The 142,780-nt window shown below is 50.0% G+C and overlaps 1 protein-coding gene across 6 annotated transcripts; it reads left to right on the plus strand.

Moving 5' to 3' along the window:
- Nucleotides 1-5,142: 5,142 nt before the first annotated feature.
- Nucleotides 5,143-111,110, plus strand: ACSF3 (acyl-CoA synthetase family member 3). Of its 6 annotated transcripts, none has more exons than XM_073308226.2 (10): nucleotides 5,143-5,243; nucleotides 10,071-10,805; nucleotides 12,484-12,639; nucleotides 26,718-26,872; nucleotides 27,773-27,918; nucleotides 39,576-39,688; nucleotides 65,753-65,879; nucleotides 103,401-103,535; nucleotides 104,584-104,695; nucleotides 110,778-111,110. In XM_073308226.2, the coding sequence occupies exons 2-10, from the start codon at nucleotides 10,101-10,103 to the stop codon at nucleotides 110,893-110,895; spliced, it is 1,767 nt and encodes a 588-aa protein (XP_073164327.1). In that variant the 5' UTR covers nucleotides 5,143-5,243; nucleotides 10,071-10,100; the 3' UTR covers nucleotides 110,896-111,110. The 6 variants fall into 6 exon arrangements, with proteins under 6 accessions (XP_073164327.1, XP_073164330.1, XP_073164332.1 ...); XM_073308227.2 differs by lacking the exon at nucleotides 5,143-5,243 and adding an exon at nucleotides 6,977-7,859; XM_073308228.2 differs by lacking the exon at nucleotides 5,143-5,243 and adding an exon at nucleotides 9,716-9,811.
- Nucleotides 111,111-142,780: the final 31,670 nt, after the last annotated feature.

A 142,780-nucleotide genomic window follows, 5' to 3' on the forward strand; every position in this document is an offset into this window, starting at 1 on the left:
TCTAGGCTGGGGGGCGGGAATCAGCTGTGGCATCCCCTGAACATCACCTATTTGTGGCCCCCAGTGAGACATCCCCGGCAGTACACCTCGCAGCATCGCCCCCCTTTCTGACATGAGGAATAGTTGACAATGGAGACATTTAAATTATTCATAAATTCGTCGCTTTCAAAACCAGAAGGGACGGTTAAATCATCTAGTCTGACCCACTGCATAACCCAGATCAGAGAATATGTGGCGGGGTCCTCACCCCACACCAGCCCTAACAGGGTCAAGGAAGCTGAGAAAAGGCCAGTTAGTGAGATAGACCACACATGTGGGGTTAGGCTAGAGAATCAACCCCTGACTGGAGGATGAAGCTCAGCTGAGCAGTTGTGGGCTGGGTTAGGATAAAGCCAGGAAGCTGGCAACAGAATGGCTGCCGTGAGGAAGTCTGTAACCACCCTCTGTGCATCAGAGAGAGAAGGAGGGAACTGTTTTTCTTGTGCTGGCCTTCCTTTCTAATTTGTTGCCGTTCTATCTCCGGGTCTATGCCCTGTGAGTTCTCTCTGATTGAGCCCCTCTTCAGTCTCTTTTTCCACGTTCCGCAACAGATCATGTGTGCTCCTGGCCACCCATATTGCTAACACACCACCCCTGTTCCGGCAGAGGGTGGACTCCTCCCTCCTTTTCTTAGTCCCTTGTCCTGCCTGAGCATCTACTGATGTCTTCCCCATCTCCTGTCCCAGCAAGGGATGGCCTGTCCTTCTGGGTAGGTTGGCCTCTAAGAATTCTTTAGTGAGCTTCACTGCACTGTCCAGTGCTGAGGGTTGGTGCCGGTGCACCCATACAGAATAACCCGCATTTACCCCTGTGACATGTGTTTGACTAAAGCATACCTTCCAGAAAGTCTTGGTCTGAAGACAACCAGAGACAGAGAATGCACAATTCCCCTTGCAGGTTTGTTCCAATAATTAGACGCCCTCACGGTTAAAAATGTGCCTTATTTCAAATTTGAATGTCTCTGGCTTCAGCTTCCAGCCATGGGTTCTTCTTTTGCCTTTCCCTGCTAGAGTAAAGAGCCCTTTATACCTGGTATTTTCTCCCTGTAAAGGTCCTTAGATGCTGTCATCAAGTCTCCTCTTGATCTTCTTTTTGATAAACTAACCATTGAACTTCTTAAGTCTCTCTCTGTAAGGTGTTTTGTCCAGGCCTTGAATCATTCAGTCTTGCATTCCTGAGTCCCACCACACCAGATTATGACGCCTGGGACAAAGCTTTGGGACATCTGCTCCAGCATCTTCCTCCGTCACCTGTCTCCGGCCAGCTGTGGGTGACAAGAGGTCATTCAGTTGCCCTTCCAGAAGTGGCCGCTCCTTATGGGCGCCTCCTTTTTGGAGGTGTCCAACCTGCGATACCTAGGCCTGAAGATGCAGGTGCTCTGCACTTCTGAAAATCAGGTTCTGGATGGCTCTAAAAGGGTGAAGTGGAACTGGAGAAGAAGAGGGCCAGGTTTTGGGAAGGTCCTAGTGTGGTGGGACTCAGGAATGCCAGGCTGCTATTCTCAGACTTTAGAGCCTCAGCAGGTAACAGCAGCCTCTCTGCATGCTGCGTAAAGATCTCTCTCTTGCAACTCTGCCTGCCTACCACATCGGTCGTTGCTAATGCAAACGGCTCTAGTAGGGCACCCCCAAGGACTGCCACAACCTAAATCGGTGCCCACTTTTGAAAATGTTGGCCACGGTAGCCGTGTAGCAGGCGTCAGATGAACGGGGAAGCCTAAGGGAGGATTCGGGCTTTTCCACTGTAGCATACGAAGGAGTGGAAAGAAGGCCCCTGTAGCAGACGCTACAGGGATGGGCTCACTGGAAGTGCTGCCTTAGCTCAGAGGAGACTCGTTCCACACACAAGTGTTTTAGTCACTGGCTAAGGCAGGAAGCCGAACTCCAGAAAGGCAGAGATCAAAGTGGAAAGGGAACTTGCTGCCAGCCAAGGCCCCCAGCACTCTGGGATCATTACAGCGAAGGTGTGAGCTGGGAAGGAAAGAGTGAGCTCATCCCACCTAGCACACTGGCTGCCTTTGGAGAGACAGGGCACTTAGTCTAGGGAGAAGCATCCACTGCACTCAGGCCACCTTCCTGCCTGGGGCAGGTGCTCACTGACGTATTATGGGGTGCCAGGTAAATGCCCTTCTTTTCTTTGTGCAACTGGTTTCAGCTCCCTCCTCCTTTAGCCTAATGGTCAGCCGCCCATTGCCACCCTCCACCTCCTCCCCAGTCATGGCACTGGCAGGCATTACATTTGAAAAGGACATTAACACTGAGTCTGTAGCAATAAATATCTCAGTATTGGGGAAGAGAAAGAGAGACTTCAAAGCAATCTGTTAAAGGGTGGTCAGGAACAAGGCTCTGAGGAGATGCCATTGTGGGGCTCCCAATGATTCTCTTCTGTTGGGGTCCAGCTCAAATCCCTTTTACAGCATTTTTGTTTTAAAGGATTCTGCAATCAGCACTGAGTTGAGAATGTTGCACTCAGAGTATGAGCCAGAATAGAATCCAGGTCACCTTCCTTGAGCTGGATTGACTCTACAGGGCTAACCAACGTAAAATGTTTTTGGGTCAATAAAGCAGAAGTAACTTACAGACTCACTGGGAGTAGCTCTAGTAAGAAGGAGAGGCAAGCCACATTCTGCAGCCTTTTCTCAAACTGACTAGCACTTACTCAGATCCAGTGAGGGACGTTTGTAAAAAGAATAAATATTTGCCTGTGATTTAGACTGGTGCTGCTGCTTCTCTCTCTCTCTCTCTCTATATATATATAATATAGCCATGAGATTGTTTGTGGTGTCATGTGCAATCTCAATTGTTAAACATGAGATCTGGCTGCAGTCTGAGGGAGTGTGTGTGAGCTGTGTATTCTATCCTATTCTGGTTTTTGTAGGTTTTTATACTGCACTCATCACCATAGTATCTAGCGCCTTCCAGCTATGTATTAAGCAGTGTGACTAATATTTGTGACGTGTTTTTACTCCCATCCTCTTCCTGGAGGAGAAATATGTGCAGTGGATTGGTTTGGAATTGTTTTATTATATACAGTATAAAATTTGTGCATTATTTCTATTTTCTATATACCCACAGATGCATATGTCGCTATATGTTTATATTAGAGAAGCCAAGACCAAAGGAATGCACCTTGTCCTAGGAGTGGAAGGTGATGAAGTTTGTGATGATGCTTAGTTCCTGGGGGAGTTCATTTCCTCAGTATTGCACCTGCTCCTGAAAAAGCACTGTCTCCTGCTCAGACAAACTTTACCTTAACTGTAGTTCCATTGTGCCAGAGGAGTGAAGTTGTCAATGTGACAACAGGCTACCACCAGTGAGTCCTTGATCTGCAAAGCACCAGACAGAGGGCTCCCAAAAGAGACTGCAAAGTTCGCATTTTATTTTATTTTTACAGATAATTTTAGTAAAATATAAACATCTGTTAGCGTTGATGAAGTAGGAAGATTCGGTTTAGAAGAGTTCCCCATTCTCCCAACCCTGCATGGCATATGGTGGCACCTGTAATGTTGTTTGCTCTGCTTGCCACTGTCATTCCATGACATTTTTAGTCAGGCATGCAATTCCACACTTGCATGAAAAATGTTGTTCTCCAGGTGGCGTGACCTCACACATTCTGTGCAGGAGAGGTTGTTCTACAATATGGTGTCCTCCGTGTACATTCGGGGACTGGACAGAATCATCCCATGGGCACAGCTGGCTTGGGCAGACAATGTGTGCCTTGCATATGCAGATGGCATGCCACCATTGCTTGCTAAGATTGTTTCTCTGCCTGAAGAAAGTAAGAGGTGAAGTTTCAAGGGTCTGAGTGATTAAAATAAAAGTTAGGTGTGTCAAAGTATGCTAGTATAAAAGTTGTGCCCTAAAGAGGAACAGCTCCAATTGTTATTGGGGGGGGGGGGGGGAGGTTTCTACAGTGCTTTTGGATTAGTGTTAGCAGAGTTGAATAGTTAACATGTTGCACCTTCTCCAAGGTGCAACATTGTCAAATTTACACTCTGCAGGTCGATTTCCCATGTTCTTGGCTGTCTGCTTCTCCTTCACACGTGCTTTGCACTGGGTCTTTACGCTATGGTTTTCACTTCCATTGTTTGACACCTGCCACTGCTTCTCTATTTAACCCACTTGTAAATGTGTCTTACAGACTCCACTCTGTTCCCAGTCCACAGAGGATATGAGTTTTGTTACAGCCCCACCCTGCCGGTTTTAGTTCAAGCCATTTAACAGCTTGTGTTTTGAGTGCCGGATCGCCCCACTTCAGTTCCAGGTATGTCAGCCAAGACGGCGGCCAGCACAGCTCCAGGGCTTTACATCTCTATGAGCCTCCCCACAAACTTGAATGCAAGTTTGGGATTTGGGAACAATTCCACTTAGAAACCATTTTCAATAAACTTCTGGGGTCTAGGAACAGGTCACTCCCATGGGGGCTCATCCTCTGCCCCCATTTGTCTATTTTATTCAGCTGCTGCGTCCTGTCTGCCATGTAGGTGGGGAGCTCTCCGGGATAGGGACCATCTTCTTCGTTCCATGGGGGCACCGTGCCTGGCACAACAGATCCCTGGTCTTTGACTGGCGTTCCCAGACGCTCCCATGCTATACACAGGAATGGGCGCAGCACACGAGTCTCCGGGGTGGGGGAAGGCTCCTTGAGGGGCATCGCTGGCCGGAGAAATGCCTGCCCCAGACAGGGCCTTGCCCTGGGAAGGGCCCGGAGGGGCTCAGGCCAGCTGCAGGTTGCGGAAGCTCATTGTGACGAGGCTGGGCGACCAGAGCATGAGTGTGAAGGAGGAGGACGGGGGGCGTGGCGGGTCATAGGCGCCTCTGTCAGCCAAAGCCCCAGGCATCGGGGCTGTCCCGATAAAATCGGGGCATCCGGTCCCCCGTGGCGGGGCTGCGAGGTGACGCCAGCCCCAGCGCTCCAAGGGCTGTGATGTCACAGCAGTGACGTCACCGAACAGTGACGTCACCGGCGCGGGAGGGGGTGTCACCCGATGCCACGGGCCTGGGGCTCACCCTGAGCTGGGCCAAGGCGGGGGGGGTGTCGCGACCCCCCCCCCGCGGGCCCCGCTCAGCTGCGCTGGTTCTACCCGGCCCCGGAACCGCCGGCGGCGGCCCCTGGTTTCCCCGGGGACCCACTTCCCGGACGGACCCGGCCCCGGCCCCGGCCCCGGCCCCGGGCACCGCCCCCCGCAGGACGCGGCCCGGCAGGTGAGGCCTGGCCGGGGGGAGGCCGCCCCCCCTCGCCCCTGGCGGCTCCTGCCCCGCCCCCATCTCCCCAGGGTGCGCTTCCCGAGCGCCCCCTGTCCTTGTCCTCCGCCCTCTCGGGGCGCCCCGGCCTCCCCCCTCTCGGGGGGCACCTGCCCCGGCGCTGCCCCCCCCGGTGCCTGCGCGCCCGGGGGGGCGGCCCGTATCCTGCGCCAGCAGTTGTGCAAGTCCCGCTGGGGGGGGTGGTCGGGGGTCGGGGGGGGCGGTTGGTGCTGTCTGTGCCCGGGGGGGGGGCGGATCGGCGCAGTGCCTGTGCTCTGTGCTTGCCTGGAGGGGGATACGCCAGCCTCGGGGGGGTGGCCTGGCTTCCATGCCAATAAAATATGGCAACAAACAGTAACGCTGAAAATACAAACTGTTTTGAGGTTTTTCCACACCTCTTTAAATAAATCCCACCACCCTGAAACCACTTCCTCCAGTCGCAGTGTGCATCCCCACATCTTCCTTCTCCTCTGTCTGGGGGAAATTCTCCCTCCTTTTCCTGATCCACATTTAACAGGAGCCCCCTGGGATTTGTTGAGTTGTCTAAATTTCTGGGTGGAAGTGCTGACACAGAGCTGTTTGGGAAGTTTGAAAGCATCTGGTCTTTCTGCAGACAACAGATGTGAGTTTCTGTTAGTTTGAGGGAAGCGTTTTTTTCACACACTTCAGAGCAGCACGCAGGCTGATGCAGAGGCAGACAACGGCAGAAAGTTATCTGGTGGCCTGCTTGTGCTTCTGGTTTGATCATGCTCAGGGACGATGGAGCACACTCCTCCTTTTGCAAGATTAGTTACAGTGGCAAGAGCTGATCTTGGAAGAGATGCAGTGATAACCACGTGTCTGAGGTCAGGATCAGACCCTTTGACTAGCTCAGCAAAAAGAGTGTTGCTCAAGTCATCTAGTGTGTTTTTATAATTACATTTGTATTTATACTGTGACCAAGGTGAGATTAGATAATGGGGATTTGTAGAGACACATTTGAAAGAGGAGATGAGTTAGAGATGGAATAGCAAGGAATGATTTAGGAAAAGTTTAAGCAAGAGATAAATTTCTTAGCAGTGAGGGAATTTGTGCACTGGCATGAGCTTTCTTCCTAGGGTGTAGCTGGACCACTCTTACTAGAGATGTTTGAGAGATGGCTCGGGGCCTAGGAGTGACTGAGGTCACTGAGTGAGCCTTTGTGTCCAGTCTCCAGCAGAGTCATAGGTGCTAGAGATGCAGCTGACCTATGTTACTTTGTCACCTCATTCATTCACAAAGATCAGAGCAGGGCTGCATCCTGGAAGATGTCTTCTGGTGTTTTGTGTGGTCTAGTTTCAAACGCCTAAAGCAACGGGCAGTGTTTTCTCTATAAATTTGACTCGTAAACTGATGGTATTGCGGGTTTACAGCATAGAGCTGCTGAGCCCAGTCCCTTTTTTGCTCCTTCAGCAACTGCTGTGCTTCAGCATAGGAAAGAGAAGCGTGATGATGGGGCGTGTTGTGCAGGTGGAAGAATACGGGTAAGACTGTAAATAATGTGAGGGCGTCTGTAGAGAAGCTGTGGCTTGCAAGGAAATAATCCATCAGTTACTTTATGGTTATGCTTAATTTCATTTTAACCGGTATGTTGTTTTCCTCCTGAAAGGCTGAACCGTAGCATCATCTGGAATAAGTGACAGGTTTCTACTTTAAATCCCAGCTGGGTTTCCTAAAAGGATTTATACCACCATCTAGTCTACGTATTGTTAGTGGTCATGTGTGAACAATACATGGTTATTAGTGTCTTGGAAAATGAACTGACATTGATAAATCTGTGACAGTTACCCAGTTACTTTGCATTGTACTGTGGCTCCATTAGCATTCTGAGATCACCTTTGTTTGCTTTTTACTCCTAATTTGAGAGCTGTGAGGCTGGCTCCTGTTTTCCTACCTTTAGACCTATAATTTCTGGCTGAGTAAAGCATTGGAGTGGGGAGCTGGGGGATGGAAACACTGTCTAGGGTGAAGGGAGAATGTTAACTCCTTATGTATCAGTTTGTTAATCCCATAGTTCCTGCTTCTCTGGCCAGTCCTAGCTGGTTTGGGGTTGTATTCCCCTCCCCACCTTCAACTGTGGTGGTGCATTATCGTGTATAGAATTTGGATCCCACAGTTGCCCATAATTACCACTGTCTTTTCTGCCACTCATTGCAAGGCTTTGTGATGTCAAGAGCTGGGGTGAAACCATCACATGTACTTTCACTTGTTACCTTAGCCATAGTAGGGTAGGGTTTGAACCTTTCTCCAAAGACAGAAGCTAGTGCATTGACTTGCTGTCTTGCTCCTGCAGTTCCCATCCCACGGCAGCAGGTCTTGCACAGCTGTGCATTCTTAGTCAAATTTGATTCCAGTTTCTGATGTAGCACTCTGAAAAACTGGTAAAAGAAAGGAATCTGCCCCAGCCCTTGCCGAACTAGCACTGTCCAGCACTTCTGTAATACTATACACAGTTGACACAAGTTCTGTGAAGTCCATAAATGCACAGGACCAGTGAAAGCTGCTGCTGCTTATTGTTCCATTAAATCTGCGCTGGCACTGTGGTGAAAAGAGGATAATGTAAGTCTCTGAAGCTGCAGTTTTGAAGTGGTGGCTACACCTGGGTCTTTGAGCTTTACACGGGAAACCAACTAAGCCAAGTGTCGTTAAGGATACTGGCTTGGAACTCTCTGCTCTTCAGTGACACCATGGAAATGCAGTCAGTCCCAATTAACACCCCTGTTAACATTCCGTATGTGCTCTCACCAGCAATCTGGCCTTGGGGCTACTAGTTAGAAAGAGGTGATTCTGGTTTTGCTAACAGTTTATGTTGCCTTTTTTTCTTTCTTTAAATTCCTCTGTAAAGAGGAACGTGAGAAATGGAAAGATGTTGTGCTGGTGTTGCCTGTTTCGTTTTTTCTGTGTCATTGGTGTGTGTCATGTGCGTGCAGTGACCACACCTCATAGTGTACAGCCCACTTCCAGATATCTCTGCACTAAGTCACGGGCTTCATTGCGGAAGTAGAAATTGAGGTTGTTCCGCAAACAAGTTTCTGATTTGGGAAATTTCATTGGTGTGGATGAGAGAGACAGGAAAGCTCACGGCTGCGTCTATGCAAAAACTAAATAAAAATCCATCATTGACAGTAGGTGTTAGCAACGGGCATCTGAGCTGGTGCCAAGCACAGCTGAGCTGCACGGCATTTGGATTTTCCATTGATCCAAAGTTGCCAAACAAATTCTCTGGTTATTTGTTGTTTCTGCTACTTCACGCTACAGGGGGCTGTGTGATGGTTTCGGAGCCCTATGAAGTCAAATGGCCAGTGACCCCGTCCTTGAATGCAGCACTCCTACATCTTTTCCTTTTTGTGAAATGAAAGTTTAGATGCAGTTGGACAGAAGATGGCTTGTTTTAGTTTCACTTTAAGGATGCTTCACTTGTTGAGTTAAACTTTAATAGTCACTGTTACATAAGAAGCAACATAAAGTCTTTCTCTCCTGCCCTTTGCCATAGCCCTTTCCTTATTTTTCTTCCTCTCCTTGGCTGGGTGTCTGTGACAATCAGTGTGTGGCTCAGGACAGCGTCAACCAATCAGAGTCTTCCCTTTCTTCCTACTGGGCCTTATGGTCCAGCTCACAACCACCGTTCCAGTGTTAGCAGTGCCCTGGACAGGGTTCTGGAGACCCTCTTACTCACAGCTCTAGCTCAGTTTCTCCTGCACCCTTCTGTAGCAGTTTCTTCCTGATGCTACCAGTGTAGTGTCATTCTGCCCTGCCACTGGAGGAACAACAAGCTGCAGCCACTACGCACAAACATATTGCTTTAAAAAAGAAGTGGCTGATGAATAGCATTTAGACATTCCTAACATTTGTCTCCATTGCTGTAAAAACAAGAGTGTCTTTTTGAACTTCTCCCACGAGAGAGTGGACTTTAATGTCATCATGCAACCTGAGCAGAATGTGTAACTCTTATGCGAGCCCATAATCTTCCCCCGTAACGGTGGGGACTGTTGCTTCATCCCAGTTCCCTCGTGGATGTTTTTCTACGTTTCTGAGCCTTGATACAATTTAACATGGTTCACACACACTGTGTAGGAGAGGTAGTAGGTGGGGTTCAGTGGTAGGGTGCGCGCCCGGTCAGGATAGCGCTGCACTGGTAGAGCTGGTGGTTGGGGGGGCAGCCAGCCGAGCTCATGCTGCCACGTTGCCTGGCTCTAGTCAATGCTGTTAGTTTCCTGCTGTCCAAGCTTTATTCAGAAATGCTGTAACAAATCCCACAAGTCAATAGTGCTTGCTTGCTTGTTTTCATTTGGAAAACCAGCTGCTTGGTCTAACGTATGGTGGCTGCACTCTATGCTGTTTCTGCCTACTCTGGCTGTTGTGCCCATTCTGTTAATGTTGTGTCATGTAGGACAGAACCTTGTGCCTTATACAGTACCTGTGATGATCAATCAGATCAGAAGGGGGGACAGGCCTCCTTTGCTTATTTTCTTCAGTCATTGGAAGTGTTGAGTTGCTACAGGACAGCATCAGTAAGCATTAATTACTGTGCTAAACTCACTTGTTAAAAATAAATGCTTTTTTAATGTACATTTTTGTATTAAGTTAGATTGTGATTTAGAGATTCCACTGTGAGTGCTTCGGGCTGTCTTCCTGTGTGTGTAGGTGGGGCCTAGCACCTAAACAGGCTTAGAATGAAAGCTACCCCCTTTTCCTTTGTGTGAATATTTTGTGTAAATTCCTGGATATTCCCACTCCCTGCTCATTGGTTCACATAATTTCTCTCTGCAGCATCGAGTCTGATCAAGTAATGCTGGCAGAATGTTGGGCTCCTGGATATTTTGCCATGTGAATTTACCCATGCGATGTCTTGTTCACGGAGTACACGGCTGGAGGTGGCCTGCCTGTGGATGGAGGAATGTTGGACATTTCAAAAAAGGCTTGCATACCACAAGAACATCATTCAGTGCTAGGGTTACCCCCGTCTTCACCAGAGCTTTGGCTTTTGGTGATAAAATTGCCATCATTGATCAAAATGGAGAGCACACATACAGGGACCTTTACACTCAGAGTGTCCACTTGTCTCAGCAACTCTGTGAAGTGCTCGGGTGTTCCAGTGGAGACCTAAAGGAAGAGCGGATCTCGTTTTTATGCCCTAATGATGCCTCATATGTGATTGCCCAGTGGGCTTCCTGGATGAGTGGAGGCATAGCTGTTCCTCTGTACAGGAAACACCCAGTGCAGGAACTGGAGTATTTCATCCAAGACTCCCAGAGTAGTCTAGTCATTGCCACGGAAGAATATGTGAGGGACATAACCCCTAGTGCGGAGAAACTGGGATTACCTGTTCTGCCACTCATTAACTCTGGTAGCAATGGCTGTGCAAGTGATCGGGCTGTGGAAGCATTTCCCTTGGCAACTGACTGTCCTGAGTGGAAAGATAGAGGAGCCATGATAATCTACACCAGTGGGACTACAGGAAGACCAAAAGGCGTCCTTAGTACCCATCAGAATGTGCAAGCTGTGGTGAGTGATACTTCCCTCATGGTATACTAATGGCACGTTATTGGAGGTCAGTTTTGTTCAAAAGTGACTAGTGATTTGGGGTGCTTCCTGCTGGGTGTGCAGCTTGAGCAACTGCACTCTGAAAATCCAGGCCCCCCTAAAGTGTCTCAGGTTGACACCCAAAACGATTAGTCATATTTGAAAATCTTTATGGGTATGTATGCACTGTGGCTTAGGCTCTCGTGGGTGGGCGGGTGCTTTCCTGCAGGGGTGGTAGTGACTCTATAAGTTGCCTTTTTTACTAGTTGCTTTTCTGCAAGATGACTTAAATGTATCCATGCCCCTCACTGAAGTATAATTTGATCCAGCACGTCACTATTATGTAAAGTCTGTGCATTATTTAGCTATATATCCCCAAGGCAAAAAATCCATTAGCTATCTGAGCCAAAAAGAGTTAGAAGTCTAAAGGAGTGTTCTGATTGCCTTGCCAGTTCAGTGTCGCTGCCTGCAGCTGATAAAATCACACCATTAAGGGGAATAAATACACTGCATCTCAAAGATGTGGTATCGGACTAAAATGGTTCTAGATGCTCTGATACTGTGGTGAGAGGGGCAGTATAAGAACCTAGACAGAGAGAACAAGGGCTTGACTGTATTGAGGAAAGACTCTTTCCTCACAAGCGTTCAGATCATTTGGAAAGCAGACTGAAGAGTGGCTGTGTCTGGCAGTTTGGTGCAGAACACCAGGGTTGTAGCGGCTGGATAAAATCTGCCCTCCCCACTACAGGAAGGGGGAATGGAATTGTGAATGACACTACCAGATTCCAAAAAGAAAAGGAGTACTTGTGGCACCTTGGAGACTAACAAATTTATTTAAGCACTGTTCAAATACCTTTTCTTTTTAGACAAGCTGGAAATCACGTCTTTGACTGCAAAGGTTAGGCTCTGAAAGGCATTGTCCTGCCTAAAAGGGCTCAAACTCGAGTGCTTTAGAATAATTTTTTCTTTTGGAAGCTTAAAATTAATATTTTCCCAGTATTGGGTTTATTTTCCTTTCTATTTATGGACCATTGACTTCCTGCCCCCAATTTCTATTTCTCATGGATTCTAATAAGCCAGCACTGGTTAGCTTCTTTTTGTCAGCAGCATTATCAATGGTGTCAGCAAAGTTTCTTAGATAACTATTGTTTCTGCTGACTCTGGTTGTGCAACAGGAGGTTAACAATACCTAAACAGCAGCTATTAATTTCTAATTTTTTGGCAACATAGATAGAGTTATAGGTGCCTGTATTTATATACATATGTATTCTATAGATGCACGGAATGTTCCCATTCAGTTCTATTTTTATGATAGATGCTTTTCTCATGTTGGTCTCAAAGAAGAAGAGACCCCACTTTCCTAGCATTGATCAAAGGGGCTATAGGTCTTCCACCGTGCAGGTTCTTGTCTGTTTTTTACTGGTGACACTTTCATTTGGACACCTATTTTTTCCCATTAATCCCCTGAATTTATGTTCACATTCAGGGCCCGGAAACTAGCCCAGGGAGGGACATGCTGCTACCAGCTTAAACAGTAGAGCTAGGGTTTGAGCTGGGGCTCCTGAATTAACCATGTTTTCTCTGTGGTTAGAGCTCTGTTCTGTGTCTGTGCTGGTGGCTCACCGTGTCCTAATGCTGGATTGTATATTTTTTCCCCAAGGTAACAGGGCTGGTTGACAAATGGGAGTGGACAAAGGAAGATGTTATCTTGCATGTGCTGCCTTTACACCATGTCCACGGAGTGATCAATAAGCTGTTGTGCCCTCTTTGGGTGGGAGCTACGTGCATCATGCTACCTGAGTTCAGCCCTCAGAAGGTAAGCCTGGAGGGAATGTGTGTTGGCTTTGAAATTCATCAGCAAAACCCCATGCATTCTAATTAGAGTAAGTTTGGAGACAGGGTCTTAAACAGTTCTAGCCTATTTAGCTTTTGGTTGCGTCCAGGTCATGAATTGTCTTGTTAAAAAGACTTTGAACTGAATATTCAATCTGGGGAAAGCAGCTTCTCTGGGTGGTTTTAACTTGTTTGATTATTAAACTGCTAATCGTAATATTACACTATGCTCCTTGGTAACGCTAGGAGGTACATGCTGTCAAACCAGGGCACTACACATAGAATAATAACGGAGTTAATTTAGGATCAGGAAAGATGAAAACATAATTTACTCTCTTGTTTTGTCACATACTGTACCTTAGCAATGCATTGCCTCAAACACTTAACGTTTGTTTTGTATTTCCATATTCAGTAGCTCGCAGTAGCCCTTTTCTGTGTTAAATACACTCACACTCAATGTCTTGTGCGGTATGTTGCTGGTGTTAGAGTTTCTGGTGCCCCAGGTGAGACTAATACAATGATACTTGATATTTATATGCAAGCTCTGCTTTTCATCCTCCAAGCTCTTTAGAAACATTAGTAAATTCATCAAGATTAGACTGGATAGCAGGTTCCTACTCTAGGCCACAATGGGAAAGAGTTAGCAAAATTGAAACTTTTCAGAGTCCCTTAGGAAAGGTGGTGGTAAGCAGACTGTCCTCATCAGATTACGAGCAGAGATGCTGTTAGAATGTTGTTTTCCTGCAGATGCAGGAAGCCCTGGGCCTGGTGCTTTGCTCTGCTGTGGTACCTTGGCAATGCCCGCGGTTTTAAAGGGGAAAAAAGTGGTTGTAGCAGAGTGTGTGTCTGTTAATGGAGAAGAACACATTTAATCTGTTTCCACCTGGGATTGCCTTTGCCACCGTTATGATGGTGCTGCTTGTTTGTAGAGTCCCTAAGGCTGGTCCTGAAGAAGAATTTGGGAGATCACTCTGGTCCATCCTTTAATTCATTTAACAACCTAACTACTGTGGTGATGGGTCCTGTAGAAGACCCTAAGGTAGGGAGATGGGTTTGTCTTCTACCCAAAGTGTGTAAATATCACTTTGTGAACAATGTGCCAAGCATTGAGACCAAGTGTGATTTGAGGAGAGACATATGTTTATGTTCCTCTTCCCTGGAGACAGCCCCATCTGGTAGACTGGTGAGAAGGCAGCAGTCTGATAAGAACGTGTGATCTAAGTGAGTCTGACAGAAATAGGTGAAGAGAAGATAAAGGAAGCTGGAGCACTGGACTCTGAAATGGCCATCCTTTGTCATGCATGTGGCATTCACGTTCCAGGTGTGCTACAGGTGTCGGGGCTCCTGTATTCTCAGAGCTAGGGGAATCATTTCCTTAAGATAAGCTGAAACAGGATGGACATTAAGGTGGCACTATAAAATGGAAAATCTTGGAAATCTTCTAACCTCAATCCCAGGTTCCTTCGCTTGTTGCTCACATCCTGCTACTCTGAGCCCTTGTTGCTCAGAGATTTGGGCCCAGCTGCTTGTTGGAAATGCACCATGCCAGATCAAATAAATACAACCTGAGAAATGCCTGGCTATGCCTAACCCGCTCCCCCACCCCACCCCCCATGTAATGCCAAAGAGCATGTGAGGGGAGGAGTTCAGGATAGCTTAGGTTGTCATTGCAATACACCTTATAACTCATCAGTTCAAGCTCTTCTGGAAAGTGATGTGGGAATTCAACAAGCAAATAAAATATAGAAGGGAATAAAGTACAATAAACAACAGTGCCGAACGCTTCCCCTCTTATTTCATGGCAGGCGGGGGAGAGGGGGATTTTTTGCCATGCAGTCCCCATCTCCTTGCAGAGCTATGCAGAGCAGCAGATTAAAGTTATGCACTTCAAGGCGCTGGTGCCTCAAGGCCTAATTCTGCTTTGGTCAGTGGAGTTACTCAGCGTTAATGCCACTGTAGCTGAGATTGGAATTTGGCACCGGTTCCTTTGTGGCCAGAAGGCTCAGTGTTCAGTGAATAATTGGGCTTTCAGGTGCAGATGCCGGCTTTAAGTGGGAACGGATGTGTGCATTTTCTGAGATTACTTCTTATAGAAGCATAAATTGATAATCAGTCCTGCAGCCACCCCAGGGTAAGACCAGGACACACATATTACTAATGAGCAGCCATGGTCAGAGGCTTTTAAAATTATACTGTGCTCTCTCTGTATGCTTCAGGTCTAATAAGGCTACGTGGGATATATAGAGAGATATGAGCAAATGCAAGAAATCGTTGTCCTGTTCACTTGTCAAACACAGACGTGTCTGACTCCTTTCACTCTCCCAGGGAGTTCTCTACAGCCCATGCTGACTTCATTTTACACTTTCCACCTTGAGTCCCCCACAGCAGTCACCATCCTTCCAGATGTGGAGGAATGGAAGGAAACCTCCATCAAAGCCAGTCCTAATCTGAATCAAAGAATAAATCAAAGAATATTTAGCATTTGCAGTGCTTGACAGCTTCCAAATACTGTCCTGACCTATTGCAGAAGGCAAGGCCTTGGTGCTTTGCTAGCTTTGGTGATACACTGAGGCAGCTAATTGCAGGCGGGGTCAGGGTGAAGAGCACACTGATAGTCCTGAAGCAAAGCCAATCCAAAGCCCCATGTGCATTTCTCCCCATCCTGTGGCATCTCATGATTGATTGTCCCTTGTACTCTTGTATTTCTCTGAGCTGCTCTCCCGACATCTGCAAATCAATGAGTTGATGCTGAAGAATGGGCTCTGCTGGGAGGAGGGGGATGCTCAGTCCTGCATTCCCCAATCAGATTGCTCAGTGAGAATTGACAACCAAGGGCAAGCGAGGACTGCGCTGGAGGGGATCCTTCACTTTGACCCAGAGGGCTGAGCTCGGGTGGGGCAGTCTGCATGGAAAGTGATGCAGGAGCAGTGAGCCAGCTCCATTCCAAGAGCTCTCAGGTGCGGTCGGGCCTCTGAAAGACATCATTTGCCTTTTTTATTGTTTTCATTCCCTTTATTTTTCCAAGGGCCTCCCCTGGGAGCTGAAAGTGGTTTGATCGACACTACAGAGAAAGCACACGAGGGTAAAGTAGGCTTTCTTGTGGAGTTTAATGCAAGCTCCTTTTCAGTTCCAGTCGATTTTCACCAGCTGTTTACAAAATGCCCTTTGCTACCAAAATCAGTTTTCAGAAAAGAAGCACAGTTTCAGTGGAGGATTTCACAGAAGGAGTCTGAGTTTTGCTGCTTTTTTTTTCTTCACTGCACCTTGAGAAAACAGTCAATTACAGTGTGATGTAAAGAAACCCAAATGGCAGCTAAAACACTTGACATACTGATCAAAACAAGGCTAGGAGCATACTCTAAATCTGCAGCAGACATATTTAGCCTTGAGTGATATTGGCATGGGTTCAAGAGAAACCACAGCAGCATGCCCAATGTGCCTTTGGTTTCTAATGACTAACACTTCATTATACAAAATAAATACTTTATTATTTCAGTGTTCATTAAATTACATAATTTGTGGCGTGCCTTATAATCTGAGATACAGGTGCCAGTCTGGTTTAGTTGGTGCATTATTTCCTCTTAGCTAAAAGATGGTTCACGTCTCAGATAAAGGCTTGGTTTGCATCCTGTGTAGTGTGGTGTTAGGAGTTGTTTTTCAGACCCTTCTGCCTGGTTCTGGCAACTGCCGAGGAGGAGGTTAAAGATCAAGGTTCTGGAACGACCCCAGTGTCCTGGCCAGCATTCCCTCTCTACCAGCATCTGATGTCCGAGGCTGCATGTGAGCTATTGTGAAGCTCACAAAAGGACTCATTAAAGTGTACTGAGATGCCTCAAGCATGAAAGTTGCTTCATAAAATCAGATTCTCTTTATTAAACGAAGACGTATGTTACTCTGCTCTAGCTACTATACCTGTTATAATTCACTTTATAGCACCATCTGTTAAGAATGTCTTGGTTAAGCTTATTGTAGCTTCCTTTTATTGTAAGTTATTAAAGAATATAGCTGCATCTATTAATCATTTGTTAATAAAGGGTTTATAAATGGACCCTTAATTCCCACCATTGCTTTCTGCTCCTTTCAAGTGGCATTTTAAGTACCTTGGTGCGTGCTCCTTTGGGAACGTAACATGCCCCCGTGCAGGGAACTGGGCTCAAGACACACACTCTACTGCCTCTTGGGCCAGTGGGGCTAGATATGTAATAGAAGTAGCACATTCCACCCATGGGGTGTGTGTCTTATTGCACTGGAGTGACCTTTCTGTTTTTCTTGGGAACAGTGTTACGTGATCTACAGCGAGCCATAGAAACTTCCTCAGCCACATGGAAGTTTGGCCTGAAATTGGGAGAGTACAAGGGAGGGAGATAGTGAAAGGCTTGTAGGATTCCCTCTCCAGAAAGTACTGGGAGCAAGTGTCGCTCTGACCTTTCATCCGTTTTGTTTTGTAAGTGAATTTAGCACAAGGTAACTTCCAGATTGATAGCCCTGGAGAATGAAGTCCTCACTCTATCCAAAGGAAAGATCCTGTGTAGACAATGACAGCCCAAGCTTCTCACGCTACTCTCGCCAATATGCCTCAGTCTTGAACTACAGGGGCCACTGTTAGGTCTGAGAAGCAAGTTCCATGTCTCTATCATTGGACCCCTTTGCTGCAGCTGCCCGCCAGGGTGCAGGTATCATTGCCTTCTAGCCTTGTGCAAGAGAGTCTGTTGTCTTTGCTTTGCAGGTTTTTTGTCTGAATGTCTCATGGAAAAACAATCTAATATTGAGCAGTTCCGTAGAAGTGTATAAAAATATGAACAGTGCATGCCCTCGTCCCCTGGAGGGTGTATCCAGGTTGGCTGCATGATTAAATGCAAGGCCCACTCTTGCCGTCAGCAAAGCCCCTTGTAATGCAGCCTGTACTCTGAGGTCCTTTGTTAACAAATACGCTGATACGTAGATTTCTTGGCCTACGTTTTCAGAAGCGACTAGTCATTTGGGGTGGCTGAGTTTTTGGGTGTCCAACTTGAGACACCTTAAAGAAGGCTGATTATCAGAAAGTGCTGAGCTCCTGTCATCTGAAAATCAGGTCCCTTGAGGGTGTCTTATGTTGGGCACCCCAAATCATTAGTCTCTTTTGAGAATTTAGGCCCTTATGTTTAGGTGGCAAGTGGCCTCAATGCACCAGCCTTTCACCTCTGGAGCCTGAGGGTCTGATCTCAGTTAGTCGCAGCTAAAGGAAATGTCTGTGTCACAAAGCCCCCGCACAGCTGGGCATGGCTGGTAGTCTCTACCTGGGAGGCTGAGCAGCGGGAGAGGCAGCACTGAGAAGCATTGGCAGGGTAGTGTGCAGAACAAGAAGCAACCTCTGCAGCTCTCTGTGTAGTATCGCGTTCCAGCCACTCCCATAGGCCCCTCACTTCACGAACATCAGATTAGTCCTTATATTTTTAAAATAAAAGCAAATGCTAGCATACAAATTCGTGAGCTCCAAGGAATACAACCATTAGAAAGGCACTATTCGCTTGCTGGGAATGTGTGTTCCCATTCTGTTTTGGTTGGAGAAAGGTGATTGTCTTTTCATCCATTCACCAGTGGCTTTAGAAATTTTATTTCAGGCTCAAAGGGAAGTCTGGGCCTGGTAAGGGACAGGTCACTGCTGGATGGATTATGCTTGATCAGTTCTTGCAAACATTGGCTTTACACAGTTATATTTGTTCTTCACTTCCCCACAGATCTGCTGTCTGTCCTCAGCATCTGTTACAGAGTAATGCCTTTTGATGTGTGTGTGGGGGAAATAAAAAAAATTGAACCAGAGCCTGTCATATTTAGTTATATTGCTGGGTCCCAGGGAAAGCACTTGCCCCTTTCAGTATGCCTGCAGCATGGCGAGGGTTTAAAAGCTTCAGACTGAAATGCAGAGGGGGCCGTTAGTCTGCACTGATGAATAAATGATTACAACCAGAGTCATGCAGAGCGCAAACAGTTTGGGGTTATAACAAACATGAAACAAAGCCACCAATGGCTCGATATCCTTTTGAAGAAAGGAATGTTTCTCTTTCTATATATTCCTGTAAATGGCCTGAGTTGTGCTACCCATCAGAGGTTCAGCCGTGAGGAGACAGCAAAGCCCCCCTCGCTGTTCTCTGCACTCCTCTGTAATATGCGTGTTACTTCCGCTCAGAAAGAAACTGTGTCACCACTATGCATGTGTGGCCGTGTGTTCTGTTTAGTGCTCCTTCCCGGTGCTGGAATTTCTGCATGTCTAGGGACCCTGCTTCTATTGCAGTTGATGCTGGTGTCCCTCCCCAGAGATCTAGTTTGGCAGTGAGGCACTCAATCTGAATCAGATCCGTAGCTGTTACAGAACCTATGAAAATTTGGGCATAACCAGCACTTTATAATCAATACGAAAACATAAAACAGTCTCAGAGATCAAAAGGGAAGGAAAGGGATGATTTAACCTGCATTAGGGATATTGTTACTTATGAAAAGCATTTTTTAAAAATTCAATAACAACTTAAATGGTCCAATAATTTGTGACTGGTTTAGAAAAGAGGGCCCACTGAATTGTAAATAGCTACAGCAGCCCAGGTTGTCTATTACCTGATTGGCTTTGGACTGGAAAATCCATTATGGTGTTCTTATTCCTTTTCAGATTGAAGGCATCTTAATATAATTTTCCACTAGGACATTACATAAATATTTCCTTTAAGAAAAACAATAGCTGTTTCAAGTAAAAGGAAAACACTGTCTGTCGAATACCGGATCCAGAAATTCACAGGCAAGCAGGAGGGATTCCGGCCCTGCACCATGGATCTGAGATCAGAATCTTTCACAATCACTTGTAGGAAACATGACCCCGATTTGATTTTATTTGTTTTAAACAAGCCAAGCAGGCTCATTGTCATGCTGCAGGATGGTGTGTGTGCATCCATGTGTGTGTGAGAGAGACTGTTGTAGTCTTCCTAGTCTATGGGAAACCTCTCCAAATTGTTTGTTGTTCCTCTGCCCTCCAGTCCCAGCCTGGGGATGTTCACTGCTTTTTCCAAACTCCCTTTCATTTTCTGTCTCTTCTCCTGCTTTTGGAATGTGTAACTCATGATAAAGGTTGTTGTGTGCAATCTAAGCATGGTGGACCCTGGTTCTTCTCCCACCTCACCTCTTCTTCTGTGTTGCCAGTTGTTTAAATATCGATTGTTTCAGTGTCTTTGGCTTCTTCTGGATTTGTATTCAGTACTGTGCTCCTCCTTCCACTGAAAGTGAGGCCTCTGGAAGGGAAAAGAGGTTAGTGCTTCTCTGCGATGTGTGTGGCCACGTCTCTCCCTCCAGGCTGTCTTGCATAGACAGCCAAACTGGGTGCAGTTTGGGAAGTTGCCATGCAAAAATGCAGGCTTTGTGGATTGAAAGGAGCTGCTTGTTGTGTGTCACTCAGCCAATCCCCCTCCATCATCACATCTCCTGTCTGTCGTAGGAACTACTAAGGCAAATCTTGCACATTTCCCATCACATTAGGGTTATTTTGCATCCAGTTGGTGGTTCTGTTTTATAACTTTCCTTCTCCCTATTGACAGGTTTCAGAGTAACAGCCGTGTTAGTCTGTATTCGCAAAAAGAAAAGGAGTACTTGTGGCACCTTAGAGACTAACCAATTTATTGATGAAGTGAGCTGTAGCTCACGAAAGCTTATGCTCAAATAAATTGGTTAGTCTCTAAGGTGCCACAAGTACTCATTTTCTTCTCCCTATTGTCACTTTCCCTTTGGCAAAATCTTCTAACATTCCATTGGCGAACAGACAGACTTCCCGTGCAAAGGTGGGTAGCAGAGAATTAGCCCTTCTTAAACGGAGTCTAGCTGCACTCAGCACGGTTTCTGAAAGTTCTTGGGCTGAGATGCGTGTTTTACCTGGCGACTTGATAAGCTTAAAGGCTGATCAGTACAGCACAGGTCAGCAGGGTACTTAAGCACGTACCTAACTTCAAGCATGTGAGCAGTCCCGTTAAGTTCTTGCCTAAGTACCTTGTTGACTGGGAATTTCTGAGCCCCCTGCTAGGACGAGGAGGCAGTGCATTTGTGACGCAAGCTGTATCAAGAAGCCCCAGGTCAGTACTGCTAAACCAGCGTCCGTCCACCTATAATCTGATTGCACAGTTGGAACCGTATCATTGTTAAGACTGGATTCAAACACAAAGTTGTTTTTTGGATTATACATCGGGTGTTTCAGGGTGGTCGAGCTTAATGAGGACCTTAATGAGGATCTTCTTGTGATGATTTAGGAGTGGGGGTAACAGCCAGATCAGAAGGCAAAAACAACTGAAAAGGAAAAGCAACACTTGGAGGAAACAGCAGTGAAAGGCCACAGGGAAAAGCCTCAGATAGACAGGTAGAGAATATGTCTATAGGTGGGCTCTGAAACCAGTATCACTTCTGGTTCATCTTTAAATCATGTCTAATAAATTTTGAAAACCACCTATTTCATATTCAGAAGTGCTGAGCATCCACAAATCCAGCTGGAGTCAGTGGACACTAACTGTGTCCAGCACTAGCGAAAGTCAGGTCCCTAATGTCTGCTGATCACAGGAAAGCAAAAGTCCAACACCCCCAATGTACAGTGCAAGGTGTACCAAAAACCCCATTGTTTTTAGAACCACTTTGCATCTGGAGGGTTTGAACAGGTCATTCAGGTGAGCGAAGTAAAATAAAATGAGGGATTGTCAATATCCTGTCCACCCAAAATTGATGTGGTGACGGTGACATATGGGATAACGGCGAGGGAGAGATTGATTACACTGCTCTAAACCGGAGGGGGTCGGAGGATGCCATATGCTGGGAGAGCAGAGCTGGGCAGCTTACAAGGCTCTCTAGATCCCAGGAGTGATTGATAGCCTCAGGTGATGAGGCTTTTCAGATCCATCCTCCTCAACTGTTGTGTTGTTGGTTTTTTTGACTGAGTAGGCAGCGGTGGATCCTACAGACCAGACATCTCTGTGGTTGGGAATGGGGCATCAAGACCAAGTTCGGAGGACATAGGACCCAGCAGCTTCTGAGAGGGAAGCAGGACCTGGGATCTATAATAAGCCTTTGCTGTGATTGAGAGTGTAAAGACGGCTGCTGTAGATGAACAGGAACTGAGCTCTTTCATCATAAGTAACACCGTAAGAGTTTGTTAACCAAGTCTGAAGAGGAGCAGTGGCACCTGGATTTTCCTGCAGTGACCTTCAAAGAGCACCTCACTCCTGCGACATGCTCCTTGGAATAAGGGAGTAGAGGAAGGGGAGGACACAATATAAAATATCCAGGTGCAAAGCATGGGGGTGGCAGCAGTTACCTGAGCCCGGGAAGTAGGAGACATGGGGTTGTGACACCCCAGTTAGGCATGTGTTTCTTCTTTCCCATGGCCCCCACCCCGTCACTCCCCTTTCCATCTGTGGCCTGCCGGAAGAAGGAAAATACACTTTCTTGCCCCTGCTGCCCTTCCCAGCACTGTAGCCATCGCTTCTGGTTCTCAACGTTTCCCCAAGGCCAGGGAGCCAATCGGCCCCTCTTCACTGCTCATTGCTTGAACTGGGCTTGCGCACTTGCCAGTGCAACTCCCTGGCCTGGGCACATCTGTAGAGTTTGGTAGTTTTCTGTCCTTCTCAAAGACGTGGAGCAGCTGCAGAGGAGCCTCTGCCCAAGACTCGGTAGTGTTGGAATGGAGCATTTCCCCACGCGGGGTGTGAATCACTGCATCTGCTCCATGGATTTGGTCTCCTCCCAGTCCACTTTCCCCTGATGCTTTTCAGGTGCTATTGCCCCGACTCCTGTAACAGCAGAAGGAAGGAGGTCCCTTTAGATTAGGTTCTACTGTATCTGGTGGATTTCTAACCTGTGCATTTATAACTCATCCTGCTAAGCACTCTCTGGGACGGGAAGACGCTCCCTTTAGTTCAGTGGGGCTGAGGCCTTTGTTAAATGTGTCATGCTATATTAACAATAACAACATGGTTTGTATTTTTTTAAAGGCCTGATTGTTCTGAGGCAGTGAAGTGAGAGCTGGGGGTGGGTGGGTGGTGGTTCAGTGAAGGAAAAAGTAGTGAAATTGAGCCAGAGAGCAGGACTGAGGGGAAAGCAGCCGAGCAGCATTGGCATCCAGGGTGACAGCATAAAGGAGAATCACTTGTTCCCCTTCAATCAATTCACACTTTTGTTCCCCACTGCATGCACCTCTTTGCAGCTGAGCATACCAAGGGAGGGAGGGGAGAGGAGGCCCGTATTGTCAGGAGCTGTTAAGAAATACATTTATCAACAACAGGGCAAAATCCAGAAAGGAGGGAAGGAGCCTGCTGTCCCCAAAGCCGAGCTGGCAACAGCCTTTTATTTATTGATGGGGTTGTTCCGTTCCCGTGTTGGGGAATGCTCAGCAAGGGGAATGAGTGGCAGTGTGGGGGGAAGTTAGCCAAATTTAAATATTTATGCCTCTCCTCCACCACTTCTAAATGGCCCCAGATGGAGATGTTCGGCCAGTCCAAGAGCCGTTCGAGTCATTCACACATCGCCATAGCAAGCTCCTTGAATATGACCCAGTTTGTAGTTTCCAAGTATTAGTAGGACGGGTGACGGAAGACTTTTTGTCCTTTTTTTTTGCATGTTTCTTTGGGAGGGATGCAGTTAGTGAAAGCTTCCTCTGCTGGCTCCCAAACTGAGCCGTCTGTCCAGTTAGACTGTGGCTGCATCTTATTAGAAGTCTTGGATGGAATATTTTTCAAACCAATGGAATGTCAGGATATACAGGAGGTGCATGTTCCTGTGATGTCGTCAGAGGTTAATTTCCAGTGAGGGTTACGTCTTATTTAAAATTGAAAAGGGCCCATTTCGCAAAGCTAAGAACAATTGAGCCAAGTCAGTTGAGATAGAGAATTGAAACAGAAAAATGTGAATAATTGGGAATTGTTTAAGAACACTTTACTAGATGCTCAAAAAGCCACACTCCCACAGCTGAGAAAGAAGGCCACAGTGGTTAAAAATCAACCTGGCTTAGTAGAGAAGTGAAAGCAGCTATAAAAATAATATATTTACAAATAAATAGAAGAAAGGGGATGTTGATAGTAATTAATTAAATCAGAAGCTAGAAATTGTAGAAAATGGATAAAGGAAGCAAAAGGACACAAGAAAAGATCTATGGACAGCAGAGTTAAGGATGTAAGACATTTTTAAAGTATATGTGGAAATGGTAGAATTGTCAATAATGCAGAAAAAGCAGAACAGTTCAATAAATATTTCTATTCTGTATTTGGGAAAAAGCTGGATGATGAAGTCATATAATATGATGGAATACTTTACATTCCAGTAACACAGGAGAATGCTAAAGAGCAGCTTCTAAAGCTAGACACTTTTAAATCAGCAGATCTGGATAACTTGCATCCAGGAGTGTTAAAAGAGCTGACCGAGGAGCCCTCTGAACTGTTAATGTTGATTTTTCATTAAGTCTTGGAACTCTGGGGAAGTTCCAGAAGACTGGAAGAAAGGTAATGTGCCAATATTTTTAAAGGGTAAGCCAGATGACCCAGGTAATTATAGACCTGTCAGTCTGACATCAATCCCGGGCAAAATAATGGAATGGCTGATAAGGGGCTTGATTAATAAAGAATTAAAAGAGGATGCTATAATTAATGCCAATCAAGATGCATTTATAGAAAATAGATCCTGTCAAATTAACTTGATATCTTTTATGATGAGATTACAAGTTTGGTTGATAAAGGTAATGTGACTAATATACTTAGACTTCTGTAAGGCATTTGAGTTGGTATTGCACAATATTTTGATTAAGAAACTAGAATGATACAAAATCAACATGGTACACAGTAAATGCATTAAAAACTGGCTAACTGATAGGTCTCAAAATGTAATTGTAAATGGAAAAGCCTAATTGAGCACCTGTGTTCCTAGTGGTGTCTGCTGGGATCGGTTCTTGACCCTATGCTATTTCATATTTTTTATCAATGACCTGGAAGAAAACACAATTTGCAGATGATGCAGAGATTTGTGGAGTGATAAATAATGAAGAGGACAGGTCACTGATACAGAGTGCTCCAGATCACTTGATAAGCTGGATGCAAGTAAACTATGTGTGTTTCACTACGCCAGGGGTTCTCAAACTTGATTGCATCGCGACCCCCTTCTGACAACAAAAATTACTACATGACCCCAGAAGCGGGGACCGAAGCCTGAGCCTGGGCAAGCCCCGCCATCCTGGGTGAGGAGGCCAAAGCCAAAGCTCAAGGGCTTCAGCCCCAGGTGGGGGGGCCTGTCATCTGAGCCCCACCACCCAGGGCTGAAGCCAAAACCAGAGCCCTGCCACGCCAGGCTAAAGCCCTCGAGCTGAAGCTTTAGCCCCCATTAGCAAGTGTAATGCCAACTCTAGCAACCCCATTAGAATAAGATTGGAACCCACTTTGGGGTCCCGACCCACAGTTTGAGAACCACTGCAATATGCTAAACGTAAGGTCATACATCTAGGAACAAAGAATCTAGGCCATACTTGCAGGATGGGTGACTTTGTTCTGGGAAGCAGTGACTCTGAACAGGACTTGGAAGTCATGGTGGATAGTCAGCTGAACATGAGACGGTACAATGCTGTGGCCAAAAGGGCTAACGTGATCCTCGGATGCGTAAACTGGGGAATCTTGACTAAGGTTAGGGAGGTTGTATTATCTCTGTCTTTGGCACTGGTGCAGCCACTAATGGAATCCTATCTTGAGTTCTGGTGTCCACAGTTCAAGAAGGATGTTGATAAGTTGGAGAGGGTTCAGATAGCACCAAGAATGGTTAAAGGATTGGAAAACCTGCCTTAGAGTGAAAGACTCAAGGAGCTCAATCTATTTAGCTTTAGAGAAGGTGAATGGGTGACTTGATCACAGTCTATAAATACCTACATGGAAAATAGAAACTTGGTAATAAAGGTCTCTTCAGTCTAGCAAACAAAGATATAACGCAGTGGTTCTCAAACTTTTGTACTGGTGACCCCTTTCACACAGCAAGCCTGGAGACAAAGCAGGGTTTGGGATGGAGGCTGACAGCTCGTGAACCCCCACACAATAACCTCACGACCCCCTGAGGAGTCCCGACCCCCAGTTTGAGAACCCCTGATATAACAAGATTCATTGGCCGGAAGGTAAAACTAGACAAATTCAACTTACAACAACTTACTAAGAGATGTGCTGGATTCTCCATCACTTACCATGTTAAAATCAAGACTGGATTTGGCCTTCTGGTCTTGGAATCTTATAAACTTATAAACATTCCAGTGAACTTATAAACATTCCAGCGAAGTAGATCTCCCGTCTCCCTCCCCCGAAATATACACATTGCAAGAGTTTCTCTCTGTGATTTGAGTACTTTGGCTCAGACCCTTGTGTATTGTAGTGGTCAATATGCTGTTTCTTCCCTTTAAGAAGTGAGAAGATCTCTGAGCTTTGAAAGGCTGGTGACTTCATATAGCACTGTCAAGGGCTGTATTTCCTAGAGGAATGGATGGACTCTGCCATACATGTTTATTTTCATGTACATGTTAACATCCATATCTTAACAGTTCTAAAAGGTGCTGGCTATTAGAAGGTACGGTTTCTACACATCATCCCACATTGACTGATTGGGAGAGTGAAAGCAATGGAGGGATTCACCGCCAAGATTACCCTGGTGCTTCTGAGAATTGATTGATGGTGTGGGGGTCAGGATGGAGGTTTTTTTGGACATCATTGCACAGTAGATTGGGTTCAAGATGGCAGGGATGCAGGGGGTTCATCGTTTTCGTAAGTATTAGGCATGGGTTAGAGATAAGATCTCTAACTATGGGTTAGAGATAGGAAACCACACTGGATAGACTCGTATTCTGATTCGACAAGTCACTTTCCCCTCCCTCTGCCTCAGTTTCCCTTTACATAATACTAAAGAATGCTGACATAGCTATTTGGAGGGTTTGTAGAGTACTTGCCTGTGAGCCTTCTCCCAAAGGTGGTATGGAAGAGCCAGCGGTGGCAGTGACATGAAGGCTATTCTCCACAGTTTGTATTTAGGTGTCTTTTCTTTTTTCCTTTCCAGGTTTGGGAGAAGTTCTTAAACCCCAGAGCTCCACGGATCAACGTCTTCATGGCAGTCCCCACTATTTACTCCAGGCTGATGGAACATTATGAAGAACATTTCTCTCAGCCTCATGTCCAGGATTTTGTACGTGCCACGTGTCAGGATAATTTCAGGTAGCTGAAAGATGCCTGTCTTCACAGCCTAAGAGGCTTACAGACAAGACCTAGAGAGTACATCCTCTACCATAGATATGCTCACGCTGTCCCAACCTTCCTGGGCTGGAGAAGGCTCACTAACACTGGAAAATGTTATGAGGGCAGGGTGTAAAGAAGGCTGGGTGCAGGTGATGGAGGAATGGAGAAGTTTGAGCCGTGTGCAGAGCATCTTGAGGGTAGCTCCAGCAGTGAGCACAGTGGATTATAGGATGTCATTCCTGTAGTGCTTCCAGGTTCTCTAGGACTCTGTCGAGTTGTGGCACCAGGTTCTGCTTCAGTCCAATGACCAGGCCAATGGCAGGCTGTTCTTGCTTATTAAAAACCATCCGTCACGTACAGGCTCACAGTCCTGGCTCCAAAGCACAGACGTATAGGCAGTTATGTTCAGGCAGAGTGCCTGATTAAAGGCTGGCCCTGCTGGATTCTTTTCTAAACTTCGCCACTCTGCAAAGCTGGGCAAATCACTTCACTTCTCTGTGCTTTAATTTCTCACCCTGAAAAGTGAGAACGATGATACCTTGCAAGAGTGATTATATGTGGGGTCATTTTAATCCTCTAGTCTGACCTCCTGCATAATACAGGCCAGAGAACCTCACCCAATAATTTCCACATCAAGACCATACATTCTCTTTGAGCTAGAGGGTATCTTTTTAGAAACACATCCAGTCTTGACTTAGACTGCAAGTGATGGAGGAGCTGCCGTGTCTGTGCTGTGTGATGTAACTTTCTGATACTGCTGAATGATCTGAGATTCCCCAAGGCACTACAGATGGGCAAAGGCTTCTTGTACTACAGAAGTAATTCTCTAGAGTAAAGAATATACTGGTGATCCTCACCACGTGGCATTTCCTTGCACAGGTTAATGGTTTCAGGATCAGCAGCCCTTCCTGTGCCAGTCCTGGAGAGGTGGAAGAACATCACCGGACACACACTTCTGGAGAGGTACGGGATGACGGAGATCGGAATGGCACTTTCTAACCCCTTGCACGGAGTTCGTGTCCCAGGTATAAATCTTCTAAGGTGGAGAGGGTTGTGAGACCTTTGTGCCAACCTATATTTTATTGTTGTTAAATGCGTTTTGTTGTTCTACTCGGAGAATGTGTGTCTACATCCAGATTTCTCTCAAGTCAGGATTGGGTTAGGCGGGAAGCTGCTGGTCAGGACTGGGGGCATTGGCAAAGCTGTGGGGGAAGGAGGGGTCAAGGAGTAGGATGAGGGGAGTGCTGCTGGTCAGGATTCAGGGGCATTCAGAGAACTGTGGTGACCCATAATTCTTAATGGGGGGGCACAGTTTAAAGGTTTGGGGGCCCATGCGTCAACCCTGGGTGCAGGAACCTTCCTGTCCCAGCTCCTTGGCCCAGGACAGCCAATCCCACTAGCTTCTGGGCGGCTGGGGCTGCAGGAGTGGGGCGCACATGTCCATGGGCCGGCCTCCGTCCCTGGGCAGGGAACTCAAAGTTTCTCCCTGGAGTTCTCTGGCCCTCGCAGACATGTCAGCAGAAGGAGGGGTGCAGGCAGTGCCCCTAACTCAGCACAAGGAACCTGCTCCTGATGTCTTCCCTAGTGACCCTGTGCCAGGTCCAGGGCTGGTGCGCTCTCCCTGCCCTGGCAAGGTAACCTTCTGCGCGGGCCACTGCTGCCACCCCAGCCAGGCTCTTGCAGGCAGTCGCTGCGCTGCATAGAGGCAGCAACCTGGAGCGGCCATCCTCACCTGGCAGGAGAAGTGGCTCTGTCCTACTGCCTCCACTCCCCACTCGGGCCTGGCTACCGGGGAGAGGGGCCAGGCAAGCTGGAAATGTGCCACGGGTGGGGTGCAGCATGAGAAGGACAGTGCCTTCAACACTTACAGAAATTGGGGGTGGAGCCTGTGTGCCCCCCCCCCCCCCCATGTCACCTCTGGCTGTGTAGGGACCCAGAGCTAGGATGAGGGATGCTGCCTGTCAGGACTGAAGGGCCTGGGCATAGCTGGGGAAACAGGGTTAGGATGTGGAATGCTGCCCGTGGTGATTGAGGAGTCTGGGTAGAACCATGGGAGTAGCCGCTGTGATATCAGGCAGGAGGCACTGGCCTCCGGAGCTGTGTGTGGAAAGCTGAAGTGTGCATCTGAACCCCAGTTTGTCATAAAGAAATAAAAATGCCTACAACCCAGGCCTGACTTCACTCCACTGTGGCAGAGCATTTTTACTGAAGGGTTCCTGGTAACACGTTTTTACCAGCTATTTTAGGGCTTTCCAGTGATAAAGGTAAATGCACTTGTATGATAAAGAAAGAGGGTAAATCTTAGTAAGAGCCTCTCTTTATAGTCCACAAGGGACATGCTGTACAGCAGTTGCCTAATGGTGTCTGAGAAAGAGGGGCCAGCCCCTGTCTGTCTGCAGGGATTTTCCAGCTCCTCTTAGAGCTGCTGGAAGCAGGCAAACCAAGTTCCAGCATAGACCCTCCTGCCGGTTGTCTCTGTTTTTCACACGCTTGCCTCCACAGAAGTGACACTGCTGGCTAGGTTGAGTCTATATCCGTCTCCTCTGGCACAGCACTTCCTTGTTCCCAAAGGCTCTGTGCTTCTTCACTGCAGCACAGCAAAAGGATGGCGTTCTCTGTGGCTTGCCTTTTGCTTCAGCTCCTGGCTAATACTTTTCTGCCTTCCCAAGAGAAGGGCTGGCACTTGGACCTTCTCTATGAAAGGTTAACATGTAATACATGGGCAAGCAAGAAGCCTTGTGTTCAGCTGAGAATCAGGCCTGCTGGAGAGACTGGTGAGACGTATCCTTTGCATCAGTGATGGAGGGCTCTCTGAGCCTGCTTCCCTTTTAACTGAAGGGCCTAGCCACCCTTAGTTCTAAGGGCATCATCTGACCTTCCTCCACCTCTTCCTGATGAGGAGAGGAGAGGCATGCTGCATCTAGGTGGAATTTATTTATTTAGAATTGATCTGTTGCAGATTCACTGGTTTTTAACAGAATCTGCTTACTGCTTTTTGTTTTGATTCAATGAGGAGCAGTCACAGACTGGCTCAGGCTCTTCAGAGCCTCCAGCACAACCTGAAGTCTTCAATGGAAAAGATGGATCAGTCCACCAGCTCCACTTCTGCGGCGAGTCACAGGGATGGGCCTGTCCCCCAGTCTGTGATTCCTTGGAAGTTTTATTCATGTCTGGTATCTCAGTTAGGTTCTCCCCCAGCTAGCAAAGTGAACAACGCTGGGTACTTGAGACAGGATGTCTGTTCACTATTATTTTTGTGCAGGTGTATTGCTCCTTTACAACCTAATACCTCCATTTCTGTGAATGTACGGAGGGTGGAGAGCAATTTTAGAGGTCACCACGTGGGAGGCTGCTTGTGGAAGTAGTTCTGATCTGTCCCTCCCGCACTGTTGGTTTTATGTGTAAGGTTCAGCACAAGCAGCTGCGTCTTGTGGACAAGGGTTGTCTTGCTGCTTTTCCTTTCTGAGTCTGTTCTGACCCTACAAGTCAGGTCTCATTTGTCCTGGATTGAGAATGTGCTGTCACTGCATCTTCATTGAGAAAAAGAACCATTTCTCACCTGTGAGCATGAATTTGTGGAGTAACTATATCACTAAACCAGGTCCGCCCCCTTCTGGGCAGATAAGTGACAGCCTTCGCAATGTAGCCGAGGGGCTCAGAGTGCCATTGCATTCATTCTAAGGACAAGTAGCCCAGCTGACCTCTTTCTGAATGGCCTTGGTGCCTATTGAGGGTTACAAATGTGGCCCACCCATACATAGCCAAAATTTGCTTTCTGATGCATCTTCCTCCCCCTGCCTTTGCTCCACGCAGCTTTTGCATCTTTGTGATGTTTCCTCTTTGGCTTTCTTGTTACTGTTGTAGTTTTCGATACTTAAGAAGGAGACTGAGCTAAACTGCCAAATAAATAAAGGTAAAATTTGCTTTCTTCCATTGTTGTATGCAGAGTGGTAGCCATCTCAGACCCAGGTTATTAGAGAGACAAGGTGGGTGAGGGAATATCTTTTACTGGACCAACTTCAGTTGGTGAGAGAGACAAGCTTGGGTCAGAACCCAGCCTCCCCTCTGCTGAGCAGCACAGCCACCAAGAAAACCTCACTCCAGGGCTCAGCTTCTCAGCACTGACTCCCTGTTGAGTACTGTCTCAATTGCAGGGTGTTGGTTTCTATCTTCAAAGTTGTCCATGGCACCCAAGTTACCTGAGGGGACTGAACACCTTGCCAGGTGTTGTCATGACTCCCCCACGACAGCTCAATTCCACTGGAGGGAGCTTCATGTGTACAGGAGATGAAGCTTTTTCGGACTCTGGCTGATGAACCTGGAAATCACTCAGGATCAGAACAAAATGCAAATGCACTTCTCCAATCTTGCTGGCCCCCAATAACACACTCAGACATCATCCCCCTCCTACACCAAATCTTGTCCCTGCTGACAAAAGGACAGAGCAAGTATGAGAATTATTTTGTCGCGGGCACACTTTGTAATTTTGTGAGGTGCCTGGATACCACAATGACGGGTGCAGTATAAACACTAAGACTTAGTGTGCACAACAGAGTTGGGTCAGTGGAAGGCAGCTTAGGTCGACCTAACTATGTAAGTGTACACACTACAGCCTTGCTCCTGTCGATGTAAGTGCCCTATCAACACCAACATGATAACTCCACTTCCACTAGAGGAGCTGTGAAATTGACAAGACAGCCAGGCTGTCACCCTGGGGCAGGTGCGGGGCTCCAGGTAGAACCGGGCTGCTCCAGGCTCCTACTTGGGCTGTTGCTCGGGCTCCCCTCTCCCCACCAGGCTGCTCCCCGGGCTCCCCATGGGGAGCCTGGCTGCACCAAAGCTCCCTGCTCCCCACCAGGAGCCTGGGCAGCAGCAACAAGACACCTGGCTGCATCCAGGCTCCCTGCTGGGAGTCCAGCAACTGCCCGGACTCTGGGCAAAGAGCTCCCAGTAGGGAGCTGCGTGCAGAGCTGGGAGCCTGGGCTCTCTGCTCCCTCCACACTGCCCCTTTTCAGTCAGCGAAAGTGCTCCCCGTGAGGACGTGCACCACCAACCGAAGGAGGGTAGTGTGGACATGCACCACCGCAGCAATTACTGTGGTGGCTGCAAGTCGACCTACTACATTTATAGTGTAGACATACCTTAGGATGGTGCAGGGAGAAAGATGATTTCATTGCCTTCATTTTCAGTAGGAAAAGTGAGAATAACCACCAGAACGAGAGAGAAGTTTTCCAAGGGATAAAGGTGAAAAAGAAGTGAGAGTGAGGGTGCTTCCGGAACAGACAAAAGAGAATAATTAGAACTGGAGACAGTCTCTACGACTGGATTGCTGACACTAGAATAAACCAAACCTATGGGCAAATGAGAGTACCCCTAGCAGAGACAATAGCAAGGCCTGGAGAAGTCCTAGTAACGGATCACACACGCATGCACACACACATCTCCATATATAAAGGGAACAGGGCAGAAATAGACAACTACAGACCTGCCAGTCTAACCTCTGTGTTGGAAAATACTGTAGAGGGAAAAGTAAGGGATGACTTGGACAGGAATGGGTTACATTGGTCTGCATTTACAAAAGGGAGATTCTGATAAACAGGTTTGATTAATTTATTTCAGGAACTGCCAATTGAAAAGCAGGTGGGTGAAGCAGAAAGCTAATTTACTTGTGCTTTGAAAAGGTTTTTGATCCAGTATCCCATTAGAGGCTAATGTCTAAGGGTATCCAGGTACAGTACAATACTGAGGGTGAAATTTTCAACAGGATAAATAGGTTAATGGGTTGGTAACAAAGAAGTGGGGGTTCTTTGGGACAGTTCCTATGGCGAAGGGGTATTAAAAGAGGGAGTTCTGAAAGGATTAGTGGTGAGCTCATACCTGTTCATGCTCACCCTTGACCTCTGGAAGGGGATGTGCTGCAAGGTGGGCAAAACTTTAGAGAACACAGACCTGGGAGGGCCGGCCAGTCCTTAAAGGGAGAGAGACTGGATTCTGTGAGACCTAAAAACAATAGAGGCAACAGTGGCTTTGGAACTGATGTAGTGTAATATATCCAAGTGCTATGTTACGCTAGTAAGGGTTGAATATATCCAAGTGCTATGTTACGCTAGTAAGGGTTGAAAGGAGGAGATCACACTGGTACTGCACAAAAGGCTGCAGAGACCAGGCATGGAGGGTCTGACACTATCAGGGCATCATATTACAGGGAGAAGGTTGAAGGACTGGGAAAGGTACAGAACAGAGCAGCCAGGAGGATCAAGGGACTTGGGTTATAATAACTATTCCAGAGGATAAAAAACTCAGAAAGCACCAGCCATTCAGGGAGTTCAGGGAAACTTCCTTATACAGAGAGTAATGGATCTGCACAACAGACTCCCAAAGAAACTGCATCTGTGAAAATGTTAAAAAAGGGTTTAGATGAGCAAAAGCATTACCTGGGACAAAAGCTAGACAGAGGCTGACAGCCCTCAGTGTACTGCTGTCTGGTGCTATTACTATCTTTATTAAAAAATTAGCAATGTATCACTCTGCTAAACAGGGGAAATCACATGGCAAACTCCTCTGAAAACTGAAGAGATTCCAGGACAGCAGCCTTCGGGGCCTTGCCTTGCTTATCCTTGCCTTTTCTCCCCTGGCATTTCTCTCTGTCGCAGCCACCAGGGCTGTCCCACTGATGGTAGTAAGGGTGGCAGCACTGGCATAAGCAAGGAATTGGCAGCTCACCAGTGTTTTGGCCACCATGTCCATGGACTCTCTGGCTATACTGAGAGCTGAAGTCACCCGCCAACACAGCAAATATGAGGGCAGTGGGGAAGTGTTAAAAGGCTACAACCCTAGATGTTTTGACTCTGTGAGTGGCAGATCTGTGCTCCTCTGAAAAGCCCACATTCCATTTGACCATACTGAGATATCTGTGTTAAAAGTAACCCTTCCCTACACACACACATGCAGACACACAAGGAAGTCCAGAACCCGTTAGATTTAGAGAAGGAGCAAGAACAAAATGCTTCATTATTTGCTGTTTCCATAAGCTCCTGCCTCAGAGGTGACCTGGCCCCGAGCCCTCCCGTCTTGATATAGCTGGTGTCTGAGGGGTTGAGAGCTCTAAAAGCCACTCTCTTGGGAACTCTGTCATGCCACCTGGAACATCCCTGACAGCATGGCCTCAAGGGCGGGTTTGCTCACCAGCCGAAGCATAGCTCTGAAGGTGCAGGGGAGAGAGGGGGGAGTCTGAATTTTCAAAAGGAGAAAAGATGAAAGATTTGAAAGATAACTGTTTGCTTGTATATGGTTAAAACCCTGTTTAAAATGCCTCTGTTTTCACCAGCTCTCATTCTAATCCCCCTGGTGCTGTTACTGTGAAGGGAAATGAATAATTCATGGACAGAGAATGCCTCACTGGGCCTAATCACCACTTTAATTGGAGGTTTAGATCAGAGGCGGCTAATAGCTCCTACAGCGGGGACTCCATGTATTGTTGACAGTGAGATCGCTGAGTGCCTTATCGTTGGCCTGTTTCAATTCTCCCAGGACGCCACCACACATACCAACAGCAAGGTCCCCAGATACCGAAGGACGTAGACCACAAGGCCAATTAAATTTATCTGGGAAGAGCTGACAACTTTTTTAAACAGAGGAGAACTGGTGAAAGAATAATAGGGTCACTCTCCTTTCTGACTGCAGCCTGTCTGATGCCGACTGAGCTGACATTCTGTGGGCATGTTGCCAGCATTTCTTAACATGCATGAGCAGATGAATTGGGGGGTATTGAGGGGGAAGGTGCAGGGGTTTCTCCCCAGTTGTAGCCCTGAATTCTGACCAGTACTAAAAGGAAGCCAGTGCTGGTTTTTACTCACCATCTTCTTGTAATCTAATCCTGATCTCCCCTGACTCAAATAGGGAATTACTTCTGATTTACACAGCAGTGAGATCAGAATCCGTGTGATCTTTATTTTAAAATGCCACATGGGCCTGAGAAGCTCAAGTCATTGTCTTTGCATGAAGACTTTAATTATAATGTGTTCATGTTGCTGCTATTAACATTGTCAGCATTTTCCAGCATTTATGGACCATTTTCAAAGGTTTGTCATTTTTGCTTAACACCAAAAAGACACTTTCTGGATGGAGTGTGATAAACCAGCTTCCAAGCTACTGTGGGCTTGTTTTACATATTAATTTTATTTTAGCTGTATAGGAAATAAATTGATGGAGCTATTTATTAGTGTAATGTGAGCAGAAACCTCCTTCTCCCCCAATATGAAATCACTGCTATGCTCAAGGAAGATCACATAAGAACATCCATACTGGGTCAGCCAAAGGTCCATCTAGCCCAGTATCCTGTCTTCTGACAGTGGCCAATGCCAGGTGCCCCAGAGGGAATGAACAGAACAGGTAATCATCAACTGATCAATCCCCCGTCGCCCATTCCTAGCTTCTGACAGTAAGAGGCTAGGGATACCATCCCTGCCCATCCTGGCTAATAGCCATTGTTGGACCTATCCTCCATGAATTTACCTAGTTCCTTGTTGAACCCTGTTATAGTCTTGGCCTTCACAGCATTCGCTGGCAAAGAGTTCCACAAGTTGACTGTGCGTTGTGTGAAAAAATACTTCCTTTTGTTTGTTTTAAACCTGCTGCCTATTAATTTCATTTGGTGGCCTCTAGTTCTCGTGTTATGAGAAGGAGTAAATAACACTTCCTTATTTACTTTCTCCACCCAAGTCATGATTTTATAGACCTTTATCATATCCCCCCTTAGTCATCTCATTTCCAAGCTGAAAAGTCCCAGTCTTATTAATCGCTCCTCATACGGAAGCTGTTCCATACCCCCAATCATTTTTGTTGCCCTTTTCTGAACCTTTTCCAAGTCCAATATACCTTTGTTGAGATGGGGCGACCACATCTGCATGCAATATTCAAGATGTGGCTGCACCATGGATTTATATAGAGGCAATATGATATTTTCCGTCTTATTATCTATCCCTTCCTTAATGATTCCCAACATTCTGTTTGCTTTTTTGACTGCTGCTGCACATTGAGTGGATGTTTTCAGAGAACTATCCACAACCACCCATATGAAAACAAGGCTGAGAGCACATGGCGTGATTGTGAATTGTGCACAGCCTTGTAAGGGAAGAACAGCAATTCTTTGTTCTTTTTTTTAATTAGAGTTGGAGAGATCAATATTAAAATCACAGCGGGACTAGCTGCCTCTTGGAACTGATTGTAGGATCCTTTCACCACTAGGGTCACCAGTTCAAATCCAGAGCAATAATGGCAAAAAGTCCTTACCATCTGATGGCTGTGTGGTGGCCTGTGTGGAATGAGTTGCATCCCAGACCAGTTCCTAGTGGGCAATGCAAACACCATCATCATAGTTGATGTAAGGAATAGGGGGAGAAGGATAGTAGCTAAGGGTATAATTTTCAAAAGTGTCTCCGGGACTTTGGCGTCAAAGTTCCATTCTCAGAAAAAGCCAGTGAGACTTTTCCCTAAGTATTCAACATTCATAGATGCATAGAGAGTAAAGCAAGAAGAGACCATTCCATCATCAAGTCTGACCTCCTGTATATCACAAGCCGTTTCGCCCAGTTACACCTGTATTGAGCCTAATAACTTGTTTGTCTTCCAGAAAGCCATCCAATCTTTATTTGAAGACCTTACGAGATGGAGAATCCACCACTTTCGTTGTTCATTTGTGCCAATGATTGATCACTCTCACTGTTAAAAATTTCTAATTATAGTTTATGTGACTTTAGCTTTCAACTATTGGTTCTTATTCTGCCTTTCTCTGCTCGGTTAAGGAGCCCTTTAGTACCTCATATTTTCTCCCCAAGAAGGGGAGGAAGAAAAAGGTAGTGGGACATAGGCTCCTAAATCATGTAAGTGTTTTTGAAAATTTTGTCCCATGTACTCAGAGCATACCCCAACAGGCTACAATGTGTCTGGCTTTTCACGTATTTGCGATATTTTAAGTGACTTATGACATGACCTTGAGTGCTCCCAAAATTCACCAGGAGAAGTCTACCTGTTCAAAATATATTAATGCCAGTAGGTAGCACCATCTCCAATGGAATGGGATAAGTGCTTAGGTCAATCAGTCTCTTTTTGTATTCTGGTGTAATTCATGGTCTCTGACCAGATGAGATGGAATACATTTCCTCAGCCTGGCAGGCCTTTTGGGGCTGTTACGAAAACAGTTCAAACCACACATCTAATAATAATTGGGTGTATATAGTAGATGACATTTATACTGTGAGAAACTTTAAAGCCTGTATCCCACTTGCAACAGGAACCCATCCCTTACCTGTCATGTAGTTTTCTGTTTGTTTCTTGCCAGATTTGCTAATTGTTAGGGTAGTTTTGTTGCAATAAAATCTCTCTTCCTCATAGCCCATCTGCTCTTAGTTGATCCTGCGGGGAAGTCATAAATCTAGACACATCATATCCGTGTCCATGGTAACTGACTGATGTGACAAACACAAGATTGTGATGTCACAAATACAAGATCACTGGAGGTTAAACAGAAAGAGAGGGTCAGCAGTGAGGAAGAAGCCCCATGGACCCAAATGCTGAATTACAGATGATAATGGGGGGAGTCAGAAAATGACCCCTCAGATAGAAGTGTTCCTACCCCCCAACTGTTTGCTGCAGTGTGAAATTCCCGTTCTAATATCGTCTGACATAACAGCAGCACTTGGACTGTACTGTTACAATGCTGGTGGCTGCAGATGACTTGACCGCCCTCGCTGCCATCAGTGAAGCTGGCACTGGTGGTAGCAATGAGGACAAACATTGGGGAGAAAAGGCGAGGCGGAGCGTTAAGTAAACATTGCATCATTTTTATCCCCAGAGGTGAAAATCATTATCCCCATTCCCCAGGTGAGACAATTGAATAAAGTGAAGCACGAAGGGATGAAATGTTTTACCCAGGGCCCCAGAGAGAGACATTGTCAGAGCTTGTGATTAAAACTAGCGAGCCTGGCTTCCTGCCCTGTGCTCCAGTCCCTCTGCCTCTCAGCTCTAAAGACCATTTGAGAATGCTGGAGCCAGTTGATTAGTTGTCGGTGATGTCAACCCAATTCCCAGCAAATATGTGTCTCATTCTGTGTCATTTTTACATCTAATTGCATTTCCTAACCACAGTAAAATACACCAGGCCAAGTGTTTCAAGGAAATTACTGCCCTTGTCAGCCTGGTGCCCTGGTAACACCACCTGCTGTGTGCTGTGATCACCCATGGAATGCCCTCCATGTTCTGTTTGCTTTCATCTGACTCGCCCTGGGGAATGGGTGACTGTGTACTGGGTCAGGGTTCAGGATCACCTGCTGGATCACCGATGTTTTCTGCATGGAACTCTTCTCTCTCGGCACGTGAAGCTGCTTGCCACTGAACCTGGCTTAGAAAAATAATCACTTTCCACTGCCAGTTTCTCAGATATTCAGACAAATAACTCCTCAACACTGCTGTCCCCTCTCTCTGCCAGACAGAGAAAGCAGCCTTGCTAGCTGGAAAGCTTGGCGTGGAATTTGCTAATTGTGACACTGAGCATTGGACTGGAACTCCAGAGCAGCTTTATAAAGCACCAGTTGGATGCCTTTAAAACTCTGGCTCCCTAGTTAGTGTCTGTAGAACTGTTTATCCCATTAAATGTTCAGTGAAGTGTAATGTCATGAATTTCTACACAGACATGTCTCGTGCTCCCCACCCGCAGAGCACTCGCAGCTGACCTCTCCTTCGTCGCCCATTTTGCTTTAGACTTCAGCATTCACTGTTGTATAAATCGCAGGAGTTGAAGGTACAAAGTATCAAAGCGAGGATAGCCTTCTACCAGCGTGTGCTTATGAGATGCACAGTCAAGCCCTTTGTGTAATCAGAAACAGCACCTACAACCTCTGGCTGTGCCACTATGAACCAAGGCCACCACTGAATGAGCTTGCCGGTGCCTTGGGGTTAGAGAGTTCTGCAGCAAAGCTGCCCTTGTTTCTCTCTGAGGGTTAGCCAAGAAGGACATTTAGTGAACTGGATAGTTAGGATCCTGCTGTCTGCAGTTTTTGGAGGAACTTGGTCCCTGGACCATAGGCAGTCGTTCCTGACACTGTCAGATTTCCCCGGCTTTGAAAACTGAAACCTGTAGAATAATGATGTGTTTTGAACTGTGCTTTTCTCCTTTCGTGTTTTATATGCAGCGTATTGATGCAATATAAAACTGAGATAATCCCTGGCAGTTCTTACATCTCTGTGCCATTGCCTTCCCTGTCAAGTCCGGGTGGTAAGAAGCTGAGAGCAGCTGTAACAATCACTGTGCTCTTTCTTTTCACATGTATGCTTGTTTTCCTTTATAAACACAGCTTCATTACTGAGCTATGAAGCTGTGCCGACATTTGGTCTGACCTCAGAGAGTGACTGGAAGGGACCTACTCCGATATGGAGACGTGTTCACTTTTTTAGGCATTTCTTACAGTGCCTCCTTCAGTGAACGACTGAATAACATAGCAGAAGGTTTTGCAAGCATGTGTGGGATGCATGTTTGCTTCACCTCGTGTGAGCGCTGTCTCCATAGAGGGTAACCTCCTGTTCTGTGGCTGCACAGTGCCACCCTGCAGAGCTCAGCTGCAGAAGAGCAGTCCCTTTCTTCCATGTATCACCCAACTCTCTCTCTCCCCCTTGTTTCCTTTCCCAGGATCTGTGGGGACCCCGCTGCCAGGGGTGGAAGTGCGCATTGCCACGAAGAGTTTGAAAAGGGAAGGTCCTTCCTACACCATCCACGCTCAAGGAGATGAACATGACACAAAGGTAGCATGCAGCTATGCTGTCTGCTTCTGTCTCTTGTATCTGCCTCTCTGTGACAATCTGCTAGGGTTCCCAGAGCTGAGTCACTGTGTTACCTCTCCCAGCCTCAGCAAGTGGGAGCTTTGCTGCTGCTAAGCTGGGAGAATCAGCTCCCTGACACACCAGCCTGTCGCCCTGCCAGCAAACTGTTAGGACTCCATCAGTCCAAATCTTGCCTAGCAGTAATAATTAGTGAACCCCGATTCCCGAGTTCCTCAGAGTTGTATATTTGCAGTGCTCAGTCCCTCTCGCTATAGCACTCCCAAAACTATCAAGTTTGCTACTCCTTTAAAGAGAGAGTACGCAGCCCCTTATTTATCAACTCGTTCTGATCTGCCTGGTGTAAACACATTTTAGTCACATATTTCCAGCACATCTGTAAAATTCTGTGTGGGTTAACCATGCATAAATCATGCAAGAATATTAGTGATCAGTGAGTTATTCGTTTTCCAGTGATATATTACATGTCCTTTTTGGGTAAAGATCATGACAACAGTGTGACACTGGCATTGGGGTGCTCTTCGGGTCCTGCTGTCAGTGAAAATTATGAAAACACTTCTCCCCTTCCCCAGAGACCCAGAAAGAGGAAGACACTCTTGCTATTCCTAGTGACTTACTGATATTAGTTATTCTCGTCTCTTTATTGTATGCTATATTATGATGTGGTCACTGGAGTTTTTGAAGAATAGGTTAGACAAATACCTGTTAGGGATGGTCTAGCTAATACTTAGTCCTGCCTCATTGCAGGAGACTGGAAAGATGATCTCTCGTGGTCCCTTCCAGTCCTACATTTCTAAGATTCTGTGATTATTCTGTGTGTGGCACTTTACAGACCAAACAAGTAACTGTCCTGGCCCTAAGGAGCTTGCAGGGTATAGACTATATGTGGGTTTGGAGCAGCAGGCAGAGTGCAACTTAGACACAACACCTTCCTCCTCTTTTCCACCTCCCCAATTGCCTGGGTGCCCTTCACCTGGCTGCCCTTTTGTGCCCTCATTGTAGGTGCGATTCATGTCACTTACTGTAGATCGATAACCACGTGATCTGCAGGCTCACTCAAGTAAATAGATGTGTATGTGAGAGGAATTACACCAGGAACCACTTATGTGTGGGTGCAAAAAAGGGAGGCCAGTCTTTGAAAGCTGGTCCTAGACGAAGGAAAGATAGAGTTACTGGACTCATTCGTAAACCAGGTTAGTTTCTCCTGTAGCCATGTAGATGCCAGGGGTTCTAGCGGAGTTCCTGATGCGCACAGGAAATACTTGCTTACACTGCGCATGTAACTACCGGTGACAAGCTCAAAGAAAACTTCTTAACTCTGTCTCCTGTAAATCAGGATTGAGGTGGTGGGTTGGAACCGAGGTGCATCTGTACAGTGAGGCCAGAACTGGAACAGCAGTGAGGGAGATGCATAACTGGCTTGAAATCCATGGGAAGAGCTGTGTGTGGGGAGGTCAGATGGCATCTACCCTCAGTGTGCCATGCTGCAGCCAGCACTATGTGACTCATCTTCATTTGTATAAAAAATCCCTAGATTAACTAAAAGAGGTTTAAAAAATGTGAAGGCTTCTCAGGGCATTCTGGGACCGGATGGAGTTATGGAGCCCATCTGTTAGCAAAACCAGCATGATCTGGGCGGGAAAGGGACTTGCCATGAGTCTAGCTGTAATTACTGGTTACATCTTTTGGCCTGAGCGTTAAATGACCTTGTTTTGCTGAGAGATGGGCAGCGTAGAGAGGACTCTTAAAATGACCCTGTGGGCAGTTTAACAGATGAGAAGCTGTGTCCCGTTTTTGTCATGTCATTGCTAGAGAGAGCCCGGAAATACTGTTTGCTTTCTTATGTCTGACTCCTCGTCTTACAGTTACATGTCGGCCCCTTTTCACTTGCACTGGGTGGGGACATGAAATGTAAACCATTTGTCCCAGTACAATTTTAATAATGAGCCCTTTATACTATTCACCCTGAAGGATCCCAGTGCTCTTTACGAATTAGATCTAGAATATAAGACTCCTTTGCCCATTACAGAAATCAGTCATCTCTGGGGTGAGATGTGGTCACTGTTTTTAACATACAGGTGAACAAAATATGTGTGGTTTTTGTTTGATTTTAGCAAAATTCTGGACCAAAGCTAGGCTGGCTGTGCGCCCGGGCTATCCGCTAGTCCCTGTGGGGCCACTGGATCTGGTTTTATTTAAAGGGGAAGCAGAGGAGAATGGGAGTCCAGACTTCATGTAGCTAAACCTTGGTCGTCCAAGCCTGGTTCACGTCCCCCTGTGGTTTCAGGGAAGTGAGGCTTTGTACTACTGGTATAGTTCTGAGCTGGCTAGGTTTACATACCAGGGGCCATCATTTACCCCTTTGCACCTGCCTGTCACCTCCTCCCAGTTAGCCACTAGGCATTTCCCTCATTCGGTACCACATACTATATATCCTACCAACCAAACTCAGCCCCGATGTAAGCGGTTGCAGTATATATTGAAGTCTAAATGCTCATTTGCAGTCACTGGGAGCTGCACTTGCTTACCCCAGCTCTGAAATTGGCCCTGAGCCTCTAGTTGATGCCTGGCTAGAGGCTGACTTTCCATCAAAGTCTCCCTAGGGCCTTTTGAATGTTCTGCTGAGTTTGCAAGATGTCTGACTCCGAACGTACAGGGAGACAGAGATGTTTGCCTCTGGGTATTGTCCTGATCATTCTTCTAGTGTGAGTCCAAACAGCTGTCCCCATCTCTCACGCACTGCCCCTTTGCCCAGACTTTCAATCTGTTTTTTCCGTAGCCTGGCTGGAAGTTTCTGAGTACTGGAAGGGAGACTGTCCCATCTGCTTATGCCTGTCCTTTGAGCAGCCCCTGTGCTAATGGGCCTGAACTAAGAGATGGCTTTGTTTGTTGATACTGGTATTTCCAGTCTGTCCCATTTTTAACAAACTATTTCCAATGGCAAAGTGCAGCAGCGTACTACTGTAGTTGTCAGGAAGTGACCAAGATGGGAAGTACGGGTGCTGCTTTGAATGCATATCTCCATAGATAAACTCACTGAGGTGCCAGGAGTTTAATGTCGTTATTACGTGGAAGCAGCCAGGCTGAGCAGCATGACTTTATAGTCCACGGCTGTGCTGTCCGCCAGGTGCTAGTCACCTGATGAGCTCAGAGGCTCTCACTATGCACCTGTTCTGCTGGAAACAGCAGTGGCTTTGGCAGAGACCAAGAGAAAGTGTGTGTATGTCCTAAATTAACAATATAATTTAACTCCTGCCTGCCTGCAGTGACACACTGAAAGCCTCAACTAATGCTTGTTCCTGGGCTGACGTGATGGAGCTTGTGTGCTGGGTGCACGTTTGTTTAATCATGTATATCACCAGAAAGTATTTCAGTGAAACATGCTTAAAGTAGAAAAGTCGCAGATCCCCGCCCCTCCCCCCTGACTGAATCGAAGGGAAACACGCTCAGCTTTGTTTATACGCGATGAAAAGAGGGATCTGGTTAGCTGATGAGGCTTCCCGACTGCCATGTCTCTCTCCCAGAGATCAGGACTCTGACTCAGAGGCCGAGACTCCTGGGTTCCAACCCTGGTTCTGCCATCTCGGCAAGTCACTCAACTTCTTTGTGCCTTAGGTCCCCCCTTTTGTGAAAGGGGGAAAAAATATTTACTTCCCTCCCTCACTGGAGGGTTAAGAGCCATAATTAACAGGTGCTGAGGACTTTGAGATCCATGTACTTAAGCCAAAAAGAAAAGGAAGTCAGGCAAGGGCAAAGTAATGAAAAAAGGCAGATAGGTAAGAGTTAAAGAACAATAAACATGGCAATCAGATACGGGTTGAAGAATGAAGCCCACACAACGTAGGAAAGGAGGTTGCTTCCCATCCGTCTCCATTTATTTATGTATTTGATTTTGATTGATAAATCCATCCGTAAGCTCCCATCCTAGCTCTGGGCACTGCTAGATGTTTTGATATTGAAAAACATTTGGTCATATGGAAAATGACCAAATGTCATATAACGGCCTGCTCATCCCACTCTAGGAAATAAACACTTAAAGCAGCTATAACAGTGTAATAAACGCTTGCAGATTCTCTGCTTCGATTCAGGGCAAGGACCTCTCCTATATAGAAAACAAAGTGCTCTTCGGTGGTACTATACAAATAGTAATGATGCTGCTATAGAAATGTAACTCCTGGCCATTGTAGGGACATCAGGCTGTGCTGGGAGACGTGTCCCTTATGTACATTGTACACTACATTGGAGAGCATGCAGAGGGTTAAGGATGAGTTTGGTGGAGTCAGCAGGGCTGGCAGTGACTGACTGTGGGGTGTGCTAATGAGAAGCTGCAATGGTTAGGCCCACAATGATCCTCGGATTCTCTGTTTCCCTGTGAGAAGGTGATCCTTCTGATTGGGGGTAGGCTTGCTATCGGGGCTGTCCGCGAGGCAGTCACACTTCAGCTGTGCCGTATGCATAACCAGAACCATTCCGTCCTCACTCTTTTCCACAAGCAGCAAAAAGAGGCTGCATGTGCCAAGTAAATTATTCTTTTCTTAGCTGTACAAAGTGTTACAAGGTCATTGCCTTGTCCTGCTTGTGTTCGGCCATCTCATCCTCAGGAAGCAAGACGACAGACTTTCTTTGAGCCATTTGTTCCAGATACCATGCATAGCTGGCCTCATTAAATGCGAGGGAGGTTGTGTTGTTTTCTGTTAAATATTCACCCTTCAGACACCTTTGTGCTTCTGGCTGAAGGGAAGGACGCAAACAGAACTTAGAGACGTCTCTCAAAGATGAAATACTATCTCGTCCACCACAGATGGTATAGAGGGAAGGCTATGCGGTGTGTGTTAGTGTTGGAGGGTGGGGGAACATTTCCACTTTGCAGTCTGGTAACTGTGTAATATTGCAGCAAGGGGACTGATGTAATTTGCAAAGTTGGTTTCTGGCATGCCCTGAAGATCAATAATCTACTTAGCTGAAATTTTGCTGCATCTCTTTGTTCCTTCTTTTTTTTTTTTCCCCCTTTCCCTTCATTAGAGTGTTGGATTCCATTCATACATACAGCTCCATCAATAGGATTTCTTTGTAACCCCAGTGATTATCTCTAGTCCTCTCTGCTCTGAGCAGGAAGAGTCTGAGAAGAGCAGTTCAGGGTTGGGATTGTTGCTGGTTGACTCTTTGTATCACTTCCCTGCCAATGCCGGCTGTTTATCGTTGCACGCCACCTAGATTTCCCTCTCGGAATCAACTCCCCAGCTCTTGGTTTCTTCATCGCTGTTGGCCCAGGGCTGTTCACACAGTGCTCCCAGAATGTTGCTGGAGAGCCAAGGCACCACATTACATCTCTGTCCTGGACATGGTGCTGAAGAGTGAAGTGGTACCTCGGATGGCAAAGGCCAAAATAACAGGTTTTGCTTTGATAGTTTTCATTTCTCCCCATATTAAATGCTCAGCAAATGTGGCTCAGCTCATTAACCTGGCGACCCCAGTGAATGAGTCACCAAAGCCCCCCTGAAGTGCTGGGGTGTGATGGGAATGCAAAGGTAAAGAAGATTTCCGGCAGGCGTACTCTGAGAGGAACCTAGGTGCTTCAGGCAGTGCTGGTTCAGTAGGTGGAGCTTTCCCTCTGAGGTGGTCCTGAACAGGGACCCAGCAGGGTGCTGGGGTGCAGTGTGAAACAAGCAAATAAGGTCCTGACTCCTTTTAGTATTTAGCACCCTTAGGCACTTCTGTGAACAAGGTATATAAACCCAGGTGTCATGGCTAAGTCTGGCTCCCTGAATGTCTTCTGCACTTCTGATTTGACACTGTATTCTTCGCTTCCTCTCCTAAGCAGTTGTGTAGTATTGTAAATGTTGTTAAACTGCTGCCACATACCATCTGAGAAGTGGCCTCATTTCAGTGATTGGTAAAGCGTTCCCTAGACATCCCTCGCCAGGAGCTGTGAGGGTTCATGTTTCTTTGAGATCCTCGGAGGAGAGTTGTGGGGCTTAGAGTTGTAGACTTGCCGGTTCTGATTATTAGAATGGATCGGTTTCTGGTCCTTTGTGACAGCAGCCGCTCTGAACCTGTTGCTGCTCTAGACAAGCTAGGCCATCACCACCATCATAGCCATGGCCACTTGCACAAGAAGGAGTCACTGAATGATTATCTGCCCATTGTGCCTGTGGGGTTGAGTCAGGCCTGGGCTAGACACATGTGCAGTGCTAATTCAATGCTCAGTTTAACCAGAGAGGTGAAGAGGATGTCTATCTTGACCTTCTAACCCCCCACTAATGCTTCCTCTTTTGACTTGGGTGCTTCTATCCTACTTTTCTTTTTATTCTTCGCTTCCTCTCCTAAGCAGTTGTGTAGTATTGTAAATGTTGTTAAACTGCTGCCACATACCATCTGAGAAGTGGCCTCATTTCAGTGATTGGTAAAGCGTTCCCTAGACATCCCTCGCCAGGAGCTGTGAGGGTTCATGTTTCTTTGAGATCCTCGGAGGAGAGTTGTGGGGCTTAGAGTTGTAGACTTGCCGGTTCTGATTATTAGAATGGATCGGTTTCTGGTCCTTTGTGACAGCAGCCGCTCTGAACCTGTTGCTGCTCTAGACAAGCTAGGCCATCACCACCATCATAGCCATGGCCACTTGCACAAGAAGGAGTCACTGAATGATTATCTGCCCATTGTGCCTGTGGGGTTGAGTCAGGCCTGGGCTAGACACATGTGCAGTGCTAATTCAATGCTCAGTTTAACCAGAGAGGTGAAGAGGAAGAGGATGTCTATCCTGACCTTCTAACCCCCCACTAATGCTTCCTCTTTTGACTTGGGTGCTTCTATCCTACTTTTCTTTGGTCCTGCATCTGTGACCTTTGCTCACCCGAGGGCTTTGGCTTCCCCTGTGGCATGGGTACTGCATGCAGGAAAGGGTTACTTTTTTCCACCATTGAATATTTCAGTTTGCTTTGTTCTGTGCAATGCATATTTCATACACTGTAGCTTCCCAGCTGGCACAAGCCTGTAAACCCTGTAAGCGTGACGGGTATTCTCTCTCTCTCTCTCTCTCTCTCTCTCTCTCTCTTTATTTATTTGGGGGTGGGGGGTTGTTGTGTTTTTTTTGTTTTTTTTCCAAATTGCTCACTTACACGAGAGCCAGCCCCCAGTCCCTAACAATAGGGGGCTATCAATAGATAAATGGCTTCACAGCTGTATATAATGCTACACTCTAACCAGGGCTTTTATGGCAAGTAATTTTCTTATGATGAGGCTGCAAAGAGAGCTACGCGGGACGTATGGGTTGCAAGGAGCTGGCAGCCGGAGGACGCTGCAGCAGCGGGGCTTTGCTTCTCCCCTTTTTCAAGATCGTAATTATCTCGTTGCTTATCCATATGCAAGATGTCGTTCTGGACGAGAAACAGCGCTGCTCTGGCCATTCCTCCCCACATAGCCGCCAGTGTCTCCTGGCCCTTCCTCCTGGTCCCCCCTTCAGGTCTCTGCCATCTGTTAGGAGCATGCTGACTGCTGCCTACACCTACATATAGGCACAGAAGAGGAGCTGCAGGGTTGTGGGTCCTTGCCAGACACCAGGTAACACATCCCATCATCAGGAGCTGCCCCCTCTGCCTTCACTATGTCAGCGTGTACAAGAGGTGTGTCTCTTGTTTGTATTGATCTAAAACAGAGCTGGGCTTTGGATCCGGCTGGAAGCAGCCAGCACCACGTCCCTGTGGCCCCATGGGGGAGCGGGGAGGCAGAGGGCTCCATGCGCTGCCCTCCCCTCCAGGCACTGCCCCCCGCAGCTCCCATTGGCCTGGAATGGGGAACTGCGGCCAATGGGAGCTTTGGGGGAGGTACTCGCAGGGGAGGGCAGCGCACGGACCCCTCTGCTCCCCCCCCCCTCCAGGGGCCTGAGGGATGTGGTGCCGGCCGCTTCCGGGAGCAGCGCAGGGCCAGGGCAGGCAGGGAGCCTGTCTTAGCCCCGCTGCACGCCGGTGCCACCCCAACCCCCTGCCCTGAGCCCCCGGCTGCACCCCAACCTCCTGCCCTGAGCCCCCTGCCGCACTCCATACTCCCTCCTTCACCCCAACCCCCTGCCTTGAGCCCCTTCCTGCACACCACACCCCCTTCTGCACCCTGCACTCCCTCATGCACCCCAACTCTACATTCACGGCCCTGCATGCAGTTTCCTCACCCAGATGTGGCCCTGGGGCCAAAAAGTGTGCCCACCCCTGATCTAAGATCTTCACAGAGTCAGGGGAAGAGCTGCTTGGTTACCAAGGTATCTGACACCCCCTATGAAGAGCTCACCTGTGAAGAGTACAGGCAGGCTTTCTTGCAGGGCTGCCCATCAAGGACCCAATCCTGTAAGACACTGAGAGCCTGAGGACCCTTAATGCCAGTCCAGGTGATGGTGCTCAGCACCTTGCAGTATTGAGCCTCCGATAAGAGTATGGTCAGAAAAGTTACTTTGCATGATTGGTTCTGTCTGTCTCTCCAGGTGTTTACGTGGCCCATGGGAGAATAGTGTCTGGCTCTGCTCTGTTGGTATGGTCAGTCGCATCTCTTGCCTTTTCTGACAAAAATAAGTTCTTGCTCCTTCTCTCTCCAGCTAGCCCTGCAGATCCAACCCAGCTCTGGGAGAGGGAGCTGGGGTCTCTCCTGATTTCCACAACAGTGTAAATTACATTCTGAATGCAGATTCCAGATTCCTGGTGTTGAGGTGTGTAATGGAAGGGTCTCTGGGAGAGTTTGCTGCACTGACCACTAGAAACAACATTTTTACACTTCTAAACTGCGCAGCTTTGGTCAGGAATCATTGAGTGGAAATCACACCTGGAGCCGCGCAATGCCCGCAATTGTCCGGTCACTGTACAAAGGGTAACAGCGCTTCAAAAGACCCCCTGTCCTCTCCAGCATGCCCAGGATGTCTAGTGCTACACACATTCAAGAGGGAAGACAAGCCCTCTGAGATTGCTGATTTCTTTAAGGGGCCTCAGTTTACAAAGCCATAAACCATTTTTCTAAATGAATGTTAAAAATAAAATTGGCTGTTTATACTTTAAGACAGAGGGGAGTTGCCATCCCATCTGGGGAGAAGATATTGTCAGGCCATATATTTTACTATCCTGAAAGCTGGCCAGTTTGTTCTCCTTTCTAGCTGCCCTGGGACACATTTTCGACATATGTGCAGTGCTTTTCTTTTATTAAACATTGCACTTACTGAGAATGGGGGAAATGTATTTTTCCTTCTCTAGGGAGTTCCCTGTTATGGATAGAAGGGGAAGCCAAACTTTTCCGTATGGGGATGAGTTATAGTTTGGAGGGGACAGCCATTTTCTGTATGTTTCAGCAAAGGACACCAGTCTGTTCCTTGAAGCATGGGGGTCTCTTGCTGTGGGTGAAAGGGGGGAGCAGTCTTTTCCTGTGTAGATGGACACGTCATGCTGCAGGTTGAAAGCAGAGGCCTCTTCCTGTGAGGGAGTGATTTCATGGGTGGGTGGAAAGAAGAGAAGCCTCTTTCTGGGAAAGATGGTCCTGTGATGATGGCAGCTTGCAAGGCTCCTTTACACTAGAAAGAAGAATGTACATGATCTCCATGCGGGGAGATCCTGCATTCGTCTGCTCAGCTGCAATTGGGCAGAGTTGCAAAACTCCCAGTAGCAGCTCTATTAAGATGCAGTAGGTTTGTAAGCTTGCAAGCACATGTGTGGATAGTTTTCAGAGTAGCAGCCGTGTTAGTCTGTATCCGCAAAAAGAAAAGGAGGACTTGTGGCACCTTAGAGACTAACAAATTTATTTGAGCATAAGTTTTTGTGAGCTACAGCTCACTTCTTCGGATCCATGCAGTGCAAAATACAGTGGGGAGATTTATATACACAGAGAACATGAAACAATGGGTGTTACCATACACACTGTAACAAGAGTGACCAGGTAAGGTGAGCTATTACCAGCAGGAGAGCAGAGGGGGGAGGGGGAACCTTTTGTAGTGATTATCAAGGTGGACCATTTCCAGTAGTTGACAAGAACGTCTGAGGAACGGTGCGGGGTGGGAATAAACATGGGGAAATAGTTTTACTTTGTGTAATGACCCATCCACTCCCAGTCTTTATTCAAGCCTAAGTTAATTGTATTCAGTTTGCAAATTAATTCCAATTCAGCAGTCGCTCGCTGGATTCTGTTTTTGAAGGTTTTTTGTTGAAGAATTGCCACTTTTAGGTCTGTAATCGAGTGACCAAAGAGCTTGAAGTGTTCTCCGACTGGTTTTTGAGTGTTATAATTCTTGACGTCTGATTTGTGTCCATTTATTCTTTTATGTAGAGACTGTCCAGTTTGGCCAATGTACATGGCAGAGGGGCACTGCTGGCACATGATGGCACATATCACATTGGTAGATGTGCAGGTGAATGAGCCTCTGATAGTGTGGCCAATGTGATTAGTCCCTATGATGGTGTCCCCTGAATAGATATGTGGACACAGTTGGCAACGGGCTTTGTTGCAAGGATAGGTTCCTGGGTTAGTGTTTTTGTTGTGTGGTTGCTGGTGAGTATTTAATCTATCCAACTATACTCTTATCCCAGCAGAAGAATCTGTCCTATCTTGGGGCCTCTCCTTCTGCCCCTCCACCCCCACGAACATGATACGGTTCTGTGGTGACCTAAAATCCTATTTTCGATGTCTCCAACTCAAGGAATATTTCCAACACACTTCTGAACAACATACTAACTCACAGAGACCTTCCTACCAAGACTACAAAAAGAAGGATTCTAGGTGGACTCCTCCTGAAAGTCGAAACAACAGACGGGACTTCTACATAGAGTGCTTCCGCCGACGTGCACGGGCTGAAATTGTGGAAAAGGAGCATCTCTAGCCCCATAACCTCAGCCGTGCAGAATACACTGCCATCCACAGCCTCAGAAACAACTCTGACATCATAATCAAAAAGGCAGACAAAGGAGGTGCTGTTGTCATCATGAATAGGTCGGAATATGAACAAGAGGTTGCTAGGCAGCTCTCCAACACCACTTTCTACAAGCCATTACTCTCTGATCCCATTGAAGGTTACCAAAAGAAACTACAGCATTTGCTCAAGAAACTCCCTGAAAAAGCACAAGAACAAATCCGCACAGACACACCCCTGGAACCCCGACCTGGGGTATTCTGTCTGCTACCCAAGATCCATAAACCTGGAAATCCTGGATGCCCCATCATCTCAGGCATTGGCACCCTGACAGCAGGATTGTCTGGCTATGTAGACTCCCTCCTCAGGCCCTACGCTACCAGCACTCCCAGCTATCTTCGAGACACCACTGACTTCCTGAGGAAACTACAATCCATCGGTGATCTTCCTGAAAACACCGTCCTGGCCACTATGGATGCAGAAGCCCTCTACACCAACATTCCACACAAAGATGGACTACAAGCCATCAGGAACAGTATCCCCGATAATGTCACGGCAAACCTGGTGGCTGAACTTTGTGACTTTGTCCTCACCCATAACTATTTCACATTTGGGGACAATGTATACCTTCAAATCAGTGGCACTGCTATGGGTACCCTTATGGCCCCACAGCATGCCAACATTTTTATGGCTGACTTAGAACAACGCTTCCTCAGCTCTCGTTCCCTAATGCTCCTACTCGTGCAACATTGATGACATCTTCATCATCTGGACCCAAGGAAAAGAAGCCCTTAAGGAATTCTACCATGATTTCAACAATTTCCATCCCACCATCAACCTCAGCCTGGACCAGTCCACACAAGAGATCCACTTCCTGGACACTACAGTGCTAATAAGCGATGGTCACATACTATACTGGAAACCTACTGACCGCTATGCCTACCTACATGCCTCCAGCTTTCATCCAGACCGCACCACACGATCCATTGTCTACAGCCAAGCTCTACGATACAATCACATTTGCTCCAACCCCTCAGACAGAGACAAACACCTACAAGATCTCTATCAAGCGTTCTTACAACTACTGTACCCACCTGCTGAAGTGAAGAAGCAGATTGACAGAGCCAGAAGAGTACCCAGAAGTTACCTGCTACAGGACAGGCCCAACAAAGAAAATAACAGAACGCCACTAGCCATCACCTTCAGCCCCCAACTAAAACCTCTCCAACGCATCATCAAGGATCTACAACCTATCCTGAAGGACGGCCCATCACTCTCACAGATCTTGTGAGACAGACCAGTCCTCGCTTACAGACAGCCCCCAAACTTGAAGCAAATACTCACCAGCCACCACACAACAAAAACACTAACCCAGGAACCTATCCTTGCAACAAAGCCCGTTGCCAACTGTGTCCACATATCTATTCAGGGGACACCATCATAGGGACTAATCACATCAGCCACACTATCAGAGGCTCGTTCACCTGCACATCTACCAATGTGATATGTGCCAGCAGTGCCCCTCTGCCATGTACATTGGCCAAACTGGACAGTCTCTACGTAAAAGAATAAATGGACACAAATCAGACGTCAAGAATTATAACATTCAAAAACCAGTCGGAGAACACTTCAATCTCTTTGGTCACTCGATTACAGACCTAAAAGTGACAGGTTTCAGAGTAGCAGCCGTGTTAGTCTGTATTCGCAAAAAGAAAAGGAGGACTTGTGGCACCTTAGAGACTAACCAATTGCAATTCTTCAAGAAAAAATCTTCAAAAACAGACTCCAAGGAGAGACTGCTGAATTGGAATTAATTTGCAAACTGGATACAATTTAACTTAGGCTTGAATAAAGATTGGGAGTGGATGGGTCATTACACAAAGTAAAACTATTTCCCCATGTTTATTCCCACCCCCACCCCCAGCTGTTCCTCAGACATTCTTGTCAACTGCTGGAAATGGCCCACCTTGATTATCACTACAAAAGGTTGTTCCTCCCCCCGCTCTCCTGCTGGTAATAGCTCACCTTACCTGATCACTCTCCTTACAGGTTTCAGAGTAGCAGCCGTGTATGGTACCAACAGGGTATATGGTAACACCCATTGTTTCATGTTCTCTATGTATATAAATCTCCCCACTGTATTTTCCACGGCATGCATCCGATGAAGTGAGCTGTAGCTCACGAAAGCTTATGCTCAAATACATTTGTTAGTCTCTAAGGTGCCACAAGTCCGCCTTTTCTTTTTGTGTGGATAGCGTTCTTTGAGGTAATGTTTTTTAACTGAAACACCTTCCCAGCCTGCCGCTTGCACGGTATTTCTGATAATGAAAGCCAGTGGGAGCTGCAAACCCATCACTGTTCAGAGATCTTTAGGCATTTTTAAAGAATATTGTTTGCTGGGCATCGTTTGTGATGTGTTGCATGTGGCTGTTGCACTAGGCTGGACGTCCCCTCTGCTATTGGGGTGCAAAAGACAGGCTGGGAGTCAACTAGAGTGGGAGCTAGTCCCCGGCTCACTGGTTGGTGAAGCAAGAGAACGAAGTTTGGTTATGGGACAGGAGTTAGAAGTCTGGAAAGAGGGAGGAAATGTGTAAGAAACTCCACTTGCTGTAGTTGTCCTTTATTCTGTTAAGGAGGAATGACCTGTAGAACATGGGCCTTGGCTCAGATTATTTACTGTATCCCTGAAATTCCCTGCTAGCACAATCAGCATTGTGCGGTGTGAGGATATCCCAGAGCACATTGGTCCTTGCTGGTGTTATGGGGGTTACGCTCTATGTCACTGAGCTTTCAATGCATCTCTCCAACGATTCCCAGCCATTTTTCAGACCCTGCAGGAGTCCCCTTGTGCTACAACATAAACATTTCCTGTCTGAGAGAGAACCTGTTTTTCATCGCTGCTGGTGACTAGTCTCTAGACACAGACTTTAAGAACAGGATTTTCAGTGTAGGTACAGAATTTCTTGCACAACCTCCTATCATTGCAAAACGTACTTGGCGTTTTGCAATGATATTGATGGCTGGTGTGACACCAGCTTCTATTTGAGACCTCATGTGGTGCTCTATGGTGCAGTAAAGTGTACTTGCCAAACCCAAGAGAGCCCTGTAACCCCTCTGCACCCCCTTGCCAGTTGGCAGTAAGAGATTCTTGGATCACAGATTGATCCTTGCTGGAGTTAGGGGGTAATGCTCCAGGCCACTGAGGGGTTAATGCAGCTCTCAAACAATTCTCATCCCTTGTGATCTGAGACCCATTCAGAAAAATCAGACTGCAGATTTGCTTGTTTAAAGTTTCTCTCGTCAGCGTTGTAAGTGAATTTAGTGCGAGTGAAAGGGAGGGGCTGTTAGCACTGGCTTGGGTAGGCAGACAGTTAGTGCAAGAGGAAGTAACTTGAAGTGCTTGCATTTAACTTCCTGTGAGCAAGGCAGGAGAAAGAGAGTCCTTGGGATGGATTTGAGCGAGGACCAGATGGTGACTTGGTGAATTGGGATCAGGAGGGCATTCTGGTTGGTAGACGAGGAAAAAATCCTCAAGAATGAGGAAGGGAGCTGAGCGGGCATTGAGGCTGGGGTCTGGAAGTGGGTGGAACATGACCTGAGCTGTGCATTCTTGAAGGTGGGCTGGGATGAGACTTGTCAAACTCACGCTTGTGACATATAGCTCAGATTGCAGAGGTCGGTTTACACATTGACCTGTGGGGCCACCACCTGCAGCATATCCTTTCTGTCCACCTAAACTTCTCAGTAAGGCTTCTGAAAAGCAAACAGTGGCAGGATGTTAATTGATTCTCTGCCTGGTTCTCAGAGAGACTGGCTGCCTGCCCCCAGCACAGAATCAAAGCAGGCATTGGAAGTGCACCTCAGAAATATCTCTCTAATGAACAGTGCGCGGGAAGCGGGAAGATGTGCTGACATCTCGCCTCATTTATTATTTTCTGAAGACTGCGAACAAGCAAGACAGCACTATGGAGCTGTTGGCATTTCTGGAATAATGTTACACTTCTCAGTTATGGTGTTAATGTAGATCAAGAAGTTTTTTGTCCATAACGTAATTGCAAAGATGATTGACCTTTCTCCGTCTTGGTTGTTTACTGTGGTTCTTGCGAGATCATCTGGTGTGAATCAGTGCAGTAACTTTTAAAGATCAGCATCACTGGAAAACATACATTTGCTTTTGTGTGTCAAACATAGTAGCAATTGCTGTAAGTACAGGGTTCGTTTTTAAGTGAAAATGTTGCAAGTCAGTCTTGCTTTTGCCCCTTTGCTTTTAAATTTATAACCTTCCAAGATGAAAAATAAATTGATTGTGTTATTCCCAGTCCTTTTACGAAGAGTTAACATGGCAAAAACAGATGTGAAATGTGGCTTTGTAGATTAGTCTGGGCTTTGGGGTTTTTTGCTCTATGTTCTCTCCCTAAGGAGCAGAAATCTGCCTTCCTCCAGCAAGAAGAAAATTGTACTGTGTCTAAATTGCCTCCTGCTTGCATTCTGCAGGATGCTGCAGGACTCAATGCTCACAGAAAAGATAATGCATGCACAAAACATGGAACTTAATGGGGAATGTTTAATTATGAATGTATCTGTGAAACCTGATTGCCTAGGAGACTGGTAATATGCTAGCGAACCTTTTACCGCTAGGACATCAGCTGAAATCTGGCCCAGGTAGATAGTGATTAAAAGGTGCTGTCTGGTAGCTGGTTTCTGCAAATGAGTTAATGGTCTCAGACCCCTTTGTAGAGGGCTGGAGCCTGCATCCCAAAACCACAGCTGGCACCCTTGGCGAGAGGCTGGTGATTGAAAGTGCCATGCACTCCGTCCTCTCTTTCTACAGATGGCGTTTTCAGGCAGAGCTCATGGGTTCAGCCTGCCCCTTGCACAGGGTGAGGTTGGCTTTCCTCTCCTTCGGCCATCCAGTAGATGCTGGGAATGAAGATTCACCGAGCTGGCTATCTGTGCGAAGGGAAACAGGAGGCTAGTACCTCCTTGGTCTGGGCTTACGTTGGGCTGTCTGTATAGCTAGGCTGGGGAGGGGTCATTAGGTGGTAGCTAGGGGTTACAGTAAGGGTTTCTTGTATTAGTAGCACGCTACGCTGCTCTGCAGTCACCCTTGACCCTGGGAATCTTCAGATTAGATAATGCCCTTTCGAGGGGTTGGAGAATGTCCGCAGAGGCGCCGAATGCATGGAAGCTCTTCGGAAAGGATTGAGGTGTGGAGCAACATGGTAAATGAGGCTTTGCATAAACTCTGCCTGCTGTCGGGAGCTTTGCTGTGGGTGTGGCAAGAGGAGGTGGGTGACAGGGAGAAAGTCATTGAAATAAAATGTCAAGCTCTAAAACTATGCCTTAGGGGCAAACATTGCTCTGCAGGTGTAGAAATCGAGCTGAGCGTGCAGAAGCGGCCACGGAAATAGAAGCAGCCGTTGGCTAGTGAGCTCCCAGTACTGAAGACTTCTTATAGCTCCTCTGGGTGGTATTATGGGCCAAATGCAGCTCTTTTCTGCCATGGCATATGGTTAATTAGTTTTCTGTGTGATACAGTGCATAGAGACCGCTCTGTAGCCAGTATTGTACAGCCATACCATGTACAGTATGTACAAAGGGTCTGAGTTAAATTTTTTGCTCTGTTACAAATAGTTTTTTCCCCCATGGTCTAATGTTTTAAAAAAATTATTAGTTGTGAGAGTGTTAGTAAAATGACTGTTGCCTATAGCACATGTCCTAGTTTTTGTCTCCTTATTAGACACTTAAAAAAAGGTAGGATTGCTTAATGATTACTTGGTTCAAAATAATTTACTTACAAATGTAATGTGAGGAAACACCCCAAGCCCGGTTAGCCAGCACATTATAATACTGATTGTGGAAGTGGGAATATATTGTTAAGAATCATTTTTTTCAAATTTAAATGATCTTGCTGCTTTTTTTCATGTTCTGTCAGTGATCGTGGAGGGCACAGCTGGTACATTTATGACATATGTCCCACTAGAAAACATCGGCATTATCACTGTCTTCAGTTACTGTGTGCTGAGATGATGTTGCCTTCTGTGCACAGTGTCTGAGTTTGAATCTCTGCAGGTCCTAATTAGCATAGGCAGATTCTCTCGTAACTCAGGTTTCTCTTCAAGGTCACTATTTGGTAGCACTCTGTGTTGCGTGACACTCATCACACTGTAATGATAGAGGAACTTGTCTATAATTACTTCTTATCTAGTGAAATACTCAATTTCCAGTGAAAGAAAAGGAAAGTCCAGAACTGATTCAGTGCAGTGCACTATAGAGATGGTAATGATGGTTGCAGTGATTTTTTTCCTGTGGGTGGGGAAGTCTCTCGTCTGTGTAAGATGTTCCCACTGTGGTCTGTTGTTAATGAGACGCATCCGCTTGAACACTGGTCCCATCATGCTTTCATTAAAGTCTGTGTCCGTGAGCGAAACATGTTTATGTTGTGTTTGAGGCCTGAATATTTGGAGATCAGTGAGCTAGGCCAGGAAGCAAGGAGGAAGTAGGATGTTGACCATCTCACTTACATAGGACTGTATTGCTACAAGAAATTTTCGAGGGACCTGCGGCTACAGCCCAGACCACACTTACACAGAGCTCACCTCATAGAATCATAGAATCATAGAATATCAGGGTTGGAAGGGACTCCAGAAGGTCATCTAGTCCAACCCCCTGCTCAAAGCAGGACCAATTCCCAGTTAAATCATCCCAGCCAGGGCTTTGTCAAGCCTGACCTTCAAAACCTCTAAGGAAGGAGATTCTACCACCTCCCTAGGTAACGCATTCCAGTGTTTCACCACCCTCTTAGTGAAAAAGTTTTTCCTAATATCCAATCTAAACCTCCCCCACTGCAACTTGAGACCATTACTCCTCGTTCTGTCATCTGCTACCATTGAGAACAGTCTAGAGCCATCCTCTTTGGAACCCCCTTTCAGGTAGTTGAAAGCAGCTATCAAATCCCCCCTCATTCTTCTCTTCTGCAGGCTAAACAATCCCAGCTCCCTCAGCCTCTCCTCATAACTCATGTGTTCCAGTCCCCTAATCATTTTTGTTGCCCTTCGCTGGACTCTCTCCAATTTATCCACATCCTTCTTGAAGTGTGGGGCCCAAAACTGGACACAGTACTCCAGATGAGGCCTCACCAATGTCGAATAGAGGGGAACGATCACGTCCCTCGATCTGCTCGCTATGCCCCTACTTATACATCCCAAAATGCCATTGGCCTTCTTGGCAACAAGGGCACACTGCTGACTCATATCCAGCTTCTCGTCCACTGTCACCCCTAGGTCCTTTTCCGCAGAACTGCTGCCTAGCCATTCGGTCCCTAGTCTGTAGCTGTGCATTGGGTTCTTCCGTCCTAAGTGCAGGACCCTGCACTTATCCTTATTGAACCTCATCAGATTCCTTTTGGCCCAATCTTCCAATTGGTCTAGGTCCTTCTGTATCCTATCCCTCCCCTCCAGCGTATCTACCACTCCTCCCAGTTTAGTATCATCCGCAAATTTGCTGAGAGTGCAATCCACACCATCCTCCAGATCATTTATGAAGATATTGAATAAAACCGGCCCCAGGACTGACCCTTGGGGCACTCCACTTGATACCGGCTGCCAACTAGACATGGAGCCATTGATCACTACCCGTTGAGCCCGACAATTTAGCCAGCTTTCTACCCACCTTATAGTGCATTCATCCAGCCCATACTTCCTTAACTTGCTGACAAGAATACTATGGGAGACCGTGTCAAAAGCTTTGCTAAAGTCAAGAAACAATACATCCACTGCTTTCCCTTCATCCACAGAACCAGTTATCTCATCATAAAAGGCGATTAGATTAGTCAGGCATGACCTTCCCTTGGTGAATCCATGCTGGCTGTTCCTGATCACTTTCCTCTCATGCAAGTGCTTCAGGATTGATTCTTTGAGGACCTGCTCCATGATTTTTCCAGGGACTGAGGTGAGGCTGACTGGCCTGTAGTTCCCAGGATCTTCCTTCTTCCCTTTTTTAAAGATTGGCACTACATTAGCCTTTTTCCAGTCATCCGGGACTTCCCCGGTTCGCCACGAGTTTTCAAAGATAATGGCCAGTGGCTCTGCAATCACAGCCGCCAATTCCTTCAGCACTCTCGGATGCAACTCGTCCGGCCCCATGGACTTGTGCACGTCCAGCTTTTCTAAATAGTCCCTAACCACCTCTATCTCCACAGAGGGCTGGCCATCTCTTCCGCATTTTGTGATGCCCAGCGCAGCAGTCTGGGAGCTGACCTTGTTAGTGAAAACAGAGGCAAAAAAAGCATTGAGTACATTAGCTTTTTCCACATCCTCTGTCACTAGGTTGCCTCCCTCATTCAGTAAGGGGCCCACACATTCCTTGGCTTTCTTCTTGTTGCCAACATACCTGAAGAAACCCTTCTTGTTACTCTTGACATCTCTGGCTAGCTGCAGCTCCAGGTGCGATTTGGCCCTCCTGATAACATTCCTACATGCCCGAGCAATATTTTTATACTCTTCCCTGGTCATATGTCCAACCTTCCACTTCTTGTAAGCTTCTTTTTTATGTTTAAGATCCGCTAGGATTTCACCATTAAGCCAAGCTGGTCGCCTGCCATATTTACTATTCTTTCGACTCATCGGGATGGTTTGTCCCTGTAACCTCAACAGGGATTCCTTGAAATACAGCCAGCTCTCCTGGACTCCTTTCCCCTTCAAGTTAGTCCCCCAGGGGATCCTGGCCATCCGTTCCCTGAAGGAGTCGAAGTCTGCTTTCCTGAAGTCCAGGGTCCGTATCCTGCTGCTTACCTTTCTTCCCTGCGTCAGGATCCTGAACTCAACCAACTCATGGTCACTGCCTCCCAGATTCCCATCCACTTTTGCTTCCCCCACTAATTCTACCCGGTTTGTGAGCAGCAGGTCAAGAAAAGCGCCCCCCCTAGTTGGCTCCTCTAGCACTTGCGCCAGGAAATTGTCCCCTACGCTTTCCAAAAACTTCCTGGATTGTCTATGCACCGCTGTATTGCTCTCCCAGCAGATATCAGGAAAATTAAAGTCACCCATGAGAATCAGGGCATGCGATCTAGTAGCTTCCGTGAGCTGCCGGAAGAAAGCCTCATCCACCTCATCCCCCTGATCCGGTGGTCTATAGCAGACTCCCACCACTACATCACTCTTGTTGCACACACTTCTAAACTTAATCCAGAGACACTCAGGTTTTTCTGCAGTTTCGTACCGGAGCTCTGAGCAGTCATACTGCTCCCTTACATCCCTCACAAACATATGCAGCAATGCATATGCATATGCAGCAATGCTGGTGAAGACAAACTGATGTGCGACTGAATCCGGGAAGTGCCAAGCCGGAGGTGCAGCGTCCTGGATGAGGAAACCAGGGGGTTGATGCTGAGAGGTAGAGGGGCGGGGGATGGTACGTATGGAGCGGCATGGAGAGGAGGGTAGGAAACCAGGGTGACATGAACTGGGAGGAGGAGGAGATGGGAGTGCACATGGTGTAAGCTCAGTGGTTTTGGTTTGAGGGCTGCAGCAGCGGGTGCACGGTAGGGTGTGAAGGGAGATCCATGGCACTGGGCACATAGAGAAGAAGCAGGTGGTGTGGAAGAGAGGCAGAAGAGAAAGGACAGGAGACTAGGGGGCACCAAGAAGGACAGGGGAGGCAGATTCTTTATCCATGTGGAATGCCTAAAATGTTCTAGATGTGAAGCGCTTCAAGCTTTGGAAGTAGAAAGAAGCTTTCCTCTCACCCCTCCCATCCCCCTCCACTGCTCACCCCTCCTCCTTCCCCCCCACCCAGGTGTAACACATGCATACCTACTGCCTCTGGCCATCGTAAAGGGTTCCGGAGGGGATTGCTGCTGTCACAGGCCTCACAAGATCTCTTGGAGCTGGCCTTTCCCCGTGAGAAGATTTTACGAGGCCTATCAAACAGGACTTCCCCGCCTGAGGACTGTGGGCCGTATGCATCCGGCGCTCGTTTGGAAAAAGGGTGCCTGTAGACCCTTGGTGAGGGGTGGCTGGAGGGCGTCAGCGGGACTGCACTGAAACACACGTTCAACTTTTGCGCTTTGTGTGAAAAGCTTGTCTTTGTGTTGGTACTGTGCAATGCCCCTTTGCTCCATAGTGCAAGGCTACCTCTGATGAAAGGTCTGCCTCCATTAACGTCCACTATAAACTCCTCTCCGGTGGCTTCCTACAGAGAGGGGCAGCATGCATCAGGATTTGCAGGAAAACAAATGGCCACTCTGAGCAAATCAAAGGGCTACTTGTCAAGTGGGAACTCCCACCTATTTACAAGCCGCTGTTGCTTCCGGCTAATGAAGAGGTAAAATGGAAGCATTGAAAATACGCATTTTATAATCACCCTGATTTATTCCGTCAGAGGATTTATTACAACCTTTTATTTTCATGTGTGGAAAATGTAATCTTATCTAGTGCGTCGGCGGGTCCAGTTCAATTTGCTGAATCCGGTTTACAGTGGAAAACTATCAAACGCCAGCCTTCTAGAGCACGCCGTCTGAATGTTAAAGTTGCTAGAATACAAAGCAGTTGAAACGTGCATTAAAATATGGCACTTGGAGAATAGGATATCTATGCAATTAGCAATCTGATGCTTTCAGCAGCTGCGTGTAACTTAGATCCAGTGTATCAACAAAGGATACCTTTGAGATTTGACAGAATGAGGAGCTAGCTAGCTAGCTGTATGATGCTGCGGTGAAAGCCCGGAATTTGAAACGTGTAGCAGAGTGTTCGGCTTGGTGTGTGCCTGTGATTTGGGCCTGTGTCGAAGGTGAGCAATTGTAACTGATAAGTGCCTTGAACCCTGAATTTTAATTTATGCTGTTTTCCAGCAACATGAGCTGCCGGCACTCAAGTGGTTTGCATCCTCTTTGGACACTGGGGAGCAGTGCCAGTGACATTCCGAGTTCAGTAAGCAAAATCCTATTAAGATAACGTCACGGCCTTTCTGTTTTACTGTTTGCAAGCCAGCCATAACATCATTAAATTACACAACAGGGAGGTGCCTGCTGCCAAGGAGCTCTGCTCTAGATAAGATGTGGCTTGAGCCTCTGCCAGAGTTTGAGTTGATATGACAAGAAATTTGGAGCTTGTTCAAGGTTTGATTCATGCAAGGAGGAGCAGCGTGCAGGTAAATACCACGCTGGATTCTTCACCCATGCAGCTAAAGATACATGCCCTCCCTTCCTTTAGGGACATGGCAAGTGTTCTGCAAAGACCTTTTATAAGGACAGGTGAAAAAGCCCGGGCACATTCCTGCACTGCAATGCAGCACAGCTTATTCTTTGTAGAGTGCTGGACGGGTTGTGCCTAAAGAGGTTGCTGTTGCCTGATTTACATCAATCTTTGTTTCAACATCTAAGAAAAGAAAACATCAAATCAAGTAGGAGCTGCAGAATAACCAAATGCAGCTACTAGTGAGTTCAAATGTCATTCTCAATGTCTCCTGTATCCACCTTTCTGGAACTGAGGGGCAACCTTTCAGATGAAGGACTTGAGTTCAGGGGCTCAGACCATTAATTAAATGCATGTACATGGGGGATAATATATATCCTGTCTTTTAGATTTTTAGCTGAGATGTAGCTTCAAGTGCTTAGATCCAGTTGAAACTCACACTGGTTTTACTGGAGCACGTGTGCTGAGAAATGATTATTTTTAAAGCCAAAGTGACGCTTCTTTGGCATCATTTGTAAGAAGCTGTGTTATCCAATGGTTAGAGCCTGTGACTGAAGTGAAAAGAGCTCTACTCTGGGCTGAGTCACTGAATCACTTTGAACAACTTGCTTTGTCGTTTGATGCCACAACTTTACCAGTAGGAAAATGGAGTGAAGAGAGCCCTTCTTGGAAAACTGCACATGGCCTCTAAGCTGGGCTTTCCCAGGGAAATGAGTTACCAAAGGTGGTTAAGAAAAGGTCTTTCTGGTGTTTTGAAGTGGAAAACCTTTGTTACCATTTGACAGTTTTGTGGAGGTGCTAAGCCTGGCACGCTGCGGGTTTCAGACTGTATTTTATTTCTTTGGGCACAATGCCCAGAAAGCTCCAACGCTGTTTGTGGAGCACACCTTTTGGAGCCGCAGCCACGGAGTCACTGCGAGGCAGGGCCCTCGGTGCATCAGAGCAGCCCCACCCGTGAGAACTGACTTCAGTATCTTGTCTGTGTTGCAAGAGCTACAGTACCTAAGTGATTTGAAAAACTTCCTTTATGGCTGTTCATGATGAGGATCCTCATGATTAGGCTGTATATGAGCAGCGCCCACGACAACCTCTGTCACTGCACTTGTTGTCTCTTATGCATCTGCATCCTCCCAGTTATAGAGCTATATACGTTTTAGGGACAGCTGCGTTACCATTCTGGCTCAGACCAGTGTCCCGTCTTGTCTGGCGAACTTCCTGTGATTCTTCAGATTCATGGGATCATCATTTTACAGTCGTAGCTTCAGAACTTGCTGATGCGGGTTTGAAGAATGCTGAGGTGTCTCTGTAGCCTTTGCATTCTAGAGAAGCTGGAAGGACACCTGCCACTCTCTCGAATACATCGGGTTTCATTTTCTCATGTCCCATTTCACAAAAATGAAAGGTGTCGCACTGAGAGCTCTGCAAAGTGAAGTCTTTTAATTATCCACACAGCAGGCAGCAGTGCAAGCTTTCCCCATGCTACCTTCCCTCATCCAATATTGTGCTTCACACCTGACCTGGCGGGACCCCAATGGAGTGTGGTGGAGTACAGTTTCCATTCCTGGCCTTTCTGAAGAAATTGGATACAGAGTTGTGCCGATGGTGATAGAGGTGCTGGTGCTGTGGATACTAAAATGAAACCCATCAGCTCGTTCACCAAGCAGCTGTCAGACGGTAATGCCTTTTTGTCTCTGGCAATCCAGGCTAGGGTTGAGTAAGTGAAGACCCCCCTGGCCGTTTACCAGAAAAGCTTAGGTTTTGGTCTTGCTTTATTTTCTCCCAGTGCACAAGTCGGTCAGCAGCTCTGACCTGACATATCAAACGGTGTATTTTGCAGGGTGCTCCTGGAATATATTTCTCTGGATCTGGTGTTACCTTAATTATACCAGGGTTACAGTCTTTTGGAGGACGCGGCCAAGCGTCCCATGACAGGTCGAAAGAGAAGGTTCTGCTGCCTTCCCCAGGAGGGCAGGAGTTCGCTTTTTTCCCATGCCAGGCAACAGGTTGCTGGAAGTGCCAAGTGGCCCAGCTGGTGTCTGGTGTCCTCTGCAGCTGTCATTTCAAAGGCTGAGTCATCCACCAACCCACAAAATTATCCCAGCTAAGCTGGCTGCTGTCACTGCTAGACACACAGACTGGTTGGCAACAGCTCTCTAATGGCCAACTCAGGCTATCTTCTCTCGTCATCTTTATTTCCCCCCATCAAAGGCTCCATACTAGACAGGAACTGCCTTGCCAACTCCGGAAGGTTGGGTGTGAGTCTTTGCAGTGCACACCCGTGGTGATCTTGGAGGCATCGGAAAGGGTAGCTCGAGAGCAATGCATGACACCTGCCCTTGCAGGAAATGTGACACAAGCAGCAAGAGCCTTTTCTTCTTGCCAAGGAACCTCCCTCCCCACATTCATACTCAATGAACAGACTTCTCTGCAGACATGGATCAGCTGTGCAGCACACTGACAGGGAGAAGCTGTCATGCTCACACTCGAAGGGCTCCTCAAATTATGTCCCAGAGAAACCATTCACGCTGCTGCACTGCTTCTGTGACTGGCTCCCGCAGCAAGGAAGGCCGGGCCAGGCATTTCAGATGCACCATTAGATAAAAGGAAATGTATGAACACAGGTCACAAGAAGTTAGAAGGCACGACTGATGGCATGGTGTAGGAGACTGCCCGTAATGCTAGGTGAGAGGCACTGCAGGAAAAATGCTTGTCAAGCCAAGAGAGCTTGCTCTCCGCTGGAGAATTGAGGGCCAAGCTCAGCTGGCCCAGAGAGATACAAATAGTCTCCAACAGGGAAAGAATCCTACTACTGAATGTGTGTTAAGCACGTTTCCTCCTTGGGGGACGGTTAAGGAGAACAAATCTATAATAGATATATACGAACCTCTCTTCCAGGAGAGAGGATTACCTTTAGATTTGGCATTTTAATTTACAAAGTCTGAGAACTGTGAATAACTTTTGCCACCTCCTGAAGTAACTGTTCATCCCTCCTGTATTTATGTTTCCATGTAGCTCTGTATGTCAGAGCAGAACAGGGTATCCATCTTCCAGTCACGTCTCTGAACCTAGAAATCATCACAGTAGTGGAGCAGACAGTTAATCCATGTCAGACGCTCTTTGTTCAGGTTAGAGGAAGGGAATGTGGGACTAGTGGTGAGGAGTTAGGGTCATAAATTCTTATCCCTTCTCAGACATGTGGCACCTGTGTGATGCAGGCAACTCAGCCGTATTGCTGCGGGAAGAGCAGGGGCCTGGGCTTTCTGAGTAGCAAAAGTAAAACACCTAAGAGGAAACCCATTTTTGAATTCGGTTTACAGCATAAATAGCCCATGAAACTGGCTGCTGCAGCATGTTATTGAGGCAAATAATTTAACGAGTAAAAAACAGAAAAAGAGCTGAACAGAATAATAATTGCTTTAAACTAGGTGGTCCCAGTGGTCCCATATGGCCCTTGAATCTATAAATCTAGGTATGGTAAAAAATGCAAAGGTCATCAGCCTTTCTGCATCAGAAGTACGGTCATCTCCATCAGGAAGTCATTTCCCTGCTGAGATGTTGTTTCACAATTGGCCAGATGCATTAAGGAGGTGTCTCCCTGTCTCTGGAAGAAGCTCCCATTGGTTGTTGTCAGGGTTCGGGTACCAAACTAGCTAGATGAGGGTTTTCAGTATGACAATTCATGTGTATCAATAACTATGCATAAACATCAATCCCGTCTGAGCTAGAAGGTGTTTACTAAGCTTAGAACTTTGTCCTCTCTCTGCTTCTCAGTTAAAGCAAGAGATACAGCAGATGGACTGAGAACATCATGGCTCACAATCAAAGGGAGTTCCAAAGGCACTCCCTGCCTCTCTGAGCCTTGTCACTGAGGAAGCTGTAGCTTAGGGGTGGAAATCTGAGGTGGCTATCGCTATTGATGTATGAATATTTGTCACTGCTTTGGAGAATGCATTTGTTCTTCATTTGCTCTAGGTGACCCCCGGCTTAGATGGCAAAGAAGGGGAGCTTTTCGTTAAGGGGCCTACAGTATTTCGAGAATACTGGAATAGACCTGAAGAAACAAAAGAAGCTTTCACACCTGACGGCTGGTTCAAAACAGGTACTGTGCTGGTCCCACTGGGGTGTGCGTGAACAGCAGGAGGGGAGGGGAAGTCGGTTTGTTCCACAGGGGTCTTCCTGCTGGCCGGTTCATGGAACAGTGCCAACACCAGTTTCAGTAGGGGGCACCCTGCAGATCTTTTCTCCCTCTCCCATCTGGCTGGAAGCAAGGCACAGCCACAGTGCCCAGCTGTAGGAAGAATGTGGTGGGTGGGTGGGCATATCACTCCATTTTTGGAGTATGTGGCTGAGTCCTTGGTTGTCTGGGTGTGGGCAGGCTCTCCCAGATTGTGATTGTCTTCAGAAATAGAAGCTTGTCTAGATAGGCTCTTCAGTTTCGCTATTCCCATACCAGTCAATACGCCCCACCCCTAAGCAACAGAGAGAGTTTTAGTCTGTATGCTTGCAAACCTGAGAAGCTGATAAATATGTATACATCGATTGAATTGAAACCTGAAAAACAGTAATTACTTAGCACTGTTCATAGGGGACTGATCCTACTTCCATTGAAAATGGTGGCAAAACTTCCATTGACTTCAGTGGGGTTGGGCCCTTCATAATTACAACATAATCAGCAATGGCAAACCTGGCTGAGTATTTAAAACAATGGATTGTAGAATGAAGAACAAAGAAGATGCAGGAAATGCTGTAATAAGGACTGCAGGACATGGTCACGAATTTTTCAGTGAACTCTTTAAAATGCCGTGGGAAAGGTCAGTGTCAGCAAATTCAAAACTCAGAAAAATTTGGAATTGTGGAAATGTTTTGGTTTGATGTTTTCGAAACAAATTCCAGTTTTCTAGTTCACAACAAAATTTTATTTGGAAATTTAAACTAATTATAGAAAAATAATTAATTTTTAAACTGGTCAAAATTGAAACAAAACGTTTTCATTGACCCAAAATGATTTTTTGGTTTTTGTTTTGGATTTTTGGCTTATGAGAATTGTTGAGATCTTGACTTTTTTCCCTGATTTGGGACAGGAAAAAATGTTGAAATCTCAGCAATGTTCATTGGACGGGAAAACTGTTTCAGACCCAGGTCTACTATTCATTTTGTTCTGGATACCAAGTTACAGTGTCTCCAATGGCACCAATACAGTTTGCTTGCCAGTCCCATTCCTGCCAGGATGGTAGACTATTTCTGAGCAGGAAACAGAAACCCCTGCTCTAAAACAGGCTCTGATAGCAGCAATCTGATGAACAAAACCATGTAATGTCTAGGTTCAGCCCAAACCAGCACAGGCTGAATTTCAAACACTCATGCCCAGTCTCCCAATCAGGCATTATTTCCCAGAACTGTTGGCGACTAACATGCAGTAACAAATTCAAGAAAATGAGAAGCTGCTGACAATTCCTGAACAGAAAAGAAGTGATTTTTCCTTGAATAAACTCAGAATGTGCACAGCCAAAGCTCCGCATTCCTGGTGCCACGGAGCTGCACTCTGAATGTAGGTACAGTAAGAAAATAGCCAGGTCCCAAAGTGAGTCTCAGTGTAACGACACCGCAGGACACCTTGTGAAGTTGTGTTTGGCATGTTAAATCGGCCAGGTAGTATCTCTGTATTGCTCTGTTCCCATTATCTCTATTAGTGGCAATGTGCTGTTTGAATTATAGACTAAAGCCACACACTATGTTTGTCCTCTCTGTATCCAGCCTGATTGACCATCAATCTTGTGGGTGGCCAACCAGCTAGGGTTGTTTGGGTTGGGTTTAAATTTCCATATACCCAACCCTAACGCAACTAGAGCACTGCAAATCCGCAGAGAGCAGTTTTATATCCGTGGATCGGATGCAGATACAAATTTTGTATTCGCCCAGGGCTTTAAACATAACTAGGACTGGCTTTTCCATTTCCCCCCTGGCTGCATGTCAGCTGTGCCATCTCTGGGCTGAGTTTCTGGTGCCCTCTTTGTGGCCCGTTTGCTTATTTTGTGTTGCATAAGAAAAGCTTTACTTTTTTAAACTTAATGATGGAGCTGCGACACCGCAAGTGTTGCCACTGATCTTGGTATCATGCCAGCAGCGGTGTTTCATGACACGGTGTCAGCAGGCACTGCAAAGTGCAGGGCAATCAGCTTTAGAAAAATTTTTAGTCAACGCTCCTGATGAATATTTCAAATGCAAAAGAATAGCATGCATTAATTATTGTAAAGAGATGTCTTTAGGAGAAAATGATTCTGAAATTCGGTTTAATTTCATTGTAATGTGCTGCAAACAGGAAGGGAGTATGTGTGTTTAATTGGCTCTCGGGGGTAAGGCCTGGAAGATGCCATGCCTTTGTCACAGGCCATTAGCGATACAGACTGCATAATGAGAGAGTACAATCAGCTCACAGCTGCTGGCTCCTACAGGGAGAGAATGATATTAAATAGAAATCAGTATAAATTAAACTTAACCCTTTCACTAGCCAAATTAAGCCTATCAGTCAGGAATACTGGGGGAAGTGAGAACAGCAGTGGGTGAGGGATGGGTCGGAGGGTGCCTGGGAGATTTTCCCACTAGCAATCCACCAAGTCTGGCTTCATCTTTAATATTTTTGTGGCAATGTTGGCAGGAGCGGGGGGGATTTTGAGATTTTTTCCTTCTGTTTTCCCCAGCCCCATCTTTCTTGCATTTTTTTTCTTCGGACCTTTTCCCCCGTCCTTTGCAGGTGTCATGCAAGCTTATTCCAGGGCTAGTGTGGCTCAAATAACCAGAGGTGCTATATCGGCAGTGAAACCATAGCCCCTCCTAGACCATCATGTTTGCTTATTGAAAATGAATATTTATTTTCATTCTGAAAGATGGAGAGCTCCCAATCCTTGAAAGAAGCCATTCAATAGAGCCAAAGCTTTTGTATGTTGTAGCTAGGTGGCTGTTACTGAGAGCGCTTTTAAGAATGAATTGAATGTGTTAACTGGAGTTCATTAACTTTGCAGTAGAGGGCATACTGCTAGAATGCAAATGAGATAAAATATAGCTACAGTACAGTGATCATTTACAGATAATGCACTAATATTTGTAAGTGTGTGCATGTGGACACAGCTCTTGGATGAGGGAAGTGACTTTACTTCTGATTCTTCAGTTTCTGAACTGTTTTAACATCCCTCTAGCACTGATAAAACATCAGCATGCTAAAACCCTAATCTGTGTCCCAGGTACCGCTACATGCAGATGTCTAGCGCGGATGAGGGACCCAGCCTAGTGTGATCGCAGGCTATTGACAAGGTTTTTCAAGCACTCTTCAAGGACATATGGAAGTGTGTGCTCAGCGGGAGTAGAAATGAGATGTGAGGAGAGTAAACTTGGAAACAGTGTGCAGTGCTATCACTCATAACTCCTGAGCTGTAATTGAGCATTCAGCTGATTGTTAATGACAATCCTAGAAACCAGCAGGTCCACAAATGAAGAATAATTACTGCAAGGGAAAGCACAGAGTGTCACTCTTGCTACACCTTGTGACGGGTCTATCCAAACAAAGGCACATCTTTGACATGTCTCTGTCTACACAATGAGGATGAGAAGAAGGGAGAAACATGCAACTGTCCGTGGCTCTCATGACACTTAAGAGTGTAGTAAACAATAAAATAAAATCTGTGATGATGGTAGAACAAGGCAGAGAATGCAAATCCTGGGCTGATCTTCACACATAACAAGTGGCAACTGCAGAGTGTTCAGAGAAGTGTGTCATGTTTGATACAATTACCAGATAACAGGCTTTGTGCACTCAGCTCCCATGCATCGCTATGCAAATTCAACCTTAAATCTCTCAAGATGGCCAGTCAAGTCTCATTGTTCTTGGAGAATACAGCGGAGATAGAGAACTCTTGTGATCTAGCCTCCTAACCGATCTTGATTCAAAAAGCATAATGTCCCATATCAAAGGAAGTCGGAACTAGCCCCCATTCCCAATAGTTTCATTGTCAGGATGATCTGGATGAAGCTGAGATGTAGAATTTGCAGAAATACAAACTCCCCTCTAGCCCTGTGCATTGTGTAATCCACCAGAGAGCAAGAATGAGGAAGCAAATTCTCCTGGTGGATGTACACTGGAAACATTTCTTTATTTTCTAAAGTCCCGAGAGTTGGAATGCCTGCATGCTTGCTCAGGTTCATCACTTCTGGGTTGTGTACAGTATCAATGCTATTATCCTTCCCAAAAAAATCACCAGTGAAGGGCAACTGGCAACAATTTCATTCCTTTGTGCCCTCAAAAAAGGGTATACAGTCAATTCTCCACCCCTTTGTGTTCTTTATTAAGGCACCACATAAACATAGGCACAGAAGAAGGAGCCTGGTTGTTCACTGAGATCTGTTGTTGTGATGGTGAAGGCTCTCATAGACTCACCTACAGGGACATGTGCTTTGCAGTGTCTTGCTATCAACCATCTCATTCCAGCTGGAAGGATAGACCAATTTAATGTATTCAAAATTAATCCTTCAGGTTGAGTCTGCAAAAACTTTGGATTATTTTATCAGAAAGCTACTTCATCCCGTAGGTTTCCATGTCACGGTTGTTATTTGCCTGATAGCTATTGGGACCACTCATGGTCATTTGGAATCAAGAGGACTTCACTGTTGTACTGTATGCCTCCTAAACCCTAACTTCCTCCCCACTACTTCATTCTCCACCAGGCCCTTCCAGCTGACACCATTGTTAGATGCGCCACTCTCAGGCTGGACGATCCGCATTAGATAGGATTAGTGTTTTCAAAGCCCAATCCCATTTACCAAACACTCTTGAGAGGTGTAACAGCTCAGGACTTGCAGAACTACCTATTGCCGGCATCTGTCAAGCGACCATATGTTTCACTTTCTGCGGCTACAGGCTCACTCTTCAGGCAGATCAGTCTCTTCAGCTCTTCTGGGTGCTCCCAATTCCCTTCACTTGCCTTGCCCAATACTCTCCTCCTTGTCTGGTCGGTGTCTCTGTAAATGTGGCTGCCGTATGTTTCTCAGGAAGCACAGGAGGAAAAATGAAAAAGAAAGCAGGGTTAACTCTTGCTTCGGTGGCCTGTTTTCCCTTTTTACCAAAAGCTCCTTTATGAAACTCCCTTCTTCCCCTCTGAAAGGAGAAGGTCTGGGTCACAGAATTACAGAAACTTTGGGCTGGAAGGGATCTCAAGAAGTTGTCTAGTCCAGCTCCCTGCACTGAGGCAGGACCATGGAGTCTGCATTTCTCAAAAACATGCTGCGGGTTGAGGATGATCATTCCCTGTTTACAGAAGTGAAAACTGATGTTGCCAAGTGTGGCCACGAGCCCCCTAAAGCATTGCCTTTTTCACGCAAGGTACAGCTCCCTTCAGTGCTCCTGATGAAAGCTATACCAAGAAGGGGAAAGGAGCTCAACACAACAGTAACACCTATGGTCCCTTATCCTTCTCCAAACAAGAGACAAGCCCATAGATTCATCATTCAAGAAACACATATCTACATCCTTCTACAGATGTTCTCATTTTAAGAGGCGGGACAGAGACATCTAAAGGAATCAGTGTTTTAAAAAAAACCCTGCTGCTGGCAATACCTCATGACATGCATAGTCCCACGATCCTTTGAGAAGAGTCTGAACTGTTGTTGTCATGTAGGTTATTTACTGCTACTGCCTTCCCCTTCATTTCATTAGATTTGCACTGGGGCCATTGTCTGTCTCTCTCACTCACTTTGGTTTGGGTGAATTTGATTATTTGTGTTGTGTTAATGCTATCAAAAGAGCTACCTAGATCAAAGGCCTCCAGCCATTTCCAGAGACTGCTGGGTATCCACCTATTGTTATATACCTGAGCAGTGCTGAGTCTTAGCAGAGCGAGACAAATCCACAGGAAAATATATAAGGTCCTCCCTCTCTTCTCAGTGTGAATCCTTCACCGTGAGCTAGCCTAGCAGGGCTGGGGAACGAGAGAGAAACTCAGACCCAAATGTGCATCCCCTGCACCACCACAAAGCAATCCCCATGGATTGAAGAATATTGGTCTACAAATATTACCCTGGTCATTACCAACATTATGTTCTTCTGTTTCCTCCTCTACTCATCCGCCCAAGCTCTCTGGTACCTGTACAGGCTAAAAGCTGTTTACAGTGTCGTTGCCGAGTAAGTGATGATCTTCATCAAGGCAGCCAATATGTAGTCCTGAGTAGTCCTCATTGGGGGACAGAAGGATTTGAGGGATTGTGTGGATTCCAAAAGCAGTATAGTGCCCAAAGTCTTGTTGGTCTGACCCATGCATCCTTTCTCTGCTGTGCTATGGAACCCAGGGCTGCCTTGTCCTGAGGAATCTGGCAAAACAATGGCCTGAAATAGTGTGAGAGAGAAGATCGCAGAGCTGCATTCTCCCCAAGGGAAGGCTGGCTTCCAGTCAGATTTGCCCATACATCCAGAAAATTAGAATCTGGTGTATATGGGGAGATTTATTTTCAATTACAGGTTCAAGCAGACACATGAAATAGCACTGGGTTTGAAGGTAGTGCATAAATCCTGCTGCAAATCCTTGTATCTCAGCTCCGTATAATAAGATTTTATTGATTGCTATATTGGATCTGTCAGAATAAAACTCTCTTAATGCATACATCAGGGCTGAGAAGATAGAAGGCTCGACGGTAGCAGAATCTGCTTCAAGAATCAGTGCACTTTGATTAATATGTTGTTAAGAAAGTAAGAGTTATTTAACCTGTTTGATGTGCATTTCAGAATGATGACTCATTTCTTTTAAGCTTCTAACTTTGAGCTTATTAAAAAAAACAACAGCCCTTGTAGCTGTTTTTCAGGTTACTGAATCTTGTTATAGCATTCAGAGTTCTTGCCAGATCCCGTTACAGTGGTCATGAAACCCCCATTCCCCTATCAAATACATTTCGTGTAAGCCAAAAGGCCTCTTCGAAACACACCCCTAAAGTCCTTCCATTTAGTGCTTTAGAAGAGAGGGGACATCCGAGAATAGCTTTCCCTTTATTTTTGGGTAGGAAAATCCCCCCAGACATTCCACAGTGGAAAGGGGGGATCAGAGAAATGATGGAGAAACAGATTGAGAGTAAAACATAATCGGAGAAAGCAAGAAGTACCATCAAATCTGGGATGCTTCTGCCTTTTCAAACTAAGGGCAGCCTTGCTGAGTCTGGGCAATGAGCAGGCTGTTTGCACGTGCTCTCACTGAGCGTGCAATGCTTCCAGTTTGGGCTTCTCCGTCACCTCATAGGAACTGCAACAAATCGTAGGGATCTCAGCTCACTCGTGACAATTGTATAAAGTGATAACACTCACAAGTCCCTCCAGAGAAACCCCAGGTTCTTTGCTATTGATACACATCTCATCTTGAGTGTAGGGGCCCCGTGATTTTCTGAAGCAGACCTTATGTACTACATCTCTTAAGCATCTTCTTGTACTTGCCCTTCTTGTGCAAACTTGGTTAAGCACTGTTGTAAGTATACAGTAGGGACACAGGCCACTGGGTCACAATCTGAATTATTTTTTTTGTAACTTTGGTTTGAGGTTCTTCTGTCTGTGATTCAGTCCAGCCAGTGGCTCAGTGTAGGAGCATTTAGGGAAAGTTCTTGGCACAACTAAATTACTAGCTAAGATGGCTTAGGTTGGTCACGTGGGAAAAAAGGGACAAGCTGGGACTCCCAGTGGCATTCGAACACCTCTTTAAAACTTCTGAAAGGCCCAACAAAGCCAGTCAGAGGTTTCCTTTGATTTCCATGGCTTGATGATTTTAACCCAGCCAACCCATGAAGTTTGCCATCCCCACCCCAAATTTACCATGACAAATTGACACCCCTTATACTGATGAATAAGGCAAAGCCTGCTGCTACCATCCAGCCCAAAGATATCTAGTATCTGTGTGAATTATCTTGGACAAAGGGGCAAACATTTTATAGCACCTTGTTTTTTTCGGCTGGGGTCAGTCTGAATATGCTTCCATTCCCCCTTTGACATGATCTGACTCATCATGTCACCAAGCACAAAATGGGATAGCAATATGACACTGAGCAGCCCACAATGTGTTTCCCTTGGCATAGACTTTCCTTGGCATTCTCCCTATCTGTAGAGATAAGCAGGTGTTTCCCAGTCAATGAAATCATTTATGTTTGTGGGCGTAACACTGACACCTGAAACGGAAAACGTGTTAGCCTGATCAAAGCAGTTTATAAATAGACATGCATCTAATTAGCATCCTAATATGCAATTTTTCTGTTTGTTTGCAATGTCTCTCCTAGTCATAAATTCAGCTAATACAAATTCTATTTTTAAAAAATTATTGCTTAATTATAATCTGTTGCAGATGTTGTGAGTGACTTACTGGTTTGGTGAGCCCCCAGGATGAGGTATTGGCTCCCTCTGAGGTTGGGATGGGGAGTTTCTTTTTCTGCTTGTTACACTATTAAAGCTCACAAACCAGGCATTGTGACTATGGGTCACTGTGCCTAGAGGTGTCTGACTGGAAATAAAGCCCAGTTTGTGGCCTTTCCCTGGGCTGAGCTAAAATACAGTGAATTAGCGATATGGACGCATATTCATTTAGGATCATGTTGAGACCACCAGACCCACTTCACTTGTGAGCCTCTCTTAATTTCAACCCAGGGCTGCAGAGGTGGAAAGCTAGTGTACTCACGCACCAAGAAAACAGCCACACCCGAAGCACAGCTATGTCTGATGGTTTTAAGCAGGACATCAGACTGAATCTTCCTGGTGTGCAGACAGAAGGCCAGATTCATTCCCAGTGTCTCTTCAGAGAGCTCAATGGAGTCACACCCAGAATAAGGTGAGCCTGTGCTTCCAGCCAGCCCTTATCACAGAGTTGCCATCTTTAAGATAAAAAAGTATAAAGATGTCATGGTGGCTAACGTGCTAACTTTTCCGACCTCGTCATTAAAAAGGAGAGTGTGGTTCAGATGACTAGGAATTCCCAACGTTGTGTACTAGGTTAAGAGATTCCTTATGGCCTTGAAATGGTTTTTGGTTTCCTACCAGTACCAGATGCTGCTTCCAGGAGAGAATTCCCTTTTCTTTCTTACTGCTACGGGTTAGTTCCTCCTGGTTGGAAGGTTTGACCGTGCTCTAATGAAATAACGTTTCAGGGTTTTCTGATGGCTGCCAAGTCTTAGGTGCACTGGGATGTAGCAAACCTGAAGCTCTGTGTTTCCTTAATTGGATGTGTAAGTCACCACTGTATGAAGTCAAGGGAGTTGCTCCAGATTTACATCGCTGTCAGTGAGAGCAGGATTGGGCCCAGTGTCTGTGTACGGCTCTAAAAAGCTAATCTCTAATTGCATCGCACGCTCTGGATGGTGCAGATTTGATTTTACCAGAGCGCTATGGATTTAGGATTCAGTTTTCAGAAGTGCTGTGCAATCAGAGCTCCAGCTGGAGTTGATGGAGCGGCAGGTGCTTGGCACCTCTGAAAACCAGGCTCTTGGCTGTCAATTCTGGTTTCCTGGGTCTTTCGCAGTTTTTGGCGTATCAGTCCAGCTCTCTGAGTCAGGGCATAGTTCATTCAGGTTTCAGGTGTTGGTAGCGACCTTTCCTTCCTTCCCAGGGCAGGAGTGTAGGGTCCCCTCCTCAGTTATACTTTACAGTCGACCAGTTGCGTCTTATAGGCCAGGTGGAAGTACCACTGACAGGAATGACAAGTCAGCAGCAGGAGTTAAGGGGAGACATGAATTGGAGTGGGAGAGCGAGTGGGCTGACACGAGGAGCTGGGCCTACCAATCACCTTTCTGCTTGTACTTCGTAGACGTTGCTGTTTGGGTTGTTGATTAGACCTTCTTTCTTGTGGGTACGTATTGCTGTTCTGCATATACAGCACCTCTGTGCCTACCCAGAAGCAGGAGCCGCTCTCTCACAGGGAAGGATCAGTAGCCAGTAATCTGACAAAATACCTGAGTAACATTAGTGGGGGGAAAAGGGATAAAATGCTGGTCCCATTGAAATCAGTGGCAGAGTTCCCATTATCTTCAGTGGGGTCATCATAGTTTCTAGCGGGGCTATATTCATGGTAAGGTAAATGGGGAGACAGGGCTCACAGGATTGTATCTTCGCTGTCATGCAGTGGCCACAGGTAGCAGGATTTGGGGCAAACCAGAAGGATGCAGCACTGAAGGGGAGTGTGTCTGCAGTGGGTTGAGAATGTGTGAGAGGGGTTCACTGTACTGCAGCTCTTCGAAGAGAAGGCACAGTGCAAGAGTGGGAAGCTTCACCGTGGGGAAGCCAAATACTAAGATGACGAGGGGATGTTGGGTGGCCTGAGTTTAAAGAGCCGTCCAATCACAAGCAGTGTTCAGTGTTTGCGGAGGTCAGTCTGGCAGCTCACTGTTCCAAAGGAGGGTCAGCAGTCTGTCGAGACCACTTGTGCTTAGTATGTTCTCTATTTCTTTTCAAAGCCAAGCACAGGCTTAGCTTTTCAAACTTTCGTGCCCAAGTTTTGCGCTAAAGATTCAGCCTTGATAACCACCCTGGCAGGAGTTAACCTACAGTTTTGCTGAGAGTCTTTGTAAAGGCTTAGCGAGACAAGTGGGTGAGGTAATATCTTTTATTGGACCAACTCTTCTTCAGGACTGCAAAATATATGCGGAGTGTACTGTGATAGACCCAGGACAGTTGGGTACAGCAGAGCAGTAGAAGGCAGATATACTGGCCACTGGATAAGCAGTTTTCTGTTCCCTGACTGACCAGAGTAGGGGCTGCTCCAGGCTAATGAGAACACCTGACTCCAATTAACCTGCAAAGAGTCAGGTGAGGCCCTTAAGCTAATGTGAACACCTGACTCTAATTAAGGCCCCTCTGATACTATAAAAGGGTTCACTCCGGTCAGGTCGAGGGGAGCCAGAGGAGAGGAAGTGCAGCTGAAGGACTGGGTAATGAAAACAACCTCAAGCCACTGGAAAGGGAGCCCTAAGGTAAGGGTGAAGAAGGCGTTGAGAGAGAAGCGGGAGAGCTGTGGGAAAGTGGCCCAGGGAAATGTAGCAACTCTGGCAGTGAAAGATTGGCTGCCTACAGCTGCTGCCATTAGGGTCCCTGGGCCGGAACCCGGGGTAGAGGGCAGGCCTGGGTTCCCCCCAACCTGCCACTACAGAAACACCTCCTGGGAGGGGAAGACAGGCCCCTGTCAGGACAGGAGGCTAAACTGTTCGGGAATAAGCCCATAGGGACAACAGAGACTGTGGGAGTTCTCTCACCAACCTCCTTGCTGGCTTACGATGAAAAGGGCTCAGTAGACTGTAACCCTGGCCCTAGAGAGAGAAGGGCTACGTGGAGGGTCGCAATGAGCCTCTGAGGCTAGCATAAACCGCCTAGAAGCGCGGGACCCACGGGGACAAGGTTGGAGCTCTGCCACAGTACGTTTCCCAGACCTGAAGAAGAGCTCTGTGTGAGCTCAAAAGCTTGTCTCTCTTGCCAACAGAAGTTGGTCCAATAAAGGATATTACCTCATCCACCCTCTGTAATATCCTGGCACCAACCTGGCTACTACAACACTGCCTTTGTAATAGCTTCACTTTCTAGATGGTGGAGGCTGACGGACTGTCTACCATAAGTGCCACCATTCCTGCTTGGCAAGATGTCTGCAAGAGGTTGTGCTGCTGCCTTTGGATTTGATGACGCTCCAGGTTCACATCCCAGCTGCCAGGCAGGTTCCTCCCCCTTGCTGGAATTCTTTGCACATAACCTCACAAGGGGAGCATAACTTAAATCAGCACATCAATGGGAAAGGTTACTGTGGCATTTCTAGGAACCTCCCCTCTTCTGTAGATGGATGGCTGATGGTGATTATTTTCAAACACTAGATCTCATTATTGCAGGAGATGCCCTATTCAAGAGTAAATTGATTTAAATCCTACCTTCCTTCTTCGTTTCTCTTTCAGACTGTTTTTCTTCTGCTTCTTTTGTGTCTTCCTCTTCCTCCCTGTCTTCTTACTGTTGCTTGAGGCAATCCAGTGGTGCCCACCCATCTGTTTAGCTTGCTGGACAGTTTTTCAGCATTTTGATTTACATAATCCAGCCTACTTGTAAGTGGAGCACAAAAGCAAGGTGGTGGAATTGCACAAATTGATTACAGCTCATAGGACAAATCAGTGAATTACATTGACCTTATTTCTCCCCTTTCCCCGGTATATGGAAGTAATGTCTTGTTTTTAACGGACATAATCCAAGACCAAATGTCTTTAAGTGGTTACACTTTTGTGTTGTGTTTGTAGAGCAGGCTGACGATAATGCTTGAAAAGGAGCCAAATGCCTCTAACTTTTAAGAGGCTCCCTCTCGCAATCCTTCCCATCCGCTCTCTAATCCTGCACAGATAACATCATAGGAAGTGATAGCTCCAGGCTCTTTACTTTCAACAGAGCCATCCCCGTGGGTTTCAGTCAAGACAATTGAGAACATATTTACTCACAACTAATGGTATTATGCTGTAAGCAAAAATATAAGGGGCTCCTGTATATTTAAACAAACAGTTTATGCTAGAAATCTTTCACCAGTTCCCCCCCATCAGCATTCTCCCACCACTGTCTCAACGGCTTATTTAATTATCTGTCTTACAAGAGACAAGGGCAGGCCACTGCACTGGGTAGAACAGGTATTGCTCTCTTTAGCTAAAGTGTAACTGATCCCTCCGCTGTTCTGCAAAGGGCAGGAGCAGAGCAAAGGTTTTTATTCTAATGTTTTTATCATTAGTTATTATTTTTAGCAATTCACACACGATAGCCAAGCTCTTCAAAGTGCTGAGTGACAGACAACGCTCTGCTACTCTGCCACACCTTGGAGCGTTTACTTATTTATTACTCTTGGAGTTTTCTTTTTCATCTTGTCATCTGCAGGGATTTCTATAAATATTTAAATGCAAATTTTTACTTACCCAGCTTCTTTTCTGGCTTGTCCTTTGGGCAAACCCATCTGCAGTCATTCTGGCTGTGAGTAGCAAGGAGGCTCAGCCTGCTTGTGTCATGTCAGTCACCCATGAGTTCCTGTTAATGATGAGTGTACCTACAGAGGCTTGGCCGTTTGGTTCAGAGAAGCATCCAAAGGTTTGGCTGCTTATCTGTTCCAGTCCATTATGGTGATATGGTGCCTTTCATAGCAATCTGTGCTTCCTTAGTCTAGACACTGGAAGTCTTCTGTAGCCTGAAATTGCGTCATATCTCACTAGTGGATATCAAGAAGGCTGTTAGGGCATGTAAGTGAGGAGACAAGGGTTACTGTGCCTTCAGTTATTAAGGTAGCACCCACAACATGCTTGGGACTGTCCAAGCATATAGATTAACACCATTCCTCCCCAACAGAGAGTCCACGAAAACAAGTGACGAAGTATAGGGGAGAAAGATAATACATATATGCTGATGAAACCCATGTGAACTTCGGTATGCTGCTGTCACCCAACTCTGTGTCTCCCTCTCCTGGGACCCTGGGGGAGCAGCTGAGTCCCTTTCCCAGCCTGGAAAGGGGAACTGGAGCATGCTGAGGGCTAGCTAGTTGAGCATCAGCCCAGATGAGATTCAGGTAGCGTTGAAGGAGGGAAGCAGAAGATGTGCCTGGCGTTATATCTTCCCTTTTGATTGAGGTTTTGTGCCTGCCATTCATTATTGTATTCTGGTAGCACATAGCAGCTCCAATCAGGATGTGCTGGGTGCCGTGTGAATGCCCAGAAAGGCACAGGGGCTTGCCCCAAAGAGCTTATACTTGAATTGGAAACAAGATACAACTTCCTTGCTAAGTGCAGATGAGAAAAAGCTACGCTGGCCTCTGCTTGTACCTGATTGTTTATCTCCTGGGCTGGGCCAGGGGGTTGTGATGTTTTCTCTCAGATGAGGGCCTCTCTCCAAGCATCCACACCTTTACATGGTGAGATTGCTGCAGTGTGCTCTGCACAGGGCTCCACCTCAGATCCATTCTGAGGCTGAAGCTGGGGCAGTATGCAACAGCCTGACCCCTCATCAGGGTTTCCTGTGAGCACATGACACCTGCTCTGTGATTCCCATTGGCTACCTGTTGGCTTCTGAGTGAAGTTTGAGAAGTTAAATGTCCTGGTACTTTTCCACCTGAGAGTCTGCATCTCTTCTCATTCTATACTGCCATTGGTGTGATAGTAGAGGGACTTGAGCGAGAATCCCTTGATTAAAATGGCGGGGCAAGAAGTTCTGTGCAAGGGGCTGTTCTTTGTAGATGAATCCCCCTCCCTCCACCTCTTTGTCTGAAGTAGCCCAAATCCTTTGGCTGCTAGGACATGCTGCAGAACCCCTCTGTTCAGATGGGTTCGTGAGGACTGCATGAGGGTTGCTGAGAGAGGATGGGGGATAACACTTCCCACTGTCAATTAGTTTTGGCTCTGTGCGTGAAGCTGATGCTACTAGAACTATTCGTTTGTACTGATTGTGATTTTAAAGATCTGTCAAAGGCACCTGGAGCACAGGGCTGGGACTTCTCAGTGATGTACATACATGCCTCAGACTAAATGAAGAATATCAGCTAGTCATGTCCGGTGGAGATGGAACAAGAGCATGATGCAGTGTGGTATGATGATCTTGTTTCTGTCCACGCAGCTCACGTCAAACCAGGAAGCTGTGTCTATGACATAAGATGAACAGCTGACCTGTTACTGTTGTACACCCTGGCATTGCATACACTGTGATATGCAGGTGCTGAAGTGGATGTTTAATACCTGATGGGAGGTGATACCCACTGCTACAGTGGTTGGCAAGAACATACGTCATCTCTTTTGACCCATCTGCAGACTGCACAGCACATCCTTCTGTGGGAAATGGAGGGACTTTATAAGGCACAAAGTTCTGCATGGTGACCTAGACATGCAAGTAGCATGGCTGCTCTTGGACCTCCAGCTGCTGTCTGTCTGTCGGATCAATCGGTCTTTGGAATGGATGGAATCTCTTCCAGAAATATTGATTATTTAGGAGCTGCCAAAGAAGCAGAAAGCATTGGATAAAGTTGGACAACTATTTGTTTACTTTCCTGAGCAAGAACTATGGGGCTGATACAGCCTAGAGGTCTGCTTTCATCTTATTTTAAAGCCTGACCCACACAGAACAGTGACGTGGAGTGTGGTAATGCAATACAACGTAACGTCATAACACAAATGTCTCTCCGGTAGGAAGCCCTTACAAGAGGGTGGGAGAGAAGATAGCTGTCAGGCAGGGCTGGTAGGAAGTGCTGGAGTGGGGGAGTCTCCCAGGATAAATGTTGGCAGCTCCATTACTTGGGGGCATTCCAGGCCTCATTTTCAAAAAGGTAAAAGCCCCCGGTTGTGCTCCGAAAGTGTGTGTGCAATTGCAGACCTAATTTGTACACGGTTACTGCAGTTGCATACCCGGAGCTGGTGATTGCACCTTGAAATGGCCACTGTGACCCATAACTGACCCTTGGTCCATGTTTATACCCAGTTTGCCCTGGTAATTTTAATGCAAATTAGATGGAAAATTACATGCATATTTTTGTGTGGGGCCGTGGGCAGATTCTGGCCATTTAAAAATCAGGCCCTTAAAACGAGACTGGTCAGAGTACTAGAGGGTATATCCTAGGGGCAGTCCTGCACCAGGCTGGGAACTAGGTGGCCCAGTAGGGTTTTCCCTTTCGTTCTTTAAGCTAAGCCTCTATTAGACAACGAGAGCTGCGGTGTTGTTTAAAAGAGAGGAGAATATCAGTTTGGACCCTGGGCTTTTCCATGCTCTTTCATCCCACTGGTCTTTCTAGTCTGACATCCTGCAGAGCAAGCCACAGCTGATTCTTCCAAGGAAGGCAAGAAACCCCTTTAATGCACCTGGCAAATAGACCTGCAGGCCAGGACTGGGTGCAGAGGCATTGCTAGGAGCCGTTGGGACGCAGAGAGGGTAAGGTGCTGTTGATCAGAAATCAAGGTTGAGGTTCAGAGGCTGAACCATGAGACGAGTGAGGCTAGGACAGGAATCTGTGTGAGTATTACCGCTCAGCATTGAGGGGTATTACCAGTGCTCTGGGGCAGAGTAAAGCTTGTGCAGAGCAAGAGTATCTAACATACTCACACAATGAAAAATGAAACATTAAAGGGTCATGAGACATTCTGCCCTGTAAGGAAACAGCCTAGATAGATGCTAGCGACAGGAGTTCTGGCACAGGTTCTTTTCATCCTGCTGACAAGAGGCTCAGGGAGGCTTTTTCTAACCTAGACATGAGCCATAAAGACAGTGGGGATTGTTGCTTCATAATAAAGAATGAGGAGTAGCTGCGCTCATCCCAGTCCAGTAGTGAACCTCCACTAGCTAAAGGCAGGGAGAGTGGGGAGGGCGGCTCGGTATTCGTCATTTGCAATCTGAATTGTCTTATCCGAAGCCCCTTGCCTCCCAGATACTTAGAGGAGCTCCCAACGTGTCTCCTTCACTGCTGCATCTCTGGTTTCCTCAGCTCAGCTGAATTGCTCATTCCAGCAAGGAGTGGCTTATTAGCACAGCTCTCTGTAAGATGCCCTTGAGTGGGTTTTTTTTTTCCAGGTGTAAACGCCAGAGGGAGGCTATACCAATGCCTTGCATTCTTTCATCTCGGCAGGGTTTTGCCCTTTCTCGCAGCTTGGCTCTGACAGCAGGCTCTGAGCTGCTGTGCATAGAATACAAACAGGCTTCCAAGTTCAAAGCATGACAAGAATTCCATTCCAGGCTGGAGGCGTTTTTTTTTAATGCTGGGTGCTCCAGGGGTCTCCGGGAGAAGTTTTGAGAGCCCAGTTGGGTTGCTTAACCCCTTCTTTACCAAGAGTTCCTAGTCAGACCTGACAGCTTTCACAAACAGGGGGGAGAGGAAAGCAGGATGTTCAGATTCAAACTGTGTTGTGATTCTGGTCCACCTGATGGTGTGGGTGGGGCGGGGGGAGCCAAACGCAGTGAAACATTTGCATCTTTACCTCTCTTAAAATTAGCCATTAGGGCACTCGGAGGGTCTGTTCTCTGCTTGGTGAACGCACAGCGGCTGCCATTAGTGTTAATGGGAGTTAGGCACGCGCACTGAGCGGCAAGGGTGCCCCTAAGCTACAAATCTACTTGGCAATTTTATTATGTAAATAAATGGTGCTTGCACATACACCTGGTGCTGCTGCTCGTGGTAATGTTCATGGCAAGATATGTAAACAAACAGCTATTCCCTTCCAATGGATTTATTTCCTTTCTTCTGAGCCATTAAATTACCTCCGGATTCTATGCAGGTACAAATCTGTAGCGGTGTAAAGATTGCAGTCTGCCTTGATAGACTCTGACCCACAAAGCATGACAGCTGGCTATTATTTTCAGATATTGTTTGGGGGTTTTTTAGTCACCTGTATTATCCTTAATGTATTGGCTTCTTGGGACACCTGCACCTGCTACAGGACTTTAACTGCTAGGGGTCAGATTCTGCTCCAAGTCAGTAACAACTCTCTCATTAACTCTGCTGGGAGCCGGGTCAAATCTGAAGTGGGTCATTGGAAAACCAGAACCTGCTCATGTAATCCAGCCCCCGCTCTGCCTCAGAAATCTGGCTTAATTTACCTTAACCAAGGATGAAATTTGCCCCTTAACATAGGATATAAATGGGGCTTCAGTGATACATAAAGCCTGGTGTGGGCTCTATGCTTGAGGGTGAATTTCACCCTGAATTTTGTCCTCCCCTGCCTCCAGTACAAAGGATCATGTGAGGCTCCTCAGGTTCTCTAATGCTGTTCAGTTATTGATGGGACCTACATGGAAAGCAGCCAGCTCCTCTGAAAAATGATGTGCCCATTTCCTAACCATAGAAATGGCTCTCTTAGCTGTACCTGTCATTCCAGCTCTCGCATCTCTCTGCCATTCTGTGGGTGCAGTGGAGTTCTTTGGCAGTCAAATGGATTGCATCTAAGGACATCTGCTGCCAGTGGGACCACTAAGGCGCTATTTCTTCGCCGTCAAAGTCCCAAGATATATGCAACATCCATATTGTACATTTCATGTCTCCCCCTTGGGCTTCTGTACTCAAGAAGTGAGATGTCTGCATATTCACCCTGTGCAAATCTAGTCCCAGCGGCTCTGTTGGGAAGGTGAGAAGCACGGTGTGACGGCTCCTCCACATCGCTCAGTTGGTGTCCCGGGAAAGGGGAGCCCGGGAAGGTCGGGGGAGGGGAATCGGATTCCTTATGAATAATTTGTACATTATTAATATGCATGTGTTTTTTAAAGAAATTTCCAACTCTCCCTCTCTGTCGCTGTCTCTCCTCTCGGCAGCCTTTGATGCTTTATTAATGATCACAGTGGAAACCAGTCAGACACGATCCCTCAATGGACAGGAATGCCAATGGAGCCTTTGAACAGATTGGCTCCTAATGCAAAAGCCAAATGGTTATTGGGGCCATTGCATTCAGGGAAGTCATCCTGCAAATCTGTGTGAACAAGTTTCACTCCTCATGGCCGGGGACAAATCCCAGAGAGGGTCCTCAGAGGCAGCACCTGGCTTTTGTGAGGGATTTGTGGGGTAGCAGGTCCTTGACACCACATTGCCCTGTGCTCTCTGGTCACTTTACAGGGCATACACTCAGTCAGCATGTGGTGGGAGCTGTCCAAAGAGCAGGGTTCAGAAAGAGATTTCTGGCTTTACAGACCATGCCAGTGGGGATTGAGCTCAGAGGACAGGGGACACTTATGACCCAATAGACATCTATGGAATCTGGGGTGTTGGGTGTTGCTGCTAATTAACAACAAAGCAGGGGAAGGATGCGAGCCTTGTGTTGTAAAAAAATGTGGCCATGACAGTAGCAGCGAAATGAGCTGAGAGAAGCTGACGAGCGGCAGTGGAGGATCAGGTAGAAGATAGGAAGTGGAAACAGACAAGCAAAGCTGGTTTCTGACATGTAAATGCCAGGCACTCTGAATATAGTGTTGGGGGGTTCCCTATGACTGTAAGAAGTTACATTGTCTCATTTCAGCATGTCTGATCCTGTGGCCCCAGTACACGCTCAGGGCTCGCTGGCGTCACTGGGAATCCTGTGTACATGAGGGTCTGCCCAGCTTTGTTAAACAGAGCAGGCCGCAGTAGTGAAATACACTTAGAAGGAAACAATCTCCTCCTCTCCATTAACAGACAGAATGGATTCTCCCAGGGTATCTGAGAGACACTGAGCAGTCCATGCAGGTAGCTAGGACTTACTGTTTCTGAGTGCGTCCTTGTGCAGATTTTCCATGGTCATCCCAGCTGTAAGACTGGGCTGCAAGTTATTTGGAGCTGCAGCTCTCCTGTTGTGCACAGGAAAGATGCCACTAGCATGCGTTTGACATCTTTGCTAACGTTCTTGTCCTAGGCCTTGTCCCCTGAGGCTGCAGGAATGTTCAAGAGAGGATTCCTAGATTCAAAGGCCAGAAGGGATTACTGTGGGGTGGGAGGGATAGCTCAGTGATTTGAGCATTGGCCTGCTAAACCCAGGGTTGTGAGTTCAATCCTTGAGGGGGCCATTTAGCAATCTGGGGCAAAACTTGGGGATTGGTCCTGCTTGGAGCAGGCGGTTGGACTAGATGACCTCCTGAGGTCCCTTCCAACCCTGGTATTCTATGACTGTGATCATCTACTCTGACCTGCAGAGCACAGGCCAGAGACCTGCCCCCAAATCATCCCTAGAGCAGAGTTTTTATCAAAACATCCAATCCTGATTTAAACATTGTCAGTGATGGAGAGTCCACCGCAACCCTTGGTAAATTGTTCCAATGGTTAACTACTCTACCTTTCTCTGCTAGACTGAAGAGCCCATCATTAAATATTCCTTCCCCGTGTAGATATGCTGTAGACAGAACTAAAATGTCACCTGATATGATAGCACATTGGGCTAAGGAAAACCATGAGCAGAAAAGGAAGCTGGTGGTGCGGGGTTTACAGGCCAAGAGCAGGGGTGTGGAAGTCAAGACTCCTGGGTATATTACTCCTGGATCTGCTTCTAGCTTGCTGTGGGGTCTTGGGCAAGTCACTTAACCTCTCTGTGCCCTTGTTTCTCCACCCGTAAAATAGGGATAATAGTTCATTGGGTGCGTTTTAATTAATTACTGTTCGTTGAGCACTTTGATACGCTTGGAAGAAAGTTGGTATAGAAGGGTAAGGTGTGTCCTACCCCCAGCCCAGGTTGTTTTTTTAAGCATGGCACTCGTACAAGTGTGGACAATGTATTGCCTTGCGTAGAAACGTAGGATTCTGGAGATGCTAATAACTGGTTTTTAGCTACAGTTTGCGCCAGTTACCTCTGGAGCAGCTTCCTCCTAACCAAGATGGCTGACACCTGTGACAAATGTTGTTCGTTTCCATTTCTTAAATCATGCTAAAGTTGCCTCTGTTATTTAGCCTATCATCTAGCATTTCATTGAATAGATACATCCCCATACATCCTCATTGGCAAGGCTGTGTGAATCCCCTTCAGGAGAAAGGCCATCTCTGATCAATTCCAGGAATGCAGCATACTATGCAAATGTTCAGAATTCACTGCACATTAGGTTAGCATCTCCAGTGAACAATCAGTTGTGTACGATGAGTCAGTTAGCTGAGATTGTTCATCTTGTCTGACTGGGGATCAGCCCCATAGCTGCTAGCTGAACTTTTGATATCACTCATGGTAAGAGATCAGAGCCCAAGTTCTCTTGATAACAGGTCTGTTTCAGTGAAAGCGGATTTCCCCTCTTAATTAATCGCCTCTTATTTTCACCAGGCACTCTAGCATTGGGGTTTCCTTGGGCTCTGCTCTGGTAAACAGCAGCAACTTTTGGAGAAGGGAGGGAGGAAGGCTGGCCTTGTGGTTCTGGCATTCAGGAGAGCCGGGTTGAGGTTGCGGCTGTGCCACAGACCCCCGTATGACCTTGAACAAGTCATGCTTTTTGCCTCAGTTTCCCCTCTTTCAGTTGGGAATAATACTCTCTACTTCACAGGTCAAGGGGGTGAAATACAGTGGTGGGCGGGGCCGTGCATGCCCCTAGATAGATTGATTCTGTTCTCCACAAATTTTTATTTAGAAGATCTACGACAGCAGCTCACTGTCGACTGTGGAGTCAGTAAAACAATTTGCTAGACAATTATTCTTGCAAAATGATGACTCTAGAAAAGCGTGAATTGTAGTTAGGATCTGAAGCAGAAATAAAACTGTGTTCAGCTGTGCAGAAGCGAGACACGTCCCACTCTGTGTTGGAGCACAGTCAAAACAGGAGGAAGTGGGGGGACAGGTGGATAAGAGGATGGGTAAATGGGCCCTGTCACATCCAGGTTGCCAGCTGGAATCCAGCTAGGCTGGGAATGACTGAATGACGTTGGTGTCTGGTGACTCCCAGGTGCTAGTGTGAGATAGGCTAGTGGGTAGAGCTCCGTTCCACCTTTGGAAAAATTTCTGTGACAGCTTATTGGCAAAGAGAAGCCAAAGACTGAACGGGTGACTGATCTCACCCCTCTGGTGGCTCCGCAGCTCAAAGTCCCAGCGTCTCATTGGCAAGGGCAAAGAGGAAGCGCTTGCTACACCTGCTCTGTGGGCGGCTAGATGACGTCAGTCGGCCAGACACTTATTTCCCCAAGTACCAAAATTCACTCTCAGTGAAAAGGCGGAGGTAGAGGGGGAGAACATGCCATGATGTGCATCAACTCAGTGCAGACAGGGGCTTAAAATGAGCTGTTGACTTATTACAGAACATTTTAGGGACTGGAAAGAAGGCAGCTGCAGCTTTGAAGAGGATGCCAGGGGGAGGGGCAGGTTCGTTGGACTGAGAGAGACGCAATCCAGCTGGTGTGCTAGTTTCCCATTGGAAGTAACTGGTTATGCATTTACCAGTGTTGTGATGGGGGTGAAAATAAGAGCAAGTTGTGGCCAGCAGGTCTCTGACTCCTTTTCCGTCACACTCATGGGGATTTGCTGGCAGTAAAATCTGCCCCAGTGCTTCAGAAAGGTCAGCTCAGCTTGCCACTGATTTTAATTTAGGCTGAAACATTTACACTTTCTTTAACTATGGCCAGAAATGTTTGCAGGGGAAGAGAGACAATGAAAAACTTGGCATTAGAAAAAGCCAGAGCAAGGCCGGGGGACACGAGGAATGGCCAATACAGTAGTGCCATGGCAAGCCCTGGGAAAATGCAGTACTTACGGGGCAACTTGGGACCAGTACCCTGGAGTGGCCTGAATGTTGTCTAAGAAAAATAGCCAAAGCAGGATAGAGAGCTGCTGTCTAATGATACTGTACTCCGGGCTGTCTTTTTGTGTTCTGGGTGAATTTGCTGATGAAAGTGAGGAATTAATAGCCCTGACTAGGGCTGGAGCCGTGTAACTTCTGCCACGCAGCTCTACCAATCCTGAATCTCCTTCCTTAGAAGTTTTTAAGGTCAGGCTTGACAAAGCCCTGGCTGGGATGATTTAGTTGGGGATTGGTCCTGCTGTGAGCAGGGGGTTGGACTAGATACCTCCTGAGGTCCCTTCCAACCCTGATATTCTATGACTTGTGGCACCCCCTGTTGTTCCAGTCTTGGACTGCCCCCCCCCCACACACACATAGCTGCTCTGCCAGTGCACTTTAGTTCTGGCCTACAATGCCCACTATTCCAGCCTCTCACCTACTTCTGCTGTTGCATCTCATTCCTCTTGTAACTCCTGCTATTCTAGTCCTGGCCTTCTCTCCTCAGCAGAAACTGCCAGTCATGCTAAAGTGGGCTGTATTATCCATTGCTGATAACTAACAAGGATAAGCAATCACTGGAGCCTGGACTGAGCCCAGGAAACTCGTGTCACTGTTGTCAAGGCAGCTGCTAACCTATTGTAGGTCTCCAGAGGTAAAAAGCCAGTGCATTGAATAGCTGTGCCACCAAGCTGCCATCTCCATACACTGGGTTCCAGAGAAATGGGATCCGGTTCATGCTACCTGTTTAAGGACTTTGCAGTTGTGTAGGCCAGGTGCAGGGGAGCTAACATGGGAAACTCAGTCTTGTCTGTGTGCTTTCAGTGCTCTCCCTTTCCCAGTGCACCATAAATAAATTCTCCTAGTCCATCCTAGCACACTGTATCAATCTTGTTTAATAGACTGGAAAGCTTATTGCATGGCGGCAGGTCGCAAGGAGTGTTGAGGTGATGGATTGTGCCTTCCCGGAGTCGAGCGTCGTTGATGTATAATGAAATATTTATGATTTATTCCAGCTAATAAACTGGAATGAAGTGTGTGATGTATGTGAGCAGATGGGAGAACTATTGATGCAGTTTTCATTGTGTGTGGGGGGAGGGGGCAGTTTATGTCCCTCTCAGACACACACACGCGCACGCACATCCCTTCATACCAGGAAATGCGCACCTCGCTTCTGTGAGCATGGCAGAGCTGAATTCCATTGTTAATCTTCAATTCTTTCACCTAATGGTTTGCCACCCCATGCCCTCTTCCACACCTGTTACGAAGAGCAGGAATCCTGTAGTTGTAGCCAGCTATTCCTTTTGAATTTTAGACTTTGGGCTTGCTGTCCAACTGAGAGCTGTAATCGTGATCCAAACTCAGTAAAATAACAAGGCCTTCCACTTCTTTCAACTACCTGAAAGGGGGTTCCAAAGAGGATGGCTCTAGACTGTTCTCAATGGTAGCAGATGACAGAACGAGGAGTAATGGTCTCAAGTTGCAGTGGGGGAGGTTTAGATTGGATATTAGGAAAAACTTTTTCACTAAGAGGGTGGTGAAACACTGGAATGCGTTACCTAGGGAGGTGGTTGAATCTCCTTCCTTAGAGGTTTTTAAGGTCAGGCTTGACAAAGCCCTGGCTGGGATGATTTAACTGGGAATTGGTCCTGCTTTGAGCAGGGGGTTGGACTAGATGACCTTCTGGAGTCCCTTCCAACCCTGATATTCTATGATTCTATGATTCTCCCACCATGGCCTCAGTCAGCTGGGAGGCTGGAGTAGCATCCCCACTATGCCGAGCTCCAGAACCTTATGCTCTTGATGTTTCTGCGTTACCTACAAAAATCATGTTCATGGGTTCCCCACACACTGGGAATTCCGTAGCCAAAACAGAGGAAAATCCCTTTATTTCACCCTCTGCTTCCTGTATTTGTTATAGAAAGTTGATTTGCAAGAATTTTGTGCTCACCGGGGTTGTAACAGGACCTGGATGCCCAGCTCTTAGATTTTATCCTTCTCGTAATTCTTAGGGTGTTTTTTCTGCAGTCAGGAAACAATATGGGAAGAGGCAACACCATTTTTGCACAGATTCCAAGGCCAGATGGGACCATTGTTATCATCCGCTCTGGCCTCCTGCATAGCACAGGGCAGAGAACTTCCCCCCAAATAATTCCCAGAGCAGAGCTTTTAGAAAAGCAGCCAACTTTGATTTTAAAACTGCGAGTGATGGAGAATCCACCGTGACCACTGGGAAATTGTTGCAGTGGTTACTTACTCTCACTGTTAAAATTTACACCTTATTTCCAGTCTGAATTTGTCTAGCTTCAGCTTCCAGTCATTGGATTGTGTTAGACCATGCTCTGCTAGACAGAAGAACCCGTTATTAAATATTTGTTCCTCTTGTAAATACCAATAAACTGTAATCAAGTCATCCCTTCACCTTTTCTTTGTTAAGTTAAATAGATGGAGCTCTTTGAGTCTATCACGATAAGGCAGGTTTTCTAATCCTTTAAGCATTCTCCACGCTCTTCTCTGAACCCTTTGCAATGTATCAGCAATCTTCTTGAATTGTAGGCACCGGACACAGGATTCCAGTAGCGGGTGCACCTGTGCCAAAAGTAGAGGTAAAATAGCCTCTTTACTCCTACTCAAGATTCCCCTCTTTATGCATGCCAGGATCGTAATAGCTCTTTTGGCCACAGAATCACCATGGGGGCTTGTATTCAGCTGATTATACACCACAACTCCCACATTTTTTTCGGAGTCACTGCTTCCCAGGATAGAGTCCCCCATCCCGTAAGTATGGCCGACATTCTTTGTTCCCATATGTATATACTGTATTTACATTTAGCCATATTAAAACACACAGTGTTTGTTTGTGTCCAGTTTACCAAACGATCCAGATCACTCTGAATCAGTGACCTGTCCTCTTCATTAATTACTATTCCACCAATGTTTGTGTCATCTGTAAACTTTATCAGTGATGGTGTTATGTTTTCCTCAAGGTCACTGATAAAACCACTAAATATTGTAGGGCCAAGAAATGATCACCGCGGGGCCATGCTGGAATGCACCTGCTCAATGACAATTCCCCATTTACAATTACATTTTGAGACTATCAGGTAGCCAGTTTTTAATCCATTTAATGTGTGCCATGTTAATTTTATATCATTCTAGTTTGTTTAATCAAAATGTCATGTGGTACCAAGTTAAATGCCTTTCTGAACTCTTAAGTATGTTACATCAACACTATTACCATTATCAACCAAACTTGTAATCCCATCAAAAAAAATATCAGATTAGTTTGACAGGATCTATTTTCCATAAACCCATGTTGATTTGCATTCTTTATTAATCAAGTCCCAGATCAGCTGCTCCATTACGTTGCCTGGGATCGATGTCAGGCTGACAGGGCTATAATTACTTGAATCATCCTGTTTACCCTTTTTTAAATTGGCCCAACGTTCACTTTCTTCCCATCTGGAAGTTCCCCAGGGCTTCAAGATTTATGGAAAATCAACTTTAACAGTCCAGTGAGCTCCTCAGCCAGCTCTTTTAAAACTCTGGGATGCGAGTTAACTTCTTCCTCTCAGCTGATTTGGTTCATAAAAGTATATAAAAATTGAATGATCTAGAAGAGGGAGATCAGGAATTGGTGTCCTTCCTGTCCCCTAACACAAGAATAAGAAGACAGTCAATGAAATTAAAAGGTGGGAAATTCAAAACTGACAAAAGGAAATGTTCCTCTCACAACTTGTGATTTAAACTGTGGAACTCACTGCTACAGGAAGTTGTGGAGGCCAAGACCTTGGTGAGCTTCAAAAAGGGATTAGACATTTATATGGATAACCGGAATCTCCAGAGTTATAATAAATGATGGCAAAAATTTTGGAGGGCTACTAAACCTCCTGCTTCAAGGGTTAAGACAATCTAAGAGACAAGGATGAGATGTAATGTGAGGGGCAGATTAGCCCACAACTGCCTAATGCAGATTGCTTCCATCTTCCCCTGAAGCATCTCGCACTGGCCACTGCCAGAACCAGAACACTGGACTAGATAGACCTGGGGTCTGGTCCAGCCTGGCAATTCCTATGTTCCTAGGTATTTTAGAGACCAGAATAAGAGATGAGGAAACTGAGGCACAATGATGTTGGGAGCCTGATTTTCACTATTCACTGTTGCTTTGCACAGCTTGGGTAACCGGAGAATACAAAGAGCCAGGTATGCGTCTCACTGGCCTTTGCTCTGCCCAGTTACCTGTTCTGTCTGCGGACATATGCATGTGCAGTTGCATGTCCGTTTGTGAAAATCTGGCCCTGAGTCCCAGATTCTCTGGTGCCCTTTGTTCACCTTGCACCCTTCAGCTCCAGGGAGGAAGGAGCCCTAAGTGCCTTGCTCAGAAACACATGAACTTGGTGGTAGTGCTGGGATTAGCACTCAAAAATTCCTGGTTCCTAGCCACATACTCAGTCTGCTTGGACCATCCTGCCTTTTAAAATCAGTCAATATATTAAATGGTAACCTGGGGCTGCCAGAGTCTGACCCCTGCCTGCCACCAGTAGCACAAACCCAAAGTAAAATGAAACAGTCAAAGGAAAGGTACGCACAAGAGTCAACAACAGGGTAAAGCAGCTCATGTTCAAAGCCTCCCACACACCATCTAATGCCCTGTGCCATGAAAAAGAGACAAACCATGTTCCACCCCCTCAGCGTACCAGAGTTGTCCCCCTGCTGTTCCATTTTCCTGCCTAATTAGTTCTTGTTTGCAAAGCCCTTTGAGATCCTCAGATGAAAGGCGCTGAAGAAGGACAAAGCGTCATTATTTCTGACTGCCTGAAAGAAGGGCTCCTCGAGGGTCTCACAGCTGGGATACCAATTGTCTCACCGACATGCTAATTTGGAGAGCCCTGTGATTCTCCAGGTACGGTCTGTGCAAAGGAATCCAGTAGGGAGGACGCCTCATTCTGTCTTTGCCCCCTCGAGCTGAGAGATCGCTGTGCCAGCCAAACAGCCAGCAGCAGGGAATTCCTATCAGAGCTTGTAAAGAAAAGCTTCAAAGCTCACAAAAGAGCAGGCTGCAGACCCATCAGGATCCTCGTATCAACACCGCTTCAGCAGAGGCACAGAGACTTCCTGCTAGCAGCCAGCAGCTTGGGGCTCGATCCACAGGGTGTATATGGGGAATGTCCCTTCTACACTGAGCTTCCCCAGCTTGGATCAGAAATAATTTCCCATCGCTTCGGCTGGCGTCTTGTGTTGGCACTAGCATTACTGTTAACACCATTGCTTTGGGCGTTCACTGCAGCACCAGTCACCTGGGGATGATGGAGATCTTTTAAATGCCATTTAAATTCCGTTGGAAAGTCTGTGTGTCAAAGGAGATGTAACGGTATCAGGACCAGCTGAGGAGATGCACCTGGTTCGTGAGGCAGCTCTGAAACAGTAAACATTCATCTTTCACTGTGATCCCGTCCTCATGCCAAACAAGTTAGATCTGATTCAAAACGTTTCGCATGTACAACAAGCCAAAGCTCTAAGCAGGAACGGTTTGGCCGTACAATGATGTGACACCTGTCGAAACAGCCGTCGGGCCTGATTTGGAAAGTCCGCCTCTCATTGGTTTAAGCAAATGGGAAGATGTAGCTTTGCACCTGCAACACCTGACTGGGCCCACAGATCAGGGAGTTAAATGGCTAACTCATGTGATTTGCCCCCACAATTAATGGTGAGCACAAAATGTAGGCAAAGTTGGTTGTGAGTGTAAAATTGTGCTGGCAAAATTACAGGGCTGGGTTGAGGGCCACTTTACAAATGGGGCCCCAAAGTGGCTAGGGCTAAAGCCCTCGGTCCAGAGCTTACATTTCCGGGTTAGGAGCCCGGGTTGGACAGTTGGGAATATCTGGGGTCTAATCATGTTTTGTTTAATGCTGTTAAATGGCAAACCCTGTTCCAATGTCACAGTGTGGCTGGGGCTAGCTAACAGGGCATTGCTAGGGAGATGTTTAGGGGGAAGCTCTTCATATCACTGAGGTGACGTAGGTGGAAGCAGGGCTATCCACGGAACTAGCTTAGAGCACCCGCTGTCACTAGCTTCTGGTAAACTGAAATATTTCCATAAGGCCAAGTGCCTGGCATGTATCTGTGTCACAGGTGGGGTATTGTAGCTGCATGGGCTCTGCAGGGTGCGCTCAGCTCAGCTCACACTGGGTTTCATGCTGATCACCCCGCTTAGCCCAGACAATACTCCTTGCTCCCACTCCACTTTCCTTCTATTGCATTTTTGCCCCACAGATTTTCTACAGCTGATCTGCAGTCTTCTTCCCCCAGAAACAAATAACTGAGTGAGATAACGAGGGAGCTAAGGAAGAATAAGCCTAGAGCCTTAGAGGGTGAAATTCAACCCAGCTCAAGGCCCATGTGCTGCTCAAGTCCTGCTTCATCACCGAGGCCCTCTGCAGAGGGGTGAATTTCACCCTGTGAACACTGCAGGAGCAGAACGACACTAAGAACCACCAAGAGAACTCAAGAACCCTTGGAACGGCTGGTCACAGTATTAGCTGCCACCGTGGCAGCAGGTTAAAGTCACTCACTTTTTTCTTTTTGCTTATCTACAAAATACATTTCCTTTCAAGCTGAGGTTTCGCTGCTTACTAATGTAATGGCACAAGAGAATGGCCGTTAGCCCTGTTCCTCACTGGGTGAATTATCAGAAGTTCTAATTAGGATGACCAGATATCCCAATAATCTCGACTGTCCCGATATTGAGCGGGTTGTCCCGCGTCCCGACCAAAGTACGGTCGGGACGCCATTAGTCCTGATACTTCGTTCGGGCGCGGTTTTGTTGTTTTGTTTTTTTTCCTTAGGCGGCGGTGACAGGCATGGGGAGTGCATTTTCAATTGTTACACTCACCCAGCACGTCCAGGTCTTCGGCGGCACTTCGGCGGCGGATACTTCAATTGCTGACGGGCTTCGGCGATTGTAAGAATTGAAAAGGCACTCCCCCTGCAGCGGTCCTGATGTTTTGTATTTAGCATCTGGTCACCCTAGTTCTAATGCCATTTAGAGGTCACCTCTGTAGAAATTATAGTGGGCCTTGTATGTGGTTCTGACTATGGACCATAGGTTCACAGAGCAATGACAAGGCTTCCTGTCCCCATGTCTGAATTGTGAGTGGAGCTTCCTGTGATTCCTACAGGGAGAGCTGTGCGTTTATAACAAAGGGCTTGGAAAATACAGCTTTGAAATAGGTGTTTTCTCTTCTGAAGCCATCAGTGCCCATTGCCTCGCCTTCCCCTTTGCAGGGTGAGTAGTTGGGCCTTTGTGGGCAGCTCCCCACTGCACAAGCACCCTGTGTGCATAATTGGATGTAGAAATGTCTTCTAGTGATTGCAAAGGCTGAACATTTAGATGTTTGGTTTCAGCAAATGGCTGAACACTGCTGGTGCAAAAGGGGAGACCAGAGTAAGGCTGGGTTTAATCAGGCCGGCTGTGTCCTAAAGTCCTACTTTCCTGGCAGTTCACTGCTGGGTGGTTTTTTCCCTATAATTTGTGCTAGCTCTTCAATCCTGCAGAGCCAGTCTAGCTACCGGAGCAGGGCTGGGGCCTGTTCCGCCTCAGGCATCGTTGGTAAAAGAGGCAGGGAAGTTCTGATTCCAGGTTTTTTCATGTTGCTGCTGTACGAAGCAGAAAGCCCGCAGCCTGGTTTTCACATGCCCAGATGGGTTTACGGGCTGTGTTCCCTGTAAGCTGCGCACTTGGGCGGCCGAACAGGAGAGATTCAAATGCCGCCCAGCTGATTAGAGATCGTGCCAGCAGCGTGTGTTCAAGTGCCTCTCCCTCCACGTTGCTCCGTCCTGCAGCTGCTCCCGGGACCCTCCTGCTGGCTGTGCAGAGAGTGGGGAGGGTGCTGATGTCAGGGTGTCCCCCTGCCCCTGTACCCCATCTCCGCAGGGCAAGGGAGAGGGGACAGCTTGGCTCAGGTCTCGGAGCGGCTGTGGTGAACGGTGAGTGACTGAGTGCCTCTCTTAAAGTTACAGTGCACTGTTTCTGAGATCTTCCCAGAAGCCAGCTCACACAGTCTCTGTTTTTTGTTTCTACTGGTGGCGCACATCTGCACATACCTCGGTACACATAACAAAATTTATTCTGCACGTGGATGGAAAAAATTAGAGGGAACATTGTTTATGGTGCTGGCAGATAGAAAGCATGTCTTTGAGTTGTAAACTTCATGGAGAATGCATCTGGAGCTAGCCAGGAACGTCCCTTCTCGGGGCTGATGGGAATGCACTTGACAGCACGTGTTGGAATAAGGCTGGCCTTTATCTATAGGGACCATTAATGCAAAAAAAAAAAAAAAAGTTGTAAATAACATAAAGAAACTGACAAAAGCCAAGAAAGTCCAGGTTGTAATTGACAAGCCAGTGTGGTGGCTCAGTGTTCACTGGTGTGTCAGCTCTGTGCTCTCAGCACCACCAGTTCGTGTCCCCACCAGGGACTTAGGCTGACACTGTCATGACATCAAAGATTGCAACATATGTTTCTGAGGACTCCCTCCTTCTTCCGCCCACATGTGCCTTTTATTTCCAGACACCTGGGTTCAAATGTGCCCTAGGTCAAGAGTGAAATGAGATTAGTGCTCTCGCTCTGGTTCCCAGTGGAGATTGTCTCTATCACAAAGCCGTCCCGATGCAGGACTTGCTTTGTTGGCAGGCTCCGCTTAACACCATTCTGCAGGGCTGATGAACGATGTCACTGAGCAAACATTTCTCAACCGCTAGACCTCTAATTTAATTTCTCTTTTTAATTGTGCACTGTGGGTCAAATCCATCTCTCGTGTAACTCCCTTGGCATCAGGGGGCGGAGCAGTCAGGATTGTTGGTAAATTGTGTAGTTCATTGCTTGACCACGCTTTGGTTCGGTATGAAATATATTCAAAAGACCAAGTAACTGCTGTCAGTCAGGTTTATTGCTGAAAGTCAATAATCATGTAATCCAGGAAGAAAGGCTCAGTACAATACTGGTTTCTGGGAAGCTATCCCATGCAGCGCTGTTAAATTCATCTTACACAGAAGTTACACGTTTCAGCCAGCAGTATTTTTAGGATGACTTTGCAAGTTACAAAACTCTTTACGCATCACTGAAGTCCAACCCATCTGTTCGTACCAGTTCCTTAACGTGCTGTTCTGTTCCTTCCTTGTCTTTGTTTTGGATCCTAGAATTCCAGGAACTGGAATGTAAAGATACTTTCTCCACTTGTGGCAGGGCAGGACAGGCATGTATTTTGCCTTTGATGAATTTCTCATTGTCTAATGCCAAAGCTGACTTCAGCTTTGCAAAGTGTTATGGGATACTTAGCATAAGTGAATGGGATTATAGAAGGACATAGGCCAATGTAGTTCATGTAACTGCTAGAAGTACATATATACACAGTACAATGATAGAGTGGTATTATGTGCTTAATGCATATTGATAATGTGATACATATTAGCCCATCATATATTGGTCAACAATATTGCTAACACTCTGTAATGGGTGATAAAGTTGACCTAATAATTCAACTCTTAACATAGTTCTGGCAGTGGGGTCTGCCAGTGGCGAAGACACTCTCCAGCCCAGTTTTATCAGGACAGTTTTTCCTATGCATTCCTGCTGCCCCAGAAACTTCTTCCAGGAAACACAAAATGTCCATGTGTTTCATTTCGTCAGCCAAAATGTTTGTTGCTTTATAAGCACAAAATGTTTGTTCATGACACATTGCTATCCCCTGTAGAAGTGTTTCTGTGTTTACCAGGAACAAGTGATCCAATAGAACGAGTGCTCATTGTGATGAACAGTGTTAGGAGTGAGAAGTCTAGTAAGCGTGGACATGCTTAGCGCTGTCCTTCTGCTCAGAAGAGCATGTTAATGACCCTTGTTCAGTGTGTCGTCATAAACTCCTTCAGACACTGACACAGACAAATCCTCCATTCTGAAAAATCCACCTGTTAGGGTGAGTCAGCCGGTGTGTTTTCATGTTCTGCGGGCACTGAATGAATGGACTCGCAGCAGACGGTGGAGTGTCCAGCATTCAGACGCCGCAAGGAGGCCCATGCGTGCCTCAACAAGCTTCCAGCACTGCTGGCACCAGATATGATTTCAGGGTCTGAGGGGAAGCCATTATTTTATTTTAAGTCTGCATGTGGGAGGGGGACAGTCATTAAACAAACAGCAGCATCTTCTTAACTAGTCTCACTGGAGTAGGAAACCCCTCTTGGCAGGGAGCCATCTAGTGCTCTGTTGTTCTGGATATACTGGCTTACTTGATAGGCTGGTAGCAGATGGCACAGGGCAGAGGGTAATGCGCCTGTCCTCTGTGCACCGCCATTCCCCGGAGCCCTGGAGGAGTGACACACATAGTATGCCCTGTCCTGTCAACAGTGGAAGGGATATCCAGTCTCAGCAGCTCGGGGTTTAGAGAGAAGAAATGGGAAGGGAGAGAAACCAGAGAGAGGGAGAAATCACAGAGCATGTCCCTGGGGTTAACAGCAGTAATAATAATGCCAAGTAGTAACACAGCTGTCTGAGGCCACAGAGTGTTTGCATCAGACTAGGAGTGTTGTTGATACTGGTGGGACAGGAGCCATCCCAGGGCAGAGAGGTGGAGCGTGGGGGTCCCACTCCCTTCTCCCAGTGAGTGCCCCCATTCACCCCTGGTTACTGTTACCTTCTTTTTCTTATTGCTTAGTGACTATCTGGGAAAGTAGCAGCTCCGGGTGCGGCTAGTAGGAAGCAGAAGTTTTTTGAGAACCTTCCAAAAGTGGCAACATGGAATCCAACTGGGATCTGGCTTCTGGCCAACCAGAGCAATAGCAAGTACTTAGCTTGCTGAAAAGAGTGTCTGGGGGCATTGGAGAGATCAAAGCTGCCCCAGGACTCAGGTGACCCAGCTTGCGAGGGTTATCTGCACGAGGGAGAGTGAACGGAATCTGCCCACACACACACCGCTCCTGGTTCAAGACAAGGGGGTGTAATTAACACCTTGGCACATACGACAGGAGGGTTGGTCTTGACATCCCAAGCAGAAGATGGTGAAGTTCCAGGAGGAGGATGAGCAGAGAAACCCACTAATTTTCAGAGGGTGCTACCAAAAGATCCCATTTTTGATACTTAGCAGGCGCACTGCTTCCCCCTCCTGGGCCAGCCTCGAAGAGGAAAAACAATGGCTTTCCCAGTGACATTGCTACATGCATTTCTTAAGGAGATGGTCATGAGAAAGGCTGGAGAGCTGAGAAGCCTTCCCTGTGGACCCACACACCTTGGGATCATGCCACATCAAGGGGATAGCAGAGATGCTTTAGAACAGAGAGCTAGATCTCCACCTGGGAAAGAAATCTGCAGTTGTATTATTTCCTATCTCACGACCTTCACAGGAGCGATCAGGGGCATAATTTCCAATCTGCTATAGAAGCAGAGAAACTTTCTATCAGCTTTTCTAGTAGACCTTTCACCAAACCATTAGCATCGGCTCCTCGTCCCAAATAGCAGCCGTTGGGGAACTGGGTCCACTCCAGTCTTCTGTGCTGGGTGTTATATTTTCTCAAAGCTGGGCACAAACACTGTCGCTTGCCCTGGGTCAACTTAAGCCCAGCCCATATTTGTGAACTCAGCCTTCCCCAGTACACAGCTAATGGCAAAGACATTTTGTGTAGAACCAACCCCCTGTTCTGAACCCCCGGTGCTTTCTGTCATTCCAGAGCAGCTCCCTTATCAGGAGTGGCTAGACCCACACACACTAGAACACTGTACTGCAAAAGGGGCTGTCTGCCTGCTAGTCTGTGGTGGTGGTTTCTACTTTTTTATGGTGTCAGAGTTCCTGCAACAACACCAAGCACACCTCTAAGAGCTCTGTCCTGCGGTGCTAGGCTAACACCCCACCTACAGAGCGCCTCCTTCAAGGGAGCGCAGCCCAGTTAATTCAGATAAAGCGGGAGATAAAGCTATGGGGGAGTGAGTGATCTCATCAGTCACAAGGTACTTTCACTACTGACATAGAGACCTGAGTTCAGATACGTATCACATCTCCAGCTGAATTCATTTGGTCGACTTAACCCATTCCTATTGGACAGCTGTCTGTTTCACATAACTGGCACCGTGTGTGGAAAAATGGCAGCTCCACTTTGTGTAAATAGTGACGGGTGACATGGACACCGCTGTTTGCTGTTGAATTAGGTCAAAATTCCCTCTCTTCCTGGCTTCTGTTTATGAATACACCCCCGGTCGCTGGCTCAAGCACCTGGTTCTCCACGCCCGCTCCTCACTCCTCAAGTCGCATTTCAATTAATGTTTCATTCTACACATCTGTCAGTCTCACAGACTGCCCTGATGTCTAGAAAACACGGGTCATTTATCACATGGGGCATGAATTCCTTTCAACCGCCAAGAGTCAAATATCAGGAGAGTCCCCGCTTAAAAAAAATTCCCATCTCTTTAAAATATTCAAACAGTTCTTGATATACATGGGCACACTTTGATTATTGCACATGAGAAACCAAACTCAACACAGGAAAATCTGGGGATAATGTATCGGTTCCTGGTTAAACTGGGGGAAGTGACACATGCGGATACAGCATGTGGACGCCCGATTCAGTGGAAATGCACATATTGTTGGAATTGACCCAGATTCAAAGCCTGGGTCTAGCCGCTCAATTTCGAGGAGGAAGAATGGTCCTGTGACACTCAACAGCAACTGCTCCAGCAGACTCAGGTGCATGGTGCCTGGCTTCAGAGAAAGGCCAGTCCAGAAGTATGGCATCATCGGAGAGGGAGGGTGATCCTAAGGGCTCCATAGTGGGCAAAGGAGAGAGAATCCTCATTATTAGGGCCCTAGCAAATTCGCAGCCATGAAAAATGCGTCACGGACCATGAAATCTGTTCTGCCACCGTGAAATCAGGCGTTTGGTGTACTTTTACCCTATACTATACAGATTTCACGGGGGAAAACCAGCGTTTCTTAAACTGGGGGTCCTGACCCAAAAAGGGACTTGCAGGGGGATCACAGTATTGCTGCCACCCTTACTTCTGCGCTGCTGCCTTCGGAGCTGGGCGGCTGGAGCGCGGCGGCTGGTGGCTGGGTGCCCAGCTCTGAAGGCGGTGACCTGCCAGCAGCAGCGCAGAAGTAAGGGTGGCAATGCCATACCAGGCCATCCTTACTTCAGCACTGCTGCCTTCGGAGCTGGGCGGCTGGAGTGCGGCGGCTGGTGGCTGGGTGCCCAGCTCTGAAGGCGGTGACCTGCCAGCAGCAGCGCAGAAGTAAGGGTGGCAATGCCATACCAGGCCATCCTTACTTCAGCGCTGCTGCCTTCGGAGCTGGGCGGCCGGAGCGCGGCAGCTGCTGCCACCTACAACTCCTTTTTGGGTCAGGACAGATTTAAGTAGCTGAAATCATGAAATGTCTTGTCTTTAAAATCCTATGACTGTGAAATAGGCCAGAGTGGACCGTGAATTTGGTAAGGCCCTACTCATGGAGAACTAGAGCTATTCATCTCTGGAAGAAACTATTTGCAAGCCCAGAGATAGCCACTGAGCATCATGGCACTGGTCGGTCTATGCCCAGCCTGGGACCATGCACCGAGATACCCAGAGCTGAGCACATCGGAGAATCAAAGCAGTCAGTCCCTTTGGATCCTTCTTGCTGCCTCTTTCACGGAGACCCCAGGCTTTGCAGCGTGGTTGGCTGAGTTTCGTGGGCCAGCTGATAGTGGCTACAGTCTCTCTGCTACTGAAGCTTTTTGGGGTAGCCTCGAATACTCCTGGCCAGCCTGTTCTGCAGCCGTTAGGCCAGACCTCCCACGGCTAGGAGGATATTCTGAGCACTGTGGCTCCCTGTGTCCTTTCACTTACCAGAGTTCCATTTTCCGAACCAGCATCAGAACCAGCAGGGGGAAGCAGGTTAGCGCCAGGGGGGCTAGCGAGGAAGGGCTCTTGAACTGCAGCAGTGCTGATTTCAACCACTCAGGCCTTTGTCTGAGGCTCCTATTTCATGAGCCGTCTCCTTCCGATTTGCGCTTTCCCACCAGCAGTGCAATCAGGTTCGTCAGTGAAACCACAGTGGGGAATCAAGCTCAGTGTGTGGACACAATGCAACTGTGTGTCATTAACGAGAGAATGGAGATTGATGGATAGGTTAAAGCTAAGAGTTCTCTTGTGCTCCTGTCAAGAGTCTGCAATTGAAGTCAGTAGTCCTGAGACACTCCCCCACCCAGCCCAAAGGGTGACAAAGGTTCTATTAGCAAAATGTGACTAATCATCTTAAGTAGCTATCGAAGTGCAGCCCAGCTTGTTAAACATTTAGCCGGGCTGTGCTGGGATGACCTCTCTCCTCAATCTTCCCAGACTGCAGTACAAGTGACTAATTATTTATTTGATCACACCTGCCTCACTCGCTCTCTGTGAGCCCTCCAGAAAGAACCATTCTAATTCAAGTCGCCGTTTGGTAAAAATCCAGTCCTTGTAATGAAATAGCACCAGCCCCCTCTTTTCATCATAACCAGGTCTGGTGTGGGTGGGGTTAACCCCAGGTTTAGAAATCAAACTCCTCTCTAAAGCCTCCAGCACTGTCTGTTGCGGTGGAAGTAGCAGGCAGCACCTCCCCACACACGCCAAACACACTCGTAGCAGGTGTGGGTCCCACTGGGAAAGGATTAGTTGGGTTCTTCTGACTCCCTAAGGCAGGTAACTCATTACCCTAACCAGAGGTGCAAGGGGTGGAGGTGGCTGTCTAGAGAGAGTGAGGAAGGATCTAGCAGTCCTGGTGCAGAGACCTAGGAACAGCCAAGCCCAAGGAAAAGGTCTGAGATGAACCTCATGCTTGATCATTGTTAATTGTCAATAAAACCAGGAAGGGGTGAGCTGGGAGTTGATCTAATGCGTGGATTGTGTCCAAGCACATTGGGAAAGGAACCAGCCCACAGCAGAGGTAATGCATCTTCTTATTTGTACAGCTTCAGATTCAAGATTTTTTATTTAGGAAGCCAGAGTACCACTCTTCACTTTTCCTTCTGGTGGGTGGACAGTCCTTTCTGGGAGGGAGGCAAAGCAAGGCTATCTAACCTGCTCTCAGTCTATTGGTATCCCTATGTCGGAGATCTCCACACCAAGCCCTGGGGACAGTGTGTGTCATCCCAGTGGGGCTGCCTGGAGCCTTAAGATGCTCAGCAGAGAATCTCTTCAAATGCTTGCTGGCCAATAGCAGATGTCCTGCAAACAGCAGCCAGCAGGTCTCTTCCAGAGATGAGTTTTGACCAGTGCTTTGAACGTGGCTCTGTGGGTGTGGTGGCACATGCTAAGCAGCAGCAGTAGGACCCACTGGATCCACGGCTGGCAGCACGGAGGGGTGCTATCTGAATTGATCCGTGTGGGAGTGGCGGGACTGGGAAAACAGGCAGGGCCATGAGGAGGAAACGGCTGCTAAGCAGCATTTGCTCTGCTTGCAGGAGACACGGCGGTGTATAAAGAGGGCATGTACTGGATCAAGGGCCGCACCTCTGTGGACATCATCAAAAGCGGAGGCTATAAAATTAGCGCCCTAGAAGTCGAGCGCCATCTGTTAGCGCACCCCAGTATTGCAGGTAAGGTGCAGCACCTTGTGTTCTCTGCTCTTGGCTTTGAAGGGGTGCGGGCAAATCAAAGTGTTATTGCTCAAGGTGAAGAGCTGTACCTGGAGATGGTCCCAGGGCAGGCAGGCACTGGGCAAGCTTTCCCCAGGCATCTCTGTCCCAGCTTGCAGTGCCCCCCAGGCCTCCAACTGACAGGAGACTGGTGAGGATGCTGAATTGGGTCAGAATTATATTGAAGCCCAAGTCTCAAGAGTGGGTCTCTGAGCGTGTTTGCAACCATGGCCGCCCAGTAACAATGCCCCATGAGCTGCCTGTGGTAATGTACATTGTTCCTCGCAGAGCTCCATTCTGGCCATGTTAGCTGCCGTGTTGGTTTGGTTTTGTCTCTATGCTGTGCAGTAATGAGGATAGAAGGCATATGAGGGAGGTGCCGTTGGGGAGCCTTGCTTGGGTCACAGCAGTAACCCAGAAGAACCCAATGTGAGACTGCCTGAGGGTTCTTGCCTGGAGGCTGTTTCACGGCCTTTCCATTAGCAGGGTTGGGTGTGAGTGACAAGCAGACTGAATTCAGAGCCTCTGTGACTGAAGCCAGGAAACTCACAGCCAGGTGCAGATTCAGCAGCAGCTCACGTCAAATTTTGGAAATGATAAATTTTCATTAAACCTTCCCTGACCTCCTTGCTGACCCTTCATTCGAGGAGGGAATCAGTGCACCACCAAGGCGGGGTTGCCCAGTAGGGGATGGAATAAGTGCAGGGCAGGACAGTTCTTTCTTTATCCAGGCTACTTGGGGAGCTTTTCCGCTCTCTGTTAGACCCTGCCATTGGAAGAGTTCCTGATATTCTTCTGTCAGCTCTACCCTGTTACTCCTAGTAAATCCCCTCCCTCTACTCCTCTTCCTCCCCCCCCCCTCGATCTTCTCCTTCCCTGTACGTGGCTGTTCCTGCCCACCTGACCATTGTCTCAGCAGCTTGCAGAGTTAGCTCTTTTACACTCTTCTCCTGGTCTCTTGGAAATGGGGCTGAGTTGCTTCAGGCTGAATCTTTTGCTTTTTCTCCAGATGTGGCTGTGATCGGACCTCCAGACGTGACGTGGGGCCAGCGGGTCAGTGCTGTGGTGAAATTGCAGGAGGGTGAGATGCTGTCTCTCAAGGACCTGAGGAGCTGGGCAAGGTAAGTGCCAGTCATGGGACAGTGCACAGCAAATGCTGTAGTCTGCTATTGGTGGGGTTGAGAGCACCACCTGCTATTAAGGTTGTCCGATACTTCCCATTATAATACCCTTTCATTTGCTTATAACTTTGCCAAACTTCAGCTCTTTGGGTTGCAGTTTCCATGGGACTTGTATGCTGAATTATTTTAAGTTTTAGCCAATATGGTTCAGCCATTTCCAAGAACAAATTCTGGGGGGGGGGGAAGATACATTGATTTACCATAAAAAAAAATTCTGGTTACCTTTTCTTTGAGAAAGTCTAGTGCCTACGTGCTTTGGAACAGGGCTCTGAAATGTAGCCAGAATTGGCCACTGAGTCAGGAATGTGCCTTTTGCTGTTCCCATGAAAATCCACCCAAATTTGGCCACGTTATAAATCTCTGAAAAAACTCAGTTCACACATGCTGTCAAACGGAGAGGACAGACCAAGTGGGGTCCTGCAGGGGATAGTCCTGGGGCTAGTACTAGTCAACATTTTCATTAATGATGATGATGATGGAGTGGAGAGTATGCTTATAAAATTTGCAGATAACCACAAACTGGGATGGGATTGCAGGCACTTTGGAGGACAGGATTAGCTCAAAATGATCTTGATAAATTGGAGAATTGGTCTGAAATCAACAAATGAAATTCAATAAGAGCAGTGCAAAGTACTACACTTAGGAAGGGAAAATATACACAACTGCAAAATGGGAAATAACTGGCTACGCAACAGTACTGCAGAGAAGGGTCTGATGGATCACAAATCAAATATGAGTAAACAGTGTGATGCTCCTGTGTAAAAGGCAAAGGTCATTCTGGAGTATATTAACAGGAGTGTTGCATATGAGACACATGAGGTAATTATCTTGCTCGTCTTGGCGCTGGTGAGGTCCCATCTGGAGTACTGTGTCCTGTTTTGGGCACCACACTTTAGAAAAGATGTGAACTATTTTAGAGAGTCCAGAGGAAAGCAAGAAAAATAAGAGGTTTAGAAAATACAGTCTACGAGGAAAGGTTGGGAAAGTTTAGCCTAGAGAAAAGATGGCTGAGGGGGACCTGATACCAGCCTTCAGATATATGAAAGGTCGTTATAAAGAGGACAGTGATCAATTGTTCTCCATGGCCACTGATGGGTGGACAAGAAGTAATGGGCTTAATTTGCAGCAAGGGAGATTTAGATTAGATATTAGGACAAACTTCCTAACAGTAAGGGGAGTTAAGTACTAAAATAGTTTACAAGGGGAGGCTGCGGAATCCCCATCCTTGGAAGTTTTTAAGAACAGGTTAGAGAAGTGGCTGTTGCCGATGGCCTAGGCTTACTTGGTCCTGGCTCCGCGTTGGGGGACAGACTAGGTGCCCTCTTGGTCCCTTACAGCCCAACATTTCTATGAGTCTGTGCTCAGGAGAAACTGTTCAGGGTTTAGCAGCTGCAATCCCGAAAGATTCCACCCTCACTGGCCTGCGCCGTCCCCTCACTGCTCCTCGGCGTGACTGCCAGTCGGAAGGGCTTATAATATAGTTTGGTTGTGTGTAATTATTGATGTAAGTGCAGAGTGATGGAGAGGCAGCATGGGTCCTATGTTCTAAGAGATCAGTAGGAAGACATGGTTTCATTTGGAGACCACTCATAGACAGCTCAAAGGGGCGTCTGGTGTGAACGGCCCGGAGCAGCGAAAACACACTCAGGGTGTCAGCCGGTCTGGTAGTTTGGGGCGTTGGTCGCCAGAAGGAGTGAGCTGACTGAACCCAAACAAAACCAAAGTGGTGCACTGGGTTAGAGCCGAGCTGTAAAGCAGCACTGTCTGCCACAGGGCCTGGGGCTGCAGAAAGGTCAGCAACTCCTGAGAGCCGGGTGCTAACTACTCACTGTGCAGGTGGTAATGGAAAGGAATGGGCTGCGCTCCCCAGAAGTGCGCTTGACGAATGGTGCGGTAACGGTCTGATTCTCTGCCACACTAGTGGAAGTTACACCCTCGAAAGCTAGAAGGGGCTGTGCAGTGAAGTGGGGGAATGGGGCACAGTCACTCATGGAACACACAGTGTAGCAGAGAACAGGAGCTAAAGCAGGGACCTTGGGGCAGAAGCATCATGTTTCCTCCCCACTTGTTTCCACCAAAGCGGGGACCTTTGCTCAGGTCTCAGCCGATAATGCTGCTATCTTCCCCCCATCCTCCTTCCTGTCCATTTGTTCATCAGCCTTGGGAAGCCCATCCATCAGGTCTCCTCTCCATCCCAGCGGGGGGCCGTAAGGCCCAGCACAACAAAAGGAGCCCTTCCAACACCCATTTGCAGGAGCAGTTGCAGTAAAGGTGCCTGTGGCTCAGAGGCAAACAGTGGCACAGCATTTCTGCACTGAAACCCTGGGCTAATTTTCCAAAACCTGGCCAAAAGCTATTCATTTGGGCTTGACACGCTAGGCACAGAGCCAGTACTGATTGGAGGGAGAGCCGGGCCAGGCCCCGAGGACCCTGGGAGTCTCCGCAGCAGCCGAGCGATGGAGAAGCAGAATCCCTTTTGTTTATTATCATTGTTGTTGTTATTATTTATTTTACTATTCCACTAGCAAACTATATAGTCCTGGAGCCATTTGTGTTCCTGGAGACTCCTTTCCCTAGGGCTGCAGATCGTTCTGGGGAGGCTGGCACTATTTCACAAACAGTAGGAATACTTGTTTCATCAAGGGCTGCACAGCTGGCCAATTAAAGATTCCCCTGGATTTGCAAAATCGCAGTTGGAAGACTACAATTGAGGAAATGGAAAGAAGATTCTAGCTGGCCAGCTGCTGCTCTGATTAAACAATTACTTAGTGGGAGAAAAAAATCAAACAAAGGAACCAACCCCACACTGGCTGGTCCAACAGAGCAGCCAAGTCTGAGCCCCAGCATCCTGCCTCCTGCTGTCACTGCCTCCCGCAGTAAAAACATATTCATCCTTTTACACCCACTAGTCTGGGAACCCTGAAGATACCTGGCAGTCTGCTCCATACCTTTACCTTGATTCACTCTTGGAATCTATGGCTGGGACTCACCTCCTGGAGAGGGGGAAGCAGCTCTAATGTATTCGCAAATCTCCACTAGCAAAAAAGGGATGTACCTCCCCGTCACTGGGACTGAGGCGTTGAGACGGGAGTGCGGCGGGGGGGGAAGTTGGAGATGAAGGCACCACAGTGTGTTCGTTTGATAGCCGCTGTGCTTGTCTTACTGATAGGATTGGAGTTGTCTCCAGCAGTTCCCTTTATCCTTACCTGTTACAGCCCTTGCCCACATAGCCACCATCCCACATACTGTCTAGACGGCAGTTCAGAAAGACCATCCTGGCCTGTCTCAAATTAAATCCTTGACTCTAAGCTGGTGCCCAACAAGGCACAGTCCCCAGAATGCCAGGATGCAATGCTGTTTGTAATTACTTCTTTAGCATGAGCCCTGCAGTCACAGATGTTTCCTGTGGCACTGTCTGAACCAGCACATGCAGGTGTGCCCAGACGCTTCAACCAGTCCTCCCTTACTGTCTCCAGTTAGTGCGTCTTCCCAAAGCACAGGCAGGGAGATCTGTGCTGCTCTGTGACCTCTCTGCTTTTGTCTTTGCCTGGGCTTTGTTCGCCTTTGTCTAGTCACAATCTGCCCTTCAGTCAAGCCAGTCCACAGGGAGAGAGCTCTCCCATCTCCTCTGTTCACGGTGCTTAGACCCTCTCCGGCTTACACTGTGATTCTTTGCCGTGCGCAGCAAAGATAGTGAAGAGAGGAGAAATCCAGCCAGTGTCTCCTGTGCCTTAGAAGGGGCAGCGAGAGCCCCAGGAAGCATCCCTGCCCCTTGCCCATGTGCTGTCTGGTGCTGTCTCCCAGCACCACGCTCATGCTGGCTTTTCCCCTCAGTCCACGTCGGTCCCTCTCGCTCTGTCTCTCCCCTTTATTTTGTGTGTCACTTACGTTTGTTTTGCCCCTTTCTCGCACTCCCTGGCAGGCGACACATGTCCCTCTTCAGAGTGATTCATTTTGCAGCTTTCGCCTCCAATCTCATTTCATGGTGACAGGCGCCATCCTGAGTTAGAGCCGTCCATATGGCAGGATGTGTTGATCGTTGGGTTTGGAAGGGGGAGGAGGGATGGTGGTTGAAGAGCTCAGTGGACTTGGCATGTTGCATTAGAATCAGTGTTAGGGAGCTGCCTGTCGGAGTTGGTTATGGCCCCAGGTTCCTGATATGCAGGCAGCAGAAGGCGAGAGACAAGCCCCCTGCTCTTCAAAGGCTGAAGAGACTTGGTTGCTGAGCTAGCTCTGTGCTGAGACTCCCTCCTGTGAAAGAGAGAAGGAACATGGGCCTGCGTGTGTGGAAGAGCGTGCACATCTGTGCGAAAGGGCACACAAGTTAGCCTGGGCAGAGTTAGCCATTGAGCATAGCTGGCCGGCCTGCGAGCTCATCTGTTACGTTCTCAGCAAAGCAACTAGTAACGAGGAGACCCACTTAGAATTGTGTAATTCTGCATGGCTTTGCTTCCTTAATGATATTACTCTGCGTTTATCATTTGTTTTCCCTGCCACTGCTAATCGTAAGGATTGATTAGTATCCATTCGGAGCTATCCATTCTGCTCACTGAAGGCAGTTCATCCTCCCCTCTCTGGGGGCACGCGCAGAGGTCTGTGGTGCATTTTTTAACCAACTGGCGTGCACAGGCAATGGGGGTGTGAAGGGACTCGGAAGCCCAGTAGGACTGTGATTGTCTCGTCCGTCCCCAGCCAACAGCTGGTTTGGGTCACAAGTGACGTGAGTCTCACTTGGTATCTTAGAGGGGACGTCCCCATATCCCCAGCTGAAAGTGACTCCACGGCTGACACTCCCAGCAAACTTGGGAAGGGCCAGCTGCTGCGGAGGCATCTCACTCAAACACGCTGCACCTCTCCCAGGGCTTTTGGCACTGTTCTCCTTGCTTCCCCAGCTCCTTGGGTCTGCACAGGCCCTACTGGGAGGGACCTGATTTCTAATTCCCTATGCTAGGAAGAGGCTCTTACTGCCAATGCGTCAGCTCCCCCCCGCGAACTCACGACTTTCGTCAAGCCCCAGGTGTGGGACTCCTTCCCTGAGGGTCTCTCTGCAGCGCCTCCCTGGGCTTGGAGCCATACCTGGGCTTGTGTGTGTCTGAGTGAGCCAGGGCGCTTCCTGAAGCTGACACACCGGTGATGTCACGCTCCTGTGATTGTGAAATCATAGCCCAGCCCCACAGTGGAATGAACTGGGAGAGGGGGCTGCTCACACCAGATCCATTATGGTCATCGGCAGTGATGAGGCCGCTCTGGTGGTGAATCCTTAGGAAGTGGCAAGTCGTGGGTCCAGCGAGGGCAGATGTCACACGTTAACGGGAGGCTGCCTGTCCCATGGTCTTCCTGAAATGACTCTCCTCTGGGCGGGATTTCACAGATGCGTCCATCACACTCGGATCCGCTGAACCTTCCACGCCATGATCTTGCTGTGTTGCCAGAATCCTTTGTTTCCTCTATGAGCCTTGCCAGAGCCCTGCCATGTTGTCCCACCATAATGGCCCTGTTTACAGGTGTCTCTGTTGTGCTTCGCTGGGGAGCTAGTTGTGGACAGATCTGCTTGGTCCTGCACGACTAAGAGGATCATGTTTACCCCCAGTGGTGCAGTCTGTTAAGGCCGGGATTGGGATTTCTCAGATGCATTCTGTTGCTGGCTGTAGAACTTGAGTCGTCTGCCAGAACTGGGTTAACCCTTCACATTCCTGGAAAGGGAAGCTTTGCTCTGTGTGTGTGTTGCATTAGATGAGGAAAGGGTTGTGATTAACCCTTTCCTTGCAGTCATAGAGTCAGAACCCTTTTCTCTTTCTGCTTTATTGGATGTTCTTATCTCAAGTTTTTTAACCCCTCAACTCCCATGTGTGCCACCATCCCATGATTTGAGGGAGCCCCTCTTGAAGTTTCATCTTCCTTTTACTGTATCTACAGCGACTGCTGTCCCCAGAGAGAGTGGAGCATACCATCTGGAGGCTCTGGAAGGGAGGTACCACTGTAATGGTGAGGGTTATTGAAAAAGTATGTTTCTGTGTTCCAGGGACTCCATGGCGTTCTACACTGTCCCCACAGAGCTGCTCCTGGTGGAGGAGATCCCACGCAATCAAATGGGAAAAGTCAACAAGAAGCAGCTTCTCAAGCACTTCTACCCAACCTAGTGAGGCACCAGGCTGAGAGCAGGAGCCAATCGAGATGGCTCTCCCCGTCATGCCTGCTGCCCGAATGGAGTCTCTCTGAGGAGCTTTCATGCATCCTAGTGCAATGGGTTTGCCTTGAAAATGATACTAATCAGGTGTTGTCAGTGATTTCTGCAGTGGCGGCTCTGTGCTTGTCATGCTGGGATTGTCAGTCAATAAAAGCTTGTTTTATTCCACATGGTCTCCTCATTGGTTGAGCAGGACCTGGAGAAGAGCAAGGTTATGTTCCTTCTGTAGGAGCCATGCTCAAGAGTCTCAGAGCCACCCCCCCATCGACACTGAGCAGCCAGGCCCAGGAATAAATTGTGTGTGTGAATACCAGGGAGGTCTGAAATATTTTCAAGTAAGAGGAGTGTCCTACGTGCATGCCAGGGCTGATAATGGAGGACTTCGGCCTCCTGAGGACTTGCTGGGCAGTCCCTGGTCCACTGAGTTGTGTTTAGATGGATGGGAGATGCCAAGGGGAGCAGGCTGTGTTGGGGGTTGGGCTGAGGGGAGAAGGAGAATGTCGCCATGTATGTCCCATCGTTCAGTCCAGCATCCCTCCTGCAGGCTCAGGCTGATGGGATCCATTCTGCACCCCAGGGAGAAGCCATGTGGGCTGGAGTGAAATGGAGCCAGCCTCGTTGCCAAGAGTCCTGCAGTCATTGTCCAGGCAGAGCTTGGTTTTGAAGGGGGTTTCCACCTGGCTTCCTGCTTTGGACTGCGGTGTGCTGTCCCCTCCACCAGTTTATGGCAATTATGGCATAATCCTGCAAACCAACAGGAGCTGATGGCATTCAGCACAGGACAGACGGTGACCTACCCAGCTGACTGTGCCCAGGCAGTAGGAGTCAGTTTGTGACAACAGGCCCTTCCCATTCAACGTGGGATGAATGGCTCTGTTTATAAGGGTGCACGGTCACGGGCTGCTTTGCCATTGTCTCCGGCGGCAATTCTCCAGGAGTTTCGGGAAACTTACAGGGTAAGCGCCAGGAGGACACCGAATTATTTGTCTCTTCTAAATCAGAGTCTGAGTTATATGGAAATGGCCTTAATACCCGACAGGGGTGGTCCCTGTACCATGCAGTCTGCACAGATAGTCAGCAGCGAGGCACGCAGAGAATCTACTTAACACTGTGTCGTTCCCAGGTAAGAGTGGCACATGGCTAGGACGGACTTTACACTGTAAGATGAGGTCTTGGCATGGAGGGGAAGATCTGTACAGGAACTCCTGAACTCCTTCCTCCCTGTCTTCGTGTCTCTCTGCATGCTCATCCTAGCTCTTCTATATCTCTCAGCCTCAGGCCATATGCAACTCATCCCAGATGAAATTACTCTTTAAATTAAACTCCTCTCTTCAGCCATCCGCAGTGATGCCTGTTAATTCTGCCTTGCTTTCCGCGCTTCCCTCCGACTTTCCCCCCGTGGTGGGATTTTTGTTGTGCTTTGTTTTGTTTTTATGGAGCAGTTAAAGAGTCCGTCATTTAGGGGAGTCTAATCTCTTTGTGGGAACGTCTAATAACCTGCTGTAAATTGATATCTGTCCGTTGGCATGCTTCACCACACGCCTCCTTCTGTTTTCCTGCAGATGTGAAGAAGCAGTAATTAGAGAAGCACAAATAAATACAAACTGCTCTTAATAACCCACACGCAGCTCTCTCTCTCCTCCCCGCTCTGTGCCCAGGAAATGCTTTCTCCTCATGGCTGCCCTGGGCTGTCTAAGTGCAGACGTGACGGTGGTGCCCATCCAGGTGCAGGGTTTATGCAGGCCCATGTGCTTTGTTTTGACCCCAGGCTTCCCTTCTGCATGGAGAGTGGACTTCAGAGGGGCCGTGTCTGTGGGTATTCTGCCTGGCGGATTCACGGGGCGCTGTTGCCATTTGCCAGCGTTTCAGGAACAGCGCCTGGCCAAGCCTTCCAGGTGAGAGGAAATGATCCAGAGCCCCCCTCCGCCGGAGGGGTGGCAGGGTCCACAGGCTGCCACCCCTGCTAGCTGTGGGGAAACCACACTAATGGCTGGTGGGGGAGGAGGGTTCCCACCACTGCCAGAGTGGAAGGGAGCTGGTTGGGGGCTGAGGACAGATCTGAGCCTTGATTTGCTTTCTTTGCAGAGTTTGTTTTAAAAGCAAAGCACAATATACAGAGTTGGGGCAGGGGGAGGTTTAGCTTATCTGAAGCATGCAAAGGCTAATCCCCCAGGGTAATACACAGCACCCGGGAAGTAGAGATCACCTGCCAGGAACCAGCCCGTGGAAGTGGCGCGCAGGGCATTGGAGAGCGATCGGGCCATTCTAGCCGAGAGGCACCTGGGAGATGTGACTGTAACACCAGGACTGTACCTCCCACGGGAATAATCATAGAAGGGGCTAGGTTCCCAAAAGCCAACATCCACATGAGTGGAGAGCCGGGGCCCTTTCGGGGGGAGGGAGGGGACATGTACACGGCCTGCAGGTTGGGCACCTGTAAAATAGGCTTTTGAAATCTGGCTGGAGATGGTGCCTTAATGTTTTGCCTGGCGACTTCCCAGCTGATCCGTCCTCTCGTTTGCAGACGGATTCCGAGCCCATCCCTTAGCTCCCTGCCTCCAACCCCTTTGGTAAGGCACTGAGTCCAGCTTCTCAGTTTCCAGCAAGAGCTTCCAGTCCCCAACTCCCTGTGCTGAGCTGCTGCTTCCCCCTCCCTGCTTCACAGCAGGTTGCCGGGGCCTTCTCTGCTCATCATCCGTCAGAGCTGCTGACAGCTGTACCGAAGCCCCCCCACCTCTGTGCAAACACTGTGCTCATTTCAGATGCTGCAGCCTGCTCAGAGCAGACCCCACGGAGATCTTACACTCCACTCTCAAATTAGAAACAGGAGCCAGGCACCGGGGGAGCTGCGCTACTGACAGCTCGATAAAAATCTGTTTGCTGCTTCCTCCTCTCACACTCACCTGGCTACGGGGGAAAAACAGTCACAAAAAGCCTTTGATCTCAGCTGATGGGCTCCTTGATAGAGACTCGCTCTGCTCCCAGGAAGTGTGGCTGTCCAGGCTGCCTTGATGGGAATCTCTCTCATAAAGGTGGCAGGAAACCCTGTGCTCTCTCCTTCCCGCCCCCACCCACCTCCCCACTCAGCCATCCCAGGAAAGATCGAGGCTGGTACTGGAAGGGAGCGGGTGGCCTAACGCAGGTCAGTGCTGCGGCCCAGCTGGTACTTGTGATGTGCCCCACCACCTGGGCCCTGCCCACCCCTGGGTGTACAGGAAGCAGGAAGGCAAGCTGCACTTTGCTGCAGATTTCTGCATCCCAGCACACGCAGAATGGGGATGTGCGGGGAAGGCCCCATAAGGAGAGAGTCGGTTAATGTAGCAAACTCCCGGCAGGCCTGGTGCACGTCACCAAGATTCACAGGGCAGGGAGGTGTTGTTTCAATAGTGTCCACAGGGGGTGCTGCAGGTCAGGACTGAGGGGCGTGGGGATCTCTGCTGGGCTAGCAGAGGGTGGTGGGAGGCTGCGCCGGGGGACACTGGCAAAGCGGCGTATGGGATGCTCACCCGGCACTGGCCCACGGTACGCTCCATCTCCCCACTGCCATCAGCCCCTCGTCTGCATGGGCACTGAGCACGCTGGGGGTAGGAGCGATCTGCCCCCAAGAGGATAAAGCGGGTGTGTGGAGGATGCGCTCCTGAGCGGTCAAAGGGATTGTGCACTGCGTGTCCTGTCTGCTCCAGGCACCCACGCATCATTCCAGATTCCTCGGGGGGCGGGGGCGGAGCCGTGCTCCCTGCCCGGGCCGTGCGTGCTCTCTGCAGCCCTGTTCCCAGGGAGGCCAGGGGCCTCCGCTCGGGGTTCAGTGCTGCTCCCACAGCCCTCTCTGCACACGCCTGATCAGCCGGCGCTTCTGTGTGCCTGACGTTGAACAACTCTTCGCACTCGGCTTCTGGAGAGAGCAGCAGCTCCGCCACCGCCGGCCATGGTGGAGCGATGGTTCCTGGGTCTGCTGATAGCCTGGCTCAGACAGCCGAGGAAGAGAGCGTGCGGGGGGCTGGGGGAGTGTCACCTGTGACTGGGTTCAGGGAGAGCGACTGAGCAGTGTATTCGTGCAGAGAAAGTCAGGGAGATACGGGACGGGGGCGTGTGCAGGCCGGCGGCCGGGATGGACTCTGCTCAGGAATCGCTCCGTTCCCGTTCCCACGCCAGCTGTGGGGTGAGGTTCGAGTGAGACCCAGGAGCAGCTGGGCCCGGAGCGGGCGCATCTCCTGCCAGAAGAGAAGTGGGATGAAATTCCCGTCCAGGTCCTAGGGGTCACCAGGCTAGAGCGCGGCGAAGGCAGGGCTGAAATCAGCCCTTCGGCTGCAGTAGCTTCCTGAAGGTTGGGTAGTTGGAGGATGGGCTATAACACAGAGCGAATGACGCCTTCCTCCCCCTGGCTGTAGCTGGGCTAGACTGAGCTCTCTGGGGCAAGGGCTTTCTGTCTGTACAGCCCCGAGCCCAGCGGCCACAGTGAGGGTGCAGCTCGCACGGCGGTTCTGGCGGCGGAGGCTTGCAGAACACAGGGGAATAGTAGAACTGTAGTTGAGTGAAGCAGGAAGGCAGGAGCTGTCCTCGGGCGCTCTCCCAGCCGCAGCCTGGGGCCATCAGCCCTGAAGAAGTGCTGGGTTGCTCGTGGCTGGATGAAGACTGGGATGTACAAACCTCTCCTCCAGCTGCCTCCGCACCCTGCAGACTCCAGGCCTGCCCCGCAGGGCCAGCCAGCCCCAGTCATGGGTTACGAGCGGCTCCCCTGAACTGTGGGTTGGCTCCCCTGCCGAATCAGGTGCCTGGTGCTCCGGCTCCAGTTCCCTCCCCGGCTGCCAGCGCCTGCCAGGGGTGATGAGCGGTGGGGGAGATTCTCTCCCCCCGCGCCAACCGGCCTGTCTGGGTGACTCCCCAGCCAGAGAGAGACCAGCCCGCGGCTAGGCAGGGTGAGCGGCGCTGCTTCCGAGCAAAATGCCTCGTGGGTTGCAGGGAGGCTGAGGCTGTCATGAGACGGGGTCACATGGCCACCGCAGAGCAGCCCCCCGCATGCCTGCTCCCCGCTTTCAACCTGGACTTTCTGCCCGGCCTGAGCTGGGTTTGCTGCAGACGCTGGGCTTGGGCGTGCTGTCCAGCCATGCCTGCCAGGGCCCAGCTGCCTGGGGCTCTGGGACATTGGTGTGAGACGCCTCTGGAGCAGCTGCCCCCAGGCATGCAGTGGGCACAGCGTGCCATGGCCCTCGGCTGAAGGTCGCCGGTTTCCTGGAGGACAGGGAGTATTGATAGGCCGGACCTTTATAAACGGATTTTTGTCCCTGTTTGACCTCAGACGTGCTGTGGAAAACAGACCCAGAGGCTCCTCAGAGGCGGGGGGAATCAATAAGCTCCGGGAGGCGGAGGGAATACCCTCGCTGCGAGCAGCAGAGATGCCGGGGCGCGGGAGTGGGAGAGGGGACCGTAAATAGAGGCACCTGCGTGGCAGATTTTCCTGCCCCCATGGGAGCGGACTGAGGCCATCCATCTTGTGCTGGCAGCTAGAGGGCAGGCAGGATGGATGGTGGGTGGGAATTGAACTGGCGGCTCGGGGGGCTGGGGCGGAGGCCGGAGGGGAGGAGTAATCAGGCCCCTTGCTGTGAGGATGATGGAGTGTCCCAGCTCCTCGCGGTGGCCCCGGAGCCTGCCGGGGGAGCGTCTGTGGGAATGCAGCCAGCCCGCTGGAGCATGGAGGGTGAGGCTTGCAGGGGCGGAGGGGTGGGGGGGGGAAGAGAAGAGAGAGGATGCAGGGGAGCCGTGATCTCTGCACCTGCTTTTCAGAGAGCCCACAGGTGACTCCGCACCTGGCTCAAAATCCTGGGGTGGGGCGGCGGGCAGTAAAGTCCACTGCCCTGGGTCACACTGCTCAGGATGGGGGGGCGGGGCACACGTGGATTTCACCAGTGCCATGGCAGCGTTAGCAAGAGGGGAGATCTGATTCCCCTGGAGATCCCAGGCTGTGATGATGCAGAGAAAAATTTCCCTAGAAAAAGGTTATTTCTTTAATTTGGGGCCAGGGAAAGTGTCGGGTCAGCACTAGTGGGACTGCTGGCCCCTGTTACCCGCAGGGCAGGGCAGGGCGGACTTACCCAGAGCTCCTATGGCAGTCCGGGGGGGCCATCCAGGCCATTGAGGGGCTGTGTCACGACTTGCCCTGCAGCTGGGGCTGCCTCCCAATGCTTTGCTGCTGTAGCTCCCACCTGGGCTCCCCATAACGGTCAGACAGCAGCTGATCACCCCCTGCGTGTCTGTGTCTAGCCACAGCTCTGACCCCAGCAGCCCATCCGCAGACACCGGTCACACTCTGGCTTCCAGCAGCCTTGGTCACTACTCGCCGGGTGACACTGACACACTCCCCATCCCCAATTGTCCCCAGAAATGTGTTCTGCACAGCCCTGCCCGCTCCTGGACAGTCCAGATAGATTAGGGCCATTGCCTCTCTAAGCAGATCAACGTATAAGAGTCTGCTACCTTAGAGGAAGTTACCCAAACAATCCACAGCACTGGATTAATTTTAATTAAAGCAGCCTGTTCCTCCCTGTCACACTCCGTCTCTCTCTCCGGCCCCTGGCTGTGTGTCCTCCGGCTGCATATGCAGTTTTATGGGCCTGCAGAGACATTTGGGAGCGAGAACACCTGTGAACTTCCCTGGACTTTTGCAAAGCTGTCGCCACTGCTCCAGGACCGTGCGGAGGAGAGGCAGGGAGTTCATCCGTGGAGAACCCATCATTTCAAGCATTAGGGAGCTCGACCCAGGCATTAAGGAACACAAACAACCCCAATCCCAGCTTCCTTCTCTGAGCTGTCTGCCAAGGAAGGTCAGTGCTCCCTCCGAGGTGTTGGCCTGAAAACAAACAGGAGAGCCACTCTTCCCCGCTGCCCCCCCACACACACACACTGCCGCTCTATTTCTTGCTGGAATGTGTCCCCTTGCATCTTGGCTGGACTCAGACATCAGTGAGGAAGGCAGCTCCTAGGAAATCTGGGCCGTTTTACTGCTCTGGTCTCCTGCAAAACAGCAGGGACAGAGCTCAGAGCAGCCTAGTCCAGGTCCGCGGCTATGCTGGGAACTGTAGAGAGGGCACAGAAAGATCACGGAGCTGTAGCATGAACCACTTCTCTTGTTGTATTGCACAAGAGAGAGCTGGCTGGGTGGTGGCAGGGCGGAGCTCATGGGCTGGGGAGAGAGTGGCACTCCAGAGGGGAAAGTCTCCTCTCTTCTCTCTCAGCAAACTCAGGCTGGGGAGCAAGAAGCTGCAGGATGCAAGGCTTTGATGGGGATGCTGGTGTGGGGGGACCGCACATGTCTTCTCTCTGGGGCTGCTTGGCACATGCCTTCGGGAGCCATTGAACGAGGAAGGCGAGCCCTAGTTCTGAGGTCTGAGCGGGGGTCCCTGGAAAAATAATCCACAAGTAACTAGATGGAATAACTTCGAGTGAGGCAGTCCTATAACATCTGTGAGGAAGCACAATTAGTGAACATCTAGAGAACATCTGGGGACATGCACAGGGTGAAACAAAGCAGGGCTATTGGGTGCATCAACTGTGCAATTCCTGAGTCCCATGCCCCTACCTTCTGCCTGCACCAGGCCATCCATTAGTGTGTTCCCTTTGCACTGCTTGTATTGCGCTATGACTTGTGAAGCTATGCACATAAGTGTTCAGATGCCCTGGTGATGGGCACCGTATAAACACCTCACTGGACACAGGAGATCCCTGTTGTTGGATACGGGTAACTCAGACATTCGGCTCTTGTAGCAATTTGACACCCGCTTTGCCCAGGTGGCAGCGACCCCAGCTAGCGCGAGGCAATGGAAAAGCAGACCCAGGCCAGTTAGTGCATCCATTAGAATAGAATAATAATAATTAATAATACGCTCTTGGGGAACGATTTTCAGCCAGGGATCTCAAAGCACATTACACAGGGGAAACAGGTGTCGAGGGGGGATGTGGCCACGGCCCCTTGTCCCCCTGCCAAGATGGGTGCCCACTGGCATGATGTTTGTGCTGTGTACTGTGGCATCCTTGTCCATTACTACTTTCTAGCCTTGGCTTGGTAACTCCTTATAAGCAGCTACACTCATGTCCTCTTCAGTGCACTGAACTAACTCGGGTCATGTGATCAGTGGGAGTAGCTTGGGATCATGTGATCCCAGGTCATTCCAGTCACCTGAAGAAGGCTTCTACCATCTCAGTTCCTTTGACCAGTTCCATGCATGTGAACTGGCCCACTGGTAATGTGCTAATAACTTTTGCAGATGACACAAAGCTGGGAGGTATTGCCAATACAGAGGAGGACCGGAATATCATACAAGAAGATGTGGATGATCTTGAAAATGAGTAATAGAAATGGGATGAAATTTAATAGTGCAAAGTGCAAGGTCATGCACTTCAGGACTAACAATGAGAATTTTTGCTATAAGCTGGGGATGTAGCCGTTGGAACCAACAGAGGAGAAGGAAGATCTACTCTGTATTGGTTGATTACAAGGTAACCATGAGCCGTCAATGTGATGAGGATGTGAGAAAGGCGAACACAGTCCTGGGGTGCATCAAGCGAGGTATTTCCAGTAGACAGGGAAGTGTTGTTACCATTGTACAAGGCGCTGGTGAGACCTCATCTGGAATAGTGTGTGCAATTCTGGTCTCCCATGTTTAAAGAGAGATTAATTCAAACTGGAACAGGTACAGAGAAGAGCTGCTAGGATGATCAGAGGACTGGAGAACCTCCCGGACGAGAGAGACTTAAGGAGCTTGGCTTGTTTAGCCTAAAAAAACAAAGACTGCGGAGATATGATTTGCTCTATATAAATGCATCAGAGGGATGAACACTAGGGAGGGGGAGGAGTTATTTCGGTTAAATGCCAATGTTGATACAAGAACAAATGGATATAAACTGGCCATCAATGAGTTTAGGCTTGAAATGAGGTGAAGGTTTCTAACCATCAGAGTGAAGTTCTGGAACAGCCTTCCAAGGGGGGCGGTGGGGGCAAAAAACCTAACTGGGCTCAAGACTGAGCTTGATAAATTTATTGAGGGGATGGCATGATGGGACTGCCTAGGTTGGCATGTAGGCAATCTGTGACCGCTAGCAGCAAATATCTCACGGCCAGAGACGAGACACGAGATGGGGAGGGCTCTGAGTTACTACAGAGAATTCTTTCCCAGGTGTCTGGCTGGTGAGTCTTGCCCACCCTGGTGGGTCTAACTGATTGCGACATTTGGGGCTGGGAAGGAATTTCCCCACAGGTCAGATTGGCAAAGACCCTGGTGGGTTTTCACCTTCCTCTGCAGTTTGGGGCATGGGTCACTTTCAGATTTAAACTAGAGTGGTGGATTCTCTGTAACCTGAAATCTTTAACCCATGACTTGGGGATGTCAATAACTCAGCCAGAGATCAGGGGTCTATTACAGGAGTGGGTGGGTGAAGTTCTGTGGCCTGCAAGGTGCAGGAGGTCAGACTAGATGATAATGATGGTCCCTTCTGGTCTTAAAGTCTATGAGTCTCTTCCGCCCCAGCTCCAGGGGAACTAGCTGTCGCTCCTTCGGGGCTGTTGTCAGAGGAGGCCAGTCTATTGAAGGTAACAGGACGGTATCTTTTTCTGCCCTGAAACAGCTGTGGAGGTCACCACTTGAGACGCTCTAGGCACTTGTCTGCTGCAGTTTCCACGATATGCATCTGATGAAGTGAGCTGTAGATCACGAAAGCTTATGCTCTAATAAATTGGTTAGTCTCTAAGGTGCCACAAGTACTCCTTTTCTTTCTAGGCACTTGTGTGTGGCACTGTTGTGAACTCCCTCCAGAATTCCCCTGCCTGTCCGTTCACCCAGCCCATCTGTCAAGCTGTTTCGGCTGCAGAAGTCACAGTGGTGTCTGGGCTCCCTTCTGGCATTGCAGGGCCAGCCCTGAGTACAGCGCGCTCGCACCATTGGCAGAGAGGGTGAAATGGCAGCGCAGCGGGCGGGGGTCCTGTCTAGCAGTGGCTGCAATGCCCCAAGCAGGCTGTGTGAGTTTGGGAGTGTTTGTGGATAATTCCCCTTCACATATGGGCCCCGTGCCCTGCGTCTGGCACAACAGAGACCAGCACAGAAACAGGGCCTTGGGCATCCTCAGCCCTTTATTCTGAGCACCGTGCAGTAACCCACTTTGCCTTCCTCACCCCACCTCTCCTCCAACACTTGCGGGCCCCCTCCTGGGGTCGGAGAGCAAGCACGCAGGCCCCTTTGATCCCCACAGCTGCCCATGCCTCCCTGGCTGGATTGGCCAGCAGAAGGCCAGGCTGAAAGCATGTTGGGTCCTCCGGGGGGGCAGGCTGGAGCAAGCAAGCGAGCGAGCGGGTGGAGTGGCTCATGGGGAAGGTGGCATGTCAGAGGCTGATGCAGGGGTTTCTGACTGGCCACAGGAGCTCCCCCAGGTGTTGTGCTGTCCTGTCGCTGCTGAGGAGGGGACTGCAATGTATGCATGCAGCACAGAGGTCCCGGGCATGGGGAACGGTTCCTGGTCACCGGGGTTTAGTCTGCTTGAGGCGTGTCAGGCACGGCAAGGCCATTGTTGTGGGGCTGTCCCCTGGGAGCCTCCCAGCTGCTGATGCATTGGGCTGCCCAGCTGGCAACTTCAGACCATTGCCCCAGCTGTGCTCACTGATTCTGCTTCTAGAAACACCTCCCTGCCCCCATCGCAAGAAGCGAAAATACCAGAAATGCCCCAGCCCTAGCGCACTGTTCTGATCTATTGCAGTACCACGGCGGGGCAATGAGCGACTCCCCCATGCTGTCCCACCCTGTCCCACATGGCCCCGGGGGTCTGTATTCTAGGGGAGCAAAGCCACAGCAGCAGCCAGCACTGCCCCCCTCCCCAGGCCAAACCCACTCCGTGTTCGCAATGTGGCTGTGTGGGGGGGAGCCAGAACCGTTCTGCAGGAACGCAGTGCTGAGCCTTTGTTAAAACATCAACGATGCAGTAAATTTTTTAACTTACCAAATAGATCAATATCAAATTATCATGTCTCACATTCATAACTCTTAAGCAAGCAACAATGGGGAGAGACAAGGTCACTGGAGAATAAATAGCAGCAAAAGCTCTTAATGATCTATCATTCTCGACAGCCCCAGGCACCCAGCACCGGGCCCCTGACAAGATCATTAATAAAACTCTGCAGGAACGCTATCGATTGTTTTGATGGATGATCACAGGTAGCAAATACTGTAAAACACCTGGCTGTCACACACTCAAATGAGTGGTTGTGATGCCGACTCGGTGGGGGAGGGGGGCGCTCTCTTGTAGTTTGTCTTTGGGGGATTGACTCTTTAAAAGCGTTTCGGGGCTGATCCACGAACCTTTGAGCTCAGCACTTTGGCCCAGCGTCCCGGGGGCTCGCACAGGGAGGCTGGGCCGGAGGGAAAGGGAGGGGGCTGAGCCGGTCGGAGCAGGAATCTGGCCCCATCCCAGCTCCCGGCTCCGCAGCACTCCAGCCGCTCGCTCTGAGTGAGGGCGAGACAAGGATGAGGCAAGTCAGAAAGAAGGGGCAAGAAACGACGGGTCCAGTGCCAAGCTCATGACAAAGATGCCACCCTGCGGGCATGGTTCTTGCTCCCAGGCACAGCCAGCAGGGGCAGGGCTGGCAAGGCCAGGCTCTCCCTCAGACCCTCCTACAGTTTGCTGCAGCGTCTTCTAGGGCTTTGCATATGTGGTGTCCGGAACAGGCAGCGAGACACAGAGCCTCGGCGTGGGATAGAGAGGAAACTGGCTTGGGTCACCAGTAACACGGGACCAATCCCAACTGCTCTGATTTGTTTTCCCAACCTGCACATGCTCCCCTCCTTGGGTAGATCCTCACGCCACACGCCCCAGGCCAGCGCTGCAGTTGGAGAAGGGGGGGCTGCAGAAGGAAGCCCAGTGTGGAGGGAGCTGTTTCTTCTGGGTGCTGTCCTGGGTCTGGGTGGGCTGGACACTTTGCAGCTTGCTTAGGGCAGCAGTGTGTGTTGGGGCCCTGTGGAACCAGGCATGTTGCACCACCCGGAGCTCCCGTGCATGGCAAGAGCAGGGCGCGTTCACCAGTGGGAGATGCATGTCTGGAGGACTCCCAACAGGGTGGGTGCGCCTGGAGCCCCACGTTCCATGGCCCGGCCCCTTGGGGACTAGGGCCACTGTGGGGGAGGAGTGGGACATAAGCTTGGGGACGAGGATCCATCCAGGAAGAAGGCCATTGCCTGACTTTGCAGAGGTTGAGGAGTGGAGCAGCAAACGCGGCTGAGCGCCAGAGATGAGGCTGAGTACAGAGAGACGTGTGAGAGACCAGGAGGCCATGGGCGGAGGCGCCCACTGAGTCCCATCTGGCTACTTAACCAGTAAAATGCTCCTGTTCGTGAGCCGCAGAGTTGTTATTGCCTGAATTTGGGTTTTCTGGCTGCTGCCACCCGGGGTAGGGCCTGGGCCTTCGGCGTGCTCATCCCCTGCCAGGGTTTATGGCTAGCCACTTGACCACTGCTCAGTCCAGCCAGGGAAGGACAGCACCTACAGGCCCCATCTGCTACGCGGCTGAACGTACCAGACGCATCCAGGCGGAACATGCCCCCTGCGCTGCCAAGTTTCCCAGCTGTGCCCAGGCAGACGCACCCCCTCTGCTCCTGCACATACCGGGACAGCCCCCCCCGTGCTGGTCCCAATGGCACGGCGCTGGCGGGGACGGTGCAGCGCACACAGGGAAGGGTTAATTCCCGGTCGCTCACGGCCTGGTCTGGTCCTGCTCCTGGAAGGTTTTCTCCCAAGGTGGCAGGTCTCACCCTCTGCCACTCACTCTTGGCTCTGAGGAAAAATGCAACCAGTGACATCTACCTGGATCCCTGCAAGCTCTTCCACCACTTCCCTGGGGCCCCCTGAGTGCCCGTTGCAGGCAGGGCCACTTCCTTACCCAGACGCCAGAGGTGCGAGCAGCACGTAGGGCCTGATGTGGGCGGCAGGGAACCCCAGGCATGGGTTTGCTCATGCGTGCACGGAGCCGGCTGCAATAGCCAGTGGTTGCTGAAGCTGACACCCAGCTTGCCGGGCTGTCCCTCAGAGCCAGGTGTTCCCAAACCCCAGTGCCTGGGTAAGTGACTGAGGATAGATCAGCCTGGGGCAAATGGCAGGCTAGAACCAGGCAGGGATGGGAGCTCTCTCTACCGACTGGGCATAGATGGTCTCGTCATATTGCTGTAAGTGCCTGCTTCGGGTTATCCGGATCCACCTGTCCACCCAGCTCTCACTGCCTCTTGTCTCAGGCGTGTTTCTAATGCGCCCATCTCCCTAGCACGCAGCAGGTAGCCTGGCTTTCAGAGGCTGCACTTCTGGCAGGAATAGCACGGGTCTCCCGGATGGAGAGAAACAGCACGCCTGCCCGGGGCCGTTGGGCCGAAGAGCTGGGTCGGACAAAGGGGCTGCCCCAGCTTCACACCCTAGGATGTGCCTGTAGGAGCCTTTAGCTGCTCGCTGCCGGTAGGCTTTGAGGCAAATCTGTTCTTCACCAGGGACAAGAAACCTCCTGGGGCCCTGTGTCCCGTGGCTACTGGGTGTGCTGGTGGCGGGTGCTCGGGGTGTCTGCTGATGCGCTGGCTACCAGCTGCACTGTGGTTCGGCTGGATGTCAGGTGTGCTACGGAGCAGCTTTGGCTGCTGGCCGAGGGTTAGATGCACCCAGCTGCACGTGCTGCTGGGTGCACCACAGGGCTAGCGGCCCCGCGGGAAGAAAGCCAGCAGCACCGTTATGGAGCCATTCTGCCGGCCGCTCTCATTTACCTCTGCACAGCCTGAGTTAGAGTCCGGCCCAGACCAGGTGTCCCTGGGAGAACTCCCTCTCCCTGATCCAGGTCTCGTGGCCAGACATCAGGGGGTTTGAGCCCAGCTGCAGGGTGCTGCTAACCAGGTTGTATTTCCCTGTTTAAGTGCTGCAGCCTGGTGGGAGAATGGATTGGTCCATTCGTTAGCTGGTGTCATCGTTAGAGTGAACGGCCCTCCAGGAAAGGATAAAAGTAGCCTGAAGTCTCTTCCAGCTTCTGAATGGCTCAGAGCATTTGAAATGAGCATTCACACACGACATGCATCTGCTGATGTTGGCAGGTACCCGGTCCAGCACCCCAGGTCTCACATCCGTCTGGAGACACTTCTGCCTTTGGCTATCAGAAAGACAGGCTTATTACAGCTCCCCCCGCACCCAGCTCACCACCATCTGCCAGGCTGTTCTTGCCTAGAGAGCGGAGCCGCTTATTAAACATCTCGGGAAAGCAGCCCCAGAACCCAGCGCTGGAAGGCGAGCCAGCTGGGAAAGCGGGTGCAGTCCCGGCAGGACAGCAGCAGCAGGAGGAGATGAAGCAGAAGACCTTGCAGTGCACCCTACAAAGTGCTGAGCACCCCCATCTGCTATTGGCTTTGGTGGGAGATGGGGCCCCCCGACCGCCCCATTCTGCTCCCGAGCAGCCGGAAGCCCCCTCCCTCCCCCATCACCTCTGCCTGTGTCTCTCCCGGTTCTATTCTCTCCCTCTCCTGTGTATTGGCTTGCGATTCACGTTTGCCATTGACAGCCTGATCATATGTACACAACCATTCAATTACTCTGTAATGGCCACAGGCTATTAAGTCATCAGTCTACTTCCTTACAGCCTGCCAGGCCTTTCCTCAGCACCCCACAATAACACCCATTGCAGAAACAGCAACCACCAGAAGTAGCATCTTTAATGCACCGGCGCCATTCCCCTTAATACCTGATTTAATAGCTACGCGCCGCGTCGTGGTTACAGTACACAGGGCTGGCTAGTGAGCCGGCACTTGGCTCGCCCGTGTCACGCAAGTGGCCGCGTTTGCCTGGAAATGGCCTAGAAGGGGCCGCTCCGGACCCCGCCTCACCCCCGCCACCGAGGCGAATATGGGATACGGGATAGCTTCAGGATATGGGACGCGGCCAGAAAACCCTCCAAAGGGAGTGGCCCCTCCATAGAACACCCCAACAGCACAAAGGGACCCCTGTGTGATCCAGGGTAATTATAAGGATCTGTCCATCGGTCTCAGCTTTTATATGATGCCCATCCCCTGTCTGAGCCCCTTACACAGTGTAAGTAGCTGTACGAGGGGTCACTGCCTCTCCCCATGTCCTAGGCAGCCGTCGCTAGCTCTTTCTTTCCTTCCCGATACTGTATTCTGGGCCCTCCCTCTCCCGTTCTGAGAGCAGGCGGGGTTGTTCTGGTTCTCCAGCTTCTTCTCACGGGGATCCAAGTGCCTCCCTTGCAGGACTCCGCAGCAGTCTTTCTCTTTCCAGAGGGAGAAATCTAGCAAGTACCTGGTGGCCACAGCTGGCATGAAGGTCCCCAAACTCTTTGCTAAGCCCCTGTTTTCACTGGCTCGGAACTTTTCAAAAATTTACCTTTGGAGTGAAAAGTTTCCCTGCCTTCACTCTTTGCGCGGAGGCCTTTGGGCTGGGCGGTTGCTGTTCATTAATCACTCAAGGGCAGCCTAAAGCCAAAGAGTTTTCTTGTTTTCCTAGATTTGTTTCAAGGCCGGAAGCGACCTAGGTCATCAAGTCTGTCCTCCTGAGTGTGCTCCAGGCCAGAGCATTTCCACCCGTCACTGGCACATCGTTCCAAAAATCTCTTTCCAACAGTGAAAATGGCTGACACGTGAAGCTTGGTGGAGACACGGTCTTCCCTGAGGGCCTGGGCTTAGCAAAGCTGTGAGTATTTGAAAATCACACACTAGGTCTGGGCAGTCCGAGCTCGTTCTAGGGAGGACTGGGGGCCGCTTCTCCCTCTGTCCCAGATTTCAGTGGGAACTGAGGATGCTGAGTGCAGAGAGACCTGCCATCGGAGATCGTAGCCTCTCTGAGCTGAAGAGCGCTGGCTTTCTAAACATCCCTAGGAAATTCAGGGCAAAAATCTGCGTTAATGCAACGTTAAGGCTGCACACTTAAAACTGCAAGTCAGAAAATTCACACCGGCACCAGCGTAAACTTGGCTGTGTTGCGCCTCTTGCAGCGTTTCCTGTCCCTGCCTTGCTTTTCTTCCCAAAGGACGGGGTTAAGCCCTGCTCTTCGTGTCGGTAACGGCGGCCCACGCACCGTGCAGGATGCTGCCCAGTGGAGGACGTTGTTGCCGCCCTGGACTTTTTCTAGCACGGGCGGCAAGGTGCGAATGTCGGGTGAAAGGTTAATTTGGGGCGAGGAGCAGATCCCAGCTCAGGCTGAGGGGTTGGGCTGCTCCGTGGTGAGTTCTGCACCAAAATGCTGCCAGCCGCCCCCGCCCTTCCCCCCCTCGGGCCCCTGCACCCTCACTCCACGGAGTGGGGGAAGGGCAGAAGCTCCACACAGGCACACATCCACCTGCCCTGTCCTACCCTGGCTGGCCCCTAGCCCTCCACACCTGCGAGGAGGATGGAGCCGCGGCTATTGGGGGCGGGGGGGTCTGTCCATGGCAAGCAGAAAGTGCTGGGCAAACAAAAGCCTCAGGATCGGCCTGTGAGAGGGGCTGCAATTGCTTCCATGCTGATGGGGAACCTGGGGCTCAGAGAGGCCACCAAGGATTCAGTGTCCAAGCCGGGACTGGAACCCAGGGATTCCTGGCTCTCGGGCGGGTGTGCGGACCAGCGGCCTCCGGCAAAGTGGAGAGGGGGATCTGGCCAGGCATCCCAGTCCGACAGGCAGGCACTTGGCAGCGGCGCTGGGAGCATAGACTCAGGCGCTGAGGAGAAAGAAGAGACTACAAAGCCGGTGTAATCATCCTGGGGGAATTAGGGGCCATTTTCTTGCTGGGAGGAAAGTCGGCTGCGCTCTGTCCCTGCCCTCCCTCGCTGCGAAGCTATTCCCTCCATCTGCCTCCTCAGATCAAATTGCCCCATTTTCTGCTGTGAATGGCAATTTGCCTGGCTGACATGAGCGTGACACTTCCCACCTCGGCGCACCTTCCCGGGCGCCATCTGCCCAGTCGGGGGCTTGGAGCAAGCACCGATTGGCAGAACCCCTGGCTCCCAGCCTGTAAAGACGGGGTCACCATCCCCTTCACAGGCTGCAGTACTGCCTAGGATGTTAATGGAAGAAAGGATGCTGTTGCGAGGCGCTGAATGGCCTGTTCTCTGAGACGCCATCAATTACTTCGTTAGCCACCGTTAGCCGAATGGGCCTTAACTGCGGCGAGTGACCCATTGCTTGGAGATTATTGCCTCAGAAGTGCTCCCTTTCCCCTTGAATCTGGTCCTGCCCCAGCTCCGCACACAGGCTGGCCCAGCCCTGCTGTGGACAGACCAGGCGTAGAGAGAGGGGAGCATATCCATCTGGAGCCACCAGGCCCAGCTGGGGCAGCGTGCGCTGTGTGAGACCCCCAGCTCATGCCACCCCCGGGGCCACCCGCTGGGAGCTTTGCCACCCTTGGCTGGATGGGAGGGCCCCAGGGTGCTAGGCGCTGTACAGAGAGCTGAAAATCTCAGACCACAACCTCCCTGTATCCTCCCTCCCCAGCCCCGCTCACCAGCTGAAACAGCGCTGCTCAGATCCTCCTCTAACCCCAGCATGTCCCTTTTCAGACCCTTTGTGCCTGGACCCGTGCCCCCCAATCCCAGTGCAGGTGACTGGGCTCCAATCCCTCCTCCCAGGACACCTCTTCCCCAAGCCCCAGCAGTGTTAAATGCCCGCCAGCGGGAGTGCCACGACTTCAGCCATCCAACCCCCTGCTGCCTGGCTGGGTGTCCTTGCCCCTGGGCTCCAGGGGGGCCTGGCTGGCTGTGTGGGCAGTGAGGAGCAGGGCTGTGCCTTGCTGGGCACAGTCTGGCACTCAGCAGACAAGCAGGGTTTTCTGCCTCCGCTCCCTGCAAAGCACAGAGCATTGGCACCGACGGATTCGCAGCGGGGAGCACCAAAAACACAGGTCGGTTGCAGCAGAGAGGGGATCCACAGCGGAGAACACCTAGGCTTTTATAGGGTGGGGGCCACAGTATGCCCATGCAGTGCAGCATTGACAGGGCCCCCTCCCTCCTCCCAGCAGCAAGAGCCGTGGGAATGGGTCACTGAGCATGGGGGCTGGTGTGTGGGGATGGGAGTGGTAGCATGCTCCCCGTGGGGGTGGGAAGCGGCCACCCTTACACTGGGTGAAGGCAGCAGAAAAGACCGGGGTGGTGTCCAAACTTCCCCTTAAAAAGGGCTGAGGGGTGCGAAGTACCTGGTGAAGTCTGACAAACACTCTGGGGACCCATATCCACCCCCCCTCCTCCCCCCTCCCCCTGCATGTTCAAAGGGTCCCTTCATTGCTACACATCCCCCCCCCCCCCCTGGCGGGGGCGAATCCAGGAGTGTAATGCTCCCCCGACCCCTCCTGCCACCGCCGAGCAGCTGGCCAGGGGTTCACGGGTGGGGGCCTCCCCCCCTGGAGCTATTATCTCTCCATCAATAGCAAGTGAACTGACGACACATTAGTAGCAAAGGATCGGAAGCAGACGACTAAATCAAACGAGGGGCCATTGCGAGGCGATCGATGGCTGTCATAGAATCAATTTCGGCTGAGGATGCCCTGAGTTATTGCGGTTCCTCTCCACCGCCCGCCTCCCGCCCTTCTGCGGGGCTCGTTCGCTGGGCCGGCCTGAGGCAGCATCTCTGCTGGCCGGGGAGATGGCGGCAGTGAGCAGGGCAGCCCCTTTGGGGCCAACCTATTTAACCTTCCGGGGCCCAACTGCAGGCCTGGCTCCCAGCATCCCACCGCTGCCCCACTGCCCTCGGCCCGTCTCCCAGCATCCCACCGCTGCCCCACTGCCCTCGGCCCGTCTCCCAGCATCCCACCGCTGCCCCACTGCCCTCGGCCCGTCTCCCAGCATCCCACCGCTGCCCCACTGCCCTCGGCCCGTCTCCCAGCATCCCACCGCTGCCCCACTGCCCTCGGCCCGTCTCCCAGCATCCCACCGCTGCCCCACTGCCCTCGGCCCGTCTCCCAGCATCCCACCGCTGCCCCACTGCCCTCGGCCCGTCTCCCAGCATCCCACCGCTGCCCCACTGCCCTCGGCCCGTCTCCCAGCATCCCACCGCTGCCCCACTGCCCTCGGCCCGTCTCCCAGCATCCCACCGCTGCCCCACTGCCCTCGGCCCGTCTCCCAGCATCCCACCGCTGCCCCACTGCCCTCGGCCCGTCTCCCAGCATCCCACCGCTGCCCCACTGCCCTCGGCCCGTCTCCCAGCATCCCACCGCTCCCCCACTGCCCTCGGCCCGTCTCCCAGCATCCCACCGCTGCCCCACTGCCCTCGGCCCGTCTCCCAGCATCCCACCGCTGCCCCACTGCCCTCGGCCCGTCTCCCAGCATCCCACCGCTGCCCCACTGCCCTCGGCCCGTCTCCCAGCATCCCACCGCTGCCCCACTGCCCTCGGCCCGTCTCCCAGCATCCCACCGCTCCCCCACTGCCCTCGGCCCGTCTCCCAGCATCCCACCGCTGCCCCACTGCCCTCGGCCCGTCTCCCAGCATCCCACCGCTGCCCCACTGCCCTCGGCCCGTCTCCCAGCATCCCACCGCTGCCCCACTGCCCTCGGCCCGTCTCCCAGCATCCCACCGCTGCCCCACTGCCCTCGGCCCGTCTCCCAGCATCCCACCGCTGCCCCACTGCCCTCGGCCCGTCTCCCAGCATCCCACCGCTCCCCCACTGCCCTCGGCCCGTCTCCCAGCATCCCACCGCTCCCCCACTGCCCTCGGCCCGTCTCCCAGCATCCCACCGCTGCCCCACTGCCCTCGGCCCGTCTCCCAGCATCCCACCGCTGCCCCACTGCCCTCGGCCCGGCTCCCAGCATCCCACCGCTGCCCCACTGCCCTCGGCCCGTCTCCCAGCATCCCACCGCTGCCCCACTGCCCTCGGCCCGTCTCCCAGCATCCCACCGCTGCCCCACTGCCCTCGGCCCGTCTCCCAGCATCCCACCGCTCCCCCACTGCCCTCGGCCCGTCTCCCAGCATCCCACCGCTGCCCCACTGCCCTCGGCCCGGCTCCCAGCATCCCACCGCTGCCCCACTGCCCTCGGCCCGGCTCCCAGCATCCCACCGCTGCCCCACTGCCCTCGGCCCGTCTCCCAGCATCCCACCGCTGCCCCACTGCCCTCGGCCCGGCTCCCAGCATCCCACCGCTGCCCCACTGCCCTCGGCCCGGCTCCCAGCATCCCACCGCTGCCCCACTGCCCTCGGCCCGTCTCCCAGCATCCCACCGCTGCCCCACTGCCCTCGGCCCGTCTCCCAGCATCCCACCGCTCCCCCACTGCCCTCGGCCCGTCTCCCAGCATCCCACCGCTGCCCCACTGCCCTCGGCCCGTCTCCCAGCATCCCACCGCTGCCCCACTGCCCTCGGCCCGTCTCCCAGCATCCCACCGCTGCCCCCACGTGGCTCCTGCGGAGCAAGGCAGAGAAGAGCAGTCTGAGGGCCCAGGCCAGGCCCGTCGGAAGGGTGGCCTCTCCCTGGGGAGAAGTGACGGGGGGCAGGATGCCCCCTGGACTGCGACCACAGCTGTGAACCCACGGGGGATGCCAGCTGCGGGCTGGATGTGGAGGAGCCAGGAGAACTCGCTGGCTGGAGGGGAGTCGCTCAGGGCTCAGATGAGAAGGTGGCGGTGAGCCTGAGTCTCACAACACGTCCCTGCAGCTCCCAGCTCCAACGCCCAGTGCCCCCAGCTCCACATCTCCAACCCCCTAAGCCCCCCAGCCCCAACCCCACTGCCCCAGCCCCAACCCCCACTGCCCCAGCCCCCCAGCTCCAACCCCACAATCCCCCAGCCCCCCAGCCCTAACCCCCACTGCCCCAGCCCCCCAGCTCCAACCCCCACTGCCCCAGCCCCAACCCCCACTGCCCCAGCCCCCCAGCTCCCACCCCACAATCCCCCAGCCCCCCAGCTCCAACCCCACAATCCCCCAGCCCCCCAGCTCCAACCCCCACTGCCCCAGCCCCCCAGCTCCCACCCCACAATCCCCCAGCCCCCCAGCTCCAACCCCACAATCCCCCAGCCCCCCAGCTCCAACCCCACTGCCCCAGCTCCAACCCCCACTGCCCCAGCCCCCCAGCTCCAACCCCACAATCCCCCAGCCCCCCAGCTCCAACCCCCACTGCCCCAGCCCCCCAGCTCCAACCCCACAATCCCCCAGCCCCCCAGCTCTAACCCCCACTGCCCCAGCTCCAACCCCACAATCCCCCACTGCCCCAGCCCCAACCCCCACTGCCTCCAGCTCCAACCCCACAATCCCCCACTGCCCCCAGCCCCCCAGCTCCAACCCACACTGCCTCCAGCTCCACATCTCCAACTCCCTAAGTCCCCCAGCTCCAACCCCCACTGCCCCAGCCCCCCAGCTCTAACCCCCACTGCCCCAGCCCCCCAGCTCCAACCCCCACTGCCTCCAGCTCCACAACTCCAACTCCCTCAGGCCCTCAGCTCCAACCCCCACTAACCCAGCAACAACCCCCAGCCCCAACCGCCCCAGCCCCCCAGCTCCAACCCCACGATCCCCCAGCTCCCCAGCTGCAACCCCCACTGCCCCAGCTCCAAACCCCGCCAACCCCTAATCCCCATGGTGCTGGGTCCAGGACTGTAGCTAGTGCAGTTCTAGTAACAGAAAACTCTCAGGCCAAGCAGTCATCGCGGCGAGAAGTCAGCCAGGCCTGGCCAAGGGGCTGTGCTGTAGGACTGGAGAGGAAGGGGCACAAACCATGAAGCTGTGGGTCAAGCTGGGTGTTGTGGGAGAAGAAGGGGGTGGTGTGGGGGAGGGTGGGAAACGAGGGGGTGGCGCGTGCTGTGTCCGGTGTGCATTGCCACAAGGACCCGGGCAGGGCTGGCTTGGTGAGCAGGGAGCTCCCGGTCACCCGCCTGGCCCGAGTGAGCGGCACTTCGCACGGGTGCGAATCACAACAGGGCAGGGACAGTCCAACCCTTGGCCTTCGAGCCAGATCACTCCCCAGCCCCAGAACAGCTGGGGGCTCTGCTGGCTCCCAAGGGCCAAAATCTCCCCAGGACACCAGCCGGACTCCACAGCGAGAGCAGAATCCTACCCACGGTCGCTAAGGGCTGGGGCCCGCCTGGCCCGGTACGTTTGCTGGCCTGTGGTGGGTGTTCAGGGGTTATAGGGCAGCTCTGGTCTCAGGCCCACCCGGCACACCTGAAAGCCAGGCCAGCCTTGGAGGAGAAGCCCAGCTCAGAGGGTCTGGCCCTGCCCTCTCCCTCTGCCCATGGGCCACTGATCAGAAGCAGCAGCCTCAAGTCAGTGCCAAGCATTAGTCCCCTCTCAACCCACACAGCATGTCTGGTTGCAGCCACCTCTGGGTGGGGGTGTAGCCAAGTAGCACAGGGGGAAGGAAACCATGGCAGGTCAGTGTCTGCACCGCCAAAGGGTGAAGGGCTGAGGTGCCCCTGCAGGGGTTCAAAGCTGGGTTTCTAGGGAGGCCTGGGGGCTGGTCGCAAAGCCATCCCGTCGGGGCACTGAGCACTGCAGGAACCGCACTGGAAAGAGCCACCAGCCTCATTCCCTGTGAGATTCCCTGCTCTGCTGCCAGGGCCTAGCCCCCGGGGCCTGCCTTTCGTCACGGGCGGAGGCAGCACCCGCTCTGCGCGGGTAAATACCAGGTGTGACGCAGCAGGGAGAGGGGAGTGTTGACCTGGGAACGTGGCAGGGGGGTTTCACTGGGGATGGGAGACCTGAGAGCCTGTCACCTGAGCCAAGAGAGGGAGGGGGAGGTAACACCCCTGCCCTGGAAACTGGACAAAGATTGCAGAAGAGAGCCGGCTAGGGGGGTTGGTTTCAGTTTTGTGCTGGGTGGTGGAACGCAGGGAACCCCAGGGCTGGGGTCTAAGCTCCCTGCTCCCCCAGAAGGACTTGACTGAGGTGTCCTGGTTGTACCCACAAGCTCTGTTTTGGACTGTGTTCCTGTTGTCCAATAAACCTTCTGTTTTACTGGCTGGCTGAGAGTCATGGCAAATCCCAGGAAGAGGGGTGCAGGCCCCGGACTCCCCCACACTCCGTGACAACTGGTGGCAGAGGTGGGATCTACTGCACCCCATGGACGGTGCTTCCTGCAGTAAGTGACTGGGGAGCAGTAAAATGAAGGGGGATTGACGGGGACCAGGTGTGCTGAAGATTCAGAGAGAGACAGTTTCAGGGGGCGAAAAGAAAAGGAGTACTTGTGGCACCTTAGAGACTAACCAATTTATTTGAGCATAAGCTTTCGTGAGCGACAGCTTAGTCTCTAAGGTGCCACAAGTCCTCCTTTTCTTTTTGCGAATACAGACTAACACGGCTGTTACTCTGAAACCTTTCAGGGGGCGGTTAACCCCTGGGAGTGTGTGACCAGAGAGAAGGACTTTTGCAGTAACAGGGTCCCCCGGGGGATTGCAGCGAGCGGTCCCAGGGGCGGAGGAGTCTGCAGCTCGACCCTGGCAAAGAGGTGGTGACCTCAAGAAGGACTGGCACATGAGGGGTTTTTCCTGGGAACGGTAGAAAGCTGCCCGGCCTGCGAGTGGCCAGCAGGGAGATGTACGCTAAACGCCTTAAGAGCGACCTGGTGGAGCTGTGCAGGCAGAGGGGGCTGCGCATCGGGAGGTCCACCAAGGAACAGCTGATTGCCCAGTTGGAGGAGCGGGATTGCTTGGATGACCCGATCCCTGTCCCGGAGGGAAGCCGCCCGGTGGACGCAGCAGGGGCCGTGGGGCCTGACCAGGCTGGGAGGGGTCAGACTGCTGCCGAGGACATCCCGAGACCCTTCCTACCTATGCCTGGGGGAGGGGTTGGGGGAAGCCCAGCGATTACCGAGGGCTCCCTGACCCCGGCATCCAGCAGGGGATCCTCCCGGTGGAGCTCCCCATCCCTGGAGCAGAGGCGGCTGGAATGGGAGAGGGAGATGAAAATAAAGGAGCTGGAGGATCATGAAAAGCAGCGTCAGCATGAGAAGAAGCAATGCCAGCATGAGCAGGAGCAGAAGGAGAAACAGAGGCAGCATGAAGAGATGCAGAGACAGCATGAACTGGAGCTGGCCAGGCTGAGGAGCAGTGGGGCCCCGGCTGCGGTGAGTGAGGGGGGATCCAAGACTGCAAGGAGCTTTGATAAGTGCTTCCTGGCCCAGCGTAAGGAGGGGGATGACGTAGATAGCTTCCTGACGGCCTTTGAGAATGCCTGCAAGATGCACAGGGTTGACCCCGCAGACAGGCTCCAGTTTCTCACCCCCTTACTGGACCCCAAAGCCGTGGAGGTGTACAGCCGAATGACAGGGGCGGAGGCAGGGGACTATGAACTGTTCAAAAAGGCCCTGCTCCGTGAGTTTGGGCTGACCCCCCAGATGTACCGGAAAAGATTCCGGAGTCAGCGTAAAACGCCTGAGGTCACCTACCTACAACTGGTCAACCGGATGCAGGGATAAGCCCGCAAGTGGACAGCTGGGGCCCGAGCTAAAGAGGACCTGCTTGACCTAATCGTACTGGAGCAACTGTATGAACAGTGCCCTTCCGACCTGAGGCTGTGGTTGGTGGACAAAAAGCTCGAGAACCCCCAGCACGCAGGGCAGCTGGCCGACGAGTTTGTGAACAGTCGGTCAGGGGGTAGCAGGGAGGAGTCCCAAAAGAACAGGCCCCCCATGATGCAGAGAGAGAGTCACCATGGGACCTCCCAGCGGGGAAATGTGGAGAATCTGGCGTCAGGACCATCCAACCCACTCAAGGGGACCAACGTGACATGAGCTGCTGTCACTATGGCCAGAGAGGCCACGTACGGACCCAGTGCCCCAGGCTCAGGGACAGAGTGAGCAGACCCAACCTACCCAGGCAAGGGGGCTGCCAGTTTACCACCTGCTCAGGAGGGAAGAGTACCCCAGGCCAGCTCCGCCGGAGGGCTGGATGCTCTGGACTCAGGGTTCTCGGTTTACAGGGTGGGTGCGGGGCTGTCCCTCCGGAGAGAGTGCCTTGTTCCCTTGGATGTGGATGGGAGGAAGGTCAATGGATACTGGGATACGGGCGCGGAGGTGACGCTGGCCCAGCCTGAGGTGGTGGCCCCGACACCTATCTGACCCTGATCGGGGTGGGCAGGACCCCATTCAAGGTGCCCGTGGCAAGGGTACACCTGAAATGCGGGGCCAAGGAGGACCCCAAGGATGTGGGAGTGCATCACCATTTGCCCAGTGAGGTTTTGATGGGGGGGAACCTAGAGGACTGGCCAAGCAAGCCCCAGACCGCCCTGGTTGTGACCCGTAGCCAGACCCGGCAAGGAGCACTGCGCCCCAACCTCGAGGAGGGTACCACACTCGAGGCGCAGGACCCTACCCTGGTGGGGAGGGAGCGCCGAGGGGCACGGCTCAGAGAGGCTGAGTCCTCAGACCTGGCCACTGAGGGGGAACCGGGCCCCATCCCTTCCCCAGCTGCTGAGTTCCAGGCCGAGTTGAGGAAAGATCCCTCCTTGCGGAAGCTCAGGGACCTGGCCGACCTCAGTGTGGGACGGACCATGAGGAGAAGCTGCCAGGAGAGGTTCCTGTGGAGAAGGGGTTCCTGTACCGAGAATGGGCTCCCCCAGGGGAAGTAGAGTCCTGTGGGATCAGGAGGCAGCTGGTGGTCCCCCAGAAGTATCGCCGCAAGCTACTGTACCTGGCCCATGACATCCCCCTCGCGGGGCACCAGGGAATCCGGCGCACCCGGCAGAGGTTGCTACAGAACTTTTACTGGCCCGGGGTCTTTACCACGGTCCGGCAGTATTGCCGATCCTGTGACCCCTGTCAGAGGGTGGGGAAGGCCCGGGACAAGGGGAAAGCGGCTTTGAGACCTTTGCCCATCATAGAGGAGCCTTTCCAGAAGGTGGCCGTGGACATCGTGGCCCCTCTCAGCAAGACGACCCGGTCGGGGAAGAAATACATTCTGGGGGTGGTAGATTTCACCACCCGCTACCCCGAGGCCGTGCCCTTAGCTTCCATTGAAGCAGACACCGTGGCCGATGCGCTCCTGACCATTTTTAGCCGAGTGGGGTTCCCCAGGGAAGTCTTGACAGACCAAGGCTCCAACTTCATGTCGGCCCTGCTCCGGTGCTTGTGGGAAAAATGTGGGGTCCGGCACGACTGGGCCTCAGCTTATCACCCCCAGTCCAATGGGCTGGTGGAGAGGTTCAACGGGACGCTAAAGATGATGCTGAAAACCTTTATGAACCAGCACCCGCAGGATTGGGACAAGTACTTACCTCACCTGATGTTCGTGTACAGGGAGGTGCCCCAGGAGTCCACCGGATTTTCGCCTTTCGAACTGTTATATGGCAGGAGGGTGAGGGGCCCCCTGGACCTGATGAGAGACGAGTGGGAGGGGAAGGCCACTCCCAATGGAGAGTCAGTGGTGGAGTATGTCCTGATCTTCCGAGAGAGACTGGCTGAACTCATGGGCCTGGCCAGGGAGAATCTGACCAGAGCCCAGAAGAAGCAGAAGGTCTGGTATGACCGCACGGTGCGGGCCCGTGCCTACGCCACCAGGGATCTGGTGATGGTTCTCATCCCTGTGAGAAAAAACAACCTACACGGCCACCTGGGAGGGCCCTTTCAAGGTTGTCAAGCAGCTCAATGAGGTAAACTATGTGGTGGAGCTGTCGAACCGGGCGCACCACCGCCGGGTGTACCATGTGAATATGATGAAGCCATATTATGCCAGGGGGCATGTGGTGTTGGCCGTGTGTGGACAGTGGGAGGAGCAGGGAGATGACCCTTTAGTAGATCTATTCCCTGGGACCAGAGCTGGTTTCCCCCTGGAAACAATTCCCCTCTCGGATCAGCTAACCCCTGCCCAGCAAGCTGAGGTCAGGGGGGTGCTGCATCCATACCGACAGCTGTTTTCCAACCAGGCTGGACGCACTAATCTGACTGTCCACCGGGTGCAGACAGGGTCACACCCGCCGATAAGATGCTCCCCCTTCCGAGTCACAGGGAAAACTGCTCAGGACCTGGAAAGAGAGGTCCGGGACATGCTGGCTTTGGGGGTGATCCAGCCATCGGCCAGCCCTTGGGCCTCGCCGGTGGTTCTGGTCCCCAAAAAGGACAGGTCGATCCGGTTCTGTGCGGACTATCGGAAGCTCAATGCCATCACTGTATCTGATGCATACCCCATGCCCAGGCCGGATGAGCTCCTAGACAAGCTGGGAGGAGCTCGGTACCTTACCACCATGGACCTTACAAAGGGCTACTGGCAAGTGCCGCTGGATGCAGATGCCCGACTGAAATCGGCCTTTATCACCCCTCTGGGGCTCTATGAGTTCCTGACCCTGCCTTTCGGCCTCAAGAGAGCGCCGGCCACCTTCCAGCTCCTGGTGGATCAGCTCCTGAGGGGGATGGAGAGTTTTGCCATGGCGTATATTGATGACATCTCTGTCTTTAGCCAGACCTGGGAGGACCATGTGTCCCAGGTTAGACAAGTGCTGGACCGACTCCAGGAGGGTGGGCTGACCATAAATGCGGAGAAGTGCAAGGTGGGGATGGCTGAAGTATCTTACCTGGGCCATCAGGTGGGGAGCGGCCACCTAAAGCCAGAACCAGCTAAGGTGGAGGTGATCAGAGACTGGCCCGCTTATCGTGTACCTGAGTAAGAAGTTGCTACCCAGGGAGCAACACTAAGCAGCCATCGAGAAGGAGTGCCTGGCCATGGTATGGGCCCTTAAGAAACTAGAGCCCTATCTCTTCGGGCAACACTTCACTGCGTACACCGACCACTCCCCCTCTGACCTGGCTGCACCAGATGAAAGGAGCCAATGCCAAACTCCTGAGATGGAGCCTGCTCCTGCAGGATTACGACATGGACGTGGTCCACGTGAAGGGAAGTGCCAACCTGATAGCGGATGCGTTGTCCCGGAGAGGGGGCCCCGAACTTCCCCAGGTCACTGGTCAGAGGGACCCCACTCAGTTCAGTCTCGAAGGGGGGAGAGATGTGACGCAGCAGGGAGGGGGGAGTGTTGACCTGGGAACGTGGCAGGGGGGTTTCACTGGGGATGGGAGACCTGAGAGCCTGTCACCTGAGCCAGGAGGGGGAGGGGGAGGTAACATCTCTGCCCGGGAAACTGGACAAAGGCTCCAGGAGGGAGCCTGCTGGGGGGGTTTTGGTTTCAGTTTTGTGCTGGGTGGTGGAACGCAGGGAACCCCAGGGCTGGAATCTAAGCTCCCTGCTCCCCAGAAGGACTTGACTGAGGGGTCCTGGTTGTACCCACAAGCTCTGTTTTGGACTGTGTTCCTGTTGTCCAATAAACCTTCTGTTTTACTGGCTGGCTGAGAGTCTCAGTGAATCCCAGGAAGAGGGGTGCAGGCCCCGGCCGCCCCCACACTCCGTGACACCAGGCAGCTGTCTCCCGTCTCTGAGCTCGGGCGTTGCCCCGGGACCCGCTCCCATGCCTCAGAGGTGACATTCTCTGTTACGGCCTTAGAAAATTCCAGGCTCGAGTGGCTTTTTTGCAGCTTCTCTGGCATTCAGCAACTGGCTCCTCCCAGGCATGGCTTGCCACTCGCCCCAGCTCACCCCTTCGCCGGGGCGAGGGAGCCCTCCTTGGATATTTGGGGCGAGGAGGGGAGAGGTGAAATCCCTCCCATATGCCTGCAGATTTTGCAGGGAGGATTTTACTTCTTTTTGTTAAGAGGGGAGGGGGGCAGATGTTACACCAGCTTCTCCGGCAGAAAAATGGAGCCTTCTAAGCCGTGGAGTCTGGAGTCCTTCTCGTCTCAGTGGGGGGCTAGTTCTGTCTCCGACCCCCAGCCCTCCTGTCAGAGCCGTGCCCCAGTCGTGCACCCACACTCAGGGCTGGCAAGGACCTGCCCTCGTTCAGAGTGAGCTCTAGTGCACTAAAATAGTGTCGCGGCCCCGAGCCGGAGCCTGCCTGAGCCGCTGGGGATGTCCCGGAGCGACCAGCCCGCCTTGCACCGCCGCGGCTTCGCTGCCGAAGGGTGCCAGACAGTCCTGGCGCTACCTGGGGCTGGCCAGGCCCAGTGGCTCCCTGAGGGGCACCGTGCTGCCCCGGGCCCTGGATCAGTAGGTGGCCACCCGGCCATCATGCGGCATGGGAGTCGGTGCTGTCTGTGAAAAGCACACAGGAAATCCGGGCCCCACTGAGGCCAAGGGGAGTTTGGCTCTTGAGTTTAGTGGGGCTGAGCTCTCAGCCTTGTGGGGGGGAGGAGGGGGGCTGGCACTGGGCCCTCCACGCAAAGGGCCAGCACCCCACTCCTGTCTCTGACCTGGTCCATCTGCCTCGGACTGGGGCCATGCCTAGCTGGGATGCTTTGGTTTTTGTCTCTGTCAGCACAGCCCCCAGGGCCTGTCCTGCCCTGTCGTGGGGAACGCACCCGGTTCCATGCATTCGCTCCTCACCTGAGGCCGCAGCTCGCTCATCAGGCTGGGGGAGACCAGAACCCTTTGGCTCCAGAATAGGTGCCAAGCCCCGTAGCCAGTGCCGGGGGAAGGGGACGAGACCCCTCCTGTGAGGAAGGAAGGGCGAGCTAGTGCATAGGGCTCTAGATTGGGACCCAGGAGCCCTAGCACCAATTCCTCACTCTGCCACAGGCTCCCTGTGTGCCTGGGCAAGTCCTTTCGTGTCTGTGCCGCGGGTCCCGTCTGTACGAGCCCTGCCCTGCCACACAGAGCGTGGCAAGGTAGAGTCCACTGCTCAGTCCTGGATCAGCGCCTGAGAGCAGGAAGCTGCTTCTGTCTCGGGTCAGGTTAATGGTGGTGCCGGGACTTGGGCAAGTGGGTGGCCTGCTCTGTGTGTGTGAGAGAGATGCTGAGATGGGGGGTGACGTCCAGAGACTCCGGGGCAGCACGGACGCACAAGCCGGCGCCCAGACCAAACATGCTTTATTCAGCAGAGCCTCGCGTGTGCTGTGATCCATGTCGTGTCACGTTGTTGCAGATGATCTGATTTGATATCTTTCTCCCATATATCTAACCCCCTGCAAACCAGCCCAGCCCACCCTGTTTTGCCCGAGTCCCACGATGCCAGTGGCAGAGAACATCTGCTCGGCTGCCCCCTCCTGCCACAGCGCATTAGGGTCAGGTAAGAGCCAGCTAACCAAGGGGCCTGCTTTGGAGAGGCCTGTGGGTAGGGGGGTTGTGCCGGCTGCAGGCGGGCCGTGGGGCGACGCAGTGAAGTGGAAACACTTCCATCCCCTGCCAGGAAAATCGGTGGCTGCCTTGACATTCATCAAGGGCAGCAGAGCGAGGGGGAGACAGATAGATGCAGACAGACAGGTGGGCAGGCCTCACCCTCTCCAGCATGGCGAGCTCCAGAAGTACCAGAGCAAGGCGCTGATGCCGGGTAAGGATAGTGCTCCGGGCACAATTATCCTCAGTCCTGAGCCTGGCTGTGACCAGCCCTGCCCCACCCCATGACGAAGCATCTGGGCTCCCCTGCACCCTCCAACACCACCACCATCACCCTGCTCTTCTGGGATCACCCCCTGCCTTAGACCCAGAGCCCTGGGCATGGTTCCACCCGGCCCGGAGAGCAGGAGACGGGCCCAATGCGTCAGCAGGGTCAGTGCAACCAGCAGGGGGCGCTGCACAGCCAGGGTGGGGCTGACGCTGGAAAGAGCAGCTGGGACAGACATTGGCCGGGTGTCCCATATTAACCCTGTGTGTGCTGGAGGGTCTGGCTGCATCACTGATTGTGCATAGAGCTCCGTAGAGGGACCTGGGGCTGTACGGACAGATCAGAGTCCCTGCCTCCGCCCCAGAGAGCGGCCAGGCTAAGGAAAGAGAGACAGTGCCGAGAGCTGGGAACGAATCCTGCGAGTGGGCCAGGACCTGCACGTGCCTTTGAGGGGGCAACGGGGGTCTCAAAGTTCTAAGAAGGGGCTTAGAGAAGGGGCAGGGGCCTGGCAGGGTTGGCCTGGGAGAGGGAGAGGGAAGACCCAAAGTCAGGGTGAGGGGTGGGGTGAGTCCGCCCAGGTGCCCAATTCATGCCCGGGACAGGTTTGCTATGCTCACCTCATTCCCCACCTATAGCGCTCTGGGTAGGGCCAGCTAAGCCCAGGGGGCAGGAGTCCAACTGCAGGCCCCAGGCAGTAGCACAGTCCCCCACTTCCCAGTGTTAGTGGCCAGGACGTGACCCACGAGGTAGCCAGGAACCTGCCTCCAGGGCTGCCACCTAAGGGACCCAGGACAGCCCAAACCTCTCACTCGCTTTCTGGCTTCCCCAGCAGCCAGGCCCTGCCTTCCCAAGCCACAGCGCACAATCGGGGGGATTCCCTGTCCAGCCCAGCACCACGCCCTGCCGGGACCTTTCACCCTGCTCCGCCGAGATGTCTGGGCACCACGCACCAGAGCCATGTGCGGGAGCGGGGAGCGAAGGGGAGCCAGCACCTCAGCCAGACAGGGAACCGAGGCTCCCCTCCTCCAGCCGCAGCGCTCCCTGGCCAGAGTAAGCTGCCGAGACCCCAGCCAAGGGCCATCCCCAAACTCATCTGTGCACAGCCAGAGTGCCAAACCCTGCCCGCCCAGGCTGGGGCCTAGAGCAGAGACAGCACCAGCAGGCCAGCGGGTGGGCTCCTCTCCAGGGATAAAGGGCAAACCTCCTGGGACTGCTCCGACCGGCGCCAGGAGCTGAGCTGGCCTTGGAATTGGGGGAGCAGGAAGGTGGCTCAGAGCTGCCTTGACACCCCCTCCCCACCGTGGGGTCTGAGCCGTGAGTCCAGCCCCAAACTCCGGTGGGCATTGCAGAGCGGCAGCGACTGTCTCTGCCAGTCGGGCTCTCCAGGCGCTGGCCCTGGCCCAGCCCATCTGCCCCGGCTAGACGGAAGCCAGGGTTGGGTTGGGTTTGACATCACACGAGATGGGCATATGTGGGCTGACAAGCTGGCATAGCCACTAGCCACCCTCCACGGCTCAGTGGCTTGTTTT

The sequence above is a fragment of the Lepidochelys kempii genome, chromosome 12 (genome assembly GCF_965140285.1).
Source record: "Lepidochelys kempii isolate rLepKem1 chromosome 12, rLepKem1.hap1, whole genome shotgun sequence".
Taxonomy (NCBI): Eukaryota; Metazoa; Chordata; order Testudines; family Cheloniidae; genus Lepidochelys; species Lepidochelys kempii.

Coding starts and splice junctions, on each gene's coding strand:
- ACSF3 (XM_073308226.2), top strand. CDS start 10,101: ATGTTGGGCTCCTGGATATTTTGCCATGTGAATTTACCCATGCGATGT. Junction 27,919..39,575: donor GCACGGAGTTCGTGTCCCAG/GTATAAATCTTC, acceptor TTCCTTTCCCAG/GATCTGTGGGGACCCCGCTG. Junction 65,880..103,400: donor TGACGGCTGGTTCAAAACAG/GTACTGTGCTGG, acceptor CTCTGCTTGCAG/GAGACACGGCGGTGTATAAA.